At 41.5% G+C, this 125,025-nt stretch overlaps 1 protein-coding gene across 1 annotated transcript; it reads left to right on the top strand.

Moving 5' to 3' along the window:
* Positions 1 to 4,421: 4,421 nt before the first annotated feature.
* On the top strand, positions 4,422 to 106,666 carry TBX15 (T-box transcription factor 15). Its single transcript, XM_080575819.1, has 8 exons — positions 4,422 to 4,938; positions 66,805 to 67,018; positions 78,898 to 78,999; positions 81,398 to 81,569; positions 81,998 to 82,165; positions 85,473 to 85,537; positions 92,476 to 92,573; positions 104,457 to 106,666. Exons 1-8 carry the CDS (start codon positions 4,737 to 4,739, stop codon positions 105,239 to 105,241), a joined length of 1,806 nt encoding a protein of 601 aa, XP_080431945.1. The 5' UTR covers positions 4,422 to 4,736; the 3' UTR covers positions 105,242 to 106,666.
* Positions 106,667 to 125,025: the final 18,359 nt, after the last annotated feature.

Here is a 125,025-nt window from a genome sequence, read left to right as displayed (position 1 = left end):
GGGACAGATAAAAGTCTCAGGAAGGTAACGAGGTGGGTGGCGAACTCGGAGGGGCCGGGAGCTGCGCCGTAGCCTTCCCGGGGAGGGGAGACCCCCGCTCCCCTCCGGGCTTGCTGCCCCCGGCCCTGCCCTTGGCCTCTCGCCACCCGAGAGCAGCGGCCACGGGAATTCACCTGCCAAGGGAGACCTCAGCACGGGGCAGGTAGAAAATCTGCAGAGGAAAGAGTAGGAGGGTGGGGGGATTAAAACATAAGGGGCAACAGGAGCAGCAGCAGCCACCCCCGGGGCGCCTGTGGGGTGGGAGCGGGGAGTCCCAGGAGGGAGCACCCCGAGGCTGTGTCGGGGACTGCAGTGCTCCTGGAGCGAGGAGCAGGGGAAGCGAATGGGGTTTTTTGTTCGAGCAGCAATAGCTGACAAACCGCGGACACTCCGCAACCCTGAAAGCCGAACGAAGAGGGCTTGTAGGCAGAAAAAAAAATGAAGAAAGAAAAAATATCGGGAGCCTCGCTTATCGATCTGGGTTGTTCTGAAGTTTAGGGTGGTAAATACAAAAATGCATGGCTTTTAACCCTGCCTTCGCTGTTCCAAGTTAGTAGCTAGTAAGTCAGAGGGCTCCCTACCCGGGACCTTCGCCTTTGTGAGGGGAACCTGCTTTGTTTGAATTATTCATCATAATTGCCTATTTCCAAACAGCTCCACGGGGAGGCTCCGAAATGCAGTCAGGTCTGATCAGTGCCCGCGAAGAAGCGATGCCTGGAGCTGGAGGAAGTCCGGGGACACTTTGAGCTCCCCATTCCCGTCCCCTCCCGGAGCACGGTGGCCGGGTTGGGATGCAGGGGCAGGCCCAGGGACACGGGGCATTTTGCTGCCTTACGTCCAGGGAAGCTGGCGATGCGCTTCTGCTCTGCCCGCTCTCCTTCTGCCGCCCGGAAAGCAGGAGAGCCAGAAATAATGCTAACGCGCCTTGGGCTGTGGTGCCCAAACGAGCGAGGGAGAAGTCCTGGTAAAATGGAGGGAAAGTAGTGGCTGTTTTTTACAACCCAAGTGTATAATCGGATTTTTTTTTTCTCTCCTGATAGAAAGCAGATAAATTTATGAAGGGAGAGCTAAGAGAATAATTACAGGGTGAAGGTAGTTAAATTTTATTTCGAGTCCCAAAGGCAAAACCTGACATTTTATTGCAAACATCTGGAAGGCTTAAGAGACTGGCATGGTGTTTGTTTAAACACTAATAGAGATTTTTATTCTGTAAAACACAAACAAAGCCCATTTAAAAACACTCGAGACTGTAAATATTTTGCGGTGGTTCAATTCTCCAAGCCTGAGAAAACCGGGGGAACGGGAGGGGAGGGGAACGAATCGACGGCGTAATGGGGGTATAATTATGAATTAGTTAATAATACGCAACAATACCGTTTGTGCAGACCATAAAAATAAATTGCAGGCGGATTTTTTTTTTTTTTCGCAGTCGCAGTAAATGACCCCGCGCAGCCCGGGAACATCACCTCGCTCGCGTTTCCAGGCAGCCACTCTGTTCGCCTTACACTCGCCTCTTACGAGAGAGCCAGCCCCGAAATCCTCCGGTCCGTTTTAGAAGGACGATCGGCGTTGCGTTAAAGTCCAGTAAATCACTCGCTCGCGTTATCAGACAGCCTTCAGCCCGCACCCACTGACTAGTTTTAGCATTGTTTTCAATTACTAACTTAAAAAAAAAAAATCCCCTAGATCTGGCTAAAGGACCTTCGATAACGTTTCCCTTGTTGTGCGGCAGGGTTTGAAACTGGCTCCGCTCAGGCTCTGCGAGCAGAACATCTGGACAGCACTCCCACCCCGCAGCCGGCTCCCCTTATTTCTCTCTTTTGCAAATATTTCCATACATAAACAAATATTTTCAGGCTCGCTCGGCGACAACCGGGAAGCAGGAGTGAATGATTTCTTTATAAACCCCAGGGCCTGGCCCTGCGACCCTTGCTCCCGCCACTTTATTCCAGGGAGCAGTTTCCTGGATTTAATGGGAGCTACCCCTGCGAGTGCGGGTCTGGAATAAAGGCCAGGCAAAGGGGGTGCTTTCTTCTGCAGGGGTCAGAGCAGGATCTGAGCGTCGCGCCTGAGCCCAGGCCGGCTCCAGGCTGACCAAGGATTTCCAGCGGGGGATCACGGGCAGAAATCTCCTGCAAGGGGACAGCCCCGTCCCTTCCCCGGGCGCATTTCTCCGCTGCCCTTCGCACCGCCGGCACCGGCAGCGGGCGGGAGAGACGTCGGGCGGCGGCGGGGAGGGAGAGGCTCGCCCCCGGCCGCCGCTGCCGGCACCGTGGGGAGCTGCCCTCCAGCCCCCGGCAAAGGGGTCTGCTCCCTGGGGCCTACCGGTCAGGGTCGTGTTGGCACGGGAGTTCGGTCGCGTTTCTGCTGCGAAGCCTCCGTCCCTCTGTCCCGGCTGGGCGGACAGACGGACGGATGGCAGCGCCGGCGGTAAGAGACTGAAAAGGGCTCGGGGCTGCTTTAAACCGTCGACCCGTAAAACCACACTTAAACCCGGGAAAATTGTGTTTCTGAGCTCTTACATCAGCCCCCGAATTTCGTTTATATCGCCCTGCCTTTCCAACACCATTTCCTCTCGCTAAAACGCTATAAATAATCATCTGTTTTCTTGGGCTCTCTTTCTAAATTCTCCCTCCAGCCTCTATAAAAGCCTCCCTCGCCGTCCGTCTCCCAGGCGGGTGTTTCCGAGGCTTTCGGAAATAGAGAAACGGGTTTTTGTTTGGGAGACACTCCTTCGCCGTGGGACACGCAGCCGACGGACCGGGGCGAAAGCCGTGCGCCCTTCCCCGTCTCCCCGCTCCTCGGCCGGTCCCGAGGAAAAGCCTTCCTCTTTCGTTCCCCTCTCCCCTGCCCCGGCACGGCTCTCCGGGCTCCCCTCGGCCCTCCTGGGGGGCACCCCCGTGCCGGGGGGCCGCCGTGCCCGGCGCCGAGCCCTCTGCGAGCGACCTGTCAAAGGCGATGCTCCAGAGGGGAGGGGAAAGGAGCGGCGGGGGTGGGGGTGGGGGGACGAGGGGGTGTAGGGCTGGTGATGGGGACGCACAAAACCTGCTCCTCGGCCTAGATAACGACGCTCAGCTTTCCCGGGATCTCCCGAAGAAATCGCTCCTTTCTCACCCCAAAATTCCTCGCCCCGGCAGGCTGGGGCCGTGCCAGCGCCACCCCGCGCTTCAGGCCGGGGGGAGACGCCCGGGCGGCTCTGCAGCACCCCGCAAACACAGTGGGGAGGCTGGGGTAAAGGAACTGACCCCCCAACCTACCCCCTTCCCTTGTGTCCCTCCTCTCTGCCCCGGCGCAGCTCCGCGCCTTCGGGGAGCATTTGGGAGCCACCGACCCCCAAAAATCTCTTCCTCAATCTGCCATGCGCTCTCTCCCGGTTTTCCAGAGTCGCTCGATCCATACTAATTCCGCCCCTTACTGTATCACTATTTATTGTTTATTTTGAACCTTTCTCTACTCGATCCTTGGGATCGATTTAACTCCCGGCGGCTTTCCCCACTACGTTTTCCCTGGACGGTGTTCCGCTTGTACTTTTCGGTGGTCCGATCACGGTGCTTCCTTTCCCTTTCCAAATGCAGCCCCGTTTTCCTTTTCACTGCGATCCCCCAGCGCCCCGCACGACCCAGGGGTGTGTGAGCAGCCCGAAGGGTTTGGGGGCAGAGCGAAGAGAGGGAGCCGAAATGAAATGTTGGATACCATCCAGGCAGCTGCCCGGGATCTGTACCTAGACGATTTGTTCTCGATGGAGCTAAATAAATAAATAAATAAATAAATAAATAAATAAATAAAAGACCACGACCCCTCCCTCCAAAGGCTCCCCGTGCCGGTGGTGCCGGGTCTGGGTGTCTGCCCCCCCGCAGCCCGGCTACGCACCGTGCTGAAATTTCGCTTCAGCACACGCAAAAGTCCCCGCTGCCGGGCCAAATACCGGCAAGCTCTCGGAAAACACGGCACGAATGACGCTTTAAAAACACCCCCAGCCCCTTTCGAGTACTTTTTGTTTGTTTGTTTGTTTATATATATATATATATATAATTTGAGAGGGGGTTGGTTACCAGAAGCCCCTAGGAAACGTGGGTGCGGCGGAGAGAAGTGCCGGAGCTGTTCCGTCGCTGCATTTAGAGCTATGTGCTTCCTAACAGCTCCCCGCTCTTCAAAGAGTTAATTCTCCCGGCTGGTGCTCCAGGACTCAGATGGCCAAAATTCCTAGCCCCGAAGCCCGAGTCTCCCTCCCTTCCCCATTGGGTTGCAGCTTTTGGGTTTCTCCCGATCTCTCTCTCCGATTGGCCGGGGACGTTTTTTTTTTTTTAATTTTTTTCCTTGACAGGCGCACGCAGCCTGCCCAACTCTCGGAGGAAAAAAAAAAAGAAAAAAAAAAACACAGAAGTTTGGATCAATCAGAGAGAGACAGAAGGAAAGGGGAGAAGGAAAAAAAAAAAAAAAAAAAGATGAAATCCAGCCTGCAGCCCCTCTGAGCAAGTGCTGGGGACCTGGGCTGTGCACACCCTCCCGGCTCTGCCTACGGAGTATCTGCAGCCTCATGTAGTTCCTTCAGGAGACTGAAGGCTGGTTCTTCTTGGGGGTGCAGCTGGGGAGGGGTGGGGGGAGAAAGAGGCGAGAGGCTCTGCCTCTGGTCCCCGAGCTCTGCGCTCCCAGCCACTGGTTGCTCATCTGCCCAAGGGTCCGGGCTGGGGGATAAGATGAGTGAGAGGCGAAGATCGGCGGTGGCCCTCAGCTCCCGAGCGCACGCTTTCTCGGTAGAAGCCTTGATTGGGACAAATAAAAAGAGGAAACTCCGAGACTGGGAGGACAAGGGGCTGGATTTGTCCATGGAAAGCCTCAGCCCCAATGGCCAGCTAGGGGACAATGAAGACCCGACTCAGTGCCTGGACCTCAACCCCGGTTAGTGCAACTCCTTTCTCCTCTCAGTGCCTTCCAGCCCCTCTCCCTTCCCCGGGCCGGGGCTGCCCCCGCTCCGCCGAGCTGCGGCTCCACGAGAACATCCGGGGCTGGGGTGGGGGGGACGGACGACGGGACGGGACGACACGTTTTGAGGAGATTTCTCGGGTTTTGTTATTATTACCATTACCGTTATATTATTTTAGCTTTACAGGGAGTTTTCTCCTCCTCACCGCGGCTCTTTCCCCCCCGACTCCTTGATCTCCCGGGAGCGGAGCGCACCCCCCCGCCTCCTCCTTCTCCCTTTCTCCTCCCTCTCCGCGCCTGCCGGGTCGCGGCGGTGCTTCCCGTCTGTCCCGGGACACGGGTTTCGCCCTGCCCCGGAGCTCTCCGACCGGCTGGGTGCCCGCTGGGTCGGGGGACACAGCCCCCACATCCCCCCGGCAGGGTGCCCGATCCTTCCCGCAGCGCCGGGATCGGGTTCGCCGGGGCTGACCGGAGCGGCCGGGATGGGGCCGGTGGCGACGGGGGAGGGAGGAACCGGGGCGTGGGGAGCAGCGCCGGGGCCGCGGACCCTGGGCCGGCTGCAAGATGTTTGTGGGGACAGAGCACGAGACTCCCCTTGAAAAACAATAATATTAAAAATACTATTTTATTTGAAAGGGAGCCGGTAGCGTGGAGCGATCATTTGGCTAGAGCAAAGCCCTAGAGCTGCTCACCCCCCGTCCTCTGTCCTTTTCTCCCCGGGCTGTCCCCATCGCCCCCGGTCCCCCGCCCCGCTCCCGAGCGCTGCGAAAAGGGACGGAGCCAGCAGCGCTGCTCCCGCAGTTGTGGTGTGCGGAGAAAAGGGGACTTCAAATATTTTCTCTTTACTTCTTTTTTTATAGTTGGGGTGAGGGGGGGAGGTCAAGCGATTTCTGTTCGCCGCCCCATAAGAGAAAGGGCAGCGGTCTCCTCCACTCGTCCCAAATCCACTCCGCCGCACTCGGAGAAGAAAATACCTTTTATATATATACATATATATATGCTTATATATATATATGCTATATTTTATATATGTTATTTTTGCATGAGATTCCCCGCGACATTACTGTGCCAGCTGCCTACAGCCCGCCGTGAAAAACAGAGAGATCGACGAGGAAAAAAAAAAAAAAAAAAGGCTGTTGTAAAAAATCTGTTAAGTGTTTTTGAAGGGAGCGAAAGACCGGGAACTGCGGAGACCTCGCCCCGCTCCGCTCTCAAGGAACGGCATTTCATTTTGCTTGTAACAGCAGCAGCTCTTCCCCGTGCATGTCATAAGGAGACGGAGGTAAAATCTTCCGCTTGGTACCCCTCGCTCAGCGGAGCGACGGGCATGAAGGAGAACGGACAAAAAGGATCAAAAGAGCAAACGCCAAATAGGGAAAAAAAAAAAAAAAAGGCTTCAGATTGTTCCTCGTCCAAAATCACAAATACACCAACGAAACGACAAAAATCGGCTTTGCAATAACAGAGCAGATAGGCGCATTATTCTTCCTCATTTTATTTATTTTATTATTATTATTTTTAGAGTCGTTTCTCATTCATTTTCACCCTCTACGAGATATATATTTTTTTGTTGATCTAGAAGCTTAATTTTTCTCATTTCTCCATAAATTCGAAAAAAAAAAATGGAACGGAAAACTCCCCTCTGCGCCAGACTGGAGAGCGGGAGAGAATAGCTGCTAAAATGCCTGAAACCTTAGAAAGCAAACGTGATGTTTTTCATAAAGCAAAGGAAATCAAGAACAGTTTGAGAAATCATTTTTTAGGAGGTTGATAGACTTTAAATAAAGTTCCCGACTGTAATTTGCGCAGTCACTTCATTAAACCCAAAGCCTCCGCAGCGTACTTTTGCTGCTGGGTGAAAATTGATTAGCGGCCATATAATAGCCACCAAATTCCATCTTTACAAGACCCAATTAAGAGCAAACTTTACACCTAAAGTATCTAAATCTTGCCAAATCTCCAGCGATATGCCAAAAATTAGAAAGGAGAGTTTTTCTAGCGTCCCAAACGATCGAAACTCAAAATCGCTGCTCTGGGTAGCGTAGGAAATACCACAGGGCTGCTCTTTATGCTGGAAATATTATTGGTACGGGCGGGTTTACAGAGAGGCCCCATGGATCACAGGGACTACTGGAAAAGTAGGGATTGATTTTGCGTGGGAAACGGCAAATCGGTCCAGCCCGATTTATCGAACCCTTCCCCAAAATTGGATTTGAGCTGACGAGGGACCGCAAAGCCGAAATTCATTCGCCCCAGGAAACCAAACACCACCCGAGGAAGACGAAGGCTTCGTCCTCCTTTTTCTGCTCCGGGCGTGCAGATTTCTCTACGGCACGGCTCCGGCTCCTTTGCCACGTCTCGCACGGGTTTCCCCATGCCCCACGGCCGCAGGGAGCAGCGCTTTGCCCGAGGAGGGGCCCGGGAGCCTCCCGGCAGAGGCGAGGGGAAGGTGCCGGGCTGGAGGTGGCGTGGGGAGAGGTGAGAAGAGCGAGCGGGTAAATGGCCTGGGTTTGTAAAAGAAACATCTCCAGCACATCCGAGTGATTTACGCCCCGGCCGTGAATCTCGTCACCAGAGCTAACGTGCTGTTTTACGAGGCTCGTTTAAAAAGGAGGATAAAGCCGGATTTTAATCACGTGTGCGGATTTTAATCACGAAGCAGCGGAAAGGAGCGCGGGATGGTGGAGGCTTCCCCCCCTCCGACCCAGTCTAGGGGAGCCCCCCGCGAAGCGCGGCTGCTCTCCCGGGCGGTGGGAAGATACGCTTCGGAGGCAGAGCACAGGGTGGGGAATAAAAATACACAATTTTTCGCCCTCACGTTCCGCACAAAGGGAGAAACTCGGCGGTGTGCACGGAAACGAATTTCGCCAGTCCAGCCTTCGCGTCGCGCACCCCATCCTTATTTTTTTATCGCGTGTTAAAAAAAAAAAAAAAAAAAAAAACAACACGCGGGTTACAAAAAAAAAAAAAAACAAACAAAAACCAAACACAGCACGTTTTCTAGAGTTTTATTTTTGTCGGTCTGCGAAGACATCGCGTTACAAATGGTTTTTCGTTCCGTGTGTTGTCTGAAGCGCCGTTAATCAACTGCCGCGAAGCTTTGCAGCGAGGGGAAACAATCCGGCATGCACGGAAGGAGCTGCAACGTGTTTAGCACAGCCACTCATCCGTAAGACCAGCATCGCTTCGAAGTCCGAGAGCCTGAGCGAGCCTCGCGTTGCTGGCAAGAGCTAGCCCTCCGCTCCTCTTCTTGCGGCTCGAAGCTCTGCCTCGGCCCGGAGGTGAGGCAGAAGTGGCCATCCTGCCCTGCCCGCACTCCCCTGCGGAGCCCCGCTCCTCCCGCACGGCGCAGAGGAGCCAGGGCAGGAGCGGGGGCCGGCGGCGGGCCGGGGGCGCCCGGAGATGCGGGGCTCGGGGCGCCCGGAGCCCTCCACCCGCTGGAGAGGGCAGGCGCGTCGGAAGAGTGGAGGAAATGCGTTTTTTTGTTTGTTTGTTTGTTTAAATATACGTGCTTTTGAAGGTTCGTGTAGATGAATCCCCATTTTTTGACCAGTGGCTGCTCAATAGGGAGCGGCCAGGTTCGGTAGCTTCTCGCTGAAGCTTTTGTTGGAGTGCTCGGTGAATGGGGCGAGGGTCTCAAGAGCTGGCAGAGGGCTTTTTGTCACCTCTTTCCTGCGGTGGGGCGATTTGGTGTTATCAATAATACCAAATTATCAATAATACCAAATTGTGGTGCTTGAGACTCGCTGATGAGAAATGCCCCCTACCCCCGAGGTGTAAGTCGGAGAGCCTTAGCTTAGTTTTGAGCAGAAATGCTCGAGAAGGGGATTTATCTACCCGACGACTTTCTAGCAGACGTGCGTGTGCGTGAATTCATTCCACCTGCTGGGCTTCCCTCTCGAAAAGGGGGTACCGAGGGGCAGTGTCTGCGCATCCCATGGTAGGAAATGTGAAAACCCGACCCTCGTCAATCCCCCGGGCCGCAGGGCTGGTGCTTGTGTCCTTCCCAGCCAGGGTCCGGGGTCCGGACAAGTGCGGTCAGCGCTGACCTGGGAGCCCGAGGAGTCATCGGGAGGGAAGGATTTGGCTCTGCGGTGGTGCGCGTCCTGCTGAATCGCTGAGCTCCTGCCGCTGGGTCTGTTTAGCTCGTCCTGCAAAGAGGTGAACTGCCCGCCCTGCAGTCGGGCGGCAGGTGAGAGAGAGCATCCCGGGGACAAACCTGGCAGAGCAGCAGAGTACTCGGGAAGAGGCAGCGCGTCAAACAATGTCTCCCTTTCTTTTAAAGGTATTTTATATCTACACCATTCTTACGCAGGTTTGTTGCATCTGCGGGGAAGGGAAAAGCTGTTATTTCCAAAGACATTTCTTGTCTTTGACAAGAACTTTGGGAGAATCCAAAAAGCTTCTGTTACAAGCAAAAGTCAAGTAATTCCTTACAAACCATCAATCACTTCTCCCTCCTCCCACTTGGGACTGAGCGCTTATATCAAATATCAGCCCGGCTAGCCTTTCCTCAGGCAGAAGTGTCCTGCTTTATCTATATCTGTCTTTAAGGAAAACTGATGCTTTTTTCAGATGGAAAAGTCGAAAGATACCTTCCAAGAGTGCTACATCCAGGAAAGAGCATTTGCATTGTTTTACAACACAGTCAGTGCCGCTCAAGTCACCCCTGTTCACAGAGATCAGTATTCCTGTTTTAATCAGCTGACTTCTGGTATGACTCTACGCTTGCAGTCTTATGTCTTCAAACTTCAAAGATTTTTTTTAATGTATTTTTTTTTTCTGCATCCTGGTCTAGATTAATAAGCATACAGTAGTTTAAAAAAAAAAAATCAATCTGAGAGCACTTGGAAAATTTCTGGATGTATTGAGAACAGCTCATATGGCGTTTACATCAGTTCCTGTTGTAAGTAAAATCTGTTCAAATGCAATTTAAATCACCCCAAATGTCCGTATTGAGATCTGTAGTTTGAACTGGTGACATAAAATCAAGCTCAGTGAAAGAGGCATAAGTTTTCTAAAACTGACAAAGTTTTAGAGATCAATAGTTTCCCAGAGGCTAAGCTCGCTAGTGCCTGTTAAGGGAATTACAGGATTTTGTACTCGCTCTTAGCTTTCTGACATCTTACTGAACAATGTGGTTACCTTGCAGTAATGGGCTGGGAGGCTATGCTTGAATCCAGACAGCAAAAGCACGGCGGATTTTCAGGCAGGTGATCAGGATGTGGCAGCTCTGTCCACCCAGGAGGAGCAGCGGTGGGCACCTTGGTGCACGGGGAAGCATCTGGGGGCTCCACAGCGCTCTGGTGCCCAGCCTTGCCCAGAGCAAGGCTGAGATTATTTTTTCCTTTTTTTTCCTTTCTCTTTTATTTCTTTAATTTTTTTTTCCTTCACCAAATAGATTTGTGTATCTCTTCGCTGCTTAGCTCCAACACAGGTTAGTATAGGTGACAACTCCAACCTTCCTGCTTGCTAAGCACCTGCTCTCTCAGAATATAAAGTGTTCCCTGTGGTAATAGCTGTAGCACACTTTGGTGAGAAGGGCTATGGAAAGATACAGCGGTGTTATGGTAACATTAAATGGAAATCACTTTGGAAGCCGAGTAAGAAATTTGAAAACTGACAGGAAATGCAGTGCCAGTTCAAGTTCCAGCAGCAATATTCATGCCAGTGGCATCTTTTAATTGCGTATTCTGCAAGATCAGAATACAATGAATTAGTAAATCAATCCAAGAAGTGACAAAAGCACTTGTTACAATAATATTTCCATTTGCCATTTGCTCAGTTGAGCTATCTATCTGAAAGTATTGTGTAGATGGTGAAAGGACTGTTCGAAACAACCCCCTGTGACAATAAATTGTCCAATGGTTGTTGTATATGTGTAAGTGCAAAATTACAGCTGCTAGAGGGTAGGCTGGACATAGCAAATGTCTGGGTCAGCACACACGCTGATTCACAGCACCAGAGGAATTCAGGGGGGGGATCTCCTGCCTGGAGCTGCATCACTGAAGGATTTTGCATGTGGAGATTGAACTAAAAGAAAGTGAAAATTATCTCTCTTTCTCTTTTTCTCTCTTTCTTTCTCTCTTTCTCTCTTTCTCTCTTTCTCTCTTTCTCTCTTTCTCTCTTTCTCTCTTTCTCTCTTTCTCTCTTTCTCTCTTTCTCTCTTTCTCTCTTTCTTTCTCTTTTCTTTCCTTCCTAGAAAAATTCAGGTTTTGGTCAATCTTTAAAAATTTGTTTTTATATAATCAAACTGCTTCACATTTTTGAATTATGCAACCACATTTAACATTTTTCCCCAAAACTCCTTGTTTAAATTAATTTTAAAATACATGTAAAAATACATTTTAAAATTATTTTGCAATGGAAAAATATGACATTTTGATTTAGGTAATAATGAAATCAAGCATTTGGGCATTTTAAACCACTTAGCAGTTTTTCTTCTTTTAACGTTGTTATTTGCCAAATTCTGCATAAATAAGTTCATTTCTCCAAAGACATGTTTTCTTGGTCAATTCACTGCATTAAAAAAAAAGGAAAAAAAAAAAAGAAAGAAAAGGAAAAAAAGTCCAGCTAAACTCTGGCAGTATGGAATTCAGTCCCTGTCACAGTGGACAGTTTCACTGCTGTTTATCTGCACCTGCTCATTCTTCTTAAGGCTTCTGGGTTTTGTGAAGTATGGAAAATAGTCAAGTATTGTTAAACGGACATTTTCAGTGGTGTCCATACATGTAGTTCTTGGAAAAGATTTTGGGAAGAGTATTTAACCAGTTGTTTAAGAACTGACACAAATTACCGGAATTTGCAATGTCATAAGACACTTCCAATGCTTTTTGTTCTTAATTTGGCAGATACGCGATAAATAAAAGAACAAACATGGGGCAAATCATGTATAGCACATATAAAGGTGCTATATCCTATAGCACTTTTACTGGAATTCACAGCAAAAGTAGTTTGAAAATCACTGGGCCAGAGCACATAGAATAATTATGAATGACTTACAGTTCTGCAACTCCACGCTGTTACTGGACTCACTCTTGACTAGCATGAACATTTTTCCCATGACCAATGAATTAACAAAACCAAGCCTGTCATTTTTGAAGCTTTGGAAAATAGAGAACTGCCTGATCAGAAATCTACCCCAAAACTGAAGGGGAAACTGAAGATATCAGAATGCCTTTGCTTTTAATGAGAGTAAAGAACTGTGTATCAGAGACATCTTAAGAAGCTACATCAGCTAGTAGCAGTATTCCTAATTAAGATATTGAAAGTGTTGATTGACTGTGTGGATGCTTACAAACAGAAAATAATTCTAAGGAAATATATGGTAATATTTAATGATATACGGTGCGCAGGATGAATAGGTCAGGGAGTCTTCAAAAGCAGGTTCTTGCTGTTTTATCCCAGAAATGTCTGCAGAACGGTTCTGTAGGTTTGGATTTGCTGAAGAGGAAGGGAGCTTGGGAACAGACGGAGAGATTCACAGATGGATTTTTTTTTTTTCACCAATCTGCCCCACTTGACAGTCCTCCATCCCACTGAGGTGATTCTTTAAAAGATCAGTTATTAATTGTGCATAGGTGCTACTGTCATGATTTTTATTATCATCACTTAGTTTGATGAAAAAATTATCCCAGAGCTGCCTTGCATCCCTTTGTCAGTTTTGCATGTAAATGCTCTTTGCACTGGTGGAATGAAAATGTATGTTTGTTGTGTTTTAAGCAGTCATTCTTATCAGGGTGAAAAGGCAGTAGGGGAAGACCTGTTGAGTATTCCCTTGTACCTGCTCAGACCTTGACAGAAACACTCCTGCTGTTTTTTTTGTTTGTTTGTTTGTTTTTTTAAAGCAGACTTTGTCTATGAAGTCTGGATTCTGCTGCTGATGCCCTAACTTGTAATAAAATATCATGCAATAATTGGTTTGTGCGATCCTAAATTTCTGGTTGATAAATCCTTTTACAAATATGTGATCTTCCCTGAGTTTCTTCTTTTATTTATCAGGTATCTGCCAGATTATGAACAAAGGCACTGAAAGTGTCCTATGACAGTGCAAAATATAATAATGCAAAGGTTATGTGGAAGCAGACTTATTAGGCTGCTGATAAACTAGGGCCTAAATCCTGAAAGATGCTCAGCATCTACATTTCAAAGCACTTTATGGTGCTGACTTTTGAGAGCTCAGCTTCTGTGATCTTGTTTTCAGTGGCACAGAGAACGTGCAATTGCCATGGGGATCTGGAACCCCAGCTTGATTCTGGCTCTTCTGCTCTGGGATGCCCGTTCCGGGCAGTTATGGCCAGAAAGTAGCCTCCCCACACCAGGGCTGTCAGGATTGGGATCACTGTGTCTTATTTGTGGGAGCTTCTTCTTCGTCTGTTGGAATACTGTGACTGTCTGTTAGAATAAAATAATTGTGATTGTGAGGTTAATGCTGGGATGACCACTTTTATGCTGTGGGAGGACCGTGTTTTCCTTTCATCTTCAGTTTTCCTTCAAATGTTTGATAGAATGAAAACTGTCAGACTGGATCAGATAAAGGCTTCTGACTATGCCCGTCTTTGCAGTTTCTAAGTGTTCTTGCCTTTTTGTTGTGTAATATAATACAGTAGTGCTCCATACAAGACGACAAGGGTGTTATTTTTAAACTGAGAAGCTGTCTTTTTGCTTCAGAAAACTTAATCTGTTTATGCTGGAGGGGTGCAGAAAGACCGGAAAATGTAGAATACAATGCATGGCTGTGGGTGCCTAATGGTTTTTATTTTGCTTCAGAATTTAAAAGATAAATAGAAGATTTATTATGGTAGGATTTTGGGGTTTCCTGTGCCAGGCTCCTTGGAGCAAATAAAAAAAAAAGTCTTCATTTATCATCAAACAGCTCCAGCAAAGTCTCCATCTGCCTAGTGGCAAGGCAGTCACGTTACTCACTTCAGTGCTGCAGAGCATTACCCACACATGACTGTAACATCAGAGTGCTGTTGTGCAGGTCCCTGCAGCCCCGGCTGAGTGGCAGAAAGCTCACTTTGCCCTTGCAGAGACTGTTGGGATTATTCTGTACATACCAATTCTGTTTATTCCAGGACTCAGGAAATTGCGCCTGGGCTGGGAAAAGGCAGGGTGGCTGTGGAGATTGCCAGCAGTGTGCAGCTACAGAAATGGTCAATAATTAATAGCTTTTGTGGAAATACAGCCACATAATGAAGCTTGAGGAAAAAACTCCCCTTCTGCTCCTTGGAATGAAAGATTTGATTGTAAGGTGGCATGTTATTAAGAGTGTTTCAAGATTGATTGCTTGAGTAACATTAAGGTGCTGAGCATCATTTATCCAGAGTAATTGGGGAATAATTGATTTTTTAAAAAAATGGCGAGAGGGTTGACTGCACACAGGACACGCTAGCAAGTAACCTGGTGCAGTTGTAGCCTTTAACCAAACAGCGTATGAGTCCCAAAAGGGAATGGAAAATGCCTGGGGTGTTTGTTTCCTCTGTCCTCTTGCCATGTGGCACAAGAGACAAGGGATGTCACGTGCCAGTGAATGAACCTGGTGGCCGCTGTGGTAGCTTCCTTCCAACGACGAGACGTGCTTGTGCATGAGCCTCGCAGGGATAAAATGGTCATGAAATAAGGGAGAGGAGATAACAGGGGAAAAGGCAGAAAAAACTTTGGAAAAAGGGAGTGCTGTTGGGAAGAAGAGAGAGAAACAAGGCAGAAAAGGTCAGAGGAAGAAAGGGAGTGTTCAGGGTTTCATTTTCTACCCCAGCAGCTAGCTGCAGCACGAGGAGAAATTAGAGACTTTTCAGACTTACCGCTTGCATGTGGGTAGTCTCATGTTTTCTTCCCCCAAAATACTGAATGGCATGGCTCCTTGAGATGCAATATACAGTTATGGTCCAAAAGAGTTTCTGAAGGCGTCGGAAAGCAACTGAATACATTATACTAGACAAATGCACAATCGTTTGGTATAGCTTAGATATGTAAGAGGCCTGTGGAAAAAGAGAAAACCTCTCAAAGAGGCAGAAGCTTTCGGGAAGAAAGAAGGAAACAAAAAAACTAACACAACCAATTAAGTTTTCTTCTCATGGTCTTTGTTGTCCGTGTTTTGATGTGAAAAAATCAGGCATTTCAGGAGAAATTGGAGTCCTTTAAATTAATCATTTTCCCTTACAGTGAACTCCATAGGAGTTTATGTTTCACATGAAATTATTTTAGGTTTATGTTATCATGCTGGTGCATTGGCTGTACAATATTGATTTTCTTTGTGTATAAAAGTCAGGTATTTCTGTTCTTTATATTATTCACATTTAAATTATCAGCATACGGAAGAGTTATTAAGTTCCCTTCAGAATGTGTTACTCATTCTTGCAATGCTACTTACTATATAGATATACCTACAGGCAGTTTATGATTGCTAATTAAATTATGCGTAGCACATTTATTATTGTTAAGGAAGCGATTAAACTTACGACAATCAGCTACTACAGATGATTCAGGCTCTCCCTCTGCTCTGAATTTCTACTTGTTATTGTATTTATTTGTGTGTCTTTCCTGGGGGTGAGGGTGGAGGGAGGACGAAGGCATCTTTTTTGTACAGCAGCAGAATTTATTGGGAATGTTGCTCTTTCATGTAGACTGATGATGGCCTCATAATATAAATGAAGAATTATGAATAGCAATAAAGTTTTCTTATTACAATAATTTCTAGCCAAATGAAAATATTTAATCAAGAATTGACCCTTAATTATTTTATTTATGAAAATTCAGTCACTTGCTGAGTATTCATGAAAATGTTTGGTAGTCCTGAACCAAATAGTTGCTATTCACTATAGCAATGACACAGTGATGTTTGTTCTACAGATAAATGGGAAGGAAAAGCTTATTATTAACATGGTCATCAAATGAAGCATATACTAGTTATTTTGGTTATTTTTTTTCTTGAAAAATGCAAGTGTTTCTCTTTACAATTTTTTTCCCCTTGTTTTCCCCTTCCCTTTTTCTTTATGACAGAGTCACAGTCAATATTTTCTGAGTCTGAGCCATGACGTAAATCACTTTTTCTTCTATAACTCGGGATGCTTATCTCACATTATTTGTGAGGCAAGAGATGATTCATTGTCAGCATTTAGGATGTTACACATACTTAGGCTGTTGACTCTTTGGAACAGCCCAATTTTCTGTTTTGCTTGCGTTTAACATTACTGTGGAGTGTCAATCCACATTGAGGGCTTTTGGACATTGCAGTTGTAAAAAGAATAATATTTTGAAGGTGTTGCTGGTTAGTCACCTTCCTTTAATAAGACAGCATTTACACCAGCCGTTTACACTGTGGTTGGCTAAATTTTTTCCCATGTACATAGTGAGATGTGATCTTCATTTAGTGTGCCAGACTTTGCTGCTTTGAGCACAGCATGTCAAATGTTCTTAACTCTTCCCTGCTATCTCTGTCATGAGGAGAATGGGGACTTCAACCAGAATTTGTCATTATTCTACTTGTGGGTTGAGTTTTACATCATTTAGTAAAAAATTCAAAGGGACCCCTGATGATATTGGAGCAAGAACTCGGAATTCAGCTCAGGGGAAACCTTAAGTGAAGAATGAAGAAATAATGAAAGTACAGATTTTTGAAGTAGAACAGAGGTCTTGTGTTGTTTCAGTGCACAATGAATCACAGGTTAGATCTTCATTTTATAAAGGAATATGCTGTGAAATATAGTGGAAAATTCCTGAGATATGTTTCCCCTTAATCTATCTCGGATACTGGGAGAAAAACCCTTACATCTCGTATATCTTAAAAATAAGCAAGGGAATAGAAAGCAGTAATTTCTCATTTGTGAATGCAGACAGCAATCTGAAGCAAGAGGGCTGAGTCTGCAGAGCTCCGTTATATCTTTCTCTTCATGTTCCTTCTTTGGTTAAAAGTAACAGAATTCCCAATTCAAATTGTTGGCCCAAAATTCTTCCTGATTTAGTAAGAAAACAGCAGGAATCAGTCAGTAATTGAACCCTGTGCATGCAGCATTTTCAAAACTGTAGATCTAACAGTTTTGTTCTCTTCAATTAGACATAGATTTTTTTGTTTTTTTAATGAGGGCACAACTTTTAAAAACTTATTTTAAATTTTCAATTTCTTTTGTTTCTCTTCAGAGGGATCCATAGATACCTGTTTTGGGCTAGATTCAGCAAACAGCTGAGAACTCTAGCCCATTCTATTATTGTATTTAAATAGAAGGTTAACAGTGGCAACGACTTTTTCCAAATACCTAATATTACCCATTTTTAGTGAATGTCATTCTCTCTCTTTCTCTCTCTCTCTCTGATTTTTTTTTGTTAAGAACTGGGATTTTTTTGCAGGAAAGAAGTTCTTGTTGCACTTACCAGTTCAGTAAAAGTGACTGTCCAAGAGTGAACAGCAAATCATCTGGGTTCACATACCATTTTACTTGTCATACACTTTCTTTAAGTTGTGTGTAAGTCTCTCTATATAGGTAGACTTTTAATATTAGATACTAAGTATATTATACTAATAATATTTTGAGTGTATATCTATGTATATATTTGAATAAGATTGTAGTCTAATCATTTTCTGGGCCGACTAAAGTCCTGAATTTAAACTTTTAACTTATTTTAAACATTTTAGAAATCCCTATCTTTTATGTTCCTGTTTTGCACTTACAGTTTACTATGGCAATAACTATTCAATACTAGTACTATATTTGATGGCTAGAAGTAGGAGACTCCTACTCTGGAAGAAGTTTCAGGCATTTGGTAATGAAAGCAACTTCCATTTCTTTCCTGCAATGGCATTCATTTTACTGTGGAATTTGAACACCTGTTTTTGTCTATGGCAGCAAAGCATTGCCTTGTTTTTCAGTGGGAGAAGCATTGTTTTATCCATCAATTTATCCGTTTTAGTTTGCAGCAAGTAACTAAAGTAAGGACCTAGGACACGAATGTCAAACTGTCTGCTGTGTTTGGTGGGAGCCTCTCAACAACAACAGTATTCCCATGGATCCAGCAGATACATTTGTGGCAGTAAGGGTTTCCCTCAAGGCAAAAGTGGGGGTGAAATTCTCTCTTAGAAGGGCAATTCAAAAAATTCCCCATGTTAAACAGAAGTGCAAAAACCTCTTTTAATGAAAGACAGATTTCAAGCGTTTGCCTAAGATTATCACTCGGCTAAACTGAAGCAGAGCAGCAGAAATTCCTGCATCATTTACATCCCTTGAGCAAGGCAAGGGCAAAAGCTGGAGGGAAAATATTCAATGGTATGGGAGCAAACAGCTGTGAAGAAGAAAAAGCTATGGTTTTAGTAGCTGAATCTCTTAGCAAAAGAAAATAATAGTTTAGTAAAAGCCAAACTAAGCAAACCCTGGTCTGTGCCATGCCATAAATCCTTAAAGGGACACCCTCGACTTGCACTTAAGAAAGCCTGATCTGTTCTGAAATCTTCCAACTTCTGCCAACACTCCCTTTAAATACACTGGCTGGCGTTTAAAAGTGTATTAAACTTTAATTTTTGTTCCTGGGATCTTTCCTGTTCCCCTCATTGTGTTTGCAAAGGTGGTTTCTGTTAGCCAGTTTCCTCCTTGATATCTGAGGCCCTGATGCTGCCAAAATGTATTCATGTCCTTCATTGCTGAGAGTCTCCCACTGAAATCACTCCCAGCAGGAAAGGTGAGCTCATATTTATGTGTTTGTAGGATCAGCGCCTAATTGTAGGGGAAATGGAAACTGCACAGAGTTCTGTCAGTGGCACAAAGTACGCAATACAGGATGTAGAGTGAAATACATTTCTTTAATTCTTAAATTATAGAAACTCTAGATGTGTAGCTATAGGAAGAGACAGACCCGTCAGAGAGGAATGTAATTTTTCATCTTGTAAGTACATAGTTTTAAGCAGAACTAACCATTAAAACGATGTGTATCGAAATGATTGTGGTTGTGAGGTGAGGAATCAGATTCCTTATTTTCATTCTGTATTTTCCTTTCAACATAAAACTGTTGAGCCCTTTTGTTGCTTGCCATTGAATGGCAGTGGGACTTTGATTTTAGTTCTCTTAGTGTGTGATCTAATTTTGCATATTTGACAGTTCTGGTGCAGGAACTTAAGTTCATTTAGAAACTGCCTGTTTTTATAAACCTTCCATGGTGGCAGCACAAGACAGAATGTTAAGCAAAGTGAAACTGTGTCCAGTCGTATGTCCTTATTCAGAAAAGTTATCTCACTGAAGTCACTGGGAGCTGGAAAATACATCAGATGCAATTCATGCATTTACTTGAACCTGTAAGCTTAAATTGCACCTGAAACTGAAAATATATATATATATACTTTCAAAAATGATATTAAGATTTTAAGTATGATACTAGCATGCATGACCATAACGCAAAATTCTAGTCTAGCATACTAACTTTAAATTGTGCTAGAGCTGGTTGAGTGTAAACCCACTGTCATCTGGCAGATTTGGGTACAGACAGTGCACAAAATTCCGTCAGACCCAACATGATGAACAGCAATAATAGGGGACTGAGCTGTTAGGTGAGAAATTATATTTTTTTTTCTTTTTTTTTTCTGGGTATCAACCTGAGATAAAAACTGAGAAAAGGAGTTTTGCTATTACTCAGTTGTTGGGCTTAATTTGCAGGAAATTTATGGAGAAGTGAAGCAATCTTTATGCCCAGTTGTCTCTTCTAGTGTAGTAGTGCAGCTGTTTTATTGAGAGCCATTTGCAGAGCACAGACAAGATGTTAGTATTTAGACCTTGTAAAATAAGCATTTTCTCTGTCTCGGCATGTCCTGCCTGGATGAGTACACAGAGCAAGAAGCTAAGATGGTCTCTCAGCTGGGGTGTTAATTTGTACTCTTTTTTCTTTGGTTTAGCCATTGATTTTCACAGAATTTGCAGAAATTGTATCGCTTTGAGACCTCTGTCCCTCTGTCAAACTTGGTTGAAGCCGACCAGTGAGTCAATCTGGACCTGTGGGTCCAGAAAATTAAGAGGAAAGGGAAAACTGGCCAGCTGATGGAACCCTGTGAGCCTCATTTCCAAAGAAATATAACCAAAGTATTTGATGCATAGATGAACAATCTCTCCTCTTAGATTTTTCATTCCAGTGTTCAAAGGAGATGCTTTAGGCTAGAGGTTCAAAGGAGATGCTTTAGGCTAGAGTTATTTTATGTGCTTATGAAAGGACAGTGAAAAAAAAAAGTTTCACACTTCCACACAGCTTTTGTTATTTGTGCAGATTCATTCTTCAATGTTTAGATCTGAGTGCCACTTTAGGAAACAAAACCAATTGCGTAATGCTAATGCACTGCTGGTAAAATGGTACCCACTGATCCTCTGTGCCCTTTTGCTGCTGACAAAGATTTTCTAAACAAATGATTTCCTTTTTACAATACTTGATTTCCTTTCATAATATTTGACAAGTAGAGAAATAGTTAATGAAGTGCAGCATACCATGATTAGCCATCAAATCAGCACCTGGAGATATAAACAAAATGACCAAACTCATTACTCCTGGTTTAGGATCTGCAGATTCACACAGATGTCCATGACATGTCTTGCAGATCTGCTGTGCTGCTCAGGTTAGAGGAAATTTCACGTCCTGATGGTGGGGGTGAAGGGGGGTGAGGACAGCAAGGAGCTGCGCTTGGCTTCAGGTCCTGCCACTTACAGGCTGCTTGAACTGTCAGCCCCAAGCCAAGATGTATAGGAACCTGTTCATTTTGTTTCAGGCAGCATTTGAGTATTCCATCAGTGATATATAAATAAGTGATAAGTAAAACTCTGTATGTATGACCCATCATCCTATAACTAAAATGTACTTAAATATGGCAAAATTAAGAATACCATCTGAATGCAGTATTTCAGGCTTAATTCTTGCTTTGAGAAGTTCAGGGTATTAAATTGTATCATCAAAACAGTCTTGAGTTTTATTGAATATCATTTTAATTGCTTTTTTTTTTCTGGGAGAAGGTTTGAGTTGTCACACATTCAACTGATTCACTGTAACATTGTCTTAATGTAGATTCACACAGTCCATTCAGGAACATTTTCCTGGAGATGGATGTGCCTTCACCACTGCCGTGTCCCTTGGGATGCTTTAGATGCTCTGACAAGTCAGAGGGAAATGTTTCCCCTTATTTGGTAAATGCTAACATTTTTCTAATGATAATGCAGAATAAACTTGCATTTTTTTTTTCCAGTGATTTTCTATAAATAGCTAGATCCCATGAGTGAAAATCTCCCTGGCAGGGAAACCCAGATTAAGAACCCACTTACCACATAAGACTAATTTAAACCCTGCATTAAGGGTTTAGTGCAGTTTGTTGGCTCCTCCATGGAGCACTGGATATGAATTTCACCAGTATATTTATAGATACAACATTCCTCCTTTGTATCACCATCTGCTCACCACCTCTGTTTCTCTAGCTGAGCTTCAGGGTCTGTACCAATGTCAGCGGAAGCTTTAAAATCTGCCATTAAAATAGCAACAACAGCAAAGATCTGCTGTTAAAATAATAGCAACAACATCCCTCTGTGGGATGCTCGGGAACACACGACTATGGACAGGCCTGATCCAGCATTCCTTTCCTGCCCTGGGAGTTTTTTGGGGAATAAAAAATAAAATAAAAAGAAATGCCTGGGCTGGTTCCATTTGTGTACGGAGAGCTGAAATATGGAACTACTTTCTCCCATTGTCCTTCTGGTTGAACACTAGGGAGAGAGTGGAACAATGCATGGAAATGCCACAGAAGAAATGTAAAGAAATGCTCAGCAGATGAATTCAATATAAACAGAGCTAAAACCATGGATAATATTAATTTACATTTTATTTTGTTTGTTTGTTTTCATATGACTGTCCATGTAATTGCAACTAAGCCAGCTTACACACTTATTCCAGTTAATGGTAGCAAGATTAAGTTCTTATATTTGATAGCAGAGGGACTGAGCTTATGGATCATTTGCCAAACACACTGAAAACACAACTACAGCTGAGAGCAAGAAAGCAGAATGTGAAAAACGGAAGTAAAAAATAAAAGTAAAATATTTTGCCCCCCCCCCCCCCCCTTTTTTTTTTTTACTTGATTGTAAGGGAAAACCATTGTTGATTGTATTTGTTTGGTCCATGAATTAGTTGTTCTTTTTTTTCGAGGAGTCTGAGTGGCTAATTATATAGAAGAAGTTGAGGAATGTTCCTGGGTAACATTTCAGCACATGTAAGTGACTAATACATTCGTATTGTACTCTCCAACATGACTTCCTAGAGCATTTTAATGTCTGACTAGCAGAACATCAGAAACAGTGTAATTTCTGACATGAAAATAGGATCATAGTGGCTAGTATAAAAGAAAAATATGACCACAGTGATCAGTTATATACCCTGAGAAGCTTTGCTTTTCAAATTTGATTTAAAACAGCATAATGCTACTTTAAGAAGACAATCTAAAATATAGCTTAATGTGCCTTGTCAAACAGAAAGGAACTAAGGGCTTTAAAATTTAATTTTTGTTTTTTTTTTTTTTTTTTCACAGAAGAAGAATTTAGGAAAAAGGGACTAAGTTAACCACAACAAAAGGATGGAAATGACAAAAATTCAAGATGGAAGGTGTCTTTGGATGAGTTGCTATCTAGAAAAGTGCACGAGTGACTTTTAACCATGAGAGTTAAAGGTGTAACATCAATGGGGTGTGTGAGGTGTCTTTGTGGACCTCTGTGGACCTTGACATTAGTGCAAAGTGTCACATTGCCTGTTGAATAGGTTGCTCCCATGCTATTTTGAGTAAGTCCTGCTTTAATCACCATACCCATTAATATGTGTTTGCAGCACTTGGCTTTTGATTGTCTGTTAGAAGGAAACTAACGCCAATATTCTTAATAGCTGTCATCTGGGTGTGGGATATGATAAAGGATTTCTTCTCTGGTGCAGCAAAACCTGTGATTTCCCAGCCTTAGAATAAGAAATTCTTTCAATTTACATGTTGAAACTGAAGGAGGTCTGCTGAATTTGTTGCAACTATTTGATAAATAATCAAAAAGAGTTCTGTGTCTTGTTGTACAGTCACTATGAAGGGCAAAGCTCAGTGTAGGAGGAAGCATAAGAACTAAATCTAGAGGACCATGACTGCTATTAGGTATCAGCTGTATATCAGTAATGTGACTGCAGGGAAAATATTAGTAATAATTGATAACTGGTCATTTCAGAACAGTGACCTTGCAGTTGGTGGTGTTCAATCTCTAAAACACTCAAGACCCTGCTTAGTTATTGCACAGTACAAATAGACATTTGCAGTTTCATGGCGCATTAAGAATATATAATAAATATATATAATATATATATTTAAGAATTAAATAGCAAAAAGCAACACAAAATGACAGCATTTTAAAAAAGAAATTGAGTAATGCTCTAACTATAGTGAAGAGTAGCAGGAATACCATCTTTGTACGGAAGTCCTCCCAGGTTACGCAGGATTTTTTACATTACTCCCACTACACATTCCTAGAGCACAGTTGGTAAAGCACATATCAGAAGAAGGTGTGAATTGGTAGTGTTTCTTCTGTAAGAGGGAGAAGGGCTGCTGCAGTTTGTTTTAATCCAAACTGTGCAAGTCTGTCAGCAACAATAAATGGAAATGAACAAGAGACCAAAACAAGGGGGTAAAGTAAGAGATCTCCATAAGATAAGGGAGCCCAATTTATTATTTTTAATGACAGGCATATGGAAGAGACACTTCTACAACAGTAGTAACAAGAAACAGTCTACCATTTAATAACTGTAGAAGATATCATTTATTTTTATGGCAGGTCAAGAGCCCAATCCAAAAAACAGATGAAACTTTGCTTTCATGAACTCAGCAGGCCAAACCCATACAACACAAGCCACTTCTGCAGTTGGGCCTTTCTTTGAAGTCAGTTGTATCTGCCTTTGCACTACCAGGCACATGAAGCCTCAGAGTTCTAGGGAAAAAAAATCTTTAAAAAATTACTGTTGAGAAAATGTAAGATGAAAAGGGGAGTGGGGAAGTAGTACAAAGGAAAACAAAGGCAAAATCCACATTCTTGTGGCTATAAATCAATTCCAGTGACCTGAGTGAATTTTCACTTGTTGATACTATGTGAGACTGACCCAGAAAGACAGAAGTATGAAAGCAGTAGCCAACTGGGCAGAACAGCAGTGAGATAGGCATTATCTGTGTAATCTGAGATAAATTCCTTTTATTTTTGTTCAATAAAAGCAAGAATTGCACAGTGAAAGCCATACAGATGAGGTCAGGCTGTGCAGCATCTCCTCTGTGTGCCTATGACTTCCTGTTAGTAATCTAAAAGAGCTTGAGACATGACTTTAATCTGACCTTGCACATCTACTGTATTTTAATTTCTTGGTCTATTAAGACAATAAAGGATCTCTTCTACTAACCCTGGGGTTTGACAGAGAAGAAAAATGGGATGAAATGCCCAGAAAATGGTTCCTGGACAGAGGTATCCATTTTGTCAAGGATGTGCCTGCCTGGCTAGGAAGAAGTATCAATTATTAAAACAGATAGCTTATTTGGTCTGCTCCTTTGTGCTTATTCCTGGCCAATTCAAGCTTCTTTCTGTTCAGTTGGTTTCCTAGTATCTCTTCCCTAAAAGTCCAGTGTCTCTTTTTTGTTTCAGATCTCCCTTTCTCTGCTTTTTCTCTATACTCTTAGACCATCTTGCCTACAGCAACATTACTGTTGATAATTCTGTCCAGATGTTGTCTGGCACATAATCTTTAGGCCAGGCACTTCCTAAGATATTTACCTTCCATTAAACAAAAACAAAGACAATTTTTTATTTAGACAACTAAAAACACAACACCAAAACACAACTACAGCAAACAGAAATTGCAAAACAAAATATTCAAGCTTCATGAAAACATTAGCATGACACAATTCACATAAGGTAAGAATTATGCCTGTTAACAAACATTAAAACACACACACATGCAAAATGAATAATTTATTTCTAATATGATATTTTATTATGCCTATATATAATAATTCATACATAAATAGTATTATTCATTAATGGACATGAAAAGAAAGTACTGGTTAGGGACTTGGACTCATTACCTGGTTATTTTCTGTCTTTTGTGTAAGCAAAGAGTTGAAGTTGTATTTACAAGCATCTTATCCTGACTCCTTTCTAGAAATGCGACTTTGATGGTGTTCTCCATCTCTCTTACCAAGGTCTTCCAGAATTAGCAGGCTGCAGCTTTAAGCGGGAAAGTACAGTGCTGGTTAAAGGAGGAGAAATGGTATCTTCCACATTTTATCATTTCACACTTAGGGTCTTGCAGCAAGAGGAATATCCTCTCTTCCTTCTGCACAAGGTGAACTCCATGTGAGGAGCAGCCCAGAGGGTCCAGTGGGTATTGTTGCCTGCCACAGGGACTAAGGCTCTTGTCAGGTCCACTCAGAATATTTGGGCTTTGGTACAAACCAGGATGGCAGAAACGAATCTTGTCTCTCAAGAGGTCCTCCAGTGGAAAAGCCACCGTTACAGAATATATGTTGAACTGTTACTGCTTCAATGCAGAACTATATTTAATTAAAGTTTTCTTTGAGCAAATTATACTGGCAAGATCAATAGCCTATGTGTTCCCCCACTCTCATTCTCTGTGCTGATGTATCTACTTCTTCATTAGAATTACAAATATTTTCTGAATTATTCATTTTTTTTCCTTGAGTTTATATATGGCAGTTACTCAGAAGGGCAAAAATGCCAGATGAGAGCTCTTATGTGGTTATTGCTGATGGCTATGGCTGATAGAAAAGAGGAATTCTTACTTTGTTATCACAAATCTCTTCATAAGATTTGACACCCTTTTCAGAAAGAGTTAATCTAAATGGGTGACAGCTGTCATAATGCAAATAGATATATATATATATTAGATTGAGTGAAGAATGGTTTATTTCTAACCAAGATGGTAAATGTAGAAAGATGAAGGGGAAACTTTCTTTTTCCTATTTATCTGTGTATACCAAGGTAGGTCAAATAAAGAACTGACTTCAAATTTTTTGTTGTTGTTCTTAATCTCTTTCTTATGCAGCAGTGATCTCAGAAATTTCCTCATGCTGTTCTCATTCTGTATCAATCTAGGAATATAGCTTTGCCCACAAGTATAAAACATACTTCAGCTGGGTTCCTTATTTCGACTGAGCTCTGAAATAATATGCCATGCTCTTAGGACTGTAAGACTTCCAATTGTGGGAGGCCTCAATAGTACCAAGCTGTTGGGTTTTGGCTCTGTGTATTGCCAGATGAAATTCATGACAACAGCTTTTCAAGTCTTTAAAGTGATGTCTGGTACACACAAGTAAACAATGAAACAGGAAAAGAAAGTGAGGTGGTATATTCATTTTCACAAGTGTTTTTTTTTTTTTTTTTCTTTAAGGTTTTTAAAAAATCTATTTTATTTTGAACTTTATATATTGGACCAGATTAATATACCATTATATTTTAAAAGATCTGAGCCATACAGGTATCTCACTGAACCTTTAATGCCCAACAGTTTTGTATCTGACCTTTTTTTGGAGGGGAAATACAGAAATGAAACACTTTTCTTTTATCTTGACTAACAATTTTATGTATAGAAGCTGAGCTATACCTGCATGTTTCAAACAATTCTGCTTATGAGGCATCCTGTGCAGAAAGTTTCAAAAAAAGTTATCTCAGGTCCTTCCTCTGATCCATCTTCTAGTTGTTTTATCCTGAGAATTCTGATTGTGGCCTTGTGGCCAAAGCAAACAGCTGTGAGCTTTTGGCAAGACTTTGGTCAACTGTCTTCCCCTTGAAGACATCCAATCCACAAATAGACAAGCTGTAGGATCTTTATCGAGCATAATGCAAATCCTCAACATATCTTCAAAATCATAGTTGTAATTATTTGACTATAAATTCCCGTTCTATTTAATCAGATACACTTCTACACCCAGAGATAAGATGTTGAACCCGTACCATTTCTAAGCTTTGCAGCTCTCTGTGTTTTAAAATTTTCATTTATTTGTTTGTTCTGGAAGATGGACTCTGCACAATCTTGATAAATAGGTTTAATGACACAGCATTTGGTCATAATCCATCTGTTTTTGCTGCCTCTTTTTTTCAATAATATTACTCCCTTCCATCTGTTAAGTGGGTTATCCAAGAATTCTGTATTCCTTGTGTGATTCTGTGGGAAAGAAGTCCTTCAAGTGGTTTAGAAGTTATTGGATTTTGGAGAGTTGACCTGTAATCAATAACTGTTTTTGTCTCAAATCACCCAGTGTCTCTTCTCACACATGTTACCAAATGTCCCTTGCCATCCCTTTTAAAGAAACTGTCATATTACCTTACAAAATACATATTACAAAAAATAAGCCTGTCCACCATCTTTCCCTTACATAGCATTTTGTTTGTCTTTAGGTTGGTTCTCTTTTACAGATTTGTGGAAATCCAGTCCCTCCAATCCATCTAGATTTTTTCACAAAACTTTTTAGAACCTTTCTGCTTATCTCAGACTGAATGGGATTCATCAGGACCTCTTCACTGGTTCCTGGGCTTTATTAAATTTTTACTGGTAACTTTAATATTAATCTTTGCTTTATAAGTGTGCTGCAGGATTTTCTTATTTCAATGAGCTTAATATTTTCTGTTAGATAACTGAAATATTTCTTTTCCGGGCTTATAAGCAGAGCTGTATCCAGTTGAAGTTAATATAATTTGTTTTAAAATTCAGCCTTTAAAATCTAAGCACAAGGAGTGAGGATATTTAACGAATATTTCCAGAGAGATCAAGGTAGCATTATTTAACAAGATTTTGGTGACAGGGAACACATCAGTGCTGGAACACGTATAACATGATTGATGATAGTAAGTGGGGTTAAACACACCCTTACTCACTGAATTGATATCCCCTGAGCTATGAGCATTACCACCTTCCAACATTATCAGGATCTAACAAGGCGACTAGCTTTGTTACCTTCTTCTGAGCAAATCCTGATCACTATGACCTATCAAGGGTTGGATTCATGAACCAAATAAAATTGTCTGTCCTATCTTCAATTTTACTAAATATTCTTAAAAAAATAGAAAGGAAATGGAAAGAAGGAAGGAAGGAAGGAAGGAAGGAAGGAAGGAAGGAAGGAAGGAAGGGAGGGAGGGAGGGAGGGAGGGAGGGAGGAAGGAAGGGAGGGAGGGAGGGAGGGAGGAAGGGAGGGAGGGAGGGAGGGAGGGAGGGAGGGAGGAAGGAAGGGAGGGAGGGAGGGAGGGAGGGAAAGAGAGAAAGAGAAAGAAAGAAAGAAAGAAAAAAAGAAAGAAAGAAAGAAAAGAAAGAAAGAAAGAAAGAAAGAAAGAAAGAAAGAAAGAAAGAAAGAAAGAAAGAAGAAAGAAAGAAAGAAGAAAGAAAAGAAAGAAAGAAAGAAAAGAAAGAAAGAAAGAAAGAAAGAAAGAAGAAAGAAAGAAAGAAAGAAAGAAAGAAAGAAAGAAAGAAAGAAAGAAGAGAAGAGAGAAAGAGAGAAAGAAAGAAAGAAAGAAAGAGGAAGAAAGTTGTCTGTGGGTGGAATGGTATGGACTACACATTCTTTACAATTATCCTTCAGAAGTCTTTGATCAGAATATAACTGCCATCTTCAAACACCACTCTTTTAGGATGAAAAGAAGATATTTGACTAATAAAACTGCCACTCCTTTTCCTTTTGATGGCCTGAGGAGCAATATGATATCTGTTCTCATACTGCATCTCAAGCAGCTTTCATAATTGATCTGAAAAGTAGGTTCTTGTAATTGCACAGTAGTGTTATTATAATTTTCTTTTTTTTTTTTTTCTTCTTATAAAACTCTTTTCCCAAAGCTGGTCAACCATTTAAAGTTTAAAGACATTATTTGAATTGGTTCATCTGTTCTGCAAGGTTTCCAGCCACTGCTTTTCTAGCTTTTCTAAAATACTTTAAGTATGTTATTCTACTCCGTTGAGCTGATACTTTTATAACCAATTCAATGCTACCTTTTACAATAGCAGATATCCATCCCTTCTTATTTATGGAAGAGATGACAAACCTTCAGATGACTTTTTAGGCTCCTTACTATATGTGGTTTACTTTCTTGCATCCTCAGTTTCATACTGTGTAACATTCACTTAGTTCCAGGCTAATCATTCTGAATTTCTTCTGCCCATCATCTCTCTCTTAAATGCCCTATTACTACCCCTCCCAGATCTCCAAACATACATCTTGTGCCTTTTGGAGTCCTAGCACAATTGCAAAATAGAGTGAGCAGAAATTATTTGTTAGCAAAATGTACCGACCGCTACAGTGGAAGGTGCTTGCAAAAGGGAGATACCAGGGTCAGGAGGGAATCGTTATTTTAAAAGCTCTGCTGGTTTGGCCAGCATGCTGTCTGCTGTCCTGCCTGACAGCCTACACAAGTTGCAGCTGTTTGCCTGTGCATCTGTAGCTGTATCTTTCAAATCAAATGAAGGACATGGTTTAAAGCGCTGCCTTTACCCAAGTGGCGGTGTGCCCGGTCCGAGATGGTGTCTCCGCACATTGCCAAGAGGAGGGTGTCCTCTCAGAGTTTTATTTCCTACAGATGGAAGGGGCCTCATCATCCGGGGTAACTTAGTAGTGCAAAATACCTTGGGTGTCCCAAAAGCTTTTTCTCTCTTTGAAAGTCAAGGCAAGGAAGGCACCCTGCCTTGCTAGAGAGATTTCTGCTGCCCAGACGGGGGAAGTGCTGCTTGTTATTAAGTCTCTTGAAACTGTGAGCTGTTGTGAAAGCATGTTTGAAAGCAGGATATGCTCTACAGAGATATCCAGGGCTCATAAGAGATTTTAAAGGAGTTTAAAGAGGAAATCGGACCTGATCAAGAGAGTTTGAGGATGGTTATTTAACAGAGGCACTCTATATAGTTTGAGGGTGTTGTTTTCCTGTGCATTGATTTTTCTGTGATTCTGAACTAAAAAAATGCAATAGGATATTAAAACCAGAGCTTCTGGAGTATGGTTTAGATGAAATCATGAAGTGGGAGAATGTGGCAAATTTGCCCACGCAAAGCCCACTGTAAGCTTTTGCTTAAAAAGTCACATCAAAGCCATAAACATTGCAAGATGTAAAACCTAATTAATGTACAAGTAGAAAAATACCTCTCTTTGGTCTTTCCATCTGGGCCTACAGAGGAGAGTATAGGATAAGCTAGAACAATAAATGCTCTGGGATGCAAAGAAGAATAGCAATGCAACCAAATTCAGGACTTTATGCAATCATTACATTACTCTTGCAGGCTTTGCTGCATTTTTTTTTTCCATATCAATATATTAAAAAAAATGTCTTTAGCATAGGATGTGGTGCAGACATGCACTCCCATTTGACACCTCTTCTGTCAGCAGAGATTCTCTGGATTCATGCCACTGGTGGGGGAAGGTGAAGGGCATTGTGGAATTTGTTTCCTCTGCATTGAAGGAAAAGGAACCTGCTTTACCCCTCAGTTTTATTTCAGCTTTATTTCTGGTCCAAACTCCTCCTGGTTTTGAAGATCAGAGGATCTCAATAGGATAACTGATCCCTCCCGTTTTGTTTTTTTTGTAGTGAAAATCAGAGATTACTTCTGTCTTTCTAGCTTTAATAACATTCTTTCACTGTAATGACTTGTTATTTTTCATACAAATGAACACAAGTGTTGTGATTTCACCTGACAGTTAAGAACCACACATGCATTCGCTCACTCCCCCACAGGGATGGGGGAGAGAATCACGAAAAAAAGGTAAAAACTCATGGGTTGAGATAAAAATAGTTTAGTTGAACAGAAAAAGGAAGGGAAGATAATAACACGACCACCAGCAGTAATAATAACAGTAATATATATATATTTGTACAAAACAAGTGATTTGCAATGCAATTGTTCACTACCTGCTTACTGATGACCAGCCAGTCCTCGAGCATCGGCTGTCTTCCCCTGCCAACTCCCCCAAGTTTTATTGTTCAGCATGACACCACATGGTATGGAATATCCCTTTTGGCCGCTTTGGGTCAGCTGTGTTGGTTGTGTCCCCTACCAGCACTTCCTCGCTGGCTGGGCAGTAGAAAAAGCTGAAAAGTCCTTGACTTACTGTGAACACTGCTCAGCAACAACTAGAGCATTACTATATTATGAACATTATTTTTCTTCTAAATCCAGAACAAGGCAACATACCAGCCACTATGAAGAAAATTAAGTCTGTTTCAGCCAAAACCAGGACAAGTGCAAAATGTACTTTAATACTGCACCTCAAACCTTTTTCACTAGCAGCAGGAATATGCTGCAGGTGACAAATGTGGGCTTAATAACATACTGATGGTTCCTACTGTTTTTTGTAGGATTTTATTTTTATTTTTATTTTTATTTTTATTTTTATTTTTATTTATTTTTATTTTTATTTTTATTTTTATTTTTATTTTTATTTTTATTTTTATTTTTATTTTTATTTTTATTTTTATTTTTTATTTTTATTTTTATTTTTATTTTTTTATTTTTATTTTTATTTTTATTTTTATTTTTATTTTTATTTTTATTTTTATTTTTATTTTTATTTTTATTTTTATTTTTATTTTTATTTTTATTTTTATTTTTATTTTTATTTTTATTTTTATTTTTATTATTTTCTGATTAGCTAGTTTATTTTACTGTTTTAAACCACTATAAAATTTTAACATCTTCCTTTACAATACAAAGCAATATCCACCATTTCTCTATTTGCTATTATATGGCATTAGGAAAAATGCACGTTGAACTTTTAGTTAATATTTTCTTTCTTTATTTTTTTTTTTTTTTAATACTAAGAAGGTTAAAGCCTCACCCCAAATAGGCCAAGAAGCTCCCTTGAAGTCATCAGTGTTATCCAAAGCCAACAGCCTCTTCCTAGTTTAATGCTTTAATACAAAAGCCTCTAGGTTCAATGAGCTCAGGGACTCATAAAGAACTGAGATGCCTGTAGCTTCATAGTATCTTAGTGTGGAATAAAGAATGGTCTTTGGCCCTAATGGCTTTCTTTGTTACTTTAATGAAAATCCAAGGAGACGTCAGCGCTTGTTCTTGTGGGGGACTTCAACTTCCCAGACATATCCTGGAAGCACAACACAGCCCAGAGAAAGCAGTCTAGGAGGTTTCTGGAGAGCGTGGAAGATAGCTTCCTGATGCAGCTGGTTAGAGAGCCTACCAGGGGAGGTGCCCCGCTAGACCTTCTGTTCACAAACAGTGACGGACTGGTGGGAGATGTGGTGGTCAGGAGCTGTCTTGGGCAGAGTGACCACAAAATGGTAGAATTCTCTGTTCTTGGCAAGCAAGGAAGGGGACCAGTAAAACCGCTGTCTTGGACTTCCGGAGGGCTGACTTTGAGCTGTTCAGGACACTGGTTGGCAGAGTCCCTTAGGAGGCGGTTCTGAAGGGCAGAGGAGTCCAGGAAGGCTGGGCACTCTTCAAGAAGGAAATCTTAATGGCTCAGGAGCGGTCTGTTCCCACGTGCCCAAAGAAGAGCTGGCGCGGAAGAAGACCGGCCTGGCTGAACAGAGAGTTATGGTACGAGCTTAGGAGAAAAAAGAGGGTTTATAATCTTTGGAAAAGAGGGCGGGCCACTCACGAGGACTATAAGGCTATTGCAAGGCTGTGCAGGGACAAAATTAGAAGGGCCAAAGCTCATCTGGAGCTCAATCTGGCTACTGCTGTTAAAGATAAAAAAAATGTTTTTACAAATACATCAACACCAAAAGGAGGACTAAGGAGAATCTCCACCCTTTACTGGATGCGGGGGGAAACTTAGTTACAAGGGATGAGGAAAAAGCTGAGGTGCTTAATGCCTTCTTTGCCTCAGTCTTTAGCGGCAAAACCAGTTGTTCTCTGGATACCCAGTACCTTGAGCTGGTGGAAGGGGATGGGGAGCAGGATGTGGCCCTCGCTATCCATGAGGAAATGGTTGGCGACCTGCTACAGCACTTGGATGTATGCAAGTCGATGGGGCCGGATGGGATCCACCTGAGGGTACTGAGAGAACTGGCGGAGGAGCTGGCCAAGCTGCTTTCCATCATTTATCGGCAGTCCTGGCTATCAGGGGAGGTCCCAGTAGACTGGCGGCTAGCAAATGTGACGCCCATCTACAAGAAGGGTCGGAGGGTAGACCTGGGGAACTATAGGGCTGTTAGTTTGACCTCAGTGCCAGGGAAGCTCATGGAGCAGATTATCTTGAGTGTCATCATGTGGCACTTGCAGGGCAACCAGGCGATCAGGCCCAGTCAGCATGGGTTTATGAAGGGCAGGTCCTGCTTGACGAACCTGATCTCCTTCTATGACAAAGTGACATGCTTAGTGGATGAGGGAAAGGCTGTGGATGTGGTCTACCTTGACTTCAGTAAGGCTTTTGACACCGTTTCCCACAACATTATCCTCAAAAAACTGGCTGCTCGTGGCTTGGACTGGCATACGCTTTGTTGGGTTAGAAACTGGCTGGATGGCCAGGCCCAAAGAGTTGTGGTGAATGGAGTCAAATCCAGTTGGAGGCCGGTCACTAGTGGAGTCCCCCAGGGCTCAGTACTGGGGCCAGTTCTCTTTAATATCTTTATCGATGATCTGGATGAGGGGATCGAGTGCACCCTCAGTAAGTTTGCAGACGATACCAAGTTAGGTGTGTGTGTCGATCTGCTCGAGGGTGGGAAGGCTCTGCAGGAGGATCTGGATAGGCTGGACCAATGGGCTGAGGTCAACTGTATGAAGTTCAACAAGGCCAAGTGCCGGGTCCTGCACCTGGGGCGTAACAACCCTGGGCAGCACTACAGGCTGGGAGATGAGTGGCTGGAAAGCTGCCTGGCAGAGAAGGACCTGGGAGTATTGGTTGATAGTCAGCTGAATATGAGCCAGCAGTGTGCTCAGGTGGCCAAGAAGGCCAACAGCATCCTGGCTTGTATAAGAAGCAGCATGGCCAGCAGGACTAGGGAAGTGATTGTCCCCCTGTACTCGGCTCTGGTAAGGCCGCACCTCGAGGACTGTGTTCAGTTTTGGGCCCCTTGCTATAAGAAGGACGTCGAAGTGCTCGAGCGAGCCCAGAGAAGGGCGACGGGGCTGGTGAGGGGTCTGGAGAACAAGTCTTATGAGGAGCGGCTGAGGGAGCTGAGATTGTTCAGTCTGGAGAAGAGGAGGCTCAGGGGCGACCTTATCGCTCTCTACAGGTACCTTAAAGGAGGCTGTAGAGAGGTAGGGGTTGGTCTATTCTCCCACGTGCCTGGTGACAGGACGAGGGGGAATGGGCTAAAGTTGTGCCAGGGGAGGTTTAGGTTGGATATTAGGAAGAACTTCTTTACTGAAAGGGTTGTTAGGCATTGGAATAGGCTGACCAGGGAAGTGGTTGAGTCACCATCCCTGGAGGTCTTTAAGAGATGTTTATATGTTGAGCTTAGCGATATGGTTTAGTGGAGGACTTGTTAGTGTTAGGTCAGAGGTTGGACTGGGTGATCTTGGAGGTCTCTTCCAACCTAGACGATTCTGTGATTCTGTAGCTAGCTCCTAATTATAAGAGACAGAAGCAGTTGAGATGCATAAGGACCAAAGAGACCATTAGATTGTTTCATTACCTTTCCGTGTATCACAGATTGCAGCATCTTACTCGGTCACATTTTTGTTTGGCTAAAGCGTGTCTTCTAGAAAAGCACATTGGCTTCACCTGAAAACTTCAGAAAGTGGGCATTTCAGCACAGCCTGTAGCAGTTGGCTCCAAGAGTTATCACCCTGCTGTTAGGACAGATGTCTTTCCCTCTGAAAAGGGCTTCACCTTTCTGCATTGATCCTTGCCATTCCTGCCTCCAGGAAATGAAATAATTCTCTTCTATTTCATGTTTTATTCTGTAAGCATATTCCTGCACTGTAATAAACTCGCCCTGTCGTCCTTTGGTATATGAAGCAGGCAGAGCTCCTTGAATCTTTCTCTCTAATGCATTTTCTCCAGACCTAAAGTAATCTTGCTCTTTCTTTTCTCCATCCCATTAATTTTTAAAACATCCTTTAGAAAATTTGTGCACAGCACTGCATACGGAATTCCAGAAGTAGTAACACTGTACTGCATTCAGGATTAAAACTACCTCAGCTTCCCCTTACCCACTTTAAACATTGTTACTTGGTTTTGGCAGAGTATTGCATTGTGTGTCTACAGTGTGTTTCTTGTCACTGTGACCCCAAACTCTTTCCAGACACAGCACTGTTTAAAAACACAGTCTTCACTTGGTAGGTTTGGCTTTCATTCTTTGTTCCTAAATATATAATTTTGCATTTGCCTGTTTTAGCATGCCCTATTTGACAAGATTTATGTTCCATCAAATCATGTGATATAGCTTTATTTATATCTTCATTCTTTGGTTGTTTTATGAATGGGACCCCTTACTAGCTTTAGCATTCTTCTGCCCAGAAGTGGTACCAGGCTCATCATCAGAGACACTCCTCTCATCCCATTCACTGAATACCAACACTATTCTAGTCTTTTAGCATTCCCCTGCATTTGCAAGATGCATTCAAGTCCATCACAGCAGGCCAGAGATCTCTTCAGCCAAATCATTTAGAATTGTTGTGCACAAGTGGTCTCAGCCTGCCAAGTTGAAAATGCTTATTCCTAGGGGACCGATCTGAATTTATCTAGCATCCTCCTCTGTTACTAATAAAAATAAATGTTCTTCATCATTCTTAAATGCCTTACTTAGCCTTACTTCTGAGTCCCAGACATAAGCAATTGTTATTTTGTATTTATAAGTGTATCTGAGTGTGTTGATCTTATTAATTCAACATTCTCAGTTTTATAGGCTATCAGCTAGCATTTATTGCTGTCTTCTGGTGAAGAATGTTATGCCTGTAAATTCCCTGATACATTTTACACTTACTTACTAATGCAGATTTCCTTGCTGGTTTTGGCTAATTCACCCTTGACTCACTCAGATAATTCAAAACTCTTGCCAAAATCACCTCCTTTGCCCATTGCTTCACTTATGCTATCAGTTCCTATGGACTCAGCTTTTTTCTGTGCAAATCCAAATTGTATAGGGACATTGAAATGAATCACTTCTAAATACAAATACCTGTGCAGTTCTAACCAGATTTCAGTCATGCCTGAGAACTTGATTTGACCCTTAAACTATTAACCACAAAAAGTGTTAATCTTCTGCCCTGTCCCTCAAGCAAACTATTTTTATGAAAGTGATTATCTGGATGGAAGCAGTCACACCTGCCATCAGGAAGCTTTGGTGCATGCTGAGAGTTTTCTGTAATACTAGAATTGCAGCTGCTGCTGGACCAGGGGCTCTCGATCCTGCTGTTATTCATAGGGGCACAGGGCTTTCATTCTTTGCTCCTGCACATGCACTGGTGACCTGGGACTGGCAGTGCATATCACCCATGATGTATTGCAGCGTGCTGTCTCTGTCTTCAGGCTCTGGAGGAGATCCTGATGTTTGCTCAGTTTGCAGAACCAAAAGTGGTTTCTGTAAGTTTGAATTCGTCCTGAGTTTGCTGTTCCTGTCTGCCTCAGTCTAAGTGTGTCTGGGCAACAGAGTACCACTATAACTGCATGTATTTATACACCTATAGGAGGAAAACATTGTTCTTCAAGGTCAGTGTTAGAGGAAGATGACAGAGAAAGGGAAGAAATAGGGAGAATGTTCACTTACAAGTGACAACCACCTGGGGGGTTCATGTTCGTTTAGGTCAGTACCCCACCCGAAGGAAAAAAAAAAAAAACAAACAAAAAAATCTCTGAAAAGCAGTTTCTGGGCAACAGAAAATATTTCTGACATTCAAAAGTCTTTAGAAGCATAGATACTGGAGAATTGCAACTACCCGGCGTAGAGAGAAAAGATAACAAATAGGATAGCAAGGGCAAATTCTTGGTTCTAGTAACAGCTTCTGGTAATACAGAGGGAGAAAAGTTTTAAGAATAAAATTCCTGGTGCTTGTAGCAGAGATCATGACTGAACTGAGAGCCCCAGGTACTTCTGCAGTAAAAAAATAAAAATAAAAAAAAAAATTGTGCATAAAACATAGACTATAGCTTTATTTATTTATTTATTTAGTTGTTTCTTCTACAAGAAGTGGTTTAAAATGTGAGTATGTAATTGTATGAAATGTATTATATGAATGCTTAAATAGGGTAGCATCATGATTTCTACTGTAATCTTTGAGTGAATTCTGAAATTCAGTGTGGCTTGCTCTTAGCCCAAGGGTAATTTTCTTTACTTTTCAAAACTGGAGGAGATGGTTCAGCTGATTGTATGGGCAAGGTGAGGGTTCAGTAAGCAATTTGCAGGTCCTGAACAGCAGAAACAGCAGTCTCCCTCCTCTGGAAGATGCAGCTGCAGCAGGGGGTAACTATTGCTGATTCTCCTTTTACATAGGAGAAGACAAGATCTAGAGTAAAGGAAATGGGTGATACCAGAGCATCCCTTGCATTCTTTGGTTTGAGTGATGTTTGTGGTGTCACTGCATATGAATCTACATACATTTATGTGTGCACAGAAAAACAAAATATAGGGAAACGAGTAGATTTTCTGAGTTTTTTTCCCTTGCTTCTTTAAAAAGCAAACATTTGCCAGTTCTCTTTCATGAAAAACACACCTCAACTCTTCCTCTTCCCCCCCCGCCCCACCCCCCGCTTTAGAAATAGGCATGTTCTGCTCATATTCATTCATTTCACCTTAGAAAACAGCATAAACTAAAACTGATCCAGAATGTAAGTTTTTCACAACACACATCTGCATTTCCTCGTAAATCATGAATGACAGCACAACCTAGGTCTTTTCTCATCGCCCTTAGCCGTTATAGCCACTTACTGCAGCTATAGTGTATAACTCCTATAGTGTAAGAGAGAAAATCCTTATACTACCAAGAAAACTATAAAGGTTCCCAAGTCTTCCAGAGTGAGTAACAGTGGACATACATAGGCTGGAAGGGAAGCTGCATGGGCAGACACAGATCTGCCAACTCCAATGTGTCCAACACCCGAAACTTGAACAACAGCCCAACACTTTCCATATACACTGTTAATATAGAGACAACTTGGTATGCAGGGATTATGTTCACAAGGTGGTAAGAGACAGTGTAAAGAAAGCAAAAGATGTCAAAAAGATCTGGAAAAAAGTTGCATGTCCACATGTCAGGAGTGTGGGACAGCAGGCACAAAAACCTAGCTGTGGATTTAGTGTGATGCATGGCCGGACTAGTCTGATGCCTTCTGTACAGAAATCATGCAGGTACAATGCATGCCCAAAGGGACTAGGGACTAGGGAAGAATTGTGGAAGTGGCAGCCCAATTTAAGGAATTCATTGACCACATCGGGACCATCAGAACATCTAGTGATTCTGTTTGGAAATCCCTCCCTGCTGCTGCATTTCCAAAGATCCTTGTGACCTCGGCAAGGAGTGATCTGTGGATGAAATTACCTGTTTTGGCAGCTTACCACTTTGCAGTCTTCTTCTTTGACCTGTCTTCCTCCTTCCTCCATCCAATGCATTTAGTTCATGTGACAAATGGGTTTCTGATCTGCTGAAAGAAGTTGGAAGTATATATAATCACCACCACAGGTGACAGGATTTAAGAATTCTTTGAAATAGTCATGGTTAAAACAGTGTGTTTGTGTTACAGTTTTTGGTTTTAGTTTTTAATATATTAACTAATTTACATGGAAATATCATGTAAATTGTCTTTAGAGATACAGCAAGTAAAATCAGATCAGGGTCATCTTAATTCTCAGCCCCATAAATGGCTTAATGAAGTTTAGCAAATTCCCTTTAAATTAACAACTTCATTTAGTTCAGTATAATTTCCCTTGATGTCTCTGTGTAGACAGTCCCTTGCAGAGGAATTCTTGTAAAGATGATAAGTTTTAAAGCAGCATGAATATATATATAAATATATATATATATATATTTCCAGTTTAAATCAGGTTTCTTGAGGTTGGTTTAAAAAATAAGGAGTAGATTTAGAGTAAAGTGAAGTAGAATACTCTTTACATATGTTGGAGAGTTCCCTGTAAAGTTTAATTTTGCCTCTTTTATTAACATTAATTATATGATTGTTTCTAATAAATGCTTTCTAAAGCCAAAGAGGGGATTCTTCAAATACAGGTCACATCCAGACAAACTTCTGGTGATAAAAGAAGGGTTAATACAGGCAAGACAGCAATCTCCTCAAAATGCATTGATGCTGGAGGGAGGAGGATAAATGAGACACTCATCAGAAAGCCCTTCTTTTGAAAGTGCATTTTACTGTTCTGATAAAGGATCAGAGGCATCAATATCACTGTAATTAACATGTACAGAAGATTTCATGGTGAAAAAATAATAATAGAAAAACCAAACACTTCATGTAGAGGGGTATGAAGAATAATGTAGCCAAAAATATAACAGAGAACAGGGGGTTGAGAAGATGGCAGAGCAAAATTATTCCCGTATGAGGAAGGCATTAAGAAGGCATAATTCGGGTCACATTGACTATGTAAGAGTGAATTACAGAGCAGAACTAAACCTGAACTGGAAATGTGTTCTGTGCTAACTATACCAACAGTTGCTGATGTATCTAAATTGCAAGTCAGTTTTAGCTAATATGTTGCTGATTTTTTCCTCATCTATTTAATTGTTTTTCATTTTCTGATGCACTGAAAATATCTGAATAGGACCTTGCAAGTATATGAACTTTTACCACAAGCTATGCGGGTGGTGGTACTAAGAATTCTGAAGAAAATTGCTTTTGGCTTGAGGGATTCCAAAGACAATGAAAAGCTTCTTAAAACAAAAAGAAAAACAACTACAATAACAACAACAACATCCTCCCAAAACAACAACAACAACAACAACAACAACAACAAACAAAATCAGAACCAAAAACCAAAAACCAACCCAAGTTTGACTTTTGTTGAGGAACTGACAACAAGACCTGGTTATGGGACTCATTCCCCATGGAAATTTGGCCAACATCTCTCACTGTACATTCACAACGTGCAGTGGAAGAGGGACGGGTATCTTCTCACTGGCAGCAGCATTTGTGGGAAACACAAAGTGTAAGCAAACTAACTGTCACAAGTTGCTCTGCAGGACTAAGTCACTGCTCCAGTCTTCCAAGGCAGAGTAGAAGTTGAGGCTGAAATCCTTCTGTCCTCCGGAAGAGGAACAACACAAGGGAGAGCCTGCCCCACCACATTTTAGCTGGGGAAAACATTACCATGTTGGAAAAATAGGAAAGTAAGAGTTCAGAACCAGGCTGCGCAATATAGTGCTCATATAGATTTTCAGAACAGAACATTTTTTTTTTGTCAGCATGCACAAAATAACTTTAATTAGGAGTACAAGCAATTTGGAATAACTGCTGTAAAGAAACTGAAGTGTGCAGAGGCTTAAATCCATATTTAGCACCTGGCCTGAGCAGTGGGTGGGGAGAAATGAAGGGAAGAAACCCTGGGAACTACTGTGAAGCTTCTCCTCTGAGTCCCCACAGCCCCTTTTCTAGCAAGCAGCATCTGAGGACGCCCTGCTGGCAGAGTCCCTGTTTGTTCTCCTTGCCACCTTTGTCTGCTCTGCCACAGGACCCCACGCAGAGCCAGATTGTGCACGTCTCTTCTTGGGCTCCTTTTGCACTGATCAAGCCCATTGATGGCACTGGGTGGGGAATTTTGCCCTCAAGTCATGAAAAGTGACATTTGTGGTTCACCAAGTCCTTCTGAAATCAATTTTTTCCTCCTGATGCCTCTCATTGCATTGTTTCTTTTTGCTGCTTTTCTGCTTTAGTTTGCTATTTTCACTTGGTAACCTACCTAAACTAGCATTTTGTCAGCCTAGTTAATATCTGCTGTATCTGTCTTCTTTATGGTAAAGGAATTCTTCTAATATTTTGTTTCTTCTCCTGGTTTTCACCCAGATGTACTCCAAAATTTTATGGAAGGTGAACTCCCCACCTTACATGCACTAGCCTTCATACATAGTCCTGAGGTTTCACTTTGGAAGCTGAAAATTGAAAAATGCAGGCAAAAAGTCTCCTTAGAAAAAACTTCCTCAATCTATAAATCAAGGCACAGATTTTCTGAAACTGCCTGTGAGTTATTTTGGAGCAATAACCTGAAATGCTTCATGTGCATATTTGAGTTGTATTGTGTTTTATACATTTCTTATTGTTTGCATTAAAACCCTCTTCTAATCGAACACAATCACCAATAATGTATGGACAGAACACCAGTTGGACGTTAAATCCTAACTTAAGTCTGAGCTGCCTTTGCATGCAGTTGGATGAATTGTAATTGCAAGTAATTTTATAGCCAAGATATTGTTCAGTACTGAAAATTTAGACCACATACTTCACCTCTCAAATTCTCCCTTCCTTTGGTAAGGAAAAAAAAAAAGAAAAAAAAAAGGAATAATTGTGTTGCTAAACTATGCCTTGCTTCTAATGACATTGCTCCAGCTGCAGGACTCTGCTCAGAGAAAGAGGAGGACGATGGCTGCTGGCCATTTTTGTTTTCTAACATGCATGGGTTGAAGAAAGAATAATCCCAGAATCCCTCATGGGATTTGATTTAGAAGGTTTTGGCAGCTGTAAATTACTCACAGTATGCTGCAGAGTTTGTGCTATGAGATATTTTCAGTTCCGTTGAATCTCATGCTAAAAAAAAACCCTCACTAACTCAAACAAAAAAAAGGCAGCAGTACAGGAGATTGTCTTTGGGCTGACTTGTGCCTGCCTGCTCTATAGGAGGAGTTGTTGGGTTCTCTGGATTCTCTGCTTTGGGAACTCTGAAGAAATGACTGTGAATGGCACTGAAATGCTGATTTTTACTGCTAACGGCAAAGGAAATACTCTTCAGACTTTGGGCTACATGAGTGTACCCTTACAGAGGGGACTGTCTGTTTATCTCAAGATTATGCTTTCATACAGGTTTTTACAGGAATTGGGGGGTAATGACTTGGTATTTTCTGAACTGTTGTTTACTTCTGTGGTTATGCCATGAAGGCCGTTTCAGAGTGATTCTTAGTCAGAGGGCAGAGCTGCAGCTTATAAATTGTACCTCTGCAAATAAGCAAACAAATAAACATAAACGTGTGCTAAAATTACAAATCTGTTGTAATTTGAGGAGCACTGGGTTCAAATACCTCTATTTTGTGGAAAACCACTTCTTTTCTTAGACTAATTTCTGTTTCTTAAAAAAAAAAAAAAAGTATTTTTTTTGTAGCTTCCTACTGCTGCTGCTGCAGGAGAGCTTCTGTTATGAGAGAAGTGAGGGAGGTTGCTTTCCCACCAGGAAAAGTGTTGCTGCAATTGCAAGAATAAAATCCGTTTCAGTGGAAGGAACTCAGCTTGGTTCTCAAATCCCAGGCCAGATTACAAGGTTAACACCACACCACCACCACCACCAAAACCAAGAGAAACAATAACAAAAAAACCTTCCCAGATTTGCTTTGCTGATAAATTGAGAAATGTAATGGATTGAAATGAGGAATCATTGAAGAGTGGGGAACACAAGTGCCCTTGCTGCCTTTGTTTGTGTTAGCTTTTCAGAGAGGTCATGTTCTTTCAGGACATTTCACACTAACCAATGTGTGTCCACATAGACTCTCTGCAGCAGAGCAGGGTACCTGCAAAATCATGCTATGGAGGAAAGTGAACAAGAGCTGCTCACCTTTCCCTCCATCCGCAGGATTGTTTCTGGTGTCTGTTCTTACTCCATAGTGTTGTTGTCTTTCCTACATCACTGTGTGTAGAACTGAGTAAAATATTTTATTATGTGGGAATACACAAGACATTTCAGGAAAATATATGGACATGATAATACTGATATTTTTTGCAAATGTCAGTACAAGAAGGGCTGTAATCATCAAAATGAAACAGGGAATTTGACTTATTTTCCATTATGAATAATAATTATAACTCTATGACAGGCTTCTTCTTTTAAAAAGTTGAATTTTCTGAAGAAACACTATTTCATCAGCATTTTTGAACACCTTCTGCCATAGTTTCATTTTACCATCACTTTATTGTGTGGACCAGAACAGCAAAGAGTCAAGAAAAGTGCTGACTCTGTGTATTAACAAATTAGGGTTCAGGAATGTCCAGCCTCCCCATTGCCTTCCTTTTCTCAGAGGACCCTTTTCTGTAGGTACAAATGCACACACGCACAAGTCTTTGTGGTTGGGCAGCAGACGACCAGCTAGCTTCTTGTCTTGCTTGATGACAGGAATTTTGTGTCATGGTCCACCAACTTTGTGTCATGGTCCGTCTCCACCTTCCTCTCCAGGCAGCAGGAGGAGGGACTGCAGGAGAAATGTCACCTGATCCCTGCCTAATTCTCCCCCAAGCTTAATGAAAAACTAAAGAAGAAACCAGATGTCAGATACTTATCTCACCTTTTCCACTCAAAGGCAGGGCAGGACTTCTGAAGTTATTTTGGTACTGTGTTATATGGGTAGCTATGTGGGGTAAGCAAGACCACTGCAGTTCATGGTCGCATGCTTCTGCACCATGCTGAAGGTGCTTGGATAAAGAGATCATTTGATGCATCCTGGAAATTTCAGTCACTATCTCATTTTGCAAATGCTCCTAAACACTTCTACTGAGAGATCCCAGCTGGTGCAACATGAAGGTGGGTGGGGCAATTGTGAAGCCTGGTAAGACAGCATGGTTATAGACTTCTCTTCAAGAGAAAGATGCTTGAGGACCATGGGTCCCAGCCAAGCCTTCTTCTGGTAGTCCCTCAACCTGTTCACGTTCAGCACAGCAGAGGTCAGTTCTGGGTGCCAGCATGGTGCCAGTGGGCTCCCATGCAGGGACCATGAGGAAACTCTTCTGAATTGCTCCTCATAGTTTTTATTCTGGGCACAGAGGTTGCAGAAGGGAAAGGCACAACATCCAGTATACAATACTTTCAGACCAATGGTATGGCAGTGGTTTCATGCTGTCATCTGTTCTCTTGAACATTTGCTTTGTGTATGTTCCAAATAAATCCATAACTGCTTATACCTGAGCTTCCACAGGACAGTAGCTAAAGTCTTGGCTTTCGCTGAGTAGGTTCTCTGCAAGAGCCTGTGAACTTGAGACTGGATATTGCACTGGAGAGATTATTCTCCTTTGGTTTGCTGTCTCTGTAACTGAGCTATGACCTGTGCAAAAAGATAGCATGATGGAGAATGATTATACATCTCTAGCGTCACTGCAAATGAGGAAAAATGCCACCAAAATTGACAGATGTAACTGTTGTGATTCAGAAGAGAACTGGAATTACTTCACACTGAGTTAAATGTATACAGGGAAATACAGTGGTGGGTTAAGATTTGAGATTAGAAGAGTTTCATACATTTCCTCCATAACCCAGCATATGTGGCTTTATGTCCACCCTAATGTTGTTGCATGTATTGTGCAATGTGGGAATCTCAAGAAAGCATAGAAATTATACTTGGGGAACTCTGGGAAGCTGTTCAAACCATCTAGCAGTGTCAGTCATTTCTGAATTTGAACTTCTATAGTTTATTCCCCCTTTATGTTATTTCTTCATGTTTATATGTCTTTCTAAGGTCATTTTCATGTGTTTATGTTTATTTTTCTTCCTTGTTTGAGCTAAGCTTCTGTAATGTTTTTCTGTAGAGCTTTTTACTCTATTTTATTCTGCTAGTGGCTTCTTCCCCTGATACATGTAGCTTTCTTCCAGTCTCTTTTTTTTTGTGCTTTTTCCTCTTTCTTATTTCTGTGAAATCTGCTGTGTTTCTACCGATTTCCTCTGAAAACCTCCAGACTCAGGAAGGTCTTAAGAGATTATTTATTTATTTATTTATTTTGTGTGTGTGTGTGTAAGCCAACAGATCTCTTAGGGAAACCTGTAGTCGAAGTCTTAATTTTAGTAAATAGAAAGTATTGTAGTCTTCCCTGTGCGGGAGAGGTGGCTCCTAACTTGTTTAACTTGGCTTCCAAGCCACATAGGAAATTCTTGAGAATGTTTTCAGTGATTCAATTTGTTCGTTAGCAAGTCTGCAGTTATTGAATTATTTTGTGTACGTGTGGGCAGATTTTCTCTTTTTGCTTTACTTTTTCTCTATTCCTTTCTTTAATTATGCCTTTGCCTTTTTGTTTTTATTTTCTTTTTCCCTCCCTTATATTACTTTTCTCTCCATAGCACCACCACATATTCTATTTCCATCTGCTATACCCTCCAAGGTCCTTTTCATCTCATTTCTTCCACCTTTTTTCTCTTTGTATTCTCCTTGTCCTTATTGTCCTTATCATACTTTGTTTGCTTCATTTAAAAAGTGCTCTAAGGAGAGAGTCGCATGACTGTAAGGAACAGGTTTTTAAGATACTAAATATCAAAGTGGAGCATTCAGTTTAGGAAGTCTGAAGGTTACTTTAACTGAGACTGTAATTGTGTTGGACCTAAAATTCACCTGTGCTTCTCCTGTAATGGCCTCTGCTGGATGCTCTGACTTTAGGAGCAGAGCAAGTAAACTTCCCATCTCATTTCTTTGCTGAGTGCTCAGGTAGCGTGCAGCCTTAGGCAGCATCAGCAGCTGCCACTTGCTGTTGCCTGTTACAAGAGATTGGGGAAGAGTGTGAAGGGACACAGGCGAGGAGGAGGATCTACTGCCTAGGCTCCTCCTGTCAACTGTGGCTTTCAGATCACTTCCCTTTGGATCTTGTCTTGTTTTCACACCCAGGAGAGTCCTGTGCAGGGCAGGACATCCTGAAAATGTGTACCTGAAAAAGGTATTGAGTTGGTGCCAGCATTAACAAGGTGAAGCTGCTGTGTGAATATATGGCAGCTCTATCTCCTGTAATGCTGATAGTGATACTGCAAGCATTGAGAAGGTTTCTGCAAGTCCCCACTTGTTGTCAACAAGCCTAACTGTGCCTTCTGTGTGAAGGTTTTGAGTTTACACAGGAAAGCAGTCTGGACAATGGTGAATGTTAATAGGTTTACTGTTACTTGGGAGGTAGCAGCTGTGAATTAATCATAGGACCCTGTGAGGGAATGGCTCAGATCTGAGCAATTCTGGTAAGTGTGATTCAGCGTGGACTTCTTCAGGACACTCCTGGCACAGGCAAAAAGAAATAGTCCTGACTGGGGTTTAAGGTCACTGCATGGAAGTAAATGTGTCTGTTTCTGTGCTTGGGAATGTGAAGCCCTAGTGGAAGTCCTCTCAAACCAATGGTGGGCTAAAATAAGTATGAAACTGCCTGAGCTCATTGAAGAAGCCAGAATATAATACTTCTCTGTGACAAATTCTGCGTGGAATTGCTCTAAGTTGTATGCAGAAATTAAAGCACTTACTGGAACCTGCACTAAAACAGCCTGTGTTTCTACAGGGGTTTTTGCTTCCTCGTGGTTTGTACTATCAAGGCAAACATGTTGCCTATAAAGTTTGAAAGCTCTGTTCATTCTTAGGCAGGCTGTGTTGGCCTGTATGGCTGATTTGTATGAAATTTCTTCTCAAGAGCTGTACATTTCTGCCAGATTCATTTGAGTGCCCTGCAAACCTTTGAAATAAAAAGCTGTGGAGTATTTGAGTGCATAAATAAATGGGAGGAAATCACAAGCAGTAAATCACCAGGAGTGCACAGACAGGGTAAGAATTGTGAAAGAAATAAAGTGTGAAATAGCAATGATACTGTTAAAGATATATAACAAAATCAGAAAAACAGTAGGTCAGGTGCTAAGCGGCATGAAGGCTGCTTTGCTCTACTCCAGCAGCTGAATATAGCAGTTAAACAAACATTTTATAGGTGGAGATACACATACTTTCTTTCCTCTGAAGTCGAGTGCTGTGCCACTCTTGCTATGAGTGTGAAATAGTAGTACACAGTCCTTTCATCGGCAGTCTACAAGACTCATTCAGTGGGTCAGTGTTTGGGGATGGGACAGAAGAAGTATTCACTGCAGTAAGGTTTTCGTGTTTGGAGTTACTGCTCGATTCCCAAGCTCCTCTGTGCAGTCCTGTATAAAGAGAGAGCGGGGAAACCACAAAAGGATGCTGAAGTCTGTGGAGCATCTCCTTACTTACTTGAGGCAACTTGGAAGTTATTCTCATCTTTTAAATAAATTGCCTCCTGCAAGAAAATAGTGGTTTTGCATCAGTGGAATATTACAGGGAAACAGGTGTGAAAGGCAGAAAATAAGAGTAAAATCTTTAAGTTTGGTCTCAGCTCTGCCCCCTGGTGCCTGTGCTTTACAGTGTGACCCCAGAATCACCACGTCACTTGTCAACTGATGAGATGAGGTGATTACTTTTTTTTTCCAGCTGATCTTATACACTTACACTTGCTTGCATGCATGTGTGTTTATGGAAATGACAAGTAAACTAGGCCAAAAAAAGACACAGTTGTTCTGGTGTAAGCATGGCTGTGTGTAGGATTGTGCTGAGATAACTTTAGAATATAATTACAACTGGTATTGTTATGCCAGAGGATTTGCCCCATTTGATGACACTGATCAGTTCAGTAGGTGATCGTCGTGAGCACAGCAGTACTGTAACTAATCTCATGGGTTTCAAGTCCTTATGGTGTAGTCAAGTCTGAAGGAAGAGCTGAAGGGTGAGTAATGACCTGGATGTGCAAATGTTTCTTCCCCTGTGCAAAATGTGTTTTAAGAATAGGCATAGACGTGCTTGCTGAGACCCATAGCATGCTGGAAATAAATGCTGGCATTGAGCCATTTAATGGCTTCTGTGGATATAGAGTGAGGACAGAAAAGGTTGAGCAGGTCCTTGAGAGGTGAATATTTTTCATATTGGTATGGTGTTATAGAAAAGGGGAGTAGAGTGAAGAGATGTGATGCAGCAAAGGGATCAGGTGACAAATGGAAGCTTATCCTTGCAATGGTGTTGTAAACAAATGTAACTGTGGCAAGACTGTGTTAGGTCCCAGGAAAAATGATTTTGTAATAAACAAAATGGCAAAACTAACAAAGCTTATGAATTTATCATAAAAAAAGGCACAGATTTTGCTCATTCAGCATCAGTTTCACAATGCAGAGAAAAGTTACTGACTGTACGTGTTTTTTTTAAGAAACAAAGTCAAAGAGAAAATACTGCTCAGAGCCTTGCAGAGAAATGTATTATGCAGGAAACTCAGAGGAAGCTCCAGCACTCCTTATGAGCCTGGGTCTCACACCTCTAGCTATGAGTAACCTCTGGTAATGGCTCAACACATATCTCACAGGCAGAGTGGGCCCCTGTCGGAGCTGGACATAAATTGAGGTGTCTCTCTTAGCAACGTTCAGTCTCATTCTTTTTTTCATGCAGTCTTCTAGAATGAGCATTACAGATGAAGTGTTTATTTTCATTTAATTATCTTCTTATCTAATAACCATTAACATTGTGTATTATCCTCTGTGAGTTGACTTACACATGGCTTTTCTCAAGTCTTATGGCATTGTGAAAAGCAACTGATTTTTCAGCTCAGATGGTAGACCTGAGCTTTTTTTTTTTTTAAAAAAAAAAAAACCAACCAAACAAAAAAAAACAAACATCTAGAGGCTTCCTTTGAACTCTTGACTGGCAACCTCAATAGGACATTATTATGTTTACTTATTTTGGCGCTAAATACTAGACCACGGATAGAAACTAAAAAATTGATGCCTACTATCTTCTACTAGCAGATTTGTTCTTAGGTTATTGCAGAAAGTGGTATTGGTCCATGCATATAAATGTATCAACATACTTCTTACGTAATGCTCTCACATCCATTTTGCCCTAAGACTTATATAAAAGTGTGTTTAAGTATAAACATTTTGACTTTAGGCCCTTCTACTCTTTCCATCCTCCTGAGTTTCGTAGAAATGTATATTTATGTTAAAAAAGGAAAAGTGTAATATTCATGCAATAATTATTAGCTTTTCCTTCCTTCCTTCCTTCCTTCCTTCCTTCCTTCCTTCCTTCCTTCCTTCCTTCCTCCCTTCCTTCCTTCCTTCCTTCCTCCCTTCCTCCCTTCCTCCCTTCCTCCCTTCCTCCCTTCCTCCCTTCCTCCCTTCCTCCCTTCCTTCCTTCTTTCTTTTCCCCATAAATATGTGAATGTTGTGCTATGTGTTTTATTTGCATATGTGCAGTGTCCATTTAAGGTTATGGACGTGGCAAACAGTATTCGGACTGGAAGAGGATGCTGCCGGTTATGCAGACAAAATGGAAGACCATGTTTGGTAGGCTGTTAAGATCTCAGCTTTTGTTTGGTTGAATTCTTTCTAGAAATCTAGTCTCAGTTTTGAAGATACATTAGCATCAGTAGGCCTTTAGAATGTAGCTAATGGGTTGCAGGGTCTTACATCAGCACATCAGAATCTGTATAAAGCCCAGCTCAAAGGGAATAACATTTCCTACATACACACTAGTCCCTCTTTATGAGGACTTTGATGAGTTTCTGTTTCTCCTCCTATTTCACAAAGCAGTTAGCCGGTCTTGTCCTCTGAAGTGGAGATGCTCTCTTTCTGTGTGCTTCTCAGTTGCCTGGTTCCAGGTAGACACTCATATAGGAGCTCCTACCAGGACCAAAATTGCTCCACAACAGATGCAAAGCCTACAGAAAACTGTTCACATGATAATTTCATGAGGTAGGCAATGTAAACTATGCCACTGAAAAGTTTCAGAGAGCAAATTCTTAGGGTGAGTTTTTAATATACCAATATAGCTTTTCCTAGTCAGTTTCTCCGTGGTTCATCCTTGATAGTACTGAGACACCTACTGGGTATCAGGGCAGAGAGGCAAGAAGCAAGCTTGTGGTGGACCTCAGAACAAAGCTTTGTGTGGACTTGCTGAAGTCTGTTGAGCAGGACTTTGAAGTTTTTGTATGAGTTTCATAAAGGAGGGAGAGCCTTGCAAATCAGCAAATAACTAATGCCTTTATTGAATGGCAGGAACAGCTGTCTTGTAGCACTCTCTGGTATACATTCTCCTTTTCTTTCTCTATGTTCAGCTGACAGCTTTTATTACTGCATGACGTGTTTAGGTGCATGGTACCATGGGAACGGCATGATGCCATAACTGGCTGGTTGTGTAGGGGTGTGCTGTAGCATGAAGTGGAAGAGGGAGTGTTGTGTCCCATGCTACTTGCAGAGGGGACCATTGTCTTTCCTGGGGTGTGGGAAAGCTCTTTGTGTCAGCCTTGCACAAAGGAGGGGATCACTGTGGCTCAGGTTTCACTGAGGGGGACAATGTGTGCTCCTGGCTATGTCAAGGAGTGGGGAGCGCTCTGCCACCTCTCCCTCAGGGCAGGAGAGTGCAGAATGGCTGCTTGCTGCTGGAAGAAGAGACCTGGGCTGTGAAATTTTTGAGGGTGTGAGGGTAGATGAATGCAGGGGTGGAGGGTGGGATGGAAATGGGAAGGGCACCTCAGTTTGCTCTAGCAATATACTGCACAGGACACTTGCTTTATTCTCTGAAGGACTTCTCTGCATGGAAGGTTCTTACCGAATTTTTGTGATTTCCATTCAGTATAAGGTGTCCTTTACTCAAGAAAAAACAAAACAAAACAAAACAAAGCAAAACCACCAACTAAACCAAACCAAACAAGAACAACAAAAACAAACAGACAAAAGCCTTCATCATGCTTGCTACCTAAGTAATACAAAAGCCTCCATGGCCATGGCCATCTGGTGATGCCTCTCAATTTAGAAACACCAGAGCTATTACACAAAGTATGGCTCATGAATGTGACCTTCTCGATTCCTCCCACGCAGTAACCAGTGGAGTCCGTTATTCTCCAGCTCTGTCTTCCCTGCAAGAAAAGCACATTGTTACAATAAGACACATAAAAGGAAGTTAAGCTATCTTTATGTAAAATACTTGCTGTAATAGTGTTGCATGGCTTTTGCCCCAGTTGCAGAGGAAATCATACAGAGAAGGGATGTAACATATTTTCTTTGCTGCATTCTGGGGGAAACTCCTTGCTCCGACTTTCCAAGTAGGAGGTAGACAAAGTGCATTAGTTTACCTTTCTCTAAATATCCTGACTTGTTTTAGCAGCAAAAAGATAGCTGTGGCTGCAAAACTGCCATTTTGCAAAGACACCTTGAGATGCAGCCATGAAAATAACCATCTAATTTCAGCCAGCCACATTTATTTTATTTGGTTCTTTTTTTTTTTTGTTGTTATTGCTGTTGGTTGTTGTTGTTGTTGCTTCTTTTTGCTTTTGCTTCCTCCATGCCCCAGTAGAACCTATCTACATTGCACCATGTTGCTAGTGAGAAGCATTGCGATATCCTGACTGCTCAGAGCTGGGTGAAGAGGGAGTTTGCAGACGGGCAAAAGGCTTTTTAGTGCTGTCTTCTTTACACCTAAACATTGTAAGATTTAAACAAAGAACAGACCCACCAGCCAGGATCTGGGTACTTCCTACAACAAAGGGAAACCTCTTGAAATAACCCCACATTTCACTATTTTGTTCTTATGTTCCTCTGACATGAAATGGAAGTAGGCAAGCCAGCTGCTGAGATGGGTTGCAAGGTCCCTTCTTACCTGACACACGCAGCAGCAAATGATCTGATCTGCTTGAACAAGTCAGACCTGCAGCCAGCAATAAAAAGCAAGACTGTCTGATAAGCACCATAGAAAGGGGAAAAAAAGAATTGTATCGCATTAAGGGCATTAGCCTGGTTGTGAAAAAGGTGTAGGGTACAGGGTTGCAATGGTTTCTGAACTATCCTTTCTTTAAGCTTTACATCATTCAGTGTCAACAAGCCAATTCCAATAAACTATCCTAACCCCAGCCTCTTCCTTCTCCTTTCTTACTCTGTACATTTGTTTAACTTCTGTTTTACCCTTGTTTTCCTCCACTCCCTCTCTCTCTTTCCCTGCCTTCCATAATGCATTTCACTGAAGAGCAGCCCAGCTGCTTCTCAGACCCCGATGGGCTCCAGGCTGGAAGGGGTGGATCACAGATTTGCTTTGAAGCATCACTGTGGTGCTTCGTGACTGCACTAGGAAAGGAAATTGCTACCTCCTCCTGTAGCCACATGGTCAAGCTCAGCAGCATTAGAGACAAGCTTGGGCTGCTTTTCACATCAAATCTTACCACACAAGAAGAAGGTGGTGGAAGTATGATTGAAGAGAAGGTGATGAGTTGGGGAGGACTGTCTTTTCCTTCTCTCTTCTCCATGAGAACCGATGGATCTCTTATTGTAGTTTAGTGCTTCTCTTCAACTACTGCGTGCTTTAGGGGAGAAAGGGTTAAAAGGAACTTTTGAGACACAGATGACAGCATTTCAGTGATAAGGAGGACATGGGAGGATGCACAAGAACACCAGAGATAATAAACTGAGTGATGAAATAATATGTTTAGAGGCCTGAAAAGAGATGCAGTAATTGGCTGCCTGTGCACTTATACTCCACTAATAATGAAACCTCAGTGGCAGTTAAAACTCTCCTTTTCCTCTTTGCTCTTCTGAGAGACTTTTGAGCTGACCAATAAGACAAATCTACAGCAACACCCGGCAAGGATGTGAGGGATCATCTGCATATCAGAAAACTGCCTTTTTCATTAAGATCTTTCATAAGGAATATGCTAAATGGTAACAAGCACTTGTAGGATTGATAGATATCAGGATTCTTGGTGTGTTAGTATCCATGGTTATTATTCCATCTCTGGGCTTATTATTTTGAATTTGTGAATTATTTTGAATTTTCATTCTTTTTTTTTTAATGCAGTTTTTAATGCAGTTGCACGCTTTCAGTTTTCTTTGTGCCACAGTTTTTTGTTTTTTTTTTTTTTGTGTGTGTGTGTGTGTGATGGAAAACTAAGCACAGGACAAGTTTCTCAGTGTGCAAGCTCTAATGCTGGACTACAGAGTGAGGCCAAACAGGGAATTTTGCAAGGTGCAAGAAGACTGTGAAATCAGTGCATTATCTGGATATCTCTGTTTATTAGTGAAATAGTTAATGAAATTATCATTAAACCTACCCTTAATTTTCATAATTAACAGCACAGTGAGATATGTGGAACAAATCATATCATTCAGAGCTGATACTCCAAGATGCCTAGAATACTGAGAAACTGCTGTCATATTGGACTATATTCATTTAGCTGGAAAGGATTTTCGCAGACTTGAGGCCTGGAAACTTCATTACTTTAAACTCAAGCCTTGAAAGCTAAAGTAGAAATTAATGAAGACAGAAATTCTTGTTGTTTTCCTCTAAAAAAATAAATAAATGGAATATTTACTTTCTTATCTGTATTTGAGATAAAACATTTTGAGAATTTTGAATTTTTCCTTTCCACATGAAAACTTCATCCTCATTTTCTCAGCAGTATTTAAAAAAAAATCAGTAAAATGTATTATATTTCTTTTCATCTGCAGTAAGATACAGCCAGCTACTCCCACTGTGAAAAAAAGAGTAACTTTTTTAGAGAGAAGATGGTTGGGAAAAAACTCAATAAACTCAAAATATGCATATAATTTTCGAAGTGTAGTACATGCTTTTAAAGGTTTTAAAAGAATGGGTTCTGAAACAGTTTAGTTCTGCATGGTTGAAATTGTGTGGGTATTCATACACACAGAAAATTACTATCCCTGTTTGTGACATCCATAAAGGATACTATCTGAGGTCACAGAAGCCAATAGGTTATTACGCATTGACATTGGTGGTGGGGAAATTGGGCAAACCTGAGACCTACACAACTTCATTGCTTCCAGACTGTGTGCTGTCCAGCCTATTTTGCTGTAACTTAGAGTTTGTTGAGAAGATCACAGGGGAACATCCCATTGTTTCCAGTCCAGAGAACTGACATCTAAGCAGGCAAAGGTATTCTGAATTAAAGTATTTTTAATAAAACACTAACCCAAACTATCAGAAGTTTTTGCCCACATTCTCCCTGAATATATCATTTAGGTTAGATTTGGATGAGAGATGCAAAGTAAAACAGATTGGAAATATCCAACATCCAGAAATGCTGAATAATGAAAGTACCAGTTTTAGTGTTAAGCAGTGGGATGTTTTTAAGTTAATTTGCATCTGGATGTTTGCAACTGATTCTTCATTTCCTTTTATCAGTTTTATTCTGACATGACTTCTAGCCAGAAAGTGGAAATGTGAGCCTCATAGCTGGTAAGGTCATGTAGGCACATGTACAGGTATGGCTGAGAAATAAGGAGGTATATATATATGTACATTATGTGCAACATCTGTGAAGTGTTTATGTCAAGAGCCATTCATACCATGTTATTCAGAAAGATTAAACGTGTGCTTCAGGACTAAGTGCAAGTGCTTGGTTGTATTTCTGCATGTGTGACTGTGAATGCCAGGTTAAGAGCACATAGTTCTTCCAGAGAAGTGGAAGAGGTTATGCACCTCTTTAGTGCACATATAGATGAAGTGTTTGTGAGTTTTGTAAAGATGAATGGTGTTCATGGAGTTATTACAGCTAGCTTGTGACTGCCAGATGTTGGGATATGTGTGTGCATGCACGATAGTGCATCTGTTGTAGGGGTAATAGCATATACACATGGGGGACAACTGTGCAGTGTAGGTGTTATTACTCTTGGGACCATAACTTCGGCAGGCGTAAATCAGGGTGGCTCAGTGGAAGTCAGCAAAGTACAGCCGTGTGCACTTCCTGGAATCAGTAAGTTCCACTGCATGTAGGGGTTTTGATGTGTGGGACTGCGGTTGGCAGAGTATGTCAGGATGTGACTTAAGGAGTTTGGGTTGAAGACAGTAAAAGAAAAGACAAAAAGCCAAGCCACAAATACACATCCAAGGAGCACGGATGTTAAAGGAAAAGGAAAGACTGCATGAACTTATCCTCCAGGATAAAACACCAATTTTGTGCTGCTCCTTCCCCAGTGAAGTATATGGAAGCTATGGGATTTTAGAATTTGATCTTCTACATAACTCAGTTACTAGCAGTGTCTGCATTAACAACCCATGCAGCCAGAGAGGAGCAGATCTGCAGGGTGAAATGCTTGGTGTTCAAGACCTGATATCCATGCTGTATGACTTTTGAGGAGGGTTAATTTATACTGTCTCTAATTGTTTTTGTGGACAGGGTACAAATTAGCATTAGATGCTTTGGGTACTTTTGAAGGACCTCTTTTTGTTTAGATTCACCCAGAAGGAACTAATATCATGTGCTCCAAGACTCCTCCATAATGTGAACTGAAGAGTAGTGACTGGGAATGATCATGAAATTGGCTTCAAAAACATTCTCCTGATCTGAATTGAAACATTAGTGTAGGCATACACTCCCAATATGATTATAGCCTCTTAAATAAAAGTCTTGGTCTTTCTTTGTCCCTTTGGTGTTCTTTTCCTTTAGTATTTATGCATGGCAATCATTTATAAACCAGCTTTATTTTGGACATTTAATTCCTTAAATTGTTTCCTATGAAAATAACTATGTTTAGTCCCTAAAACTTATTCTGCCTCTGTTCTTAACATTTGTGTTTTTTTTCCCCACTTTTTTATGAGCAAAGTACTCAGAAACCATGCAGTGCTCCATCCTGATTCTCCCCTGTGTTTTGCGAAGGATAGTTGCCCATCGAAGGCTTGACTGGGAGATGATAATCTTTGAGTGTGGGTGATGTGTTTTGTGCTACCTCACAAGGTGCTCAGATGGGAGAGATGAAACTTTACCTTGTTTTCTACTTCAGTACTGCAAGAAACTTTATTTCCTTTCTCTTCTTTGCCTCCAAGCCCTTGTTGTAGTGGAGCTGGGGCAGGCCTGAAGTCTCTCTCAGCCATGACCTCATTGCGCTGTGGCTCTATTGGGGAACAGATTACACTTGCTTTTGGCTCACCTCAGAAGTACTGTCTGGCATGCTGGGCATGGGCATGAGGCCTGAGTTTATTTGTTCCCTCTCCCTTTCTCTTCCTGCCTTTCTGTTGGACTGAGGAGGAATGTAACTCAGTGCCTCCTTCCTCTGCTGTACATGAAAGGGCAGTCTCTAGCTACAGGATTTCTTTACATCTTGGTTGCTAAATGGAGCCACATCTTGGCTCTCGTGGAATCATTGTCTCTGTATGCGCAGCCCAGAATTGCATGGGATTATTTTGACTGATCAAATTGCACAGTATGGAAGTCAACTCATCTGCCCTCTCTTACCCCAAGGTCACTTTTGGCATCCCTTTACCTGTCTTCTACCAACTACAGCTGCTGTTGATGTGCTGCTTACATCTGTCTTTCCGCTTATCCCTGCATCAATTTAACCATTAAGAAGTTCTTTAACATCATTGTCTGATACCAATCCTTAGACATGAAGTGAAGCATCAATTTTTGCAACCTTGAGAGTGTTTACAGTTTTAACTCTCTTTTTGAATGATGTCATCCTCACAAGCATTGCTCACTTTTGCAAGATCCCTGATTATTTTTAAGTTACTAAGATAATTGTTTCAAACTGATATGAGATACCTTCTTGTTTATAGTTGAAGGGAAAATTCTGTTTATGTCTTGCCACGTGTATTTCAGATTTCAAATTAAATTGTTTTTATATGACACGTTTGCCTTTCATAACACAGGCTGGATTGAAGGCCCTAACACGTAATGCCAAAATCTGTGCACCATACTGTCATAATGCAGTGCTGTAACCTGTTCAGTCTCTGTGGTGGTTCTGTTTCTCACAAAATGGTACCAATTCCTTTCCCTGTTTTGTCACTTTCTTTTGTAAAGAAATTTTTGTTCCTTGATGGGTATTGAAATCATAGATATTAAAAAGTCAGCACTATACTCAAGTGTTTCTGGAAAAACTTCTCTCTCAACCCTACCTACACAGCTACAGAGTCAGAAGAAGGAAAATTATCTGGTATGGATGCAAGTCAGTTCTACGTGAAGCAAATGAAAGGAAGAATATGTTTATCACTTGTGAAAAATAACCCAGGCTCATTGTGAATAGTTTAGTGAAAACATCTGGTCACTCTGCAGAAGTGATCAAAACGGTGAACAGAATGCTAAGTTGCAAGAAATATCCCTACAGAAAGTACAATGAAAATACTATAATTTCTGCTATGTGAGCCAGTGGCAGGTCACTAACTTAAAAGCCAAATGCATTTTTAAGAACCAACCCCATACACATATTTACTTGTCTCCGTGTGTGTGTATGTATAGAATGGATTCAGAGAGTGGACAATTAAAATACTAAGAGCTATGGAAGTGCTCCCTTATGAATGAAATATTGGATTATGGTTGAGAAGTTTAGATAGAGGGTAATCAGAATTGCACTAGGGCAGATAGTCTCCCAAGTCTGGTTCAGAAAGGAGTGTGTGGGTGGGTCAGTGGTCTGAAAGAAAGCTTGGATAAAGTAGCATGTGGATGAAAAAAATGAGTTTAATGATTTGTGGAACTATTACAAATCCAAACATCAGTTCAACAGAACCAGTCTGCTAATTATTTTTCCTAAAAGAAAATTCTAGATTGTGCACAAAACAAACAATTTAAACTCAAAACTTCAGCTTAATGAAGCTGCATTTTGCAAAACCATTTCCATGGGAATTTCCTAATTATTTCCTCCTGAAAGGCAATACAAGAAATATATAGAGTGGTATTTATCTCATTATAACACTGGGGCAAAAGGACACTCAAACTAAAAAGGCAATACATTTTTAAAGTGGAAAAGGACTCTTTCTCTTCTTCTGTGCATAATTACACTGTGGAACTCACTGCTGTATGATGACAGTGCCAGTAGCTCAGTAGGACTCAGGAAAGGGTTGGACATTTCTCATTATGAAGTTGCCAGCTGGATCCCTGATACTGCTGTCATGATAACCACCATGGTATCGGGAAACATATGTAACGTCTCTTTCTCTGTGGTTTGTAGGCCACAAAATACCTTCAGCTAGCATATATTTAAAATGTTAGTCTTCATTTTTTTGGGGGGGGGCTATATTCATACCTACAAAAAAGATGGCAATACTTTGGGGACTTCACAGTCAGTTTAGATTTCTTGGCAATATCACATTGGTCTCAGAGAGAATCAATACCTCTGAAGCATTAATTCTGTGTGCTAATGGTGCCCTGAGCTGTGTTTTTTTTTTTTTTTTCCCCACAAATGATTTTCTCTCTCTCTCTCTCTCTCTTTTTTTTTCTCTCTCTCTCTGTTTTTTTTTTTTCCCGGCTGGAAGAGAGAAGTCCAAGCCACAGAATCCAGAAACAGACTGTCCCAGAGCTTGTGCCTGTTCCCATCAGGGAGGGGCCTGACACAGGGCTAGGATCTAGTTTCAAACTCCTGCACAATTTGTGGTTATTTAGGGCCAACATTTTGGTTTAGGCTGGTCTCTAAACATTTGTTGTACGGTTTTATTTATAAGAATAATGACTCTATGTTTACAGGCCGCAGCATATAATACATCTAATGCCTGGTCTCTCATGATTTTAGCTCTCCCTAACTTTCAAGTGCATTTTCACTCTTTAATTTTACACAAACTCTTGGACATTGGCCAGACAAATTCTTTGTAGTGTATACAGTTCAGGATCTTGTCCAGATTAAAGTTGTCATCGGTTTCACCTCCCTCTTCTTTTAATAATCCCACTTTCTCCCTAGTATTTCTTACATTTTTTAAAGTTGCCATTCTCTGTGCTCTTCTGCATTTTATTGAATTTTATGCTCTTTTATTTTATCTGTTGATTTAGCTGAATCTTATTTCTTTGCATACTTTTTTTCTTTTCTTTCCATTTTATGAATGGCCTTTCTGAATGTTTGGTACTGAGCAGTGTTCAGTGAAGCTGTGCTGGTTGTTTCCTGTCCTAAGGAAATACTGAGTGACAGCTGCAGAGAATCTCCTCAGGGACTTTTAGGATTCTCTTGGTTTCTTCTATACCGAAATTTCAAATTACATTTTCTTCAAAAATAGTCTGAGATACTGAATACCTAAGCTAATTTTTGTTTTCTGGAAGACAATAATACAACAACATATGCCAAGTTCAAGTTTCGTTACTTACTGGTGTTTGTTCTCCTGACACATGATTGCCAGAAACCTTTGCTGGAGAAAGGTTATGCTTATGAAATACTTCTAAGCAAACAAGATAGCTCAATCCAGAAATAGGAGAGTTCATAAAACAGGCTTTTTTTGACATCCATTCAATGAGATATTTTGCTTGTAATGGACAGTCTAAAGCACAGACTGATGAGTTGTTGGCAGTTTTCTTAAGAGAATTTCTTTGGATTGGGTGAGAAGTATTCAAAGAAATCCTGTGCTGTGACACTACTCAGAACAGTCTTGGTCACCTAGCTTACACTTCCCTAATTAGAATTTATATTTGTCAAGGATGACTTCAGAGCCCAGCAGCCAACATCTCCATCCTTAGATGATCAAGCTTGAAACTGGAGCTGGACTTTTGACTGCCTGGTCCTAAACTGTATGTGGGCAAAATATGCAAGTCCCATTTATCTCTGTATCCTAAAAAACAAAAACAAAAACAAACATACAAACAAAACAAAACAAAACAAAACAATAGATTGTGAGATTAAAAATCACTTTAATGTTTAACTGTGACTGATGTTCCTTTTCCTGGCTGGAGTAAGAATTAACTTTAGAGGGTGAACCCCCAGGGCTAAGTGTACTAGTAAACTCCAGCTGCTTTGTACTTCTTTGCCAATACTGAGAAGCCATAAACCCAATTTAACTTGCTGGTTAAACCAGGTTTACAGCTGTTTTGCATTGCTGGAGTGTAGTAGAGCAGTCAGAGCATACCAGTGAATCACGGTGATTTTTTCTTTGTTGGGGCTTGTATCCTTTTTTGAGTCTTAATTGGAATAAGCCAAGGCAGAGGCAGTCTGTTCTTGGCAGTATAAAGTCAAGTTGATGCAAGACTTGCTTTTAGAGCCAAAGCCACTGTGTTTTTTGTCTTTGTGTTTGCTTTTATAGTCTTCCACTAGTAGTGTTTGCCATAGATAAACGTATACATATGTAATCATTCCCTGTCATACAGGCCTTATACTCAGTCTTTATTTCAGTAAGGAGAGACATCCGCTTGAGTATATTTCACAAGCTTCGCTGGTTCAGGCCGTCTTATGAAAACACCTTTTAAAATTATGATTTAGAAGGATGAAGAAAACTTTAGTGTCAAAATGCCAGAGGAACTCTTCACTTCAGAACTAGCTTGTCTTTAATTGTTTTCATTTTTGACCACATCAGGTTTCTTTATTTATCTATATCACAGTTTCCCATCCATACAATGAAAAAATAATTCTGTCTTCTAGCTTTGACTTGGTGTGTGCGTGCTTTTTTTTTTTTTCCTGATGTTAAGGCCATTTTGTCTTGCTGTGGTTTCATAAAAGGGTCTTAGGCTGAAAATGAGTTATTTGAATACAGTGTTAGGCTGTCTGAGATTGCAATGTAGCATTAGCATCAATGAAATTCTCAGTTTGGACATGCTTGTACCGCCCTCAGACCGATAAATCCTGAAATTCATTTCAACTTGTGATCAATAATGTAATAAAAAATTAGTATTATCACTAATAAAAATGTTACAAGTTCTAGCTGCACGTAGTTAACAAACCTAATGCTCAAAGAAAGCACAACTAATATGGTAGGGGAGGTGAAGGACTGGAAAACAATTGAGGGGGATAAGACAATATGTAAGGACACTTGCAGAATTATCTTTGTGTTATTTGCTTAGTGCAGCACGTGCATATGGTTAAAATCACCCAGAAAGTGTTTAGAATTATTTGCCTGCAGCAAATATTATTGCTGGACCACCTTTGTAAAATGCAATCGTGTTAATCTGAATAGTTCTGTTGAACCCCAGCCTGTTTCACCTCGGCTGCTCCTGCTGCCTTTGCTGTTGCACAGCTTCTAGTGTAACTTTGAGGTTACTGAGGGCTTTGCTTAGCTTTCACCCAAGTGTTAGTTATCAATGAGAAGCCATCTGTATATCTGAAGTCGTTGCATCAGCAACCACCACACCATGGCCGGGCCAACCTCCACTCTTCTGGACTGTTCAGACTTAGTGTTTCTACACTTTCACTTCCATAGGATTGTTACATTTTGTATCCAGATCCCAGTAATTTCATACATCTATATGCATGATTCCCATGCTACTGACTTTGTTGGGTAGCAGCAGCATCTGCAAGAGCAAAGCTCTCTAATATTTCGGCTGACTTCATAGATAAAAAAGTGTCAACCCCCAAGTTTTATCTGGCTCTGCATGTTCGTGATTTTGTACCATCTCTGTAGTCTGCAGATCCTGGTTGCCAGAAAATTGACTGCAGGAATGAAGGAAGGACCACCTGTTGTACTGAATGTTCACAAACCTTGCAAACTAAAATAAACAGTTGAAAAAAAAAACCTCTAACAGCTTGTAACAGCTGCCACATTCCACTCAAGAGAAATCTTTATGCTAATGGAATCTGACAGGATCTACATCAGATATCTACACACAAATTTGGGAGGGGGGAACTGAGAGAGAGGGAGAGAAAGGGAGAGAGAGAAAGAAACAGAGAGAAAAAGAGAAACAGAGAAAGAAAATAAGACTTTTGGGCTTCTCTGGGTAGGTGGTATTTTATGTATATAAAGTTTTTGTCATTGTTCTCACTCTTGTAGTTTACATTCTTTGATACCTTGGAGTAAAATATGTGCTGAGTGCACGAGCTGCATGATATGGTCAAAGACTAAACTGAACTCTTTTTGTTTTAGTGGTTAAATATGGGGCACAGTATCCCTGCTGTGTTCCAGCTGCAGAGAAAATTCTGCTGAAGATCCAAGTATGAAGTTGCTTAGAAAATTAATGTCTTTAATGTCTCACATACCAGTTTGCCTCTTGTACGAGACTGATGAAAATAGAGCGAATTCACATGAGGAATACTAGGCAGCTGAACTGTAAAAATAAGACAGTCAGTAGCTGCTTGCTGCTTTGTATAAGACAGATTTTATCCCAGGACACATAGTGTTGGTGCAGGAAGCTGGTTGGGGTTATTGGCCATCATCTTGGGACACTCAATGGGGAAGCTGATCTTAGAGTCACTATGCTTTTGAGAATGGTGTTTTCCTTCCTATCTGCCAAAAAGAAGCCTGGGAATTTGTGGAACAAAAGAAATCATGAGCTGAGGGTTCCCAGGGTGATCTGGAGATAGCAGAAATGGGAAAGGGATTAAGAAAGAAAAATCTGAACTGGCTGTTCCTATATAATCTCAGCAATGGCCACAGTATCCCTACAAGCTCTGAAAGTGACCCTAGGGTCTTGCTGATAGACTGCAAGTTGCTGAAAGTGCCAAGAAATTTCTGTTCTTCTAGGTTCAGCACTATTAAACTGCACCAGATAGATATGTGGTTAGTGAGGTAACAAGAGATAACAAGAAGCCATCCAACAGGGCAATAGAAAGCGAACAGCCTTGAGCACAGTGGCAGTGAGAGAAAGTTATGCTTCAGGTCTTAGAAAGTTATTTTGAACATTTCCAAAAACCATGAGTCTTCTCCCCTAACTTTTTAGTAGTGTCACACTAGATAGTTTGAAGCTCCTTGAAATATAGTGCCTGCTAGAACCTGTCTCTTTTTGACAGATCAGGCCAAGTCCCACAATCAAAACCATCTGGTCAGCTTGTTTGTCCAGTAAAATGCCTGTAACAAGGAGCAAAATTTTATAAACTTTACTCTGTATCACCTCTGGGGAGAGTGATATAGTCTGGAGGGGCTGATCATTGGCATTCCCTTGTGATCAGAGGATTGTTCTCCACACAGACCAAAATGGCTGTGTTTTCTTCTGGCTACATACCACTCCACAGAAGAGCAGAAATAAATGACGGAAACATCAGAAATAAATAAATAAATAAATAAAAACAGCAGGAATGGAAATGGATGGATGTTTTTGAAAGAGATGTATAACAAGGGGAAAATGAAAGTGGTAGAGTGATGTGAACTGTTCAGTCAGCAAGAGCTTGGAGATGTTCACCTCAACAGCTATGGGGCAGCAGGAAGGGTCCTTCTTCGAACATTCAGGTGAGAGGAAGGAGCTGGTAGAGAAAGGTATGTAAGATCAGAAGGTGGAAGTTCATGGATGCCCATAAAAGCAATAAGGAACATATAGACCTGAGAGTATTTCAGTTGAAAGTCCAGTGTAATACCGTAGCTTTAGAAACCTCAGCTGCATCTACTCCCACTTTTGCTAATTGCAATCAATGGAAGAGCTTGGCTTTGGGGCATCCTTCTTCATGGACTGTACTCTATCCTAGCAAGAGAAAACAGTGGAACTCTTTTAAATGTCATTTCCCTAACATATGCCAAAAGTGACAAAGTTTGCAACCTAACATGGCACCAGAGAACCAGAATTCCTGTGGCAGCAGTCAGAAGAGGTCTCCTAACTCTGAAGGGAACCGGTCCATGTTGGTTCTGCATTTTCCTATGGCTAGACTTTGGATTCAGAATACTGCCTTTTTTACAAGGCACTTTGTTAAGGAAAGTCAAGGAATATTATCTTGTCCCTTTGGAGCCAGAAGAAGCTATAGAAAGCTTCTTCAGTTTTTTTTCTGTTTGTCCTTCAGTTGGACACAATATGTAGTACCAGCCACAACCTGTTCCTCAGTGAGTTCACAGACATTTTTTTTTAATTATTTTTTTATTTTTATTTTTTAACTTCAGGAGCTATTCGTTATTTCCCCCCTGCTTACACCAATATAAAGTCAAAGTAGTGCCTTTGAGTTTAGTGAAGTTGCATCTCATTGAAAGTGATGCATGAAGAAAACTAACCTCCAAGTTTGACTGTCAGAACAAAACTCAGATCTTCTTCCTGTCTTGCTTTATTGCAAGTGCAGCAGAGTGGCTTGAGCTGTGCTAGCTGCCAGCCACCACAAAGTATGAGGCATTGAGATTGGTTCACTCTGCACCCCTCTGCATGTTGCTCACTTACAGATGTTGCTACCTGTCTCTTCATCAGTTTTGAATCCTAACTTACATAGAGACTCCAGTTAAGAGCCACAGAGCTACTGAGACTGAACTAAAAGCAGCAATGCTAGAGATTCCATCTCTTTCATTTCCAAAATTGGAGTAAAGTGGGGTACTTGCTGTTCTGAGCATTAATCTGGAAGTAATTATAGATCACGTTTCAAGGCAGAAAATAATCAACCTTGGAACAACAACAACAAAAGTTTCTATTTATTTATTTATTTATTTTATTTTCCCCTCCTTTGTGTGGTACTGCAGAGTTGGGTAGATACTGGCATATTAGTAATTAGGCAATTCCTTTTGCAGTTATTGACTTGTGCCAACAGGGCAATTCATATTCAAGGATGTGCCTCTTCTTTCACTTCCATCATTGTCAAAAATGTCTCCCAAGACTGCTGAAGTCAGTTTAGTGATGTCAGCATAAAGTCAGTGAGAGGGGACTTAGGTCTGTGATGTTTAGTTTTCTGCAGCATGCAATTCCAGTCAATTCTCAGGGATCCCTGAGACTCCATCCACATGCCCATTTTGAAAGGCTGTCTGGGAAATGCTGAAATGATTCTGATACAGTATCTAGCCAGGTGCCATCTGTTGGCCATTTACTATACTGCTTCAGAGGACATACAGAGTTTGTGAGTGCCTGAACCAAGCACAGATGGTGTAGCCTAAAATAGACTCTCTGTATGCAAACCCTTAGTTGAGTACCTCACTGCAGGAGGAGGACTCCATAATAGAAGCTTTTCCCTAGGTTCAGTCTCTTCAGACCCTCATGGTAGTTTACCTTCACTTTCTTAGGAGCTTAAAGAAGATATAAGACAATTGTTAATGATTCATTTCATGAGTAATCATACAAAAAGGTCTTAGAGTAATTTGAGAAGTATTATCTTGCTTCTTCTTAAAGGATAAAGTGATTAACCATTACTACTAAAACTAATGTCCTTAGTGCAGTGATACATACTCAGGCTTATCCCCTTCAACCCTTTGAGGAGGAATCATTTGAGCTAGAGGAAGCAGGTAAGTATAACTTTGCTTCCGCATCACTGGGCTTCTTATGCAAGCACCAAATATCTTAATGCCTCCTTAATCTTGGATTGATCCTCTAGCTTGTGGGCACAGAACCCCAGCAGGTTATCTCATATTATCTTATCTTAGATTGTGTCTTTGATATCAGTTTTGGATGGAGTACTTGTCTCCATGTAATAGTCCTCTCTTGGTTGGCTACTCTTTTAAAGGGGTGGACTTCTTACAGCTTCAGCCCATCTTAGATGTCAGTGGGAGACATAAAGGACCACATATTCAAAAATGGATTGAGAGCAGTGCATACCAAACCTTTCTAATGTCCTATAGAATTTCTACATTATACATGCAGAAACTTCTTGTCAAAGTTTACTGAAAGTATCCTTCAAGCAAGTCCATTATCCAGTGTCATATTCTCCTGGGATTCTCTAGAGGATAAAGGCTTCCTGGTGGTACTCGGGGCTGTAAGTTTCTCAAATATCTTCAGCCGAACAGTTTATGTCCATGCCATTGCAGCAGTACAAATTTTCCAAAAACATTCCTACATGGCAGGAGTTGGGGCTTGGGGTTCTGCAGGGGTTCATCTTCACCAGATTCTTAGCTGTGGCACTCTTCACTGAAACTCTCAGAAACTCTGTAAATCTGAGACCCAACCTGCATGACCTCAGGGTTAGTGGACAGTCTCTGGCACTTGTTTGATATGGAAGAAATTTTAGCCGGGGTGATTTCACCACATTTGTAACATAGATTGTTACTTTTTATCTCCCTAAGTTTCTATATGATAGCTGTTCTATTCATTTACTGTGATGCTTGTGTTTTGGTGATCAGTGAGGACACTCTACGGCATTGTTTCTATTTTTGAAAGCTACAGAGCTCTTCTTGATCCATTTGACTGAGCACTTCACACCATTTTATTGCTCCGTCAATCATCTATTTAATACTGGTGCCAATTTGTTAAAACTCAAATTCCAAATGTAAGCGCATTGCTTTGCAGAATGTAATGTGAATAATGATGTAATTCAGGTGTGCACCCTGTTGCAAAGTAACACTACTGTTTGCAAAATTCCACCGTAGCCCTATCATATGAGATCTAGGACCATATATATATATATTTATATATATACCATACCTATCTAAAATATATATCTGAGAGATTTTGGCAAAGAAATGGCTACCTGGCTCAACATGCCTGTGCTTTTACACTAGTCTGACCTCATTTTTTTTTATTTGTTTGCTTATTTTTTAGGCAAGCCTTTCTCTTCTTCTCCCCCATAAAGGGAGGTGGTTGTCTCATGTGGTCTTTTATGTGGTTTGCTTCAATTACTTTCCTTGGTAACATATTCCATATGTTTACTATCTTTCCTTTTTGTCCTTCAATAGCCTAGAGCATTTTCCTCACCAAATGCTGCATGGTTATTTTCCCAGGAAATGTCATTGTTCCAAAAAAATATTATAAAAGCAAATAAAACAGATTTCCAAAATGGTATTGCCAAATAGCAAAATAGAAAATGCTCATTATTTTTGATGACAAGAGTATTAAAAGGGGAAAAATATTTAAACATAACCAATTCTTCAATAGTAGTGTGGGAGGATGTTCAATTAAATGGAATGTAGCTTTCCAGTGAGACAATTTAATCTTGGATTAAAACTATGGGTTGAATTATTATTTTTTTCAGTCCTTTTTTTTCTTTTTTTTTTTTTTCATCTATATTTTGTGCTCCATTCCTGGCATTGTGATGGTGTTTGTTACTATTTATATTTTATGTTGAGGGTCTTTTTTCAGCTGTTTCTAAACTTTATAAAAATGCCAGATGTCATGTTGGAAACCCAAAGACAAAAATCAGCTCATAAATCACAACAAACCGTATATATATATATACGGTATATATATATATATACCAAAGCCAATTGTACCATTCTTTAGCACTTCCTTTACTGGCTTTCCTCTTCCCTCCCTTTTCTACTCACAGTAGGTAGAATCACAGTGTCTTACCTGGTATGTTTATTTTACAGACTCAGAGCAGAGCACTGGGTCAGACACAGAGGTGTTGGCAGAAAGGACATCCTGTTCATTTGGCTCCCATTCTGACCTTACATCCGGTGGAACAGGTCCTCAGCCTCCTCCATCTTCATCCATGGAAGAGATCCAGGTAGAACTGCAGTGTGCTGACCTGTGGAAAAGATTTCATGACATTGGGACAGAGATGATTATCACGAAAGCAGGCAGGTAAGATATCTGGCTTTCTGTCTAGCTAAAAAAAAAAAAAAGTAAAAAAAAAAACTTTTTCCTTGAGGAAAAAAGAAAGATTTTTTTCTTCTTTATATGTCCATGGAAATAAATATGGGGGGTGGGGGTGAGTGGGGAATGGTTGTCACATTTTCACAGCTGTATGTCCTACCATCTTTTTAAAGATAAAATAGTTCCATGTTACTACTTAAATCAGTATCTCCAAAGGAGAATTGGCAGCTGCAGGAAGTAGTTGAGGATAGACTCTCCTTAGAGCAAATAAAACAGGAAATAATCATTGTGCTGCTGGCTGTACTGAATTTTAGATGAGTTATGAATTGGGAGAGAGCCATTTGATTTTCCTTTCAAGTTCCCATAGCACTTCATGAGCCAGTTGATTTAATCTCATGCCTAGCTTAATTCAAATTCACCTTTGCACCAAAGGAATGTCTTCCTGCAGTTCTAAATAGATAAAATGCTAATGACTTCCTGTATCAAAAATGTGCAAGTTTAGTGTTTCCCTCTGCTCTTGCAACTAATCCCATGCCAGCTGCGGTTAGGAAGAGCCACTAATAAGCCAGATTTTTTTTTTTTTAAATAAAACTCACTCTGCCATGTTTAGCTGAGTATAATATCCTCATTGCTCTCTACTATTAAATGATGGATTGAAATCTGCTTACCAAAACACAACTTGAAAAAAACTGAAAATTTCTAGATCCCTCAAGCTATTAAAGATTCCAAATTGTTTAGTCATGTTTGCATTAATGTAATGATCCTTACCTCCACCTAATGAGATTTTAATTCCTAATAATCTTGTTACGAAGAAAGTCAGCACCATGGACAGGGCTGATTAACGAGAGCAAACCATGTGTCTATCACAGGAGTTTTTCCCACCAATCCACAGAAATGCAGAAGGCAACTTTTCCGTAGTTTTGTGGGGAAAAAAAAACAACCTCAGTGTTCGATTGTTCATAATTAAGTTTCATGTCAGTGATCTCAGAATTTGCCAGAACTGCTGGATTTACTCTTTTATGTTCTTGTGAAGTGGTCACTAGTGTTCAGAAGCCCCAGGAAGTTCAGTTAATTTGAGGAAAGTTTTCTTGAACAACCCAGATATCCCCAAAGATTATGAGAACCAGATTAGCTCCTGGTTTTTTATGTGTCGTCTCATTAGCAAATGAAACATTTTGAATCAATACAGAATGGGCTGCTGGTTTTGTTTCAAATGGAAAAGGCAAAGTAACAGAAATGATAACACTTGCTGTTATCCAACATCTTTTCACTAATGAAGTCAAAACAGAAGGGAAGAAAACTACTAATTTTCATTTTTCTCATAGAGGGTGAAATTGAGACTTAACAGGTTAAATAATCTGTCTAGTATCATTAAATATGACACTGGAAGAACCAAATTTATTGGTTCTGAGTTTGTTTTCATACAATCATAGAATGGCTCAGGTTGGAAGGGACCTTAAACATCATCTAGTTCCAAACCCCCCACCATAGGCAGGGATGCCACCCACTAGATCACGCTGGCCAAGGCCCCATCGAGCCTGGCCTTGAACACCTCCAAGGATAGGGCATCCACAGCTCCTCTGGGCAACCTGTTCCAGTGCCTCACTACCCCTACATTGCAGAATTTCCTTCCAATGTCTAGTCTAAATCTATCCTCTTTAGTTTAAGACCATTCCCCTTGTCCTATCATTTTCTACCTGAGTAGAGAGTTCTTCTCCATCTTTTCTGTAAGACCCTTTTAAGTACTGAAAGGTCGCAATGAGGCCTTCCTTGAGCCTTCTCTTCTCCAGGCTGAACATACCCAGCTCTCTCTGCCTTTCTTCATAGGACAGATACTCCAGTCCTCTGATGATCTTTGCAGCCCTCCTCTGGACTTGCTCTAATAGGTCCATATTCTTCTTGTGCTGGGGGCCCCAAACTTGGACACAGTTCTCCAGGTGGGGCCTCACGAGGGCAGAGTAGCAGGAGACAATCACCTCCCTCCTTCCTGTTGCCTGCACTACACTGCATCTGAAGATGAAGAGAATACATTGTTACCTGCTGGATTAACTATAGTTCATTCTCTTACAATAAATGGAGTGGACAGGCTTAAGAGCAGCATAAATATCTCAAATCCCATCAACACCAGCGCACAACAAAATACCCAGAACTTAGTGATATGAAGGTCATAGAATCACAGAATCACAGAATGGCTGAGGTTGGAAGGGACTTCTGGAGATCGTCTGGTCCAACCCCCCTGCCAAGCAGGATCACCTAGAGCACATTGCACAGGATCACGTCCAGGCAGGTTTTGAATATCTCCAGAGAAGGAGACTCCACAGCCTCTCTGGGCAACCTGTTCCACTGCTCTGTCACCCTTACAGTAAAGTGTTTTCTCATATTCATCTGGAACTTCTTGCATTTCAGTTTGTGCCCATTGCTTCTTGTCTTGTTGCTGGGCACCACTGAAAAGAGTCCAGCCCCATGCTCTTGACACCCTTCCTTCAGATATTTATATGCATTGATAAGCTTCTCTCTCAGCCTTCTCTTCTCCAAGCTAAACAGGCACAGTTCTCTCAGCCTCTTCTCATATGACAGGTGTTTCAGACTCCTAATCATCCCCTAAAATGACCTCAGCAGTTCAGCAGTTCATACATTTCTGAATGAAGTAGTTAACCTTTCTGGAATCTTAAAAAGCTATATGCTATGTACAGTTTTTTTTTTTTTTTAAGTAACCAAAAAAGTTGAAACATCAATTCCACTGCAGTTTTACAAATTGTTCAACATCTTCTCGCAGAAGCCTTGAGAGTATTTGCAGAGGTTATAGAGAAGGAAGGATTTATGGAAAAAAAAAAAAAAAAAAAAAAAAAAAAAACCAGCAACAACAACAAAAAAACTGAAATATTCTGGGGAGATATCAAATAATTAAACTAAATGCTTTGGATCAGTTCAAAAAAAAAAAGAAGAATTTCTATTAGGTCTGATTGGTACACACATATGAAAAAAAAAGATTATATATTTTCTTACAAAGTTTTTAGAAAATTACAGTACTGAATAAATTGCTGTCTTTTTGTTTTTGTTTTAAAAAAAAGCAAAAACATTTTTGTTGAAATTCTTCTTCTGCTGTCTTCAAGCTATAAACCACTATTTTGTTGCTTGGAACAGTCTCAAGTATGTATTTTGACACTTGTGATATAAAACTATTGTTCTGACATTTATGAATTGAGATGCTTCATGTCAGCAATTGTTCACGGAACTTGTCATGCATGCTGCCTTTCTGTTTGAAAAATACAGTTTCCCACATTGCATATCATCATAATGAACAATAGATACATATCCCTAATTGCACAGTAATAACAGGAAGCTGATTACAGATTATTGTGAGATGTACTTAGTTCCTTCCATGTGGGAACATGATGCAGCTGAAAAACAGATCCAGTTAACTGCAATTCCAATTCCATTTTCCCCACACCAGGAAAAATGCTTTCATTTAGTGAAGAAGCATCTCGCTTCATATTCATACTCGCTTCCCCTACCTGATTTTTTTTTTCTTCAACTAGTCCAATATAAGATACTTTGTTTTAGTTTTCTAAGTTTTTGGCTCAAATATTTTGATTTTCATGTTTTTGAAGAGAAGTTTACAAGCTCTGGGGAAGGTCTTGTTTAGTTGCATTTTCTGATGAAATATCTAAGTCTCTATTTTAGCCACATTTCAGATATGTTTAACAGCACATGTTAGGGAAGACAGAGACACTAACTTTATTTTAAGAAGTCCAAAACAATACATACATATATAAATATATATATATATATATGTAGGTAGGGAATAGATGCAGGGAAATATGTAAGAACTGCAAGAAATATTTATCTTTTCAAGAATTTTTTCTTTAACACCATTAATGGCATTCTCAAGTGCCAAGCCTGAGAGCTTTTTCAAGCTCCAGTCTTGACAATTTTTCCACTTACAAAAAAAAAGTTGTAGCATAATACAGAGCTTAACTTACAGAGCAAATAATATATTCATTACAATCCTAAATCATATTCTTTCTCTGTGAAAGGAGATGTTTATCATTACTTTAGTCCTCATGGACATCAGGCTCATCATTGGCTGCCCACACAAACTCTATGTTAGCTACCAAACATATATATATATTTCTGTTTGATGATATTCTTCTCCAGAGGTTAGTTTAACAGTATGGGAAGGGATTTTTTTTCTGCAGACTACGTTTCTTATTTAACCATCACAAAGTTTAATGATTTCATTACTTAGTACATCTATTTATTTGTGACAGTTCTTATAGATTAAAAAAAAATGCACAAGTTAAATGTTTAATTTTTTTTGGTTAAACCTTCTTTCAGAGAGGATGTGTCTGTGATGGGTGAAAGCTGTCTGGCAGTCCTGTTTCTCCATATGAGATGCATGATTCATGATGCATGCAATAGATGAGATTTCATGATTTCTGGCAAAGAGAGCTGCATTGTTATCTCCCGAGGATTTCCTATTATTTATTGAAATAGTGAGAGATGTGCAGCTTCTTTGCAAATTTTTCCTTCCCAAGGGAATATTTTTCTGTTCTTGCCACTTTCCCTACAGAAACCCTGTCTGAGTCCTGCAAGACCTTCTTGTTTTGAAAGCCTTTATAATTACAGACTCAGTTGCCTATGACTACAGCTGCTCCTTAATTTTATGTAACTGGTAAGGCATTCTTTGGCTCCTGCCTGACCTCACATTGTCTTTTTACTCTTACTGTTTAATGCTAGTTTCTAACCTACATTTTCATTTCAAACATATTTCTGGAGCTATATCCTGCTTATGTCCAGCATACTACACTTTTTAGCTTTCAAACTCCCACTCCCATTCACATTTAATTCTACTTCATTTTTTTCCTTCTTGATGCTGTATTTATAGATGCCTTTTTTTTTTGATCTGCTTCTATAAACCTGTATTTTTTTTCTGTTTTCATAAAGTTCTCTTAGAACTTTTCCCTTCTTTCTTTCTACCATAACTCTGTTATTCAGAATTTAAAAAGATTCTTCTAACAAGAATCCTTTTTTTCTTTGTGCGAAAGATGCAAATGGCTTTTTGTCAGCTTCAGTGCATTCAAAACTGCAATTTCTTACCTATTTTTTGTTTGAAATGCATCCTTAGACTGTACAAAATAAAATGAACTCACCTTAAGCCCCAGGTCATACTGATTTAAAGCAACTATTCCTAAAAACATATTTAACTATTTTTCTCTACTCTCCTCCACCATGCGTGCATGCTTGCTGGCAACATTAGCAGAGGAATCTGAATCCCTCCCCACATTCTCTAGCTAAAGACCATGGTCATCTGAGCTGCAGGTCCAACAGTTAACTGCTGATAGAAGTGCTGCCCAAACGGGAAAGAAATGTGCAATTATTATTGAGGGAGGGGTGCACTTCCACTGCAGTGAATGTTTGGAGTACTGCTTTGCAAGGGAAATGCCACCTCTTATGGAGATGGTTGACAGCACACAAACACAGACAGGAGGTATTCCTCTGGGGACATAGGTTCTGCCTGTAGCAAATTCAGGATTTCTTCTCAGCAGTGAGGGAAATAACACATGAGTCTTATCAAAGTTATCATATCTGTGCTGAGGGATGGCTCAAACCTGGGTGCTGAGGCCAGGTTCAGTAATAAGAGTGAAAAAAAACCCACAGCAGTGAATGGAAGAGGTGACCTGCTATCTCCTGACTCTTCAGTGCCTCCTGATAGGTTAAATGGTATTTTGACTGAAGTTTCTTTCCCTCCCAGAAACTATGAGCCAGAGTTGTTTGAAACATGTACTTAGGGCTGTTTACACTACTGAATGGCTGTTTTATTTCCAGTGGAAGGAAGGAGGGAAGGGCCCCATGTTCCTCTTCAGTTAGAGTAAAAACCAGTGATTTTGTTTCAAAGCTTTGTTGATGCTAAAGGGACTTGTGGAGAGGACTTCTCAGAGCAAGAGCTGGCAGGATGCAACTACCAGACTGCTGCCCAGAGGCCCTGGCCCAGTGGACCAGATAAGCTTTCTCCAGCTTCTAGAAAACGTCCCTTTGGGGAGCTGCTGGGAAGATCTGCTGGACTCCCTCTGCCTTATAATAAATCCTTTTTCTCCCAGCCCTGCATCAGCTTTTCCTCTCAACACAAATATCTTCTCTACATATTCTCACACTGCAGAGGGAAACAAGGAAGCATTCTTGCCTTCCCTTCCCTTCCTGTCCCTCACTTTAACTTCCGCAGGTTTGTTTTTATAAACAAATATACATTTGGCACCAGACTTAAAGACAAGGAAATATGAGGTATAAAATAGCTATAACTTCAGGTAACACTGTAAACTCAGGCATGAACACTATGCACACTTAATCTGTAAGCCTGAAACAGTCTGAATATTTTTCAGAGTTTCTTAATCCCATTTTTTATGACTGGGAAGTGACTAATCTTTCTGTTTGTGTCAATAAGTCTGTAGCAAAAGACAAACAGTCTTTTAGTACAACTGAAGAATATATATCTTCATTTTATGGTTTACATTTAGCAGATGTCACCCTTAAGCAAATTTAATCCCATTTAAGTTAAGTTTTTGTTTACATGGTGTGTAAATCATTAAGCTGAACAGTCATGAAAACTGAAAAGTAAATTGTGTTGATCCTTTTAAATTGTCATCTGACTTCAGCTCACTAAGCTGTCTGTACAGGTGTATTTCCAGTGTCTGAACAGCTTCAAGGAATTGCACTTGTATTTTGAGACAACCAGCCAGGTACCCATTAATGTCTTACCACTTAATGAGTGATGCCCTCTCTAAAACTTAACTGTGAAACAGAGAATGAATTTATGTTGGAAAGGATACTTGGAGGTAATCTTGCCCATGAACCCACTCAGAGCATGCCAACTTTGTAGATAGATTCAACTTGACAAAAGCTTTACATGTGCTAGTTCCAGGGGCAGGGTTAGGAGCTGTCTCATTTGAGAGTCCTAAGGGTTAGAAAATGATTATTTTCTTGGGAAAAAGAATCCAGTTTGGGGATATACATGTAAATTTCCTTCTCTGAACAGTTTCCTTAAAGGAAAACTATGATTTCATGTTAAATAAAAAGTTTAAACTACAACAAAAAAAGCTGTTTGCTGCAATCCAACTTCTTTCTATCTCTGCAAGTTCACAAACAGTTTTTAAAATCAGTGCACTGCTGTGCTAGCAATTACTATTTTAATGAAAAGATCTATATGTATCATTAATTTTCTTTGCATTCAGAGTTTAATAAACCTCTTTCTCATTATAGAAGAAGTAAGGAATTGAGTAGGCTGAGACATGGTTCTTACAAGAATGCTTTTTAAAACTCTTCTAAGTGTTTCTAAATCAATTGAAATAACTTATTTCATATCATGTCATATTTCCCCTAAATGGGTGCTGCATGTATGTGTACAGATTTCCAGCCTAAGTTTAGCAAGATAATTTTCCTGCTGAGTGGTAAAGCTAATGTATAAATAACTTGACCATCCCAAACTGCTGTTGATATAAAACCTCCTCCTGAACTGTATCAAATGTCGTGTGTTCCCTGTGAAAACTAACAGCCTTTGTGTCTGAGCTGCTGACTATAAAGACAACTGATATTATTCTGGATGAAAGGTTCTTGACTGTTTATGAATACAGCCATATTCAAATGACCTGAATTCCTCCCAAATCTTTGAACCCTCTATTTTCTATAGGGTTGGTGCCTAGGGAGACAAAGAGCCAGCCAACAGGAAACAGAGCACCAGGACTTACCCCAGATTCCACCTATGTCACTCAGTCACTACTCTTTATCTCTGTGTTTTCCATTTTTCCCTTTCCACACAGCAGCGCTGCTGGAAACCTGCTGTGGTAGTTCCAGGCCACACTCTTATGTCAAAGAAACCTAAGTTACTTTTACACCCACAGAAAAACAAAACAGCAATTTTTTAGAAAACTTTAAAATACACTTAAACATTAGAGAAAGCAGTGGGATTAGCTGAGCTCTCTCTGATCATTTTAGAGATTAGCCCCTAAGCCTGTTGAATGGTCTGTGGTAATCTTTTACAAGGTATTTCATAAGTGAACAACCCCATAAGCTATACTGCAACATTACATGGGGTTGCAGTTTTGGAGAGAGCTGCTGGGAACACACAGTGTTCAGTTTTCCGAATATAGTACACAGACCCACAGAGACTCAGAATTAATCCTGGATTTCTCATCAACCCTCTGAAACATGACCTACCTCTTAAGCTGCTCCCAAGCCACCTCCATCCAATTAATGAGAGCTGGATTGTAAAATGCCACATCCTGTACCCATTTGGCTTGGTAGATTTAATGAGCCATTGTGGTAGAAACAAGGTAATGTCCTCAAGCCACTGAAGACTAATCCATTATTCCTTTCTTTCCCTCTAAATTGTTCCGCTAGCAAACTCACACCATCAGCTATACAAATGTCTCTCTTTGAAAGCTTTCTGCAGACAATTTTTCTGACAGTTTTATGTCTCTCATAACTCTGGTTAGCTGTGTGCTGGCAGCTTTGGGTGATGTTCTCACTGCCCTCTCAATGAATGCCCTTTTCCAAGGCAGATTCAGTTACTAATAGATCAGAACTTTGCTTCTCTATGGCCTGAAAAGGAAGAGCTATGGGCAGGGTGAATGCTGAGCGTTGACCTCCTCCTTCCCATCCCCTTCTCCAAGTGGTTGTATGTGGTCCAGATGGGAAAGAACAAAATAACTTCTCATGGTTGCATCCCTTGAGTACATTTTTGAAAGACATGTTTGGAGATGTTCACAAACTTTCCCATTTCCTTCCTCCAGGCTATGTCCATACTTTGAGAAACAAAAATGTTGGGAGGAGATGTAAATCTTCTCAGACATTTCACTACTCTTTGCTAAATAGAAGGAAAAATGTCATGATGGTTCCTAGGGAGGCCCCCTAGAAACAGTGGACAAAGATTTATTGTACACTTTTCTGGATTTTTTCATCATGACTTTAATGATATTCAACTCCCTTTTAATGTCCTGCTTCCATTCAACCTACCCTCATTACTTATAGAGACATCTACTTACCAGAGGAGCAGAACATAGTTACGTATCAGCATTCAGTATTTTCAGTTTCTCATATCAAAGCTCTGTATCTTCTGGGCAGAAGTAGTGCGATTGAATAATACCGTCCTGTGGGACCTCAGCACAAGGTTTTCTCAGATAAGGACTGAGAAGAAAATAAGGTAGACTTCAGGTTTGAGTAAACAGTTAGTGAAACAACACAGGATTTCTTTCAGTGCTCTACTTTGAGGCTCTTGATTCCTTTTGCACATCACTCAACTCTCTTCCACAGATTTTATTAAGACATTGAAATACTGCATTAGTCACAAATATAATATAGAGGCATAGAATGGTTTCGATTGGAAGGGACCTTAAAGATCACCTAATTCTAATGCCCCTGCCATGGACAGGGTCACCTTCCACTAGACCAGGTTGCTCAAAGCCCCATCTAATCTGGCCTTAAGTAGCTCCAGGGATGGGACATCCACAACTTTCCAGGGCAGCCAGTTTTGGTGCCTCACCACACTCATAGTAAAGAATTTCTTCCTAATATCCAATCTAAATCTACCCTCTTTTAGTTTAAAACCATTATCCCTTGTCCTACCACTAAATGTCCTGAGTAAGAGGCCCTCCCCAGCTTTCCTGTAGGCCACCTTTAGGTACTGGAAGGCTGCTATAAAGTCTCTCTGGAGTCTTCTCTAAACTGAACGTCCCCAGCTCTCTCAACCTCCCTTCATAGGAGAGGTGCTCCAGCCCTTTGATCATCTTTGTAGCCCTCCTCTGGACTCTCTCTAATAGGTCCATGTCCTTCTTATGTTGGGGGCCCCAGACCTAAATGCAGTACTCTAGGTGAGGTCTCACAAGAGCAGAACAGAGGGGGAGAATCACCTCCTTCGACCTGCTGGCCACACTTTTGATGCAGCCCAGGATATGGGTTGGCTTTCTGGGCTGCAAGTGCACATTGCCAGTTCGTATTCTGTTTTTCATCCACCAATACCCCCAAGTAGGTATATATACCTTATCAGTAGGGTTGTCCTCAATCTACTCATCTCCCAGCCTGTATTTGTGCTTGAGATTACCCCAGCCTAGATGCAGGACCTCACACTTGGCCTTGTTGAACTTCAAGAGCTTTGCTCTCAAGCCTGTCAAGGTCCCTCTGGATGACATCCCTTCCCTCCAGTGTGTCGACTGCACCACACAGCTTGGTGTCATTGACAAACTTGCTGAGGGTGCACTCAATCCCCCTGTCCATGTCACTGACAAAGATGTTAAACAGCACTGGTCCCAGTACTTACCCCTGAGGAACACCACTCATTACTGATCTCCACTTGGACATTGAGCTGTTGGCCACAACTCTTTGACTGTGACCAACCAGCCAATTCCTTACCCACTGAGTGGTCCATCCATCAAATCCATGTCTCTCCAATTTAGAGACAGTGGGGACATGGGGTACATGTCAAATGTTTTGCACAAGTCCAGGTAGATAACATTAACTGCACTTCCCCTATCCACCAATGCTGTACCTCCATCATAAGAAGGCCACTAGATTTTTCAGATATGATCTTCCCTTAGTGAAGCCATGTTGGCTATCACCAATCACCTCCTAATTTTCCATGTGCCTTAGCCTAGTTTCCAGGAAGATCTGCTCCATGATCTTGCCAGGTACAGAAGTGAGACTGACTGGCCTGTAATTCCCTAGGTCTTTCATTTTTTTTTTTCCTTTTTAAAAATGGGGATTCAATCACAGGAGCCTCACATCAATCATGCTCCCACCGCATCTCCATAATGTCAATGGGGTCATAGCCCTGCAGGCATGTGTACATCTCTAACTCCTAACACATGACATAAATGATTTACTCGCCATGCTGGTTGAGGAGTATAGAATGGCATCTATATTACTGGCAACCAGAGAATTCTGAAGAAGAAGGAATTATGACATAGCTACATCAATACTGATATATTTTGAGGTTAACATTGTTCTTGGCTATTGTCTTATGAAATAATTGTCTAGCAATACACACCTCTGGAACAGTGACCAATACACAACACAGCTAAACTTGCGCTCAGACAAGAAAAGAAAGGCTGGAAACTAATTTTTTGCTGGTGAAAATTTTCATAACTTACCTATCAAGTGAAAAATCTTAAGACAGAACTGGATCATATGTCACAGAAAAGACAGCACTTACAAAAGATTTTTCACAAAATACTGACTAGACTTCAAGGAAACCACGGTGATAAGGCCGGTGTTTTTGTTAAGTGTGAAATATAGGCCTAGTAAGCAGATTCATTTAAGGGATTTTTTTTTTAAGTATCTGTAAACATAAAAGCAAGAGGATCTTTCAGGATGATGGTTTTGCTTTCTAGCGCTGTCAAAGTCCATACTGAAATGTGATTTTCTCAAAAACACAGAACAAAAATGATCCTGCATTTAGTATGACATGAAAGCATAATTCTAGATAGAAAAGCAGCACTAAGAATGTATATTGCCCATCTGTGTACTGAAATACGTAGAGAGGAGGCCTGACCTGAGGGACAATTTGTGCGGAGTATAACAGAGCTGTCTGCTAGGAGTCAGGAGCAGAGACTGCTCGACTGGGAGTGATTTATTGTAACCCACAGGTTGTTATCCTGCTATTCCTTTTCTTAAATGCAAAAAAAAAAAAAAAAGATAAAAAAAAGAAGATACGTAGCACCACCAGCACAATCTTTGCTAAGTACACCAAACCCAGAGGAGTCATGCCAAGAAGTGGGTTTTGTAAAGTAGTGTGCTCCTGGTGTCAGAGAGGGGTAAGAGCCCCTTCAGATTCTTTATTCACAATTTTATTCCTTATTTCTACTCTTCTTTTTTTCTAGGAGAATGTTTCCAGCCATGAGAGTGAAAATTACAGGTTTGGATCCCCATCAGCAGTATTATATTGCCATGGATATTGTGCCTGTGGATAACAAGAGATACAGGTAAGCTTTTTAGGTGTAAAGATAGAAACATTGTGATGAATCAGTGTCAATGAAAGCATATGAAAGACATATGCCATTACACACTATTGCAAAAGTATGCTGGAGGACACGCTGTTTGTTTACACCATTAATTGATTTGGCCAGAATTGTAAGACAAAAAAACAGAGGTTTAATATACTCTCTTGCACATTTGGACTGATATCTGAGACTGATACAGCTCTAGGTGGATAAGGAATTGGCTGGTTGGTCACACTCAAAGAGTTGCAGTCAACAGCTTGATGTCTAGGTCTTCATGACCTGTGAAGAGTGGTGATCCAGTGATCCTCGGGGTTCTGTACTGGACCAGTGCTGTTTAACATCTTTGTCAGTGACATGGACAGGGCGATTGAGTGCACTTTCATCAAGTCTGGTGACAACACCATGCTGAGTTGTGTAGTTGACACACTGGAGGGAGGGGATGCCATCCAGAGGGACCTTGACAGGCTTGAGAGGTGGGCTCATGCAAAGCTCTTGAAGTTCAACAAGGCCAAGTGTGAGGTCCTGCATCTAGGCTGGGGTAATCCCAAGAACAAATACAGGCTGAGAGATGAGTATATTGAGGATAACCCTACTGATAAGGACTTGGGGGTATTGGTGGATGAAAAGCAGAATATGATCTGGCAATGTAATTTAGATTAGATATTAGGAAGAAAGACTTTACTATGAGTGTGGAGAGGCATCGGAACCAGTTGTCCAGAGAAGCTGTGGATGTCCTATCCCTGGAGCTGTTTAAGGCCAGATTGGATGGGGCTTTGAACAACCTGGTCTAGTGGAAAGTGTCCTTGTCTAAGCCAGGGGCCTTGGAACTAGATGATCGTGCTCTGTGGTTTTGAATAGTAATCAGTTTTTAATGGGAAGTTATTAATAACACAATTAACAGTGACTGTCTGAGGGGCTTGGTCACTGGAGTCTGGATCCTCTAAAACTACCTACCTCAGCAAGAAAGAATGGGCAAGTGGACAGTGAACAAATGGGGGACACCTCAGGTCTAGCCTGAACCGAATTGGGTGATTTTTGTTTTAAAAGCATTTACTGTCCAGCACAGCAGCAACTGGGATTGAAGATCCTGATCTACAGCATGGAGCTGTTGAGAAAACCTCTGGTGAAATGCCACCACTGAACTGAAAGATGGGATGAGGAGATTTTTCTGGTATTAACGGACTCTGCACCATAGAAAATTATGCTGGAAAACTCATGGTGGTCTGCATCCCAGAATACTATCCAGACAGAGGTGTTTTATCTAGACTCATTAAAAGACTCTTGAGAGCAAGTCTTTTCCCCAAATAGTCTTTACTGTACCAAACTTCAGAGATTCAAGAACTATGCCTCAAATGCTAAATATTGCATTTTGCTCTCAGATCATCCAGAGGGTTTCTCAGGAAAGTGATTTTCCTGGGAGGTATCAGGGTGGTACCTGATACCCAGACATTTTTTTTTTTGTCTCTTCCTTTCAGTGTGGTTCAGTGCTAAAGTTGAAAATGTGTATATTGTCTTATTCTTTGTTTCTGTCCTTGTTAGCTTATTCAGCCACATTGAACAAGCTAGCACTGAAAGGCATGGATTTATTTCTTTGCATTTCTTTTGAAAATACAGGAAATGAGTCACTGTTTGTAGGTAAGGACTGAAATAGCTTCACAGAGCTGAGTAGAGACCCAAGGAAGGGCAGCGTAGGGCACGACCTAGAAGTGTTAGCAGGACTGTTTGTGAAATACCTTAAGCTGAAGGAGCCACAGGACAGAAGGAAAAACAAAATCTCCAGAGAAAGCTGTAGGAAAGTAATTTATGGCACATATTGGATGGTGGTTAGGTCAGGAACACAAAAGATCATTTAATTTTTTTTTCTCTAATCCTTACTTTTGCAATACTAAATGGAATTTCCTATTTTGTAACATTTTAAATTAGAAATTCTGTTTTATCAGTTGTTGTTGTGGTATCCATAGGATTTTGTCCTGTCTGGATGAACACACGTGTTTTATACACTCTGGCATGGCAGCCAGTGCAGATTTCCAGAAATTACGAGGCATTTATTAATATTTTCAGAGAGGACTTTGTTTACCAGTATTCTCTATCCTCTGGATCAGACAGGGTTAAGGAGTTGAGAAGGCACATGTGGCAGAGTTTTACAGGGAAAATAACTGCAAAGGTGGTTTTAATAAGGAATCAGGTCTGAACAAGTGGCTCAGGGGTAATCTGGCTTTCATTTAGAAGGTAGGAGGTTGCAATAAAACACATTCCCCCCTGACTGCAAATGAGAGCTTGAGGTGTGTGTGGTAAGGTGGCAGGGGAGGAGAAGCCCTAAAATTGTTCCTCTAGTGAGTGAGTGACAACTTTCCTTAGCCATCACCCCTTTATCTTTTAGGTATGTGTACCACAGCTCCAAGTGGATGGTGGCTGGCAATGCTGACTCCCCAGTGCCCCCGAGGGTTTACATCCACCCTGACTCGCTGGCTTCTGGAGACACCTGGATGAGGCAGGTGGTCAGTTTTGACAAACTCAAGCTGACCAACAATGAACTTGATGATCAAGGCCATGTAAGTTAGAAGCTAATTTTAGCACCTCCTGCCCCAGCCTCACTCATCTCAGACTGAGAAGGGTGCTGCTCTTGCTGTAATGCTCCTCTGGCCTGATGGCCACACATAGCTGTAGATACTCTCCATGGCTGAGCTTTTTTCCCTATTTCAGTGCTTTTCTTTAAAATGTTGCTTGGCCCTCTAAAGCAGTAAATTCCCTTTCTCTCTCAAATGGTCCGCTTTGACGCAGCATCTGCACATAGCATGAACTTTGTCTCATACGTACTTGTAAGACAAGAGTAACTTCTTTTGCATTAGCTCTTAATCCTCCCCTGCTTCCTCATACTTCTGGATGTAGTGCAGAAATTTTAGAAAAACAAAAAAAAAACAAAAAAGCAAACAAATATCCCACTACCTCTTCTTCCTCCTCTTTTTTTTTGCCCTTTCAGATAATCTTACATTCAATGCATAAGTACCAGCCCCGTGTTCATGTCATCCGAAAGGATTTCAGCAGTGAACTTTCTCCTACAAAGCCAGTTCCTTCAGGAGATGGGGTGAAAACCTTCAACTTCCCAGAGACTGTCTTCACCACTGTGACAGCCTACCAAAATCAACAGGTAAAGTTGTGTGCCTTCAAGCTCCTTTTGTGTTGGGTGTTCATAAAGATATCAGTGTGTTCTTTGTGTTTGTGAGACATTAACTTTTTCTGAGAAATGTAGCTCAAGAAGTGAGTTACGTTGTCCACTTCACAAGCCCATTATGTTTTTCTGTACAAAGAGAAAATGCTTGCTGTAGAGTAGTCAATAGACATGAAGTATCTAGCCAGAAAACCATCCTGGAGGTAAGGTAACTGATGTTTCTTCTGCAAAATAAGTGTGTGAGAACATTCACAAAGAGGTGCATTGTGTTTGCTTTTCCTTGCTGCTAATTTTCCTTGTGGTACAAACCCCGGTGTCCTGATTGCACTGCAATTTTATGATAGTACTACCAGTCCAGATCCATTATCTCACAGAGAAAAATATTTTATTTTTTATTTTTTTTAAATCAGTGAAGGTAGAAGTTTTAAAGAAGGAGTGTCATCAGTTTGCTGACAAAAAAAGCATTTGAACATAAGCAAGAGCAGTCTATCTATTGCACATTAAATGAAGTTCTCATGCATAATTCAGATTTGATTCAGATCCTGCACAGTTTCCAGTGGAGAGTGTTACTGTTGACTATAGATGTAAGGAAAAGATATTGCCACAGTGGGATCCTATCTGCAGAGGCACTGGCTACTGATCTTTGTGACTGATCTGCCCTTTTTCTTGAACTAGACTTCTTTGCACCCAAAATGTAAATTTAGTCCACGCTAGCATTAGTTTACAGAATTCCCTGTCTATCCTTATCTTATCAAAAGATAATATATCCTTGAGAGGAAAACAATTGTCAGGAAAATGTGAGCATTTGAGATACTAGAAAAGAAAGAAGTTTGGGAAATGGTTTGTGTGGATTACACAAGTTTACTCCCTCTTTTCCTTCAGTGGCCTCTTGAAAGATGTCCTGGTCTTTGAAGGACATGGCCTGCTTCATTGTTTCTGTAGGAATCGTACATATTCAGATATCCACATAATCGCACATTCCCTCTGTACGTTTCCCCTAGTCTTCACACCACCTCTGCCATGTCTTGGGCTCAGCATGCTCCTCTTATCTTGTTTGTGCATACATACTCTCTATCTTATCCTCAGGTGAGAGGTGCTGTGCATATCCCATTTCTCTTTCCTGCCATCCTCCTCCATATGGGAGGCTATGACAGCATTATAAGGTTTGTGTAAAGGATTTTTTTTCCCAGCCATTTCAAACAAAATCTCAGTTGATGAAGTTTTTTGCTGTGTTAATAATGTAGTGTCCAGTTTGCGCAAGGTATTGTCATGAGGTGGAATGATGGCACAAACCAGCTTAGAAGAAAAATAACTTAGCAAGTCTGCTAGGAAAATACTTCATACAGTTTTCTGTCACAAACTCCACAGGAATCTTGAATCAAAAATAGGGAGGTAAACGTTTCTACATGACAGCATCTGAGCTTCTGGAGAATGCCCTCATGAGTTCGGTGAACATCATTGTACTTGATATTCTTGGACAGAGACATGTCAAGTGAGCTCAGGGCAGATTGTCACATTTAATCAGTGAGTTGTTAGAGTTTATCAGTTAATCAGTTAGAGTTTTTAGTTTGTTGCATATAAGAGAGAGCATACATGCTTATGGTGCTCCTGTGACTGCTTCAACCTACTCCTAATTTTTCTCAGTCCCCTTGAACTGACTTTAGTCAGGATCCAAAATGGAATACATTAATCAAGCAGAAGAAAAAAGTATTTTACTACAACGGGAGGTTTGCTGTCATTGCAGCACTGTGTAATTTTTTGCCCCTCCTCTCCCCTCTCTGATACAAATACTGAGCACTTTTAATTGTAGACCAGACATGGAAAAAGGATAGAGAAAGGAGAAAAAAGGACAGCCTTTTTAAGTCTGTAATTCTTCCCTAATAACCAGACCTAGAAGACAAAATTCACAGGCAAGGGGTAGGATGCTAAAGGAAGAATCTCTGTAAGACACCTTACTGTAAAAAAACACTGACATTTTTTTTTTCCAAAATATATTTTGGGGTGGCATTTTTATGACATCAGTAAACGAGATTCAGATAGGTTGGAAAAACTATTTTATTAAAAATCAATTTAAATCCCCTGAATCCACATGCATGTCCTCCAGTGGTTGTAAAACTTTGCCTTACTGGTAGAAGTGTCCCTGGAAACAGTCATAAAATTTTAGCAAATCCACCACAGGGATTCCCTCTGCTGTAACTCCATACTCCACAGAACATATCTGTCTCTGTACACACAAGTCCCTGGACAGCTGCAAAGACAGGCTAGCGGAAATTAAGTTCACAAATTAAGCTTCTGCAAAAATAGGAGCTGCATTCCAGATCTGAGGCTAATATCCAGGAATAAGGGCTTTATTCTGACAGAAGCAAACCACCTGCAAATCTACTTCAAATCAGTCTGTATCAGACTCGTCCCTTTTGAGCAGTTTCAGCAAAATCACCTCAAATGCAACATGATCTGGGGTGTCTTGGTCCCTTTTCACCCCAGAGACAGAGTATCTGGGATGAGGTGAGGCTGACACAGGGAAGCTGTCATGCTGTAGCAGGTTAAGTAGTGGCTGAGGAAGAGCATGATAGCACAGGCTGCAAGGTCAACACATCAGTACTATTTTCCATTCTTGCCAACATGGAATTTATGTTAAAATACAAAGCAGGAAGGAAGATTCCCCCCCCAATAAGCAGTAAGTCTGGCCATCTTCTTTGTTTAGAGGAGGAAAAAAAATGGTTTCCAGACCAGAAAACTCTTGAAGGGCCACCCAGATGCTGAGCAGAACAGCAGCTGTGCACGTGACCAGGTGGCCAGCTGCTGTCTTTTGGAGGCTGTAGCCTGTGCTTTGCTCGGCCTTTTCTCCTCAGCATTGTTTGAAGGTCCATGAGTGCATCCAGCTGCTGGGATTTGGGAGTGTTGGGAGTGCTGGGATATTGTAGATATCAGGCAAACCTGAGTAGTATGCCTACTTCCTGAAACCTGTGACTGTTGATGGGTTGTAGCTCCGAGGGTTTTGTCCTAGGTCCCCTGTGCTTCTCCCTCAGGAACAGCTTTTCAGTTCCAGCACCCAGCGGGTTCTCAGAGCCCAGAGCAAAGACAGGTTTTCCGATGTGGCACCACTCATTTTCTAAATGGATAATCTGCTCATGCGCAATGGAAGGGTGACTTTAACATGAATCTGGTGCAAAAAGTGTGGAAGATGTGCAGGTGGCTTCAGAAAGAGTGGTGATCATCCATAATTTTCATTTGTTGAAGGAAAAAAAAAAAGAGATCTACTAATTTTCTTTTTCTTCCTTTATAGATCACCAGATTAAAAATTGACAGAAACCCTTTTGCTAAAGGTTTCAGAGATTCTGGGAGAAACAGGTAAGGAGAACTTGTGTGTCCTTAATGATCTTCTTTCTTTCCCCTGATTATCATACATGGAATGTACATAAGGCCAGGGAAGGTGTTTTTCAGTACTAAGAGAGTTTTACAGGAGCAGGTTGCTATAGACTGGTTCTTAGAAGAACCAGAACTGTTTCACTTTGCCTAACTGTCTAAACAGATACAGGATGTAGCGATGGCTTCCTCAGAAAATACTTTTCAGGTTAGCCAGCTGAACTGATCTGTTTCTCTTCAGAAGTCTCCTCCAGTGCTACTCTTCTCTCTGCCTGGAAGCAGAGGGAAACTTTGTACCTGTATTCCCAAAACCCCAAGAGAATATTTTAGATACTCTTTAAACAATATACCTGTCAAGATAGCACTGCTTTCCTGCTTTACAACATTGTTTTTTTTTCTGTGACCATGTATTTTTGTTGTCAGATATTTAATTATATGTTCACTTTTACCTCTATATCTTTTCAATAATCGCTGCTATTAAGGTTATTTTCTTCTGTATATGTTCTGTTGATTTTTTTTCCTAGCTTAATAATGTATTTATATATGCTCATTTCTATTGTTGTCACATTCCTCTGAACTTTCCCATTTGTAGTTTAGAACATCATTAAAATGTTCTTTAGCTTCTCTGATAAGCTATAAATACGTGTATTACTGGTATGGCACTACAGTACACATTATTATAACATTAGGAAAAATGAAGGAACTTGTGAAGATACTGTAGTGTTTCTCAGAAATTGTTGTTGTTGTTGTTAATAAAATGAAGAATAGAGGTGGAAAAATGGGGGACCATAGACCGGAAAACAAATAGGTCTCAGGATAATACTGTGCAAAATACGGAAGGCCATAGGAAGGGGTTCTACTTTTTTTTTTTTTTTTCCTTTATGCATAATGCTGGCTAAAAGGCAGATTTATATGTTAATTTTCACAGGAAATTCCCAACCTTGGAGCACAAATGCTTACTTTATATTAGAAGAAAAAATAACTTTCTGAAAATGACTTTCTCATAGATTTGTGGGATAAAAGGGCAACAATGTTCTAGTGTTAAACCATTTCAGTTTTTCTCTTGTGATGTCAAAGTTTTTCACTTTGTGTTGCTTAATTTTGTCAGGATTTTTATGAAAAGATTAAGCGGAATACCTTAAACATTATTAGAATAATTTGTATTTTAATAACACAATAGTAAAGCAGGAACTTTAATTGAAAAAGCTTTTATATTATTAGAAGACATTATGGTGTTATTAAAAAAAAAAAAAGGAATAAGAAAGCCCAAACAAAAAGTTTCAGCTTTCTCTGCCATTCATGACTCCAACAGTGTGCAACAGATCTAAATATTTCAGTTTTACAAATGTTGTGGGCATCCTTTAAATCAGCATGATGAAGCCTTTAAACATTAAATTAATGATGAAATTAGGCATATATGACTACATTACAAGAACACTAGGGTTGTAAAGCAAGGCTCTGAGCACGCAGACAAGAGTGCAAATTGTGTGTACAGCCTTCATTTGCTGTCCCCAGGGGCATTATAATTCAGCCTTTACTTGCATGGTCCTCTTGAGTGCTTTCACCAGGACTGCTACCTCATTCATGGTTTGCTATAGGAAGCCTTCAGTGAGTGGGCAATTCCCCCCAATCACCCATTTAAATAGTACACTGTCCATGTTCACAAAGAGAATGTCCTACTGACCTAGGCGACTTCCTATGTCAGCCCTCTGTTCTCATCTCAAAGCAGCTATGTGAAAAGACATAACCATCCTTATTTAATCCCTGCCGTATTAGTTCTGATACTTTGGGCACATGTGCCTTTTACGCTGCTCTCCTTCCCTCTGTGGGGGAAGTAGCGTGTGCCCCCTGTACAAGGTCTTCCCTGTGTGCAGATGCAGCTGCACTGGAAGCTGCGCTTAGAAGAGGGATTGATGCAGTTCCAGGTACATGGTGGGCTAGATGAACATGGAAGGCATTAATAAGGTCCTAGCCCAGTGAATTTGGACAGTTTCCTGAAAAGGTTGGGAATTACTGATCTTTGTAGCTCATTGATTTAAGAAAGGGCAGGAAATTGCTACACGGCTGCAGCTGTGGGGAGGGCTCAGTAAGGCTCTCTGCTGATGTAAAGAGGAATTAAAATCTTTAAGGTATTACACATCAAAGAGAGAAGCCTGAGGCTTTCAGAAGAAAAAACAGGCAAAGGTATTTGCAAGCATATATAAGCAGTCAGACGCCTGCCTCACAAGCAGTGGTCTGGCTAAGGCTGCACTGCTGCTGTCAGCTAGCAGAGGACACTGTAACATTCAGCTGCTGCCTTTAAAGAGGACACATGTATGTCGGTGTACACATAGGAGGGAGAAAATCATTAGGATCCAAGCTGCGTGTGGAAAGGCTTCACTAAATGGGATTTTTCTTAGCTATGCTGGATGGTTCCTCTTCCCCTAATGAATTTTTATCTCATCAGAATCACTGGTCAATTACAGTAATCATCAAGATGCTCTGCAACTTCCTGCATCCTCACAACTTTGGTCAGCTACAGAGCATCAGACTGTAGCTGGAGAAAATCCCACTGAAAGTGTAGGCCTCCTTTGAAAAAGAAACAGGGTAATTTGAGAAAGGGACCATTTGTGAAGAAGGGAAGTGGTGTATATGTCCAGAAGGTTTTCTGTATAAGTTTAAAAAAACAGTGTGGCAGCAGTAGGGGCCACAGAATACCTGAGACTGCTCCAGGGCATCCTATCCCAGCCATATTGGTCTGCTGAAACAGAGCCATGGTTAGAGTTTGCTAGCAAATTAAAAGGAAACGCAAACACTGGGAAAAACAAAGCATGATGAGAGAAGAGGAACTCTTGGGCTATTTCTTCCCTAAGACATTGCCTTTCTTCCTTGTGGTGAAGCTTTTCCATGAAACAGAGAGGGATGATTTTCCTTCACTCGTTTCTTATTCTGATACTGTTTTACTGTCGTTGCCTGATGCAGAAATTATGGGGTCATACTGTTTATAAAACTAATTAAGACTAACAAATGTTGTTCAGCAACTTAGCCATCAGCCTTGGTGGGTTAGGGAGCTAGCCTGTGTGAGAAAGCCTAGTCTCAGTTACCTCTTATTGGATGAGGCATCTGTAAAAGTAAAGCAAGAGACCTGGTCTTGGTGGTGAAAGGATGCCTAGATAAAAGAGATATTTCTTTAAGGGGGCAATGTACTTACAAGCCAGGTATTACTTGTTTGCTTTCCTGAACTTCAAGAGATTGAGAAGCAGTGTTTTTGACATATGGGGATCAGCTAGCCAAATGTTTGGGTAGTGGGGGTGCAGGTTTAATGCCAGAGCCTATTTTTGGAGACTGAGTAAAGTTCATTCGACAGTGGGATGCTTAGGAGAGCTCCTTATCCAGGAGGAAGCCAGAAGGGGCAACAGTCTGAAAACCCAGCAGGGTGATGGAAGAAAAAAAAGTAAGCTGAAGGCAAGCAACAGCGTTTTCCTTTCAGATGTGGGCAGCTGAGGTGAATAAAAGTTTTTTGTGTTGGAAGTGCTTTTAGAGCTTTTGTCTAGGGTAGGAGAGTGAGGAGGATGCTTGGAGCCAATAGTTTGGCTTCCCCACTGAACTATGAAATGATGACCTGAATCCTGCATGCAGCAGGAATGGCAAGGTCGGCCGTATGGGATGGATTATGGAAGTGCACAGATAGCTTGTACATCTTTTTTCATTTTTCAGACAATGGAACTGTTTCATTTATTGCCTATTATTAAAACTTTATAGCACTAAAAATAAATTTAAAAAAATGAACGAAAAAGAGCAAATTTTGGATACCTTTTAAAGGACTGACCTTATTAAAATAAAGCTGGCACTGAGTCCTCTTCTGATACTTTTTTACTTCCTTCATAAAGATGGTGTGAGAAGGGAAGCTTTATGGCCTGATAGACAGTTTGAAGTCAATTTTTCAGTGCAGTTCTTTGGAAGAGAAAGTGGATGCCACATGGATAATGTTCAGCACGCTTGGTACCAGCAGCTCTCACCAAAGCCCAAAAGAAACTGCTAAGATTGCTGCTGAAGAGTTGCAAAAATAGTTGTGTTAAAGTGGTGTGCACTCTCACCCAATAAGTTTTTGTACAGCTGCGCTTTCCTTTGCTGCAAGACTCCATTAAATGGGGTGATAGGTGCATAGCAGGTGAGGCTGCTGACTCTTGGATCTTGTCTGATCCATGGAAGAATCTGAAAGTTCAGTACGTATGTGTTCTGCTCAGGTAATATTTCAAAAACACCCACAACACTTCTTCTGCACAAAGGAAAAGATAAAAAAGATAATCTAGTTATAGAGGGGCTTAAATTCATTTGTAGGAGAATTGGACATAACTTTGAGCTGTCACCCACACACTTGGGGTGTTTTGTCATGTGTGTTCAAGATGTACAATCCTGTGCACACTTCTGTGGGAGCAAAGGGCTCTCACTTGGGGAAGGAAGAGTGAAGAGGTGTCTTTAAGCCTGCTGTGGAGTTTGGCGGCCATTCTTCAGATACTGGTGGCTGTAGAGCTGCCCAGAGCATTGCAGGGCAAGCTATGAATCTGGTGAGGCTGGCAGCTACAGAGGGGATGTGGGGGGCCAGTAGCCATATATGTGGCACAGGGGCTGTTTCAGACCTGCTACCCTGGAGGTCCAGGAGTAGGAGATGGGTCCCAGGTGGCATCCCTCTCTTCCCTGGCATCCTGTGCAGGAATAGAAAGAGTGGATTCTGATCCTTGAAAGTAGTATATTATTTATCATTTACTCTTTTATCTCTTTTTATTATCTCCTGACTTTTATTTTTTTCATTTTCTTTTAGAAATACAGTTCTCTTCTGAGAACTGTATTGATACAAGGGAAAGCTGTAGACTGAGAGCTAGGAATTTTAAATTTGAGCTGTGAATGATGCAGGCTCCAAGAAGAGGCAGGGGCAATAGCTTATTGTTTCCCTAAGCCACAGCCCATGAGGGGCTTTTTTTTATGGGAAGGGAGCAAAATCATATACCAGAATTATTTAGGCTGAAAAAGACCTTCAAGATAATTAAGTCCAACCATTAACCAGGCCAAGAAGTTTAATGGTGTTTGTATCTATTGTTTGTACCTATACCCAAAAGAGAAAGGTGTATTTATATCTCCATCTAGATGAGAGCAGAGCTAGAAGTCAGCTACTGGTGCAGTGATAGGTTATGTGCACAGGGATCCATGGTTGAACCAGACTGTGCAAACTGGCTTTGGTGAGCTGGCCTCTCTGCTCCCCTGCACCACCCCTGTGGCAGATGCAGAACAGCTGGATTTGCAGGGTTGGAGCTTTCAGCTTTCATTTCAGGACAGATTACTCCTTTTTAACCATCAAGGCAGATCCTTTCAGCAGTCGATCTTGCTACATTGACTTGCTCAGGGCATTTTATGCTCAAGGGTTATATGGTACCAGAAAATCCTCCCTCGGCATTTGGGCTGGGGTTTGTTTCAAAAGGATGCAGATCGGTACCCGTCTCTTCCTGGCTGTGCATGTCAAGAAGCAGCTGGAGCCTGCACATGTGCAGCTTCCTTACTTGGGGAGCAGAGGAAATCCTGGGGGTGGTACTGGTAGTCTGAGAGCTGCTTCTGCACACAGAGCCCAGCTTAGCATACAGGCTCACGCTCTGCACTGCCTTGTTGTCTCCAAGCTCCATGAGCTGGCAGAGGCCACTGTATTAACCAAATAGTTTTGTTGTAATGTGCTCAGTGCTAGTGTGAGACTGCTATGCAGAGATGTCTTCTGTTTCTACTTCTAACAGCTTAGCAGCTAATAAACACCATGCAACAACCTCACTTCTAAACCTCCTCTTAAAATACAGAGTTTGGTTTGCCAACTCCAATGTATTTAAAGCATCTGAGCTTCCGGGGAGACTTTGGAAAGTTAACTGAGTGAGTAGAGGCACGTGCAGAAAGACATTTTCAGAAGCAAAAGACAGCTCCAGTATCAGCTCAACATCTGATGGGCGGCTCTGCGGATGTTAGAGACTTTTGCATTGAAAGAGGATATGTTCTCGCATTTGACAAAGCATCTCTAGTTGTGCTAAGCCCATGCAAGGGCTATAACCTCCTATGGGAAAAGATGCAGGGAAAGGCAAGGAATGGGAAACAGAGCAAAATTCAGTGTCTGCAAAGAAGAACCTTTCCTGGGAAGAAGAGACAGTGTGTTGTCTCATAAAGAACATGGGGATCTTCTGGTAACGCAGCTATGTCCTCAGTGAGCCTGTGGAGTTAGACACTTCCAGCAGAGCTAACGTTCTGCAGTGAAAACAAAACCAAACCCAAGACCCCGGACCTTTAAGAGGAAAACTTGTTCTCACTTGATTTTTGGCTTTTTCTCTTTGGTACCTTATCTACAGTGAGTTAGAGACCCAAAGCAGAGATGTCACCAACTTTTTTACAAAAAGCCTCTTACTTCATTTCCAGTCAAAATCCCAAACCAACAAGACTCCCTTTTGGACGACTTCCAATAGCACTTCAGAACAGTGTCCCGAAGTGGGAAGTGACAGGGAAAGGCTATTCACAAAAACACTCTGATTCTGTAGGCTGAATCCCTGATCTCCCACATTTGCATGTACGACAGCTTCCGTCCATAAAGTGTGGAAGCCAGTTCTGCGAAAAAGCGTGCCTTGTGGAGCTGGCTGTCACCTGCAAAGCAGAATGAAAATTTAGGATCCTTTTAAAAAGAAAAAGGCACTGAAAGACTGTTAGGAGCTTTTGAAATCTTAGACTGGGGAAATGTTGTTTTACTCTAGCAGCCAGCACCCGTGTGGGAAGGCTTGCTTGCGAAATTCACAGATGCCACTGTGGCCTTTTGGTGGCCACTGGCAGCCTGTCAAGCAAGATGAGAGCCCTCCTTCCCTGGTGCCAATATCCTTGCCAGCTGATTGATGTTCTTCTCTCCTTACTTTATTTCCATTCCACAGGACAGGGCTGGAGGCCATCATGGAGACCTACGCCTTCTGGAGGCCCCCTGTGCGCACCCTCACCTTTGAAGATTTCACTACTATGCAGAAGCAGCAAGGTGAGCATACAAAGGGCATGCAAAGAACTGCACAAAGAGCTGCAAAAAGAACAGGGGAAGAGGGTGCAAGAGCAGTGAGCTCTCTTTGTGCTGGGGTGAGGGGTCACACACCTTGTTGAGCTCTTAATGGCCGTGAAAGGACACAGAGCAGAGAGGATGGATGTCAGCTAGGAAACGCGGGACAAGCTGTACATTGTAAGGTGTGATGCAGCTGCATCACCTCCCTGGTGTCCTCAGAGCTCAAACATGGAGCAGGAAGGAGCACAGTGTTGGGTGAACCAGTCCACATGCATGGCATGAGTTGAGATAAGCACAAAGAGAGCAGAGAGAGACAGAGGCAATGTTCCAGCATGTCAGGCATGTTGTTCACCGTTTACAATTAGAGTTTGCCATTTGAGTGGGAACCCAAGGGGAAGGAATGTATGTCCTCTGGAAGCTTCAGGAGACCAGAAATGTGCCCTGTACGCATCCCGCCAAGATCACACTGCCTTGCTTTCAAAACCTGGGGGCCTTGCTGGAAAGACTGTCAGTATGAGGCTGGGAAGAATTATTGGGTAGGCCAAGTATTTTCCAGTTGTTCGTACTGTGTCTTTTCATAGCTTCTGCCCTTTGTATCTCTCATTTCTTAAACAGGGCTTTCATCTCTAGTTTCAGGCTGCAATACCATTTTTGTTTTGTGCTGATAGGATTTACTCACTGACTTCATTGCAGTTCTTTCTAGTTCAAAACACGGTCATCACTGTGAGCAGAGTATTGGTGCAACATATTTTTTGTTTTGTTTTGTTTTTTCTTTCCCCCAGTATAAATGCAACAAAAGAAACAAACCCAAAGTGTCTTTAGATGTAACACCTGTGAGGTTAAAGAGTCAAAAATAAATGGGTGCCATGTGTAGCAGAGCACATTCTGCAGCCTCTTCAGCATCAGCTGGACATCAAACTAAAGCTTCCCTGCAGACCTTGCATCCACCTGGGGATGACATGGTCTAATCCAGAGAGAGGCTGGGGGCTGCCCACTGGGCAGGCAGGATCAGGAGAAGATCCAGCACAGCATGGGGGAGGAGATATTTTGCAGAATCTCAGGGGAATGTGTGGAGAGGAGCACTTGTGGTGGGGTTTGTGGTCAGAGATGGGTTAAAGAAGGGATTCAGAAAGGTTTTCATCACCCACCTAAATAGAAACATAACAGCCTCTCCTTCTGATCACCCTTGCTGAAGCAGCCTCCCTCCTCTGGCGGCTGGCCGGCCTGTCTCACCTCCTATTTGGGCTTGCACAGCTCCCCTCCCCTCCCTTTGGTTATCAGATAACATCCTAGTGGCAAGTCCAGCTCTTGCTTACGTGGTAAGGTAATATTAGGAAAGGAAAATATTTAATGTATTTTTAGCTTGTTTTAATATAGTTTGGCAGCTGAAAAACCAGGAAGCAAGCCAGTACCCTGTGACCAGCCAGAGCAGTGCAGACCACCACCACTGCACTACAGACCACTAGGAATAGGGCAGCCCCTAACTAAGGTTGTGTCCACAGGTCGGTCTCAAAACGTAATAACTTACTACAAAACAGTGCTCTTGAGCTTTGCGTTTAGCCAAGCAAAAGAACCTTAAGATAATGCATCAGAAATGCTCCCTGCATCATAGCGCTCCCCTCTCCAGTGGCTGCCGTGCCATGCTGACCCTTGGTCTCAGCAATCGGTGCAAAGCCAAGGTACAAACACACCCTATTTTAATACCTGGCTGCTGGGACAGCCACCAAAGGCCAGCATAAATACATGAAGCCTAGATGTGTCTGTCCACTGCAACTCAAGAGGAGTGCATGCTTACTGCAGCGAGCCAAGATGAGAGCAGTAAAAATGGCCATGTGCCTAGGAGGAAACATTACCAATGAAGAGAAAGTCATGGCTGTACGGGCTGGAGAGGGGGTGGGGGAGGACATCATAGCACTGAAATAAAATGCTGCCTGTGGTGGATAGAAGAAGAAGTAACAGGCTCCAGTTACATGAAGTCTAGTGGAGTTCTGGAACAGATTCCCTGCAGGGACTCTGGAATTCAGCCCTGATTAAGGGGGATGGAGAGTCCCCCTTACTGTGGCAGGACAAATAATGCTTTCTGGGGCAGAAGCTTGGGACTTCAGAAGTATAGATATGGTGACTTTGCTGCTTTCCAGATGGATTTTTACATGCTGAGGATTGCTATGGATTCTTATCTTTTCCCCTTCCATATTTTTTTTCATGAAATAAAAAGTATTATCTGCCTTTCCTAAAACAGTTTTGTCAAATAAATATAATTTATTTGATTATCTGACTTGCCTGTTAGAAATAAATGGTGTGAAGAATTTTTAGAGAACGTTTAACTTAATGCCACGTGTGCCAGCTTGAAAAAGTTATCATTAGTGTATTTGAAGAAATGAGTGGCAGGCTGATCTCAAAGCTGATGAATAAATGTGAAAGCTGATGATAAACATGAAAACACCATCCAGTGAGGGCAGTCCCAGTGTTTCTCTGCAAAGACTGTTTCCTGGACTAACTGGTCCAGAGCCAAATAAAACTGCATTTGCTAAAAAGTGCAAATCTCATAAAGACTGCAAAGTCATCAGTAATGATGAGGACAGGGGTATGAAGAGCAATAGGGATAGCTTGGTAACCTGCACATATTCAAACAAAGCATGGCTTTAAGTTCAGCCAGATACAATATCAAGTGTCTAGGAACAAAACGTAGGGTGTACATATCTACTGAGTGTGCTGGAAAGCATTGGCACTGACAAGAATTTGGAGGTCATGGTGGATAAGACACTGCACAGGCAAAGGTACAATGTATGTAACACTGTGATGAAAAGGGACATGCAATCTTTGGTGTAGAAGGAAAAAAAAAAAAGTGGGAAGCAGCTGGGAGACAATTTCCTGGCTGGGAACTAATGTTATACTATGGTCTTCTACCATTTGAATTTTTAAAGGATGGAAAGAAATTAATTCAGTGGAAAGAAAGGTAGAATAATGTGTTGGCTAGAGAATATGCCTGAGAATGAAAGCTCACTTTGCACAGTTAATCAAAAAGATCAGAGCTAAACCCTCGTGGCCTATATTATCTTGCTGAGTAAAGAATATGTGTTAGCTGCGTGTCACTCATCCTTGATAGATTCCTGTAATTGAGGTTTCCATGTTTTTATAGCACAACTTTGGGAAACACTTCATTCAGGTGACTCTGATTTTTCTACTGTAATTGAATATTCATCCCTTTTTATGGGATGTAATGAGATAAGCAGAATACAAGTTCTTTCCCTTCCACCTTCTTAATATAATTGTTTTATAGGTTTTTATGTCCCTCTTCCGTGCTTCTCACAGTGAATAGAGCCAGTCATTTCATTTCTCTTCTATTGGGAGGTTTTCCAGGTCCTTAATCGTTTCTTTAAAAACAAGTCTGCACAGAATATTCCAGATGCAGCCACATGATACAATTATCTAAAGGTATTATAATTTTTTCCACATTATCCTTTCTCTTGTTAAACATGCATCCTAGTGTTTTGCTCATTCATTTGGCCTGAGCTATATGTTGAGCAAGGGCCACAGCGACACAGAGAATTGATACTCAGAGCACTGTATGCAGCTGTTTCGTACAAGGATTAAATAACTTTCTAATTTACACAATGATAGGTTTCAGCTGCCGCACAAGCTGGAGAGCCTGATACCACAACCAGTAACACAGATGTCTGGTGTGGCTGGCACTAGTGGTCCACAAACTTTATTTCCATTTCTCACTGGTGTAGCCAAGAGCATCAGCAAGCCTCTGCAGGTCTGTGGTCGTTGCAGTCACTGTGTTACCCTACCAATGAGGAGAAAATATCATTTCTGTCAGTGAACCCTCCTGAGCACCAAACCTCTCTTTTGGAGCATGCAATGCAGAAGTCATCACAGGTTTACTAGAACAAGTACCATGTTTGACACAGTCAGAGCAGAGCTGCAGCCAGTCTATATAAAAGTCCCCCCAAACAAAACCTTACAGATGATCAGAAAACAGCAGTTTAGGAGAGGCTGACCTTCTGGAGAATGATGTCACCCGCTCTGCAGTCTACTACTTATTACTAGGGAAAAAGGGGGCTTGGGATTATTGAATACACATGGCAATGAGATGTGGGGAAAGCCAAGAATCTATTAAAGTCTTTAATTGGAATATATTTTCAAAATTTAGATTGAACCTCATCCAGATTCTCATTATTAAAAATATGTGGCTCATTTTCTTGATTTTAACAGGGAACATTAAAAAAAAAAAAGACAGAGAGAGAGTGGGAAAAAAGAAAATAGGAGTTCCAGTAACTCTGGGTTGTGTCACTTTCCAAGAGTAAAAAGAGACATTGCTGGCTCCTATACGATATACAGTTTCCCACACGATGTTGAGATGAGCAGATCACTATCAGTGACTATAAGTTTTGCCAGGACATAGAGACCAGATAAACACTGTGACAATATTAGAATAGTGATCAGTACCCAATCCTTCCTATGAAAGCTGATGACTTCGGCAAAAAGTAAAATTAAAAGTACTGATGAGAAGAATTGCATCCTAAGTAGGACTTCAGGACAAGTATGAGAGTCACATGATGTGGTATATCCGCAGGTTTACAGAACATAAAATTAACTTATCCATTAAACCACTGTTTTGATACATGTACACCAAATCCACGAGAGTCAAACATCTTAGCTCCAACTACTGAACTCTCAAAGCAGCTTTTCTTTCAAGTGGGGTTTCCTCACTTGCCTTTGCTGATGCCCCTCTACTGCTTGCTTTCAGTACATTCAATCTGTTCTCCATCAAGTTGAGCATCTACATTGATCTTATCTTGGAGATCTCAGGTAGGTAGGCCACCCATTAGGCAGTCTGTAAAATCATTAATGGTTGTTGAGCTTAGCATCTAAAGCTTGAAATATGTCTAATAGGGCAGAGCAGAGGCAAAGAGGGGTGTGCTCCTCTTTCATAGGAGAGCTCTTGATGTCTCTGGTAGGATACAGCAGCACATGTGTACAAACTGGCATTTGAGGACAGCTCCTACGGTCTTCCTCTGAGAGAACATTGTAATGCTGCAGTCTCATGCCAACAAGGATATGCACAAAAGGCTCCCTCTCCTCCATGTGGAAGAGGTTCAATTCACCTATTTGCTTCTGGAAAAGAACAGTATTTTCTTGTAGTAGTGGTCAGTTCAGACAGATCTTAAGGCTGCATGATGTATTAGCAGATGGGAGACAGATAATCTGAGCTGAGGTGTTGCTGCTTTTCCAGCTTCTCTGTCTATAAACATTACCCTGTTTCTGCAGGCATCACCACTGTCTTGCCAACGTTTGTCTGTACTGCTTGTTACTCATTTCTCCTTTGGTATATTGTTCTTGTTTGGCGTAGTGTTCAGAGAGCTGCCCTAATTGCACCCATCTGCAAACAATACCACGAATGCACAAACGTGTGTTGGTGTAAAGTGGAGGTAAGCCTGAGCCCTCCAGAACTTGACATCAGAGGCACTTCAAGGCAGAAAGTTCTTCTTGGCTTTGTCTGAGACCCCAGATCCCCAAAATAGTGTCTCCCAAGAGAGTGGAACTGCTGATGTCAAAGGAAGCTGAAAAGCCCATGAATACATCTGCTTGGCCACTTGCCTCCTGACTGCAGCCATCAGTTCTTTCAGCAGTGCCACCAAGACAATCTGGATGCTGCTTCCTTTTTGAAATCAATTGTGAATGGTCTAGGCTATTGGCAGGGGTCAGATGTATGGGTTTGGTCTCAATTATCTTCTTGATTCTTTTGACCTTGAAGAGGAGACTGAAAACAGCAGTTGTTGCCAGAGTTATTGGGATGGAGTGCTGGTTTTTGCTGCATACTTCACATGGCTAGTAGATTGCCTCATTTAAACAAAGCAACAGGGAACAAATGGTTCCAGCTCCATCTTGGTAGAAATGCAGACAGTTTTTCTTTAGGGAAAGGGTGTTTCTGGTGCTCCGAGATCTCATTTTTCACAGTGAAAATAAGTTAAAATACCTTCCCAGCTGTGACATGAGTGTCTGTGAGTCAAAGTCTGTGCTACTCCATGATGACCTGAAAGGAGCCTGAAGCAAGCTCTTATTCCAGAGAGGCGTTTACCCTGAAGCCTAATTACTGATGCCTAAATCTCTGTTATTCCATGAATGTCGATCAGATTTCACATGAAACAAAGGAGGACAAAGGTAATTTGAAGGTTTGCACCATTTCCTCAGAGTGGCATGTTATTTTGTTAAAAGTAGAATATGGTATGTGCTTTGAGCTTGACACAGCGCCATGACATTTTTTTCTCTATTCAGAAATTTTGATCCACTATGCTTCCAGGGTTTTATTGTTTTTACCAATTTTTTTATTGTCTAATGTGCTGGAGCTTCCAAGGCCTATGTTGGACCAACGTGGACTCCACCAAGAATGGAGGAAGAGGTTCTCAATTCAGTTTAAGATAACTTTTGTTACCACCAAAGGAATCACCATGATGTCAGTTAATCTCAGCTGCAAATTTGCAGCATATTCTGCAAAGTTCTTTGCTACTGTAGTGATTTTCTGAAAGGTGTGTGTCATAAGGAGTCCTTTTCATCATCCTTTTTAATTCAAAGTCATTTTCTGGGATAGCTTCCATTCTGTGACTCACATATCAATGTCTGCCCAGATGTCAGTTGTACAGGTGAGAAACGGTGCATATTTATCACTGGTGAGCAATTTTCTCTGCTAAACTGGGGGGCTCATCATTCTCCAGTCCTGATTTGTCTGTATCTGAAGAAAAGAAACAGGAAATATTTCGGTAGGAACTGATGTTCAGTTCAGAAAAATGGTGTGTATACTGCTATAAAGCTGTCTATGCACAAGACAAAGTCACATCCAACAAGTCTTTTGAGACTGTGTGGAACTGGCCCCACGAACTATATTTATATGAGAAACCATTGTGCTAAAGTTAGCCTGTGGGTACTTGGAAAGGGATGTTTTCGCTCTTGGGAAAACTGTCTTGGTGCTCTGGATATAAATGCGAATTGAAAACAGAAATCCTGAATTGTAACTTTTCATAGTGTTTGTCCACATTAGAAAAAAGTGTTGGTTTTCACTATTAGATCTTGAAAGTACTTTATTTTGGAGAATGTCTGAGTCAAGTCTTATCTCTAACTTGCTGACTGGTCAGTTTGTATTGCAGAAACCATAACAGCTAAAGAGAAGTAAAATATAATTCTCAGTTGTTCTAGATTTACCATTAATTCCAGTGATTCCCATAATTTGAGGCAAATTTATTAAAAAATCCTTCTCTGATTTACTGAACTTAAAGTTTCCTTTCATTCCTGACTTTTGTCCCATATAATACGTATTTTCCCCTTTAATTCTATCACTGTAACCATTCTTTCTGTGAGATATATCTCAAAGAAGTACAAAGCAGTCTTTGTTTCCCCTACCAACACAACAATTTAACATGCTATTGCTTTTGGGTCTCATTTGAGCCTCTTAAAGATTTTACCAGCAGTTTCATAATTTGATAATTGGCCAAAAGCTCTAGAGAGAAAAAAGGCAGCTACACTGTGAACACAGAAATGGCTCTCCTTCCCCTGGAAGAGGGAAGTTTTCAGTCCTTGATACTGGGAAAGAAAGAAAGGAGACTGCAGCATGTCATGTACCAGGTGGCCCTGCCATTCCTCAGTGAGAGACCTAAGAGGAGACATCAAAGTTGTTAGTTTTCCAAAGTGGTGACAGGGGAAATCAGAAAGGGTAGTGGTGGCATAAGAAGGACCTTTCAGTCCTCCTGAGGCTTTTAGATTGGAGTTCAGGAAAGACAGGAATGGGAGGAAGACCTCAGAGTGTCAGTTATGCTTGCAAGACAAAAGTTGTCAGGAAACATGGGAGCAGGAGTGACACCTGATTTGGTGGTATTTAGACACCTGGAGATGCAAGTAGGCATCAACCAGGACTGAGGCATGTGCTGCATGAAACAGGACTAAATCCAGGCTAGTATGAGGCCTGGATCTTAAAGGACATGAGATCAGTTGATTTATAGTAGCTCCCTCTGGCCTCGTAATCTATCAGTCTGTCAGATCACCTGGCAATCTGCACAATCTCTCCTTTATAACAATCTCAGATTTCCATCTTTGGACAAATAACTTAATTTTTGTTCTTCCACCAAAGGTACAGGAACTTGGAAGATGGAGAGAAAGATTTGTAAGCTATACTTAGAGTGCACGCACACATGAGTACACAGAATGGGAAAGGAATTTTACTTCTTTGTTCAAATTTTTTTTCCTGCATGCATACCACCACATTAATTTACTGCTGTGTCCAGGAGTAGAATATTGTGAAAACCCATGAAGAGTTGAGTTCTCCTATGCTTTACAAAAACACTTTATGTATAAGTACATGTCCAGACATTTCAGGAGTAACTTAGGGTACATCTACATGGGCAGGCTCCCCTGTCTGTGCTCCATGCTGGCCAGACACATGCCAGCTCCCAGCCAGCTCCATTTGGAAAGCTGGAGAGCTGTATTAGCATGGCTCTGTGCCCAAGTGAATATAAGCTGCCTCTCAGGAGGGCTTATTAGCTCAAGCAAAGTGCCAGGAGAACTGCAAGCCAAATGAATGACTAGTAGCTACAGCCACTATCCTGCACCATCAGGTGCTCAGGCACATGCCTATCATGTGGTGAAGATATCAGCCGGTCAAGTGTGTATCAGAGAAGGGGCTGTGGTTTCTCTAGGGCAGCACTGATGGCTCCCAACTGTCTGGCCTTCAGGCTATGCCGTGCTCACATCTGGGGGGAAGAAGATGGTGGAGCTGAGGCTGTGTGCCAAACACTGTCCTGCTGGGCTGAACATAGCCTCCAGGCTTTAAGCTGGCCATGCTGAACCTGCCACCCACATCTGTAGACCTGCTAGGCTAAAGTAGCTCATATGTGGAAGCATGCTGAGCTGTTTAAGAAACATTTACACTCAAAGAGAGAATCACTTTGTACATGAAAATGTAAAATCCTAAAGACAAAGCATCTTGGGGTTCCCACACTTGTTAGAAAGTTATGGCACAGGCTCTGAGAACCCTCAGCCACACCTGTCCTTACAGAGACAGGGAATACTGAATTATGTCTGTCTGAGCCCAACCATACCAACAGCTGGAGGCAGCTGATACAGTCAGATAATGGCAGTGATCGAGTTGGAGTAGAGGACTGAGAGGCTAACTCAGCTGAGACGAGCAGCAGCCAGGTGTTGCATAGCTCAGTGTGAGTGGTGCTAAAAGGAAAGCTCTTTAACCAATGTTTAGGTTTAAGAGTTGTTCATAGAAGGCAGGCTAAACTGACTGGGTTCACTTGTTCTTCTAACCGTCTGGGCATGTGTGCAGTTACCTGCAATCAGCTGAAGGGCAGTAATTTCTCAAACTACTCTAAAGCTCTTCTGTGCAGTTGTCTGATGAGATTCTGCTGTTGTACAGGGCATGGCCTTGAAGTAGCTTCAGCTTGTGCTTGCTCACCTCCTGTGCACTAAGTAAGGACTTCATGGAATGAGAGTCCCTGAAGGGAGGAAGCTCTGCAGATGATGATAGCAACTGATGTCTGGAAATATTAGCAAGGAAAGTACATTGTGGTGGAGTCCAAAGTGTGGTTTATGTGCACCTTTCAGACAAAGGAGTTTGGGATAAGTTGTGGGTTAATTGACTAGTGTGGTGTCATTCATATGAGAAATCCCAGATAATTTTCCATGAGCAATTTCTTCAGACTCCCTTGGCATTGATGCTCTCCTTTTTACCTCCCTCTTGCCAGAACTAAAATAGACTTCATAATGAAACTGCTTATGTAGGGGCACACATTCCCTTCTGCCGACCCTGTTGCAGTGTTGAACATCCGTAACAGAGAGACAGGGAAAAAGGCCGAAGGAGGTACTCTCTTAACCTACCACAAAAAAAAATTAATCAGAGATCGTCTGTCAGAGACTTTAAATTAACCAGGGAATTGTACCTTTTATAATCAATACACAATTAGAAACACACAAAACATCTTTGAACTCTGGAGCTATAATGCAGTAGCAGGTTTGAGCATTTCAGCATTGACAAGAAGAGAATATAAAGAATTCATGATGATATTTGAAATTTGAAAATTTCTTTTTAATTCTACCAGAGATTTGACACAATGTTTCTCTTTTAGGCTTCTGACAAAAAAGACAAAAGAGTCAGTGGCATAGCAATAAGTATTCATCCCTATGGCTGGTAATGGGAATGATTACTTTTGACTTAGAAGCACAGAAACTTGCATTTTCTTGATGCTACCTGTGTCACTGCAGCCAGTCCAGGCTGTGCTTACCCAAGGCTGCCTTTCTTCTTCTTTACGGCTTTTGTTTCAAAAAAAAAAAAATTATTAATTTCTGAAAGCTACATTTTCACCCTAATGACCCATTAAATTTTATCCTAGAAGTGTTAGAAAGAATCAGATATAATTCTCACCACCATATAGTGACACAGAACCTGTCCTTCTAGTGCATCTCATCCCAACCATCACCCCGTCTCCTTTCATCACACAGCATTGTCCTCAGTTCCTCCCCCTTTTTGCATCAGACCTAGACTGGTCTCAAAATCCTGCTTTGTTTCCACAAGGCAACCCAAGATATAGTTGCCCCTTACTTTGGACCATCAATGTGCAACCTCTGCCTTGGTTAAATTTCAGTCACCCACTCTTTTCTAATCCCTTAGTCTCTCACCTGTCATCTTCTAGCCTTTCCAAAATGCTGCCTTACCCAAAATGCTGCCTTACCAGTTGTTTTCCTAGTTACCCTGATACTACTGATCCACCAGTCAACTCACTTCACCAGCACCTCTTTGCTCCTTTTACAAGAACCTTCAGTGTTAGTTGCTGTAATGCAGAAATGGAAACTCATACAAAGAGAATTATTCAACTGAAAAAAAAAATTAAAAGAAAAAGAAAAAAAGAAAAAAAGTTTCATACCAGAAATCATTCCCGTAAGCAGAGAACTGATTTTCCTGGTTGGCCAAAGAAACTTTCTCTAACTCATAATCTTGGCTGTAATAATCTCTTCTCAAATTCAGAATTGTGACATCAGCTTCTTCATATCACATACCTTCCATTTTTTACTGGTGGTATTACATACTATTGCTTTCCCCAACTAAGAACACGTGAACATCCCTGCTGTGCAAAATAATTAACTCTACCATTATAACTCTACCAATAATAATGTATTTTATATATATACATAGAAACCACAGACAAGCATATATATCAATTTTTTGTTAACATCAGTGATACATCATATGGAATCCATTTAAAAGTTAAAACAAGAGTAAAAATCCTGACACATCCCCTTCATTGGCTCCGTGGAACAGGCTATAGCTCGAAACCGTGTCCATTCATTTTAGTGTTACTTCTGGCTTAAATCAGTACCGCTGCACCATGAGCCATCCAAGAAAGCTATTGAACAGAGTAGAAGTCCAACATGTTTTCAGTCACTTCCTGCCACAAGCCCCCAGAGCAGATGATAAAGCATGTTTGTAGCGGGGCCATACAGTCTGCTGACTGGTGGTCTTCCTGGAGACCAGGAGAGGAGACAAGGCAGATCTCTTGACTGATGGAGCTGTACTTCCTTGCGGATTTCCCCCCTGCTTGTAATGCTCTGTGGCTTGCTTGCTTCCTTCTCCTATTTTACAAGGAAAGAAAACCCCATTGAAAAGCAAAATCATAACAAAAAAAGCAGCAGGAAAGACCAAGGGATGCTATTAATAAAATGAAGGCCCTTGCCAAGACAGCCCGAGTTTTCCAGCGGCCATTTTACCACCCTTGTTTCTTTATTAAACTAAGCTGTTTCTTAATGAGACTGTCTTGTTTTGCACATGTGATCCCAGGCTCTGAACATACTCCCATGTGTTTTGTTTTGCAGGAGGCAGCACAGGCACCTCCCCAACAACCTCCAGCACAGGGACTCCGTCACCCTCTGCTTCCTCTCACCTTCTCTCTCCATCCTGCTCCCCTCCAGCCTTTCATCTGGCCCCAAACACTTTCAACGTTGGCTGCCGGGAGAGTCAGCTCTGCAACCTCAACCTGTCCGACTACCCCCCGTGTGCCCGAAGCAACATGGCTGCCCTGCAAAGCTACCCGGGCCTCGGTGAGAGCAGCTACAACCGGCTGCAGAGCGGCACTGCTTCTGCCTCACAGCCCTCCGAAACCTTCATGCCTCAGAGGACTCCATCTTTGATCTCAGGAATGCCTACTCCTTCTTCCTTGCCCAGCAACAGCAAGATGGAGGCCTACGGCAGCCAGCTGGGGTCCTTCCCCAGCTCCCAGTTTCAGTATGTCATGCAAGCAGGCAACCCTGCATCCACCTCCTCCTCCTCACACATGTTTGGTGGCAGCCACATGCAGCAGAGCTCCTACAATGCCTTCTCCCTGCACAATCCCTACAACCTCTATGGATACAATTTCCCAGCTTCCCCAAGGCTGGCGGCAAGTCCAGAGAAACTCACCACTTCCCAAAGCACTTTACTCTGCTCTTCCCCATCTGGGGGGGCCTTCGGAGAGAGGCAATACCTTTCAACAGGGATGGAGCATGGGATGCACATGATCAGCCCCCCCTCTGGCAATCAACAGACAGCCAATGCCTGCGACAACAGACAGTACGGTGCTGTTCAGGGCTCCTCCTCACAGATGTCTGTGCACATGGTCTAACAAGCTGTGCCTCTCCATGGCATCGAAGGTAGTTGGACCTTCATTGCTTCCATGGGCATACCCACCCCAGTACCTTTTTGCCTTCAAGCTTATAGAGGAACTAATGTAATGATAAATAAGAACACAACCATCTAGATATGCACCACCAAACCTTGTGGAAAGCTTCCACTGACAGCCATTGCAGCTTGTTGTAACCCAGGGCCGATGGAGCTGCCATGGAGCATCTGCTCTTTCTGGACATTGCAGAGAGAAGGGCATGACTTCGTGAGAAGCTGGAGTGAAGCAGCCAAATATACAGTTTATGCATTAACTCTAGTGTGAGCTCTTGGTGTGGAGGGAGCTGTGTCCTCGTGTTGCCTTCTCTGGGTGTTGAACAAAGGCAGTCTCCCAAGATTTTGTCCTCTCGAAGCAGCAGTGCTCATGAGGGGCCAAAGCTTTAAAGGCCTTTCCCTTCCCGAACTGTTCCGCACTGCTGGAGCCACTCAGCCTGTTTCTGAAGCCATCAGTAGCCCGTGACCCCTTCTCCTACTGTAGCACAGGATTGGCACTGCTGAACTGGAGCTTCTCCTCCCAAAAAGGTTTCTGTATTTTCATGACAGCTCTGCCTGACAGCAGGTTTCTTTGTGAGGGTCAAGTCTACCAGCACTCAGCCTGCAGACAGAGATGGGAGAGAGAGGAGAGAGAAAAGTTTTAACTTCTAAGTGAACCTCAGACATAAGCAGAGTTGGAAGCTTCACACAAGCATCTTTGGAAAGATGCACAGGGGGAGAGAGAGCTCAGCTCTTGTTGACATTACCCAAAGGGATGCATCCAAACCAAAAGAATGACAGCATCTGTTGGGAACATGTGTCCTCTAGCACTCAATTCAATGGGAGGAAATTCTCCAGACTGAGCTCACAGGGAAGAGCAATGAGAAATGAGAGCTCTGCTCTACAGCAGTACAGCTGGCCTCCCTTACCTTGCATGCAAGAGTTGCCATAGAAAACCATTAGCATTTCAGTAACAATGAGGTTGAGTATTCTCCAACCTCCTGCCTGCCATGTGACCTCTGTTTAAGCAAATAGAAAATAGATCATTACCTTTCGACAACTTTCGTTTCTGTTTTTTTCCTTTTTTTTTTCTTCTTCTTCAAATCCTTAAAAAATAAGAAAACAATTGTAGCTTGGTGCAAGCTATGCATTTAAGTTGTGTGAAAATGCAAATACCAAGTAACAGAATACAGATATTATTGAGATTTGTTGTGAGGTGTTGTAGATAAATGTATTTATATGCCTAGTGGGGGAGTCAATATTATGAATATAAAAGAGGGCAATAAAAATGGTATGTAAAATATGTATGAAGAAAAAGGTGTATAAAGATTTGCCCTATGCACGGAACTCTGTTTCTAAGTGCCAAGCACAGAATGCGCTAAATAAATCTTTGCAATTATTCCATTTGTGTTTTTTTTCTTTTTTTTTTCTTTTTTTCTTTTTTCTTTTTTTTTTTCCTATCTGTGAGGCTTCCTTGGTGGTCTTCTAAAGACAGACGTTTTCGAAGTACTGCCATGCGTGTTTACATCATAGAGGAAATGGTACAAAATTATGAAGTCCAGGTACAACACTTAAAGGGAGCACAAGCATGTACATGGATGTGTGTTTGGGAAATTGTAAGCCGACCATTCAGGAGGAGTGTGAGCAGTCAGAAATACTGCTCGGCAGCTACCAGCCCAGAAATCTGTTTACTGGGAAGATTTCACTAAAGCCATGATGCTTTACACAACTGAAACCCCTGATACAGTTCACAATCAGACTTCTCTTAAAAACAACACTTTTCAGTGATCTGATCAGCTTCAGAAATGAGCAAACATTCCCAGGGAGCTCTATTACAGTAAAAATTCTGTCTTCTCAATTTTTTTTTTTTTTAAATCGAGTGCTTGGGATATGTAAGGTGCCTGCCTTCACAGGAGTGTGTCTTAAGGACAGCTAGAGTTGTTATCTTGATTGTTAAACTCTAATAAAAAGCTCTTCAGAGCTATTTTTCACAGTTAATATATAAAAATAATAGTTAAAAGTAATCATATAATTTTTATTTCATTTAAGATGTCATTTTGGGGTATTTGTCATCTTTTAACTTGCATTGCATTTCTAACATGAGATTGAGGCATTAATACTGAAAGTAGTAGGGAAGCTGAAGCCCCACAGACCTGGCTGTAAGAGTTATGACTGTAGAATTTATAGTTTTCCTTGTGTCAATAAACTTCCTTTCTGAATAAAAAGAAATAAAAATAATAATAATAAAAAAAACCAACACCAGGAAGGTAGAAAGACCTTGAAAGATAAATTCTGCAACATTTCTTCATTTTTATTTTTACAGGGGAAAATAAATATATAAATACCATTCCCAGTCTGTCTGACTGTATTGTGGTTTTTACTTTGTCTGGTCTGGGAGGCTTCAGAAAAAAGCTGGAGGGACTACTTATGAGAGAGAATCCATCCCTCCTCTTGTCTTCTGTTTACTCCTGATAATTGACTCTGGATTTAAACTAGAAACAGGGTGTTTTAAAACTGTTCTAAAATCCTTTCAGAATCTTTCAGAAATACTCTTCATTCTGCACATTGAATTTTGATGTGATTTGGGGTTTGATTCCATCCTGTGGCAACAATTTCTACAGTTTAATAGTAGTATGAACAAATATTTCCTTCTTCTGGCTACTTGCATTACATAAGAGAGTCGTGTATGAAGGCCGTGATCGTGAAAGGTTTCATGACCATGAATGCTAAAGATAATGAATGAAACACACATGCAGATCAGGAAGTTCTCTGTTTCTTGTCTCACAACCTGGGCACCAAGACACACTCAGTTTTTCAAAATAGCTTTTCCTTGCCCCATGCAGTTTTTTCTTTGATTCCAGTGTCTGTTTGGAGATGTGGTACCATGAACACATATAATCTTGGCATGTGGCATGCAGGAGAATTTTTCGCTTATCACATGGCATGGTGTGGCACCTGCAACCCTCCTTTATTCACCCTCACTTCTTCGGGACTTTGGGGGGAGAGGGGGAGAACTGTTCACTGATTAACTGCTGCCTCACACTGGGGCTAGGTCATTAGTGAGGTATACCCTGCCACATTCAGACTCCCTCTGAACAGACAAAACTAAAGAAAATTTTAGATAGATTTATGAGACATTTGGTCTTCTTTCAGTATCCATTGTTTCATATTTATGTCATCATGGTCGTATTGCCTGTTCTCTTTGTTTGGCTCACTCTTTCGGAGCTTTCTAACAAATTTTGCTAAAGCTGACTTTTACAGCTTGGTTTCTCCTACACGTGCAATCAGCTGATTGAGCTGTTTGCTCAATTCTTGTTCAAGTGGTAGAAGCATTTTTTAACTTTGAAGCTGTTTATTGAATGACCTGATCTCCCGTGTTAATGTTTTGCTGTGATCAAAATATGTAACAAGCAACACCAGCATGCTGCTGGCAGCTTATCACTCAAGTGCCTTCCTTACCCCCATTTGATTCATTGCCTTTCAGCCTAGTAAGTTAGCTGAAAAACTTTCTCATACATCTGGATGGTGCAGCCTTTTGAGTGTCAGGGAAAGAAATCATACTGTTCAAGACCAAAGTATTGATTTTTCTTATTTATTCCATTTAAGTCTTTATGAGTGAGCCTCATAAACCAAATTAAAGTAAAATTAAAATACTTCTCAATATCAAAATGTATGTTTCTAATCTTCATTAAAACAAAGAATGAATTCCATCAAAAATTGTCACGTAAAAAAGCAAAAGACAGATGTAGGGCACAGCCCTCAATATTAGCATGAAGAGCTAGACTCCCAGTTTCCATGCATTTTAATAGAAACCCACTGGGAGAGCTTTGAAATTGTCACCTAGACTCTTCAAGGATATGATCCTTCAAGGTATTGTGCAGGCTGTCCCTGATCCTACCAAGCTCTTCAGCATGCTGAGGTAATGTTACTCTGTCCAATTGCCCTCAGTACAAAAATTACTGACCTCAGGGTCAGTGTTTATTGACTGTATTTACAGCCTTTTTTTTATTTAGACCCTATATAGCTATGTGACATTAAAAATAAGACATCTTAGTTATTTTTTCATCTTAGTATATGGAAGATATGTTTTGCTGATCCAGGACCAGAATATTCAGCATCAAGACTGAAACAGGATAGGAAAAAAAGCTAAGCAAGGGTTGTATGTTTTGTGATGTAGAGTTATAACACAAATATGACTGTGTGAAAGTTACACGGACTTTCTATGAGGATTAAAACCAAGCTAACATTGAAATGGGGAAAAATGTAATAAACTCTTTCCTTGGTTGTCACTCAACAAAGCAAAAGCAGAGCAGTGTTTGGAGTGCAGCATAAAAATAACAGGCTAAAGCACATTAAAAAAATTACCTAGTGTTATGCACAGGTGCACAGGTGAAATCCTCTCAGCATAACACTCTCCTGAATAGACAACCTGCTTAAGGCCTCATCAACCCCCAAAAAACTTGCATGCACTCCCAACAATTTTCATTTAGCACATGCATGCTGTTAGACACCAGAGGATCTACCAAGAGGCCAAGTACTGCAGAAACCAGAGGTCTTTATTCCACTGTTCCGGGTCCCACCCATTTGTTCTTAGCCCGTGCAGTCTTCTGGCTTCCAGCGCAGAAGGGAAGTGTCTACATCTCCCAGTTAGATGCTGCAGATTTAAAAGGCAAAACTTCGTGTATATATTGGAAGAAGAGCCCTTTTCTAAAAGTCCAATCCAAATGCCAAGAAACATAGTGGAAATATCCATGATAGGAGATTCTTCGTTCTACAGCACAGGTTGTTCCAAATGCAAACCTTGCAAATTGTTACAAAAATGAAGAGGATAGATGCAAAAATAATCGAAGTGGGTTTGTAAGCAAGCCTTGAACACTTATTTAGCTCCATTCCTTAACACACTGACAGGCTCAGGACAGAAATATTACTGTGAGCACAGTCAGTGCAGCTGTGAACATTGCACTCCAGTGCAACATAGTGTTCTTGGAGGAAATGTGAGTGCTGTGTACTCAAGCAAGATACTCAGGGCACAAACATTAAAATAAATTAAGGTACACAATATGTGACAATAAATTAAATATACTATGGCAAAAATTACAGCAGATTATCTGCTAGTGCAGTTGAATTATTGCATACCAATCGAAGCTTTACTGATGTAGGTGAGGGATGACAGACAGTCATTTGCAATAATAATAATAATAATAGTAATAATAATAATAAAAACATATTCAGCTTTTTTTTTTTGATTTTGTTTTTGTTTTTCAACACAGTTAGAAACATTCACCTAGAACATCTTAGACCCTATCCTGCACTAGGAGATGAATTTTTTTGGACTTTTCTTGTTGGACATCATTCTAAATGAAACAACAAGAACATGAAAGTGCACCTAAGGACTTGTCAGAGGAATTCCTGAGCATGCCAATTATATGCTACAGGAATACCAGGAGTGCAGCTATAAGAACAGTGGCAGAACTTTGTGAGGAGTGTGCTGGTGTGGTTAAGGGATTATTTACTATAAATAAGCCAGTTCCACCCAAGGAACAGCTGACTCCTTCAGCATTTTTTCTTCTTTAGAGAGTCAGCCTCCAGGCCCAGGCATTTTGGCCAGGTCTTTAACCCAGCATTTTGAGTCCATTGACAGGACCATTTCTAACACAATCACAAATACATGTATTTCTCTGCTGGGGAGGGATTTGTGTAGCCTGCTGTTGGCCCACAAAACTTTTGCTGGGGTTGTGGCTCACTCAGTTTTCTGACTGCTCCTTCTAGTTTTTCTGTAATTGTTATCTAGGAACCTGTACAGAATACAGTCAGGATCCCTGAAACTCTCACATAGATGGTGTGAGCAATATGCTACGCACACCTCTTTAAATATTAACTCCTGTCCTCAATAAAAATCCCCAATAACTCTGATATGCCTGAATGGGGGACTAGACTGGAAAACAGCAGCTCATATTGCTGCATGCAGTTGACATTGTTTTGTGACAGCCCAGTGATGAGCATTGCTCCTGTGCTGGTTAGTGGTCAGCATCAGCTGATTCAGGGAGGAGCAATAAACCTCCACATCAGGGCTAATTGTGCAATAGTCTATCTCTGGAAGCTAGTCTTTTTCTGTCTCAATATGGAACTCATTGCATGCTGTGGGGGAGAAGGATTAGGAGCCTGTGTAATTTTACACTGGTTGAAGTTCCTACAGATGCTGTTCTTATCCCAGTAATGTTCTAAATTTGCAGAGCATTTTGAAAGCTCTGCCATTCAGCTGGATAATACCCTTCTCTGCTGATATTGAGTGACTTCCGTGGGCTCCTCTTGGACACTTTCACAAACAGGGCTCTTGTTAGTTCATGTATCCCCTTGAGCATACTTCAGGGCATTATTTCCAGCTGACTGCACTCAGCAATACTGCAGAGACCCAGAGCTGGCCTGTGAGAAGAAAGCATTAGCCCTCCTTTTAGGATGATGAGGAAGGTGGTGCTGGTTCAGGCGAGGCTGCCTGTACAAGATCTTAGTGTAGGTCCCTTCACTAAAAGATGGGTTTTCCCCTCCAGATCACACCAATGACAGTCCTCGGGACATACTGCAGCACTCACTGCCTTCCCAGTATTTCCTTTGTAAGAGTCAGGATGTCAGGAGGGGTGACATGGTCTCTAGTTTCTCTCCTATCTGAACTGTTTTATAACATTTCCCTTAATGTGCATTCAGGTAATTGCACGTTAATACCATTGCATTTTAAGATGGTGTTACTGGCTCAGAAACGAACATAAAGAAAAACTGCAGCCAATTTGATATATTAAATAAATAATACTGTCTAGTGATTGGAGGCTTGATGTAATTACCTGCATCTGCCTCTCCCAGTAAAGCTGGAACAAGCTGTGGTGCAATTAACTCAGCATAAATTTAAGTACAGCCTGCCAGCACCATCCAAAGCAGGGCCAGCACTGTACTCCACAGTTTATATTAGGTTGCTATGCAAAGATCTGTATATGGAAATATTAAGATTAGTTAAAAGGAAGTACGAATGTAGATGCATATATAAAAAAGAACCAGAGAAGTACAAGAGCACAGATTCAGATAATGACCTATACTGATTGCCAGGGACATGATCAACAACAGTGAAACTGGTAAACACTGAGGAGTGTGTTGTCTTCATCAGCATCACAGCACCAATGACTTAACAGCAGAAAACCTGCAATCCAGCCATGGAAGGATGGCAACAAGACTACTGCACACTGCGTGTGACTTTTATCTTCCTGTAAACCAAGAAGAAGACAAGCTTTAATAGCAAGCTACCCAAAATGAGGAAGAAGACAAAGTGTGGCAATGTCATCTAAGATTTATGATGGGCATGGCTTCTGAAAGGTGTAAAAGACCTGTCCAGAAGAAAGCCAGAAGATGAAGGGAAGGTTCAATGGTAATCATCCCTTGTATGCAGGTGATTCTGCCCATAATACTTGGAGGTGCACATTTTGGAGCTCATGAATCTGCTGTGTGAGTTGGCAGTGTTACCTCCTTTAGAAAACTAAATAAAAATCACTTCCACTTCCATACACTTTTGTGCTCAGTTTTGTAACATGTTTATACATGTAGTATTATCCATAAAATACTCTTAACTTCTTACTTTTTGAATATTATGAAGATGGGAGCAGTCTCAAAGTTTACAGAAGACCAGACAATATCAACACAAAATTTTAGTGAACTGAGGGGGGAGGGGTGGGGGAATAAAAGATTATACAAAAGGATGTTGTTGGCCTGAAGAAATTTACACAGAAAAGAAAAAATAAAGTGCACTTATCAAAAAAAAGATAAAGAACTAGTGCACACACATGCACACATAGGAGAAGTGACAACATAGAATCTGGAAAGATGATCTGTTAGTAGCTCAGATATCTATGGATAACATATAATAAACTGCTCTTCCTCTTGAATGGAAGATATGAACTAGTCCAAAGGAAATGGTGATTCTTCAGCTTCTGACTGCAAAAATAAAAATCATATCAGCAAAAAAAATCAGCCTTTGAAAGCAAACATTCTCTCTGTAATCAAATAATATGGTTTATTAGATTTGTTGTATTAATACTCTAAACATTCAAAAAATAGGAAAGAAAGAAATAGATAAAGAAAGGGAGAAAGAAAGAAAGGGAGAATATCAAGTAAAGTAGCTTGACAAGCTGAATTTAGCTGTGGAATTGTCACAGCTCTAAAGCTCAGGAAAGTACTGCAGGAGTGGTCCTGGGTGGTCTGTGAGATAGATGCCCAATGCTAATGCTGTTTTCCACTTCTTAGTCCAAGAGTTCTACAATGCAACATATAGCATCTATGACTTGCTCCTAAGAGGAAAAGTGAGGAATTCACAATTTCTCAGAGCAGCTGAGATGCAATTGAGCTTGAATCCAAACCTAAAAAATTCTCTAGGTTCGTTCATCCATAATACCTATGTTTTTTCTCCCTTCAGCTGTTGCCACAATTGTGCCGCTGGGGGGTTCTTTAATTCAGTTCTCCACTGCTTTTATCCATGTTTCCCAGAACACTAGCAGCTGCAATATAATGAGATTATTTATGATTTCTAAATATCATCTTATAATGTATCTCCCAGGCCAGTAAAGCAGCAGCCCAGCAAAGCTCACTGAACCAGAGCTGCCTGTAGCAATCCCACAGTGTTCAGCCATTCATTTCCATTTCCTGGCTTTTCAGATTTCCTTCTGGATTTTTTTTTTTCACAGCAATAACAGAAAGAAAAATGTTATTGGCTGCTGGTGTTCAGTCCCTGAAGAGGTGTAGCAGCAGGAACCTCCTTTCTAGGACTCTTTTGGTGGCACTAAGCAGAAAAAAGTTCTGTCCTTGATGCAATCCCCACACATGGAAAGTGCTGTATACTATGGTGTTTCCTGACCCAGTTACCATTGAATGACAGTCTGCAGTGACAAGGATGGATGTGATCACACAACCTTCTGGCCTGGTCTCAACAGCTGGCACTTCTTCTGTCATTTGTGCACTTTTCCTATCCACTCTAGGCCTTGTTCTGACTATTCCATGACAGCCATTTTAGATAAGTACTTACTTGAGGGTGAACACATTTCTAACGCTGCAAGTGCAGATTGCTTCTCCTTCAGTGCAAAAATGTGTTGACTGCTTTTCAGTAAACTTGTTCAACATTCATTTCTTAATAAAGATTTTCATATAGCAAGAAAACATAATTTCAGATTTTCCATTAAATTCTATTTTGTGGTGAGTAACTTTGAAGAGGGTTTTTGCTGCTTTATATAGACAGAAAACTACCTACATTCTCCTGTTTGCAATAGCACTTGAAAATTTATCCTCTGCTTTCCACAGTCATAGCACTTAGAGGTTTTAAATAAACAATTTCTGCATCTCCCTTGCTTGTCAAGGCAGTATAGCCCATTTTACAGACCATAGGGACAGAACAAAAGATTTGCCTAAGGCCATGTATATCATGTGCCAGTCTCTACTCCATTTCTTGCAAAATTGTAATCACTGGTAGAAGTGACGACAAAGGCTCCACCTCTGCCAATTTGGTACCGCATTAAAAGTAACGTTGCTCCATTTATAGTTTCAACATTTAAGTCAGATGGGAGGAAGAGCCTGTCACGTGCTGCTTGACACCACCAAGCATCAGTAGTCCAGGCAGTAATTCTCATACTGCTCTTGCAACAACACCCAGATATGCAGGTTTAGTGGGACCAAGCCTAGTTTTTTATCACTGACCCATGGCAAGGCAATGGTGAAAGAGTTTCCAGATAACCCTGCAAAGGCTGTGGGTTGCACATGCAGGAAAGCTTGATCAGTGTGTGCTGATCCAGAGCAGTGCTGCTGCTGACCAGCGGAAATATCTGGGGCTCAACACCAGTCTCCTGAGTGGCACCCAGAGCTGAAAGTGCACCTCTGAAAACACAGTACTTGTGCCCATGGTGTTCTTCAGTTTGATTTTACTCTCTCTCTCTGTGAAGATAAACACAGTCCTGTGCCAGCAGCATTGTGTAGGTGCACAGAGGAAAAGACAGTTGTCCAAACAATATGGTATGGAGACCTGGGGAAAAGGCACGTTTGAAATGTAAAGGGCACTTACATTAAAGTAAGGTGTGAGAGCTATAGGAAGAGCCAAATTAAAATAAATAAATAAATAAATAAATAAAAATCCTTTAAGTAGCCAAATTAAATAAGACACAATGCCAATTTTGCCTCCCAGGCATTTCATAAGCCCACACCCCAGAGTCCAGGAGGTGCTGAGGGGAGAACCATGTGTCCCTCCAGGTCTTATTTCACTTGGCCACATGTAAAGAACTTTAACTCTTTTGTGACCTGCCTGTTTCTACAGCACTCGCATCTTCTCAGTTTTTTGCTTTATTTCTAAGTCATTTTTGTCCTTTTTCTATTTTTTATTTTTTTGGGGGGTGGGGGTGGGGGTGGGGTGTTGAGTTTTGCATGCTTTTGAAGACAAATAACTTCTTTCTATTTAGAAAAATAATCAGCAGATGCAAAACATAAAGTCATTTCAGTCATAGTATTTCGGAGGAAAATAGATACAGTATTTTGGAAAGAATTTGAAATGAAAACACAAAGCCTGATGGGATTTAAATGTAGAAAACCAAAAATTCAGTCTCGCCCCCTCTTTTCCCTCCCCTTATTCATGAGGTCACCATTTCTCATCTCACTAACTATGGCATCTTGCCGGGATCCAAAGGCAGCCACCAGAAAAAGTGTTCTTGCTGCTCTGAGCACACTGGAGGCAGGCTCAAACTGGCCAGGAGAAAATAACCAGAGTGGTTTCTTGAAGCTACAGAGAGAAGCTGTGTAGAACCAGAAAGAAACAGATGTCCAGAAAATGCAGACCACCTTTCTTGTCCCCTCAAAAATTTGATGCGTAAGCATTTGAGAAAAGGAAGACCAGATGAAAATGTGTGAAATAGTGAATTTGCACTGACATTCAGCATTGTTGCTTGCAAAAAGCTTACTTGTAGGTGTGTACAAAGAATGAGAAGGAGGAGAAAGTCCCTGCACGCTTGGCCTGAGCCAGGCCTCCATTCAATAAGCTGAACTTTAATCCAAAGTGCTTGCAAATACTTTGTTGCAGCAGTTTGGGTCTCTGAGGAGGGAAGGCTGACACCACTGACATCTTAGCTCTATTCCTACTACTCCTGAAAACTATTTCTCTTATAGCATGATTCATACTGCCACTGCACTCCCCTGCCCCTCAGGAGTTGGACCATTGTTCAGCCCTGGCCCTGTGTGAGCAGCACCTGAGCTTTGCATCCGATGTAATGCTCAGCCCACCTGCAGAGGAAGTGGCCACTCTGTCTCTAATACTGCGTTGACCTTGTTTAGCTACAGATAATTCCCTTTTTTAAAAACAAGTTGTGATCCAGTTGGGGAAACCAAGAGTGTGAGAGGAGTAGGGTTTGTGAATATTTTCCTACCACTGCAGATTTCTCTCTAGAAAGCTGGATCAAACTCAGGACCTCCTGACCATATCAACGGCTCCTACTTGCTCTGTCACATCTTCTTGGACAACAGTGGCAAAGTGAATGCTCTAATTCGTACCAAAGTCAGGCTACAGCACAATTACTTTCAGTGTACATTTCCATGTTATTTTGCTGCCACATAAATCCAGTGCAAACCTAAGTTGAAGATCCAGTTAGAAATGCATCCTCATGAAAATTTCCCCAGTACAAGAAAGAAGGAGAACTTACTACAAAGATAAATTTATGCCTGTTAGAAGGAATAACTTGTTTGTCGAATTTTGGCTTTAGAAGTAAGTTGCCTGCAGGGAAAACTGATGACATTAATGGTTCGGAGTCAGCTTGGCTAGATAGGATAGTCTGAAATAGCAGAAAGGCTTTAATGTGTGTTCAGCATCAAGCACATTTCTAATTTCTGTCCATATTAATAGGGATGTCCATATGCCAAAGCCCACAGCCAGACAACTTCTTCAGTTGAGTAAAAGCACATCTAGTGCCCCTGGGCATGTTTTCCTCATCTCATGCAGCACCTTCACAGAATCACAGAATCACAGCATGGTTGAGCTTGATAGGGACCTCTGGAGACATCTGGTCCAACCCCTCTGCTCAAGCAGAGTCATCTAGAGCACATTGCGCAGGACCATGTCCAGGCACCTTTTGGATATCTCCAGGGAGGGAGACTCCACAACCTCTCTGGGCAACCTTAGCTTGAAGCTGTCCCATATACCTTCTGGAACACACAGTGAGTTTTTTATCTTGGTCTGCAGCAGTCCCCAGCATCTATGAAAGACAAATCCTTTGGTCTTTATTCTTTTCTCATTGTCTGCTGCTACTTTTGCCTGGAATCATATGGAGGTATTCGGGCCTACAGTGACAGTATTTTCCTTACAGCAGTTGCGAGGATGTGGGGATGAGCAGAGAGTGTCTGGCTCTGACACTGACAGATCTCACACTGCTCCCAGGGAGATGCCCAAATGTTACAAAGATGAACCATATGGGCAGCCCCAGCACTTGAGACCATTAATAGGAATTTTTAAGCAACTGTGATTGATGGGGTAGCTCTTACAAGTCTAAGATCAATGAAAATGCAACTTGATCTTTTGAACTCAACTCCTTAATTTTTTTGTTCCTTCTTCTGCAGAGAATCCCATAAAACCATTTCTATGCAGACAAAAGCTGTCTGGGACACTTCATGTGGATTTGTCATGCATTTTCCTTTTGCTCCCCCCCACCTCCATCCTGTTTGCAGTTTCACATGCAGTTTGCTTTTGAGTCTTTCTCCATGATTTTTACAGGTATTTCAAGATCAGATTTTTCTGTACTTGTGATTGGATATTGTCTTGATTCATTTGAGACTTACTATTTTTTCTTTCTTGTCGATTTAATTAATTTACCCCTCATTATAACCTAAACACCAGGGAGGAAAAAATGGTAGGAAAAAAAAAAAAAAGCAGAAGTCATCAGGTACAGAGAAAAGGATGAACAACTTTCAGGAGAAAATGGGGAACCCAAGAAAGGAACAAGAAAGAGGACACACCCTCTAAACATATCTAACGAGTCTTGAATTACCTGATATTGATATTATCCCCTCAGGATTTGCTGACACAAATCCACATTATCCAGAACGGCTTCGTCTTTCAGCATTTTCTATCAGGCACTCAACTAACAGAGCAGTCATTCCCAGTAACTTTGTATTGAGCTGGTCCTCAGCCAAGATGGCAATAGTCTTCCAACAGCCAGATGCTTCCAGAAATGAAAGCCCCCAAGAGTTTGGCAGGCTGCTTATAGATACAGGAGAATGAGCCTGGAAACGTAGAGGGAAGGGGCAGGTTCTTGGAAAGCCAGGCAGGGAATTAGGGAGGGGAGTGAGAGTGGCATGGAGAACTGTTGTTAGCTATAGTCACAGCTGGGGATTAACAAGAGAGCCTGGGGTGTATGAGGGAAGAGTACAACAGTAAGGAAATTTGTGGAATAGGCTAAGGAGGGACTTTGTAGGGGTAGGGAGGGATGCAGAATGAGCGGGGGAAAAGCATGGAGACAAAGCAGCAACTCCTCTCTCTCCAGGGAAGGAAAGAACAGGAAATGGAGCCCTTGTTTTATGTGGGATTGACAGATGTATTTTGATCTTGAAACAACCACATACAAGTCAGAAGCTGGGAAATTGTCCCTTTGGGCAAGAAAATGAAGAAATAGGGGAAAGCAATGAAAGCTGTGTGTTAGTTACATGACGCTTTAACCAATGTCAGTGCAAAGGGGATTTGGAGAAGGATTTGTAGAGCTGGTACAGACTCCTGGAGTAGTAGTGCCTGAGGTGGGACATTTCTTCCCCTCCCCTGACTAGCTGTGAGCCCACACAGCTTAGTGCATGGCTCAGAGTAGGTAAGTTCCAGCACAGTTTTGGGACAGGGCAGGAAGAGTGATTATCTGTCTCCAGAAGTTCCTGTTTGAATGCATTTTCAGGAGCGCACCAACCCTTAGCTGAGTAACACTTTACTAACAGTAAAATGGGGAGGACTTTTTTGCTTGACTGCTTGGCAGTGGAAGTGACAGGCCCAGCACACTCCTCGAGCTCCTACAGACTTCTGGGAGAGGGGTAAGCAGCTGCTAAGCAATGGAAAGTATATGTGCACTCTCCAGACCTCAAGCACCCCAAAGTGTTCAAGCACTTTGTTACCTTCTGGTAGTAGGCACACATCCAGTTGCTGTTGTGTGTAGCCTGGATACTTTTGTCTTTAGAGGAGGTCTTCAGTGGTGTCACACAGATCATTGGGTGAGTGACTGCCAGAGCTATCCTTTTTTAGCTTCTGGAGAACCCAAACCTCTATTTTGCAGTTCATACGTGACAATGTGGTATCCACATAGATGCACTCACACTAGACAGGTTCTTCCATTAAAAGCCTTAATGTTTGCAAAATGCAACACTCCCTCACTAAAAATATTACATTCATTTAGCTGATGGTAATGACTCAGACATGCCTTAGGCTCTGCAGTGTGCCAGTAACAATGCTACTAGCCTGAGTGGTTTGGACTGTAGAGTCTTTTCTTTGTAACTAATACATGTGATTAACATTTTCCTTAAAAATGGTCAGCGGAGCAGTGAGACATTCCATGCTGGCAGTGTTAAAAATTGGATTTGTGTCTCCAAGGAGCAGAGGCAAGCTAACCAAAGACAGGGCTAGCTTCTCACATCCACACAGGACTCTGGCCACACAGCTTGGCCTCACACCCAACCTGGAGTGACAACTTCTAGAAGTGAATGTCGAGCTCAGTCTCCACGACTTTCTCAGATGCTGGCTGCAATTACTGAGGCTGCCAAAAGCCACAAGAAGTCAGCCAGATAGTATCACCACATGCTGGCTAAGCTTGTCTCTTACAAGCATCTACCAACTGGAACTCCTTTCATTGCCACCCTGTTGCTTTTCCAGGCCAACTACAGTGCAGGGCTGAGCTTTAACAAGAGACCCAAAAAAAGTAGTCATTGGCCCAGCTCACCTCCCTTTTCAGTTTGCCTCAGCTGGGCACTCCTTTCCCCAGCTGAATATTTGCTTTACTGAAACAGCAGCCTGGTCTTGCAGAACCTTTGTCACTGGTCACATATAGGTTTTCCTCACCGTGAGCATTAGGGAAAGACTAAATGATTGCAGGGAAGTTGCTTTCAGCCTTGGTCTCTATTAGCTTCTGCTTTTTTCTTTCTTTCCTATCATCTGTTCTGATTCTAATACTCCCTTGAAAATGACACTGACTCTTCCAGTTATAGTTGCTGCTCTGGAGCTCAGTCAGCCTTGTTGATCCCTGCTGCAAGTGACAACACTTCTCACTGTCTTTTATATATCAGCTTAACAGCCTGATAACAACTGGGCAGGAATGGATATTCCTGGCACTCTGAGAGAGTATACTGTGCAAGGCTTGAAGTAGGGCACTAGCTGTATTTTTCTGTCTCTTGATCTTGAGCTGTTACCTTTTGATTGCTTCAAAATTACTCATGAGGTCCATATGTTCCGAATTAAGTCTACAGCTGAACACTCGTGGTGCTATAGATTACTTAAAGGATTTTAGGCAGAATCTTAACTTTTTTTCTGTGTGTCTGCACTTTTCTGAGACATTTTAGCAGGAAGTGAAATGCACATTTGGTGAATTGCTGTCAACTAGCTAAATATTGGTCCTGGTGTGCAAACAGCTACTGCACTTCTAGAATAAACATCACTTTCTCAAGGCAGCAGCAGCTCCATCTGACAAGAATGTAGGTGACACTCAAAAAGCAAAAAGTACAAGTCTTGGTTTCTCTGTTCCCACTGCCCTAAAAACCTGACCTACCTACTGGTTTTGGGAGCTGCATTGTTGGTCTGAAAGTCACTCTTGCACCCCAGAATTTTCTGTGCAAAAAAAACTTCTACCCTTTCCTAGGTCTTCAATTTCTTATGTTTGATGCCCCAGTATTCCCAATGGGTGTTCAAAATGCCTCTAGCCCTTGCACTCTCCATTTCACATTTTGGCAAAGGCTGGAGGGTTTGCCAGTGGTTTTGCTTTCCCAGCATGAGCCAAACATGCCTGCCAGATTTCTCAAGAGGGGATGTAAGATTTTCCGATTTCTAAATAGACCAATGAAGCATAAAAATATCAAAACAAAAAATGAACGTGTTTTATGAAAGGATTCTCTGTTGTCAAGGAAGGAGGGCTGGCAAACACCCGAAGGTACCGAGAACTTTTCTCCTCTGTGACCTGAGGCTCTTGGGAAGTGACCTTTACCAGCCGGGAGACAGAGGAATGCAGTGGTGCCAAACTTCCCCTCCTCGTGTTGTGGACAGCTTAATGGAAAAAAATGTAAATATTGCAGAATGTTGGGAATTGTTACTACAGATAGAGACATGTACTGTGCATTTATTCTCCATAACTCTTTTTTTTTTTTTTCATAACAGTTAACTACTGTACAACAAGGAAAGAAAAGCCAGAGGTGTCGTGGTTACAGGAAGTATGTCGTGTCAGTGGATTTGCATAGTATTTAAAAGAGTTAGAGTTACACTGCAGTGACGCAGTTCTACAGCACTTGCTAATTCCCTCTTCTTCCCAAATACTTCCTTCTGGCTCCCATTCTTGTTTGTTTGAACATGGTGATCTCCAAGTCAGAGGCAGGCTTTATATTTGCTGGATTTCTATCCAGAGTTCAGGTTTCACATAGATATCACCCCACGTCCTTACACATGTGGCAGCTTGTTACTCTGCAAAGTGCATGATCAGAAGAAGCAGAGCCGTTGTATCATTGTCTGCTCTGATTCTGGTACAAGGGCAAGCCTTCCATGAACCGTCCAGCAGCATTGCAGGGATGACCCTGGAAAATTCCCTGGAAATGCCCTTTCCTCTCTCCACCTTGAGAGATGGTTTCAATTGCCCCCCCTTTCTTGGCAAATGGGAGTAGAGGTGGTGACATCAGGCCCTTCTTGGCAGCTCCCTTTTCACAAGGAAACATGCATTCAATTAGAGGATTTTAATTAAAATACTTTTCTGTAGCATCCTGTTTCCAGGCCCTGCTGTAAATTTAACTTGACGTTCTCTCATTTAACAGGTGGGTGAGATTATTCTGAGAGCTGCCAGATGGAAGAAAGCAGAAACAGGGCTGGCTGTTGAGATAGAATAATGATGAGAGGAAGAGAGAGAGCAAAAGCAAGGAGTGGGATACATATCTGCTGCATATCTGTCAATATTTACTGTGTAACATGCTATCCCTTTCTGTGGTGGTTCTTCACTGCCATATGCGCGTGACTTCTTAAATTTCTTTTGAAGGATAAAGGTTGCAAATCCGGGATCAGCACAGTTGCATTTGGTTTCCTTTCCTGTTGAGTTGGAGCAGTTCAGGAGTAACCACTGAATTACAATTGATGCAAAATTCAAAGTACCCCCATCCTACCCCACAAAAAGAAAGAAAACATGCCTCAGCCTTGGAGCTGGGAAGCAGTGTAGCAGCTGTGAGGCTGCAGCAGTAGCCGTAAGAGTGGGCAGCTTGCTAGAAATCTCTGCTGTGGCTGCAGCTGTGTCAGCATCAGCCTCCAGATGCAGTGGGTTACAGGATATGGGAGAGAAGAGATTTTTTTCCAGAAGTTTAATACCCAGCAGCTATCAGAAGCAAAGATGAGGAATGTGGAAAGCTGCTGGCTGGGAGTCTGTGAGGTAGAAAGTCTGGTGACAAGTGGTGTCTAGGAAAGAAAATGAAAGGGATCAAAAGAAGAGAGAAAAAGGAGAAGGACATTCCAAGGAGGAGAAACCTCAGAGAACAGGGAAGGAAGAGCTACTGGGGGTAATGGGGCATAGGCAGAAGGCTGAGAAAATCATGAAGGGCACAAGGAGAGGAGTAGGGATGAAGGGGAATGAAGACCATTACATTCTCTTTTTACCCTTAAAAGCAACAAAACATAAAGGAATTTAAGACCAGACTGCAAATTAATGCAGGATGGTGCCTGCACTGATCTCCTTCCACTGTGCTATGGAGGACTGTAGCAGCCTGACCCAACCACTGCATGGTGTGTACCTCCAGAGCACAGCACAGCAGACATTATCTGAGCCAGCACAGAGATATGGTGCAAGCAAAGAAGGTATTCTAAATCCACAGAGGCATTGGGCACTGGTGTCCTAACTTACAGCAGTAGTGCATCTAGTCTCACTCTTGCATTGGTGGCCTGGACAAACTGCTTTCACAGTTGACTTTTGCAGAAGAAGGCTTAGCAGTTAAGGTGCTTCTGGGCAATAATAATAATAATAATAATAATAAAAAATCCTGGCAATCTCCGCTTTCCTTTTTTTCATTTGGTAAAGGCTGGTATAGGCTCCAACTTCGGAGGTCTGTAGCATTCAAAACTATTGATTATCTACTTAGATTTGCTGTCTAACTCTAAAGGCCCACTGAGTGAATCCACAGTCTGTGTGAGTTGGTTGTTAAATTGATAAACTTGAAATTGCCCAGGTAAGCACTACAAGTCCTTATGGTTTCCCCACGAGTAATAGGATTTCAGCCAGAGATATGGTAAGTCCAGCAAGGACACAAGAATATTTTGTGGAGATGCAATCCCACAAAGACCTTTCCCTAGCGTGGAATAGAAAAATACATGAGCATATTACACCTACATTTCTGATTAGATTTTGCAGTATCATTGGCAAGTACAGCTTTGCTTTAGTTTAGCAAACTGGAATATTTTGATAGAGAACAAAACCAAAACAGATGTTTTAAATTCTCCAAACAGGAAAAAATCTTGTATAAAAAAAAATCCTATTAAAAAAAAAAAAAAAAAGATAATTGTTTTTCATTGAAAATTGGTTCAGTGGAAGGTTTTCCACCAACAGCCACAGACTAGACATTGGTACAAACTGAAGCTTACATCAGAAAGTTGCCACACAAAATTAAGTGCTTTGGCTGGCAAACATACTTTTATCAGTCATGATGTAATCACTCTCTAAAAAGAGATCTTAATTTTTTCCAACAGGATCTGCTCTCCATATTGTTGCACCAATGGTCTTTAATTGCATCAGTATCCTTTAATTCTTTACCAGTCATGTCTCATACAAGTCTTTCCATATTTTCCCTGGGACTGATTCCAGGCTAAAGTGCCTCTGTTTGCTTGAGCAATCCTATTTATCCTCTTGAACACAGGAACAACAACCAGCTTTTTTTATAGTCATCTGGAGATGTTTCAGTGTTCCAGGACATGTGAAATATTAACAGGAATTGCTCAGAGTGCTTTTCAGCAAATCTCCTCTAAGCTTCCTGGTAAAACGTACCTGGTCTGTGAACCTTAAAATGTTTAATTTTAGTAATTGTTTAAAACATTCTGAAGTTACTCTGGAAAGTATTTTTGGAGATTCACAAGGAAGAATGGCCCACCTGGCTGGCTGCTGAGACCTCCTCTTTATCACTGATTTGCTACAGGTTGCCCAGCTACTTTTTCATGAAGTCCCACAATTTAAGCCTGACCAAAGCCAAGGACAAGCCTCAGACAACACCTGTGCCAGTATTTCTGTGGTAGCCAGGAACTGATCTACACACACAGGTGACAGCCCTGCAAAGGGCACTCTGTACTGCAGAAGAAGTTGAGACCCTCTCCAAATCTATGCCAGTGTGATCTTAACAAAGTCCTGTTTGCACCTCAAGTCAGGGCTGTGATCTTGAGCAAAGCGGCACAAGATATACCTAGGCATCTAAAGCAGAAGTGCTTTGGAGGAGAGATCACTTCTCACTCAAAGAGTAGTATTTGACTCTAGGTTGTTTCTCAAGCTTTATGAAAAAGCAAAGCAGGAA

This window comes from Anser brachyrhynchus (assembly GCF_964034855.1).
Source record: "Anser brachyrhynchus genome assembly, chromosome: 1".
NCBI classification, from domain to species: Eukaryota; Metazoa; Chordata; class Aves; order Anseriformes; family Anatidae; genus Anser; species Anser brachyrhynchus.
This window is presented reverse-complemented; position numbering and strand designations above follow the sequence as displayed.

Excerpts from the sequence above, each read along its gene's own strand:
- TBX15 (XM_080575819.1), top strand. The coding sequence starts at position 4,737 with ATGAGTGAGAGGCGAAGATCGGCGGTGGCCCTCAGCTCCCGAGCGCAC. Across the intron at positions 4,939-66,804 it reads GTGCCTGGACCTCAACCCCG|ACTCAGAGCAGAGCACTGGG; the intron begins GTTAGTGCAACT and ends TTTATTTTACAG. Across the intron at positions 85,538-92,475 it reads AGAGATTCTGGGAGAAACAG|GACAGGGCTGGAGGCCATCA; the intron begins GTAAGGAGAACT and ends TCCATTCCACAG.